The sequence below is a fragment of the Abramis brama genome (genome assembly GCF_963993115.1).
Source record: "Abramis brama genome assembly, chromosome: 12".
NCBI classification, from domain to species: Eukaryota; Metazoa; Chordata; class Actinopteri; order Cypriniformes; family Leuciscidae; genus Abramis; species Abramis brama.
In genome coordinates, this window is record NC_139974.1 from 34,848,999 (window position 1) to 34,977,431 (window position 128,433).

General features: G+C 38.4%; 2 protein-coding genes across 7 annotated transcripts; both read left to right on the forward strand.

Moving 5' to 3' along the window:
• Window positions 1–17,451: 17,451 nt before the first annotated feature.
• Window positions 17,452–31,391, forward strand: LOC311093576 (PHD finger protein 14-like). 3 transcript variants are annotated; one of them, XR_014608440.1, is made up of 6 exons: window positions 17,452–17,532; window positions 18,640–18,750; window positions 19,887–20,527; window positions 22,092–22,233; window positions 29,190–29,281; window positions 30,760–31,391. XR_014608440.1 is itself a non-coding variant. In XM_084131079.1 (5 exons), coding segments are annotated over exons 1-5 (906 nt in total). In that variant the 5' UTR covers window positions 17,452–17,531; the 3' UTR covers window positions 29,201–29,769. The 3 variants fall into 3 exon arrangements, 2 of the variants coding, with proteins under 2 accessions (XP_083987205.1, XP_083987204.1); XM_084131079.1 differs by lacking the exon at window positions 30,760–31,391 and having other exon boundaries at window positions 29,190–29,769; XM_084131078.1 differs by lacking the exons at window positions 29,190–29,281; window positions 30,760–31,391 and adding an exon at window positions 27,894–28,375.
• Window positions 31,392–34,734: 3,343 nt separating this feature from the next.
• On the forward strand, window positions 34,735–114,715 carry LOC311093577 (PHD finger protein 14). Of its 4 annotated transcripts, none has more exons than XM_084131080.1 (18): window positions 34,735–34,815; window positions 35,923–36,033; window positions 37,170–37,810; window positions 39,375–39,516; window positions 53,968–54,127; window positions 54,874–54,985; window positions 56,336–56,473; window positions 59,685–59,849; window positions 59,947–60,217; window positions 62,012–62,118; window positions 64,786–64,881; window positions 72,087–72,193; window positions 72,426–72,557; window positions 73,733–73,895; window positions 80,803–80,859; window positions 81,045–81,166; window positions 98,053–98,170; window positions 113,671–114,715. In XM_084131080.1, coding segments are annotated over exons 1-18 (2,715 nt in total). In that variant the 5' UTR covers window positions 34,735–34,814; the 3' UTR covers window positions 113,743–114,715. The 4 variants fall into 4 exon arrangements, with proteins under 4 accessions (XP_083987206.1, XP_083987207.1, XP_083987208.1 ...); XM_084131081.1 differs by having other exon boundaries at window positions 59,685–59,831; XM_084131082.1 differs by lacking the exons at window positions 98,053–98,170; window positions 113,671–114,715 and adding an exon at window positions 82,610–84,853.
• Window positions 114,716–128,433: the final 13,718 nt, after the last annotated feature.

The following is a 128,433-nucleotide window of genomic DNA, read 5'->3' on the forward strand; positions in this document are numbered from 1 at the left end:
GGTCAGCAACTTTCCCATCATTTCGAGAGCTCGAGTCAGACCTGACTCGCGCTGAATAATGGTATTATTGATATCGTTGATTCTGTCATTTTCCTGTGTATTACTGTGAAGCTGCTTGAAACGATTTGTAGTGTATAAAATGCTATATAAATAAAGATGACTTGACTTCTATTAGTGATTAACTGTAACGCAGATTTTTGCTTTTTTTAAAGAGGGAAAATAATGTGTTATATTATTTTGTACTCAGCATTATGCCACAAGTAAATCATTCTGTTTAAAAGGTAAAGAATGTAATTTCTGCACCACAAGCATCGCCAAATGTTGTCTTTTTTTCACATAATACTTTACGACTCTAGACAACTTAGTTATAATAATAGTGCATGAGTCGTATGGACCACTTTTATGATACTTTCATGGTGATTTTGCATCTTTGAAGCTTGGAATCTTTACTCCCCATTCATTGTAATTGCAATGACCAGAACATTCTTCAAAACATATTTTGTGTTCCACTAAAGTAAGAAAGTGAGACAGGTTTCACACAACATGAGGGTGAGTAGAATGACATAATTTTAATTTGTTGTTGAACTTATCATTTAAACAATACACACTTAATCTTTCAACATGCACATAGTACATCTGATAAACAAACACCTTAAAGAGTCGCAAATAAATATTCAATCGTAACTGTTGCAGAAGTGATATTGCAGATGTGAAAAAAAGTAATCTTCCTGATGAAAATGCATACATTAAAATTGAATAGACAAGTGATGTATGTGTGACAACGGCTACACATATAACAACTGTTCCACCCTAGTCTAATTTTTAGTAATGGTGAATCTGTATTGGGGGTTGTTTAGCTGGAAAGCAAGGGCCAGAATGCAACCTCAGCCCTTCATTCAGAACTAGCTTTGTGTCAGTACAAGCCTGGGGATTCACACTCTGGGAACAGTCACTTGGAGACCCGCTGTCAACACAAACACAGCACAAAGAGTCCCAAACCGCCTTTACTCTGACAATGTGCAGCTTTAAGCTCTCTGCAGACACCTGATTGGGGCGGTGGATGCCAGAAGAAGAGCTTAAGTACAGGCTTCAGAAAAGGTTTACCACCAAGATCTGTATTTACCAAGTTTCCCTGCAACTTCTGTTCTGCTTGTTCAAGTTATAGCCTAACTAGCATTTTCAGTTGACATAATAACATGCTTTTTATAATTGAATATATAAATGTGGTTTCAAAACATGCCAGAATGTCATTATATCCTCCATTTTTAGTTGGCATTAACAATAATTAGATTTTTTTTACAATTGATTTTTTTTTTCACACAATGCACAAGATACTGGCATAACATTCTTTTTAAAATGGAAGATATAAGTGTGCTTTCAAAAGTGACATTTTTGTTCTGCAGGCATCACTGAAAAGAACTGAGGAAATTATTTTCACACTGGTTTCCCCAAACACTCTTCTATCTATTGGTCAGAAAAACAATGGTTGAGATAATGTTGCTATTATCAAGCTTATATGATGCACACACATACACACACAGATATATAATATATATCAATATAATAATATATACACATATATTATATAAACAAACTTTTATGTTAGAAGCGATTAATCACTAATATATAGTATATATTCTTCTTTTTTTCATCTTTATTTCAATTAATGAAAATTATTTTAAAAGTTTTAGTTTTAGTTGAGAATAATTTGATACGTTTTGTGCAAAATAGTACATTTTATTTTATATTTCCATATTTTTGCACATAATATGCATTGCATCTCACTGTTATGCTGTGCTTTGTCCCATGAGTGACACAATTTTAAGATGCTTTTTCAAGTTAAAAACTGTTTTAAAAACCCTCTTCTATTTAAAAAGCATTTTCCATTGCACACCATCTACATATTTTTGAACGTAAGAATGCTGTGATAGAGTATACATTTTGAACTTTGCCATATGGTGAATGAATTTTAAAAATGTGCTAAAGGGTAGTGTTGTCTCAAATACAACACTTAACCTTTTTTACAGCACCAAAGCATTTGTTGTTTTCCATTTCAATAAAATGGCATTTGAAACAAGCCTTTGTAAGTCCACAAGACCGCAAGTGCATATGAAGTGTTCCATTTGGGACAGGGCCGTAGCAGGGCCTTTTTTTTTTTTTGTGTAAATACACTACTCGCATGACTTGTACAACAAAATGGCATAAAATAGTGCAAAAGTATGATGCTTTTGATGGTACCTAGCATTTACGAAGGAGGTCAGTAATACTTGGAAAAATATGTCAGCAGTCCCATTAATCTCAATGGCAGTTTCATATGTTTGGGCTTCAGATGGTGTTGTTAGTCTACCAAGGGTCTAGTAACTAACCAACTAAACATTGACCCCTTGGAAGAAAAAGAAACACTTATTTGATTACTTATAGTTGTACCAGAAAGACTCGGGAGGCAAAATACCATAACAAGTGTACATTTATTAACACCCCAGCAAGCAATATTATGATATAAAGTTCCTTGGCGTAGGCCCCGTCCGTAGCTCGCAACCCGAGGGTACGGAATCTGCATTTCCTGCTTGAAGACGAAGGGAGGGGCGCAGCTGAACCCCTGGGAGGTATGGGAAGGAACCATCCTGGTGGTGGTGGGGAGGATGGAGGGGAAGGGACCATCCTGGTGGTGGTGGGGAGGATGGAGGGGAAAGGACCATCCTGGTGGTGGTGGGGAGGATGGAGGGGAAGGGACCATCCTGGTGGAGGTGGGGAGGATGGAGGGGAAAGGACCATCCTGGTGGAGGTGGGGAGGATGGAGGGGAATGTAGGCGTCAGCATCTGCGAACTCAGACATGTGTAAGTACCGATCTTTTATACTACAAATATTAGAACATGATTGGATAGATGAGAAGGTAATAAGTGACGTAACAATTGAGTCTTCCCGGCAGAACTTACGCTAAAGCTTTCATTTGTCTCTGCATATTAAGTTTAGAAAGGAGAATATTTAACATCCAGGAAATGTGTTGTCTGATATTCACATTTTTAGTGTTAGCTTTGGTTAAAAGAGCTACAGATACATATCAGAGCATTGGCTGAACTATTCTTCTGATTTTGTGGTTTGATGGCAGCAGTCACTATTTCTTTGCTCTAATGTACAGTGCCCTCTGCAGGCAGTTTGTAACCCTTAAATTTGACAGAACCGGCAACATTTTCTCTGGCTTTGAACATAATATGCACATAACAGCCCCTCAACACACAGAGAGAGAGAGAGAGAGAGAGAGAAAGAGAGAGAGAGGGGGAGTGAAATACATGTATAAAGATAATGAACATGGTTTTATACTTTCTGTATTCGACATTTGACATGACAGACACTAACACAAACATACAGGCTCGCATCCACTCCTAAAAATGTAAACGCCACTCAGAAAATGCAAAGCCCGTATGAATTTTTAGCAGACAGACGCATGCTAATTAATCACACAAACTAATGCCTCATACCCCAACAGGCTGTTTTCCCTGTGCTCTTCCTCTTGATATGGCAAATAACAGGCCTGCCTGCCACGCAAGCTAGACACTTTGTCAAACAAATATGATCAAAACAAAGCTAATGATGTGTAAATTGTTTATTATGTTCTGTGCAATGAGCAACCCTAGTGTGTGTGTGTGTGTGTCTGTGTAAGGGAGGGTAATCACTGCCATCAGCTTGACATAATCAGGAGGAAATGAATATGAGTATTTCACAGCACACTTTGAGCCAAACAGCGATCTGGGGGCCTGTGATGGATGCAGGGCAATTCAAACGACGTGAGTGATCATATATTTCCCTGTGAAGTATCATGTGTGGGACGTATGAAATGTATTGTAGCGAAACAGGTACGTAATGGACTGGCATGTGCAAATGAATCGGGTTTTGAGGGAAACTGTAGAAGAACATGTCCTCCTCTGAAGGGACTGTACTGTGAACTGATCTCGACACTTTCTGTTTTAGCAGTATGAGAAATTATGAATGCTTAACAACATTGTATGTATAGTAGGCCTTAATGTGAGCACTGAAAATCTGGTATTTATGAAAAGTTTTATTAAATTATATATACAGTATGTAGTGGTTTCAGACTTTAATAGCAATACATATGCAATCATTGCAAATACATTTTCAAGTGGCAACGGTTATTTTTCAGTGCTGTAACTATAATGCATGTCAACAACATCATTGGCAGATGTGTGTAAAAAGAGATGTTTAGCAAATGCATCGAATTGAAAGCACACACACTTCAGCACCGCAGCCAGCAGTTCAGGCAGTCTGCAGTGTCTTCTGTAAGGGGAATGCATCATGCGCCTGCTGGGCTGTCACACACCAGCCAAAGGGAAGCATAACCAACCCTAATCCAACACACTGAAGCAATGCATCGTTCTGCTGAATCCTCTGACAGAAATACAATGCACACTCACACATTTAGATGCATGCAGGTGCACCACAAATACTTATTCTTATTTATTTTAATTTGAATTGTGTGTACATAATTTCTATTAATTAAATAATGATTTATAAATTATTTAAATATATATTGTTGTATATGTATTATTTTATCGTTTTCAAAAACTTGCACTTAGGGGGCATTTACAATGATCATTTTCAACTAATAAACAGAAAACTTTTTAAGTGTTTTGGCCGTTTATTTACACGACAACAGCGTTTTGGAAGCCTAAAAACACAGACTTTTGAAAATGGGTTTCAAATTGCGCGTAGAGTTTCTTTGAAATGTGACATCGCCAACTACTGGCCTGGCATGCGTAACAGCGTTTTTAGTCATTTATGTGATACTTTTAAAAAACACAAAGGAAAAACGTTTCCAATTTTAGTACATCGTTGTCATGTAAATGTACCCTGAGTCTAATGATAAACTGCTTTGATGCTGCAGTTCATTTGTGCAGAATCAAAGCCAGAAACCTAAACTAAAACTTTAACACTAATGCTGTCTTAAAAGCTAGTTCCTTCAGGTAATACTATCGTAGTTTGTAATGACAAGTAGAGACGCAAATTGCAGTCTGACACTTTAGATTCATGACAGAAATCTTCATTTTCCTCCAAGAGACAGAATTAGTCTTTGAATTGAACAATGTGGTGAAATCATTTCCTTTGGGAAATATATACATATTTATAACCAAACATCTATAGTTTAAATACAGACACATACATCACAACTCAAAACAAACAAATAAAGGGGACTAATCTGAATTTCACCATTTGTGCTATGTTTATGGCTTATCTTAGCGCATTTTGCACTATGCATAATGTAGAGCATTGAAACGGTAAATAAAATAACTATGGTAATTTCATGCAATTTCACTATAAATCAGTGAATGATGGTTCTAGTTCCACTTGGCTCTGGTAGCACATGTAACGTTTGAACCTGAAAATAAAAAATGAAATTTCTTGACACAGTCTCACCATGCAAGAGATGGATTTCCCTCTCCAGGAAATAAATGAACAAAAAGAGCATTCAATATGTAATTACCTGTCATAGACACAGTCACACCGGTGAAGGGAATTCAATATGCACCCGTGACACTTCCGGCGTAATGTGATGGAAATAAGTGTTTGTTTTGGTAGGTGGAGGAGGTAGGTTAGTGTGTGTGTGCGCGCGTGTAGTTTAGTGGTTTGTTGGTGCCAGAGAAACCGCATCTAGTTGTTCATTATGACCAACCATAGAAGAAAATGAAGGCATGGAGAGATGTTTCGTTTCATGGACCAAAAACATTGTTTGCGACACTTAAGTTTATCTCAGACATTTCAAAACATCTCTCTCTCTCTCTCCTCTCTCTCTCTCTCTCTCTCTCTCTCTCTCTCTCTCTCTCTCTCTCTCTCTCTCTCTCTCTCTTCTCTCTCTCTCTCTCTCTCTCTCTCTCTCTCTCTCTCTCTCTCTCTCTCTCTCTCTCTCTCTCTCCTCCTCTCTCTCTCTCTCTCTCTCTCTCTCTCTCTCTCTCTCTCTCTCTCTCTCTCTCTCTCTCTCTCTTTGTAATGGTTGTGTGAGTCTCACTCAATATTTCTCATTCTTATTAACTGCATGGGTGCAATTTATTTTCCTCTCAGGCAACGGAGGTGGCTGGGAATGTGGGAGACTCTGGTCGACGCTGATAAGCCCACGCTCACATACCAGGCCTGCAGGAAGAACCAGATTTACCAGGAAGACAATGTCCACTAGGTCACATACGTGCGCTTACACACGGAAACATGAGTGGAGTAATTTACTGCACCAACATAGATAAACTTAAATAAACAGATAAACAGACTAACACATGCTTATAGGAACCAAACATGCACAATCATTCAATTTATCAATGCTTTACTGCATACGCATGCATAAAAACATAACACATGAAAGCAAGTCGACTCGCTAACCTACAAAACAATGAACCACATTAAAGGGGAGCTTTTATGTACCTTTTTACAAGATGTAATGTAAGTCTCAGGTGTCCCCAGTTTCAGCTCAAAATGCCAATTTTTGAGTTGAAGCAAAAACATCCAGTTCTCTTACGAGAGTTCTCTCGTACTGCGTTCGTAGAACGCTGCGGGAAAAGTCTCTTTTCACGAAATACTGAAGCAAAATTATCCTAATTTTCATATTTGTAAAACGCATTGCGGCAGTGCACAGCCATGGCGAGACGGCTCGCTCACTCATTGGCTGTTCTGCGGCAACTGCATGAGCCTATCGAGCGAGGGCTGATGCAACATCAGACCAATGAGAGTGCTTCGCGCGCTCCTCGTCACATCCCGCCGAAACGGGTGTGGCCATCCCCTATAAAAGGAGCTCGAGTAGGCTGATTCAACTTTTTTTCATCTCTTCAGCGAAGCTCACGCATCGCTGGATCACGGAGAAGCAAGCGTCGTCGAGGCAAGCTTTTCAGCGGGACGAGCCCTTGAAGCCGCTGGCCTTCGCCGCCTTCTACTGCCGTACCTGCTGCGCTTTCCGGCGCTTCATATCCTTTATCTGCTCTGTTCTGTGTGTGTGTGTGCAGTGTTCCCCGAACACTCACCCCTAAAAGAGCCGCGTCTTTTTCAAGATGCCATCCTGTGGCTCGTGCCGAGCCCCGCTCACCGAGGGAGACCGCCATGTTATTTGCGTCTCCTGTCTGGGCGAAGATCACGCAGCGCTCGCGCTCGCTGACGGCGGCTGCCCTCACTGCGAGCTTTTGCCGATGGTGACTCTGCGGACTCGCCTGGCACAGTTCTCCGAGCCTGCGCCCCCCGCCGCGGTGCCGCGCCGTAAGAAGCGCCGCTCGCAGCGGGCCCCGGAACCCACCTCTTCCCGACAAAGCTCGCCGGCTCGCCCGCCAGCTTCACCGGCTTCCCCCGAAGCACTTCCTGATGCTCAGCGCCCGCAGTCTGCCGCCGCTTCATCTGAGGAAGTTGTTTCTGAAGTCGAGTCGGTCGAAAAGGATTCCTGCTCTCTGCTAGCTTCAGGCAGTGAAGACTGGGCGAGCTCTGCGGATCTCACGCCTCCTGCCCGAAAGCCGTCGGCTAGAGCTAGCATCGAGAGGGAGCTCATGCGAGTACTCGCGTTGGCCGCGGCGAGCCTCGGCCTCGAGTGGTCTGCACCGGAACTCCCCTCGCGCACCCGGCTTGATGGTAGCTTCCTCCCTGGTGAGCGCACTTCTCCTGTGTCTAAGCCCGCTCCGTTTCTTCCTGAGCTTCATGAAGAAGTGGCGAAGGCCTGGAACGCTCCCTTTTCTGCACGAACACGTTCGTCTGTATCCCCAGCATTTTCCTCCCTGGATAATGCTCAGGACCGAGGCTACCTCACTCTGCCGCCGGTGGAACAGGCGATAGCAGCCCACCTTTGCCCGCCCTCTGCTGGACGGCGGACTAAGCCAGCGCTGCCGTCAAAAGCCTGCCGCATGACGTCGTCGATGCTCGCGCGGATCTTCTCCGCCGCTGGGCAGGCGGCATCGGCTCTGCACACCATGGCCACGCTTCAGGTTTTCCAAGGCGATCTCCTCCGCAAACTGGACGAGATAGGACCTGAAGCTATCTGCATCGCGGACCTGAGAAGCGCGTCGGATCTTTCCCTCCGCGCTACCAAGGCTGCAGCACAAGCCATGGGACGCTGTATGGCTTCCGCTACCGTAGCCGAGAGGCATTTGTGGCTGACGCTCACGGAGATGGCTGATGCAGAGCGCAACGCGTTCCTCGACGCCCCGCTATCCTCCGCTGGCCTTTTTGGATCTTCTCTCTCCGAGCTCGTGGAGAGATTTTCCGAAGCCCAAAAAGCGTCACAGGCGTTCAAGCACTTCCTGCCGAAGCGCCCCAGTTCTGCAGCGGGCCGTGAGAAACAGGCCCCTCGGAGCTCACAGCCTCAGCCCCCGCCTTCGGCCGCCCCCTCACAGCGACAGCAGCGCAGCTCACGCCCTCGCTCTCGCTCTACTAGCCGCCGCCCCACTCACCGCGGGCCGCGACCAAGGGTTGTGTTGAAGCCGGAAGCCCCAAAGAAATCCTAGCACGCCTAGGAAAGCGCAGGTGTGTAAGCCCCGTTGCGACCGGGCCCTCACCAAAGCGCACCGCTGTCTCAGTCCCAGGAATTGCGACTGCTTCAGCGTTCTCAGCAGAGCACAAGCCCGCACAGCTGCCCGCTTGCCTGCACACAAAAGCCGTTTTTACGGCTACCCAGATAAATCCCGAAAAGAGTGTATTTTCTGGTGTCCCGGCCATGGCCGATGGTGCTATAAATGTAGTGTTGATGCCCACTTCTCTGTGCCCATCCCTACACACAAGCACAGCCCTGCACACAGGGCCCGTACTCATAAGATCGACGCAGTTCGATCGCGCCCCAAACATAGTCAAAGTGCCCACTTCCCAGTGCCCACAAACACTATGTCTGGCAAGCCACAGGCTCCCTGTAAAAACGGGACCTGTGCGCGCCCGCTCTGTTCAAGCAGACAGCGCGGCCAAAGCAGTAAACGTGCCCGGTCCCCGCCCACGTTCACTTGTAGGCTGCATGAGTCCCATGAGACCTTCTCAGACCTCCCCCGCTCAGATAAACACTGTAGCGCGGTCGAGGATGAGCGTTTTGCCCGCTGTATTACGCGCGCTCCCCGCCTCAAATGTCTCAGGCGTAACGCCTATGCTAGCGCACCCCGAAGCGCCGCTGTCGCACAGCGAACAGAGCGCGCTTCGCATCCAACCCCTAGCCGGCCATGCAGACGCATGGGCCGCGCTTCCAGGGGTTTCGGACTGGGTGCTAGACATTATAAAGTGTGTAAGTCCCACATTTCCCACATCAGCCAGGCTCTCCCTGCCTATGTGACGTTGTATCGCGCTTAAGGGCGCATCCATTTGGGCGAAATTACGTAAGACCCACATTTCCCACATTAGCCAGGCCTCCCCCTGCCTATGTGATGTTATATCGCGTCTTAGGACGCAGCTATCTGAGGGTGGTTGTCCCCCCCCCCCTCCAGACTCTCCGAAGTCTACCGGGTGATTATGCACTGTATACCTGGACTAGCTTCCAGTGGTCGGTGTTTTCTCATCCCAGCACGCACGGCGTCTTACAAGTGGTTCCCGCAGCGTTCTACGAACGCAGTACGAGAGAACTCTCGTAAGAGAACGTACTCGGTTACTAACGTAACCTCGGTTCTCTCTAGAAGAGGGAACGAGTACTGCGTTCCCTGCCGTGCGCGCGGTTCGCTCTGGTTCGCTTCGGCGATGAAAACCAGTTGAATCAGCCTACTCGAGCTCCTTTTATAGGGGATGGCCACACCCGTTTCGGCGGGATGTGACGAGGAGCGCGCGAAGCACTCTCATTGGTCTGATGTTGCATCAGCCCTCGCTCGATAGGCTCATGCAGTTGCCGCAGAACAGCCAATGAGTGAGCGAGCCGTCTCGCCATGGCTGTGCACTGCCGCAATGCGTTTTACAAATATGAAAATTAGGATAATTTTGCTTCAGTATTTCGTGAAAAGAGACTTTTCCCGCAGCGTTCTACGAACGCAGTACTCGTTCCCTCTTCTAGAGAGAACCGAGGTTACGTTAGTAACCGAGTACGTTTTCGTGCATGTATCTTTAAATGCAAATGAGCTGATGCTCACCACTCCCTTTCCAGAAGAGGACGGAGCCTGTACAGCTCGTGCCTCGGATAATCTGCCAAAAACTAACTCACTCAGGGGGAGGAGCTAAGCTAATAGGGCAGATTCTGTGTCAGTCATGGGCGGGGTCTGTTCCAACGAGACGTCACATTGGAGCACATTCGTTACCGGCTCATTTTGAGACATTGAGCATGTTTACATGCACACCAGTACGCTGATAACTCACAAAAATCAGCTTATTGAAATTACCTGTTGTCCGAGTTTACATGCAAACCATTATTTCTCCGTAGTGATGCCAAAACGTAATAATTTGCGTATCTATCTTCGAGTATTTGTTATGTCGGTTGTGATGTTAAATTAAGCATGTCTGGCTGTTTTAATTTCTTCTGAACTATCCAACAAAACAAAACTGAATTAAAGGAGACATAATTAGGGAATAGCAATTCCATTTGTGCTGCTTAGTGACTTGCATTAAGGAAAAAATTTCAGAGCTGGAATAAATATGTAATCATATTCCTCCCTAGTTGCTTGTTTGTGTTTATGTCTAGGAGCCGAGCAAAGCAGCAGGATGATAAGGGAGAAAAACGACAGTGCACACTGTGGCGTCAGGAGCACAGAGACGTCTATAAACTAAAAGAAGCACTGCACTGTCGGAATATGACAGCCAATCCATCAGGGAAATGGAAGCTCTGTCTGCTGCACCAAGGAGAGAGTGGCCAGAACTTTTATAAATAGTCACGCATTTTTAAGGGAAATTGAAAGTTGTCAGACATATGCTTTCCAGTCTATCTGTTGATCATCCAAGTGGCCGCGTTGGGTGAATGTGATTGAAACATCGAAGCATACAAAGTAGGAAGGTTGGAGACTATACATGGGAGGATGCAGGATGCTTTTAATGGCCTTCTGTCTTAGAGCAGGGCTTTCTGAACGGGAGTTGATGAAAAGTTAATAATTAATGAAATCGAATGTAACATTAAAATAACTCATCTTCACAATTAATCTAAATAAAACTGAAAATGCTATATATATCAAAACGTTGCAGCACTGTGTTCATTTGTAATATAGCAGCTCGGTTCACAGTAAACCGAGTGTGCTGCTTCTCACAAGTGGTCTCTGCAAGTGTAGTGTGTACACGGAGACCCTAAAGGGACATGGTGGTGGAAAAAATATGGGTAACACTTTATTTTGATGGTCCCCTTTGAACATTCTGTTGACTATAAGTAACATTGCAACTACATGTCAACTAACTGTCATTACAGTATTAGTAGATTGTCTGCTTAATATCTTAATACTCTTTATTGTGATGCTCCCTCAACAGACATTCTACTGACTATAGGCAACTTTGCAACTACATGTCAACTTATTCTAACCCTAACCCTACCAGTCTACTGATACTCAGACAACAGAATGTGTTAAAGGGACCATCCAAATAAAGTGGAACCAAAATATGTGATGGGAGAAAACATATATTTCAATACAATGCGCACAAATCTCGCAAACGTTTTGCGTTTCCCAAGAAATTTTGCGTTCGCTCTCAAAGAACTCAAAAGTTTCTTGGGGAAACGCAAACATTTAGAAAGTTTTAAAAGTTTCTCCGGGGAATGCAAAACTTTTGTGAGGGAACACAAAAACATTAAATTATGATTTTTCCTCCCATCTCATTTTTTTATTTATTTTTTATTACGAGTTTAACATGCATTTGGGAACTCAGTGTGAGCTAGGTTCACTTTATTTGGGAACCCCTGTCTAAGAGATAATGAGGGAATGATTCTGATGGAATATAATGGAATAATGTGGAAAAGTAAAGCCTTTTTGGTTTATGTTGTTATTTTTTTACGATCCAGCCAGGGAGTGAGGACAACCAAGCGCAACATGATCCCGGGATACAGCTGGTCAAGATAAAATGGGATCAGGGTCTAGACATAGTCAAGAAAAGGTAAGAACGTCCAGATGTTTTCTTTTATTTCATCAAGAGACACCCAACATTGCATACAAATTCTCAAATTCAATCAAAACTTCCATGAGGACATGAGTTTTTATATTTAAAGAAGAAATAAAAAAACGGAAATGATCAATGTGGATACAAAAATGAAATTCAAATTTAACTTCAAAGAGGAAACACAGTGTATCTAATTCAAAGAATACCAGAGTGAAATAGGCAGGAGAGGCAGTTGATTAAAGCTGAATATCTCCTCATGTGGAAGTGTTAGGCAGACTTTTGAGAATGCATGTTAAAGAGAAGTACCCTGAGGCTCGGGACAAAATACGTTACATGGACGTGTGGTCATCCTTTCATCTGTGCATGAGCAGCGAGACCTATGCTATTAACCTCATCAAAACTAGCATGGCCTGCAAGTCAAATATTATGCTATGTCTCAAGGAATGTTTCACTCTGTTCTTTCCGGACAACAACTGAACCCACATAAAAAAAAAGAGTTTAACTTTGAAGTAACTGCTAAAAAGAAATTGCAAAAAAGAAACACATTACGCTGACTGCAAATTAGCAGAAGGTGGTAAAGGAGGCCTGAAAATTAGCATCACCGCATGGGAGTCATTAGGTTCAACGATTGCCCTGCGTAATGGTTGAAGCAATGCTAAACCATTTTACTCACTTCTGAGTAGACTATTATACAAATAGCATGCGTTTCTGGGTTTTTTTTTTTTTCAGTCAAATTCATATAGCCTCCAAGTTCTTTATTACTCATGCTTTCAAGTCTTCTTAACACACTGTAGCTCTGTGTGAGAAACAAAGGGTGATGACAGAATTTTCATTTTCGGGTGATCTATTCCTTTAATGGCTGTGTTTTGCTTGGATGAGCCCCATGCTAATCATTTCGGGAGCTTTCATAAGAATATTTCTTAACTTCTCTGCCAATTAATTTCAAGCATTTCGGTTTCCAATTGAATAAAGGATTGTGCATCGGTATAGATTGTCTCTTTCCTAAGGAGTAAATAATCATATCTAAAATGACGATTAAATTAGCGCAGCCCTGCACGCGGAGGGTGACATTAAGATAACACCGAGATAACATCTCCACACAGGGGCAATGTGTTTGTAATCAAATTCACTCAATTTCAGCCACACGCTTCAGTGAAAGAGCCTGCGAGGAAAAGCAATGGGCACCTCAGCCAAGATAAACGGTGGCCAATGTGGTATGATTTACACCATATGAATGGATAAATATTTCAATTTAAATGCAAAACATTAAACTGGCGGAGGTAGTCGATCAATGCAAGCATTCCGTAACATGCTTCTTTAGGGTTCATAAATAATAGCCATTGCAATTACTTCTCTTCAAATGAGGTTTTAAAGCTGCCGTGGCACAGCACGTCTTTATAGTAATGTTTTTATTTCCTAAACCTTGTGTTATTCTTGTTCTTAATGTAATTGCTTCTGTCTTTTGCCTCATCAAGCTGACAGATATCTGCAGCAGAACAGTTTCTCAAGATCTCCATGTGGCTCCTCTGTGGGTTTCTTCATTTACAGCCTCTCGGTCCATCACTGATTCAGTCACTATATATTAGATACTGAATAGTGCTGATAGAAACTTAACACAGCGATGGAAGTGTCTTTTATGATAAATGTGCCTCATATTTGAATTCATTATTTGTAATCTGATATTTAAAAGTCCATCTGAACTTTACCATTTCTCAAGTTTTAGGTCCCAGACTGGAATTCAGTATGTTCAATATTGTGAGATACTATTTGAAAAAAAGAAAAAAAAACTATTTTCTATTTTAATATATTTTAACATGTCATTCATTCCTGTGATAGTAAAACAGCCATTACTCCAGTCATCAGTGTCATATGATCCTTTAGAAATCATTCTAATATGCTTATTTGCTGCTCAAGAAACTTTTATTATTACTGTCAATGTTGAAAATAGGTGTGTTGTCAAATATTGTGTTTTGTTTAAGATTCTTTGATGAATAGTAAGTTCAAAAGAACAGCATTTATTTGAAATGGAAACTTTTCTAACATTATAAATGTCTTTACTGTCGTTTTTGATCAGTTTAATGCATCTTTAATAAAAGTATTAATTTCGAGTTTTTTTTAAATACTGTAAATGCAACCAACAATACATTCATTCTGCAATATACAAGAATGTGTGAACTGCACCATGCATATATTAGATATATATGCATATATTATGATGTATAATAATGCTAATACAATACAGCCCACAAAAGGCATTTCAAATTTGAAGGGAAACAAAGAAGAAGAAAGAATAGACCTTATTCAGAGCAGCGCCATGACAGGAATGAAAGCGAGGCTGTGAGGGATGGACTTACAGTGTTTTCAATGGCATCCGCTACAAATGCTCCCATTGCTTATAATTTTCCACAGCTTATATTGTTGGGAGCTTTTTTGTCTACTGAAATTTCTTGGAAAGATATTGTTGCAGTGTTCGTCAGCAGAACAAAAAACAAAAACACATTAAATAACAGTACAATCAATTGAAGAGATGCATGTCTATCCCTCACAGCCTCGCTTTCATTCACATTCAAAATCAAAGATGGCGCTGCTATGAATAAGGTCTATTAGTGATGGGCGATACTGCAAATTTCGGTATCGATCCGATACCAATTAAATACAGGGCCAGTATCGCCGATATCGATACCGATACCAATACTTTTTTATTTTAAAAGCATGCACTTGAACTTGTATGCACTTTCCTGTGCTAGAGCCGTGTGTCATGATTTATGAGGTGAATGCATCATTAATATGCTAAATCTGAATACGTTTTCATAACTACTAGCCCTAAATATTTTGTGATTTGTGCTCTCAACTCGCCTGTAATTAGTCAGTGACTTTTACAAAACTACCCTAATTATAGTACTAGCCTACTGTTCAAAAGTTTGGGGTCTGTAAGATTTTTAATTATCTTCTGCATTTATTTGATCAAAAATAGCCTACAGTAAAAACTGTAATATTACAATTTAACATAGGCTATCTGTTTTCTATGCCATAGTAAACTGTAATTTATCCATGTGATCAAAGCTGAATTTTCTGCATCATTAATCCAGTCATGATGATATTTCATTTTAATATGCTGATTTGTTGCTCAGGAAACATTTCTTATTATTATCAATGTTGAAAACAGTTTCATAATTTTGTGGAAACCATGATACATTTATACAGAAATATTTGATGAACAAAGTTGAAAGAACAGCATTTATATGAAGTAGATTTTTTTTTAACAGTCTACCTTGACTGTCACTTTTGATCAAATTAATGCATCGATCCTTGTTGAATAAAAATATTAATTTCATTAAAAAAATCTTACTGACGTCAACATTTTGAACCGTTATGTACACTTTTGGTTTGTTTATTGCGAAATAACCCGATTGTTTCTCTGTCATCTAAGCAAGGCTTCGTTTCCCAAACGCACTGGGCCTGTGAGCTCAGCGAAGCACCAGCATCGAACGCTCTCTGTGATTGATTGGTTTCGTCTTGTATCCAGATGACTAGGAGAAAAAGTTCTATCCTACACATAGACAGTATATAAATTATCCTACACAATTATCCGCTAACATTCGATTATTTTCCCACTTAGAAGCTTATTTTATGCACTGAATTGCGTGCTAAATTAATAAAAAATTACTGGTAAAAAAACACACATTTGGATCGATATTTTTATGTGAGGATCGATCCTTTTCGATACCACGTCAGTATCGAAGTATCGATACTTAAGGATCGATCCGCCCATCACTAAGGTCTATTACTGACAGAAATGTGCTGCTGTGCAATCATAGTCACCTTGACTAATACGAAGCATTCAGTTCATTCATTGACAATATCATGGCATCTACAATGGAAAACGCTGGCAATAGAATGGTGACACTGATGATGACGATGATGCTTATGATGATATTCGAAAAAATGTTTTGATGCCAAGGGATAAAAAACGGTGCTTTCCAGCACAATACAGTGCCATTTGTCATCGGGCAAGGACAGTCGTAATCATCCCTTGCGCGTGCCTTTCCCCATCAGTCTTCCTCTCGCTGAGTATCAGGATCAATCTAGGCTCATTTATTTTAATCGTCCCCTGTTTGCTAAACTGGGAAAGTCAACAGAGGACGACAGAAACAAGCCTCGCTCTCAAAACAAGCCAAAAACTGTCATTTCCAGTGTCATAACATGTTCTTGTTATTCTGCAAATGTGTGATTGTTTTAATATTTGCTTTAACCTTAGAAATGTGTATTTTTAGTGATTCCACTGATGTTTAGTTAAATTTAGTTAAATATATTTTTCTTCTAGAAACTTTTTAGGTGAAAAACTAATTTGAGAATAAAGACTTAGATGCAACTGAATTCAATGATCAACTTGTTTCTCAACCACTGATGAGGAATGGACTGAATGAATAATATAAGAATGAATGCAAATGTGAACATCCCATGAAAGTCCGTCTTAGTCTTTGATACAGGATAACCACCATGATTGCATTATGTACTGACTCGCATTTGTTTGACAGGTCTGAAACTTACTAACAATAATCATTAAACATAGACCTAACTGAGTCTTGAATTTAAACTAAAAAGCTGTTCACTTCACATTTCAATATATATATATATATATATATATATATATATATTTATCTTTCAACTTTTCAAACCTGATGGCTCTCAGTCCCGGTGGCCTCAGACATTGCATACTTTAGAATCACTTACGGTTTCATCACTCATTCAATGTCATAGAAGTTAGCATTTTTAGATGTAAGAGGTAGTTTTGACATGTTATTTAAAGTTAACATTTATAGACCTTGTGTGTCACAGAAACAAGCGCGCAGCCATCTTTAGAATTTTGTGTTTGAACTTGCCTTTTATTTTTGGCAGCTCTTTATATTTCAATAGCTGATGAAGTGGGTTTTCTTATTTTAGAGTTAACAAAAGTTATCATGGACATTGTAATATTTGAAGCGGATGTCATAATAAATGTCAGCAGACCAAGAAGTTTTTAAAATGAGCGGTTCATTAATAAATCCGTAAGATCTATATCTTCCTGCTGTGGACACACAAACCGGAAGACAGGCGCTTAAAAGGGGCAGCGCTACACAATGTCCATAATAAATGTCAGTTATATCGTTTTTCTTTTAGTGTGTTGGAACACATTTCCAAATATCCAAATAGTTCCAAATAATAAAATAAACAGTAATTAATAATAATAATAATAAAAACTTTATTAAATGACAGCTTAACAAACATTGAATCAACGTGATTGTGGAGCATTTGGTGAACAAGCAACATAGACCGTAAAAGAAAGACAAGCAAAGGCAATGGCAAGTCTTTCTCTGGTGTGAACTGATGCGGCGGGTTGCTATGGTTTCCAACTCCTACTTTGTGAGCTGAACGTCAGCACAATGTGTACACGTGATACGCAATATCGGAGACGTACTACGCATAACATGAGCTGAAGAGGCGTTCGTTGTACCTTTGTCCAAGCTATCCAAACGCGAAAATTCCATAAAGTGAGTAATCCTCGCTGTTATATTATACATTTTGAAAGAGAAAAAATAGCACAACATAATCACCATCAGAATTTACACCTTGTGGTGTGAAATAAGAGAAACAAGCGTTAATAGATAGCATGAAGCTACTGCTGGGTTAGCTCGCTGGCTAACTGATGTGAAGTTGCTCTCTCTATCATTCAGCTTTACAAACACATAGCATCACTGCTGAAATATCAGCAGTTCTACGCATTGTTCACCTTATGTTAGATTATAAAGCACAGTGCGTCCTCGTCTCTCCAGGAAACTAGCTTCTTTATTCAGCGTAGAAAACTAAACCGACTGTTTCTCTGTGAGCTGCCGTGACAGCATCTTAAGGCGTCATAGACCTGTGCTGCATGTTTAGTGTGAGTGAACTGAACTGTAGTTCACGGGATTTTGAGACACAGACACTGTCTGTCGTTATTAGTAGTTCGTTTAAACATTGTGGAAATATATTTTAAGTCAGAGACGACAAGTGTGTAGATATTATGTTTACATGGTAGGAAGGTATTACGCAAACTCATATACCATGTTTATAATTTGTTGTGTATGTCAGTATCTATCTATCTATCTGTCTGTCTGTCTGTCTGTCTGTCTGTCTGTGTAGTCTAGCTGTATGACCGTCCATCCATCCATCCAGTTTTGGTGCAAAAATGACAGTTTCAGCTCATTCTGCAAGTCTTTCTTTACAATTAGTTGTAATTGTTTTAGTGTTTTTATAGTAAATCTATTTAATTGTTTCTTTAGTATTATTTACTTACTATTTATTAATTATTTAAATACATTTTATTTTTATTTCTTCAGTCTTTAGTTTGTATTACTATTTTTTTTCAGTACTTCTATTTAGCTTTTTATTTCAGTTTTAGTAAGTTTAGTTCTTAAACATTTATTTCAGTTAGTGATTTCTAAGTTGATTTCTAAGTTTTTCAGTTTTGTTTTTCAACACACACACACACACACACACACACACACACACACACACACAATCTTTTATTTCAATTAACATTGTGTAGTTTGGGTTTTAACAATGATTTAAAAATAATTTTATGATGTAAAATAAGTAAATTGAAATCTCATTTTAACTAGTGGATCGGGGGTCGAAGCGGCGGCAGGTGAAGCCTTTGGCCGACTCTCTGCTGGATGCTCTGGACTATGACAGCTCAGATGACAGTGATTTTGAAGTTGGAGATGCATCAGGTAAATAGTCTCAAAACAACTTTTTGTCACATTGATGTATGTGTTATGTTAGGTATAATACAGATGTCAAAAAGTGGGATTTTGGATCAGTTAGATCTGTAAAATAATGACAAGTAATGATGGCAAGTCTCATACAGTTAAAATAGTGAAATCATGACTGATAGTTACATCAAATCATAACTGATAGTTGCATGTATTTATTTATACTGCGCACAACCATTTTAGACTTGGGCCCCTGCTTGGGTTTTCTCACCTGTCAGGAAAACAGCTGCTGAGGCGGAGATGAGACCTTCATCACCACGTGTGTCACTGTTTTTTCCCCCTGCCTGTAGATTAGACCTCCTGTAATGCATTACTAACACTGGAGTCACATAAGCAATGGCTCCATATCACCATGACAGACTGGAGGTTAACGCAAAGCTATCCCATCAAGCTGCTGTCAACCAAAGTGCAGAAATATCTGCAAGCTGATAATGAAATTCTAACACTTTGACCCCTTTGGGTCTTGAAGTTTTGCTGCATGAAATTTCTGGTCAGATTAATCACATTAATCTGTTTGGGCAATATACCATTGCCATATGCTGTATAAAAAAATATACAAATGCATTAATTACCAGCTTCACATTTATAGTTCATGGTGGTTTTAAATACATGGTAAATGCATGCATGGTGTTAATATTACATGAAAGGATGCGTTTTTATGTTTGTTGAATGTTCACTCAGATTTAATTACAGTTTTTAGTATTATTTTGGTATTTACGATTTAACATGCAGCAAGGTAATGGAAAACAAATACAATAGGAAATTTATATATTGAAATCCCATTGTGATAAATAAGAACTGAAAGTTCTTTTATATAAAACCCAACCACACAAAATTGTAACCATTATTAGCTATATATAAATATATTTTGTGATCCATGTATTTAATCCTAAAAAGGTAAGAATCTGTTAAAAAACAATTTTAGTTGTATATTGAGTTATATTATGTATATTTTTGTCATTTTAAATATTTATAAATTGTTGATCCATTGTACATGAAACAGAAGCTTGCTGTCAGCAGAGTATTTTTTGCATCACATCTGAAGTATGTTGTGTCCTGCACAAAACACTAAGTTCATTTCTCTTGTGTCCCAGGTTCAGAGGGCACTGGCAACGGGAGTGATGAGGAGGGTTCAAATGACAGCGCTGCGGGCTCTGAGAGCGACTCTGACGCTGTTGGCTCAGCTGATGAAGAGGGCATAGATGACGAAGAGACCAAAGATTTGAATGAAGACACTGAAGAAGAGGAAAAAGCCAAGGAACAGTCTTTCTCTGAGGAGACCAGCAGCAAAGAAACAGAGGGAACCTCCAAGAATCGCAGGAAAGGAGAAAAATCTTCAGATACAGAACCAAATGGTAGTGGTACCGCCGAGGAGGCCCCAGGAGAGCCGAAAAAATGGAACCTACGACGAAACCGGCCCATGCTGGACTTCACTACGATGGAAGAGCTAAACGAAATGGACGATTATGACAGTGAGGATGACAATGACTGGAGGCCCACGCAAGGAAAAAAGAAAGGCAAGGCATCATCTGGGAAGGAGAAAGAAGGGAGTGATGAAGAGGATGATGGTGGTAGTGATGAAGAGGACAATGAGGATGATGAAAACGAGACTAGTAGCAGTGATAGTGAGGAAGAAGGGAAGAAACCAAAAAGAAAAGCAGGCAAGAACACTGGAGCGTTTGACGAGGAGGAGACCAATGACAGCCACAGCACATCCCATGGGAAGGGCAATGAGGTAAAATCTCCTCTGATATTGCACTACTGTTCAAAAGCTTGGGGTCAATAAGATTCAATAATAATACTTTTATTCAGAAAGCATACTTTCAATTTATCAAAAGTGACAGTAAAGACATTTATAATGTTACGGAAGATTTCCATTTCAACTTTCTGTTCATCAAAAAATATTAAGCAGCACAACTGTTTTCAAGATTGGTAATTATAAGAAATGTTTGAGCAGCAAATCAGCATATTAGAATGATTTCTGAAGGATCATGTGACACTGGAGTAATGATGCATCACAGTAGTCAATTAGCTATCTTTAAAAAAAGAAAAAAGAAAATAGAAATAAGATATGTTAAATTGTAATAATGTTTCACAATATTACTGTTTATGATCAAATAAATGGAGCCTTGGTGAGCATTAAAGACTTCTTTTAAAATATTTTATTCTTTACATTAAATAAGTAACTTGTAATTATCAGATAGAGCAATGCCTTATTTACTTTGTTCATACTAAAAACCATGAGTTCTACATTCTTCAGAATGCTCAATATTATTTTCTCCATACGTTATGGAGTTTATCGTATGTATTCATCAAAGATGGTTTTGCTACAATCTTCCAAGGATATTTTCATTCATGTTTGTTCAAATATATTTACCTAAGGCAGTAGATCAGGGGTGCCCAATCCTGCTCCTGGCGATCGACTGTCCTGCACAGTTCATCTCCAACCCTAATCAAACACACCTGCCTTTAATTTTCAAGTGATCCTGACGTGCTCTGAAGACCTTAATTGGTTGCTTCAGGTGTGTTTGATTACTGAACTGTACAGGACAGTCGATCGCCAGGAGCAGGATTGGGCACCCCTGCTGTAGATGATACTTCATGCTAGTTGATGAGATTCAGTTATATTCCACCTTACAATAAAAGGGATAGTTCACCCAAAAATGAAAATTCTGTCATCATTTATTCACCCTTGTGTCGGGAGTCTTAGGGATTTGGAACGATATGAGGGTGTGTAATTGATTTTTTATTATTTTTTTGGGTGAACTAACTCTTTAATGCAAATAGCTTTACAAAGTACTGTTCAGATTTGATTTATAAATAAACTAGCCATCTGTCTCCATCATTTACTGAAAACTGGCAATATGCGTGCCCTATTTTTCACATTTAGTGCCATCAAACAGTTGATCTATCCACTTGTTTAAAATTGTCCAAAAGTTTAGTTGTATGAAAAGGAACCAGCTTGAATTCTCAGATGCAATTGTATTATTGTGCATTTTAGGAAAGCAATCAGATAATCCAGTCATTGGCTCACATAGCATCAGATTGTTGATACAAAAGAGCAATCCTTGTGAATGGGCTTATCTGAGAACTTCAGTTTATAGGATTGGCTAATCTTCCAATCTCAGAGGTGGAATTAGAGCAGAAGCTTTTGAGTGGCTTGTCTCAGGGTTTTTTTCCACGCTGATCCGAGAAATGTTTTCAGAGGAAGATATTTGGACTTTGGTAGAGGACTCGTCCTATCAGTTGTAACATCCCTAACTTGAGTTGGATTGCTAAGTTATCCGTTGCTTCCTCAGGACTCTCTGTTGGAGCGGCCCCAGACCTGGAGCTCCCAGCGGATGGAGCACATCCTTATCTGCTGCGTGTGTCTGGGAGACAACAGCGAAGATGCGGATGAGATCATCCAGTGTGACAACTGTGGCGTGACCGTGCATGAAGGTGAAATCCCACATTCTGCCACCAAAAACAAATATTGATCTCAAATGTTTGCACAAAGTTTTGAAAAATTAATTTTAGAATATATTTCAATATTCAGTTCCTCCTTTTACAATGCAGAGCCTGATCTAACCTAGACAAAATAACTTAAAGGCGCACTCACTTTTGCAAATGTAAAGGTTTTACATATATAAATGTGTGTAAATTCTGAGTAATAGGATTTATATCCGCATGAGAAGAATATGCAATAGAATGCCATCCAACTCATGCAAATGTCATCCAGCTGAGTTACTAATAATAATCAGAATTATTAGTTACAATTACATTAGAAAGTCCAAACCACTGGTTTATTATTAGGATTAATTAGAACACTGACATTTTAGGTAGTTATTTTTCAGATAGATAAGAATAAAAGTACAGGCAATATTTCCATTCCTCTCAAGTTTTTTGTGAAACTTGTCATGGCATACGCTTGTCGTGTGTCCGCACACTAGATTGCATTGTCAAGTCAGCTTGAGGAGAGTAAACACAGAAAGTCGAGTGATCTTCATCATCCCACATTATTAGCTCATTGTGACTCTGACTCGTTGGAAACAAAAATCAATTGCGCTTTAAACCGTCTTTTAGCGGTGGCCGTCTCATTCAGACAGACCCACTTAACACCAGCTGGATCAATGTGTCACCACTAATTTTCAATTACTCATTGATTTATTTCTTTAATTAATTCATAGACTTATGAACTCTTAAACTCATAAATTAATAAACTCTGAACTCTTAAACTCATTTAAACTTATAAACTCTAAACTCATTAAAACTTATAAAATCTAAACTCAAAAACTCTTATACTTATAAACTCATCAATTTATACACTTATAAACTCTAAACTCATAAACTCTGAGTGTGTGTGTGTGTGTGTGTGTGTGTGTGTGTGTGTGTGTGTGTGTGTGTGTGTGTGTGTGTGTGTGTGTGAACACACACACACACACACACACACACACTCTAAACTCATTTAAACATAAACTCAAAACTCAAAAACTCGTAAACTACTTTAAACTTCAAACCACTTTAAACTTCTTAAGTTTAAAGCTCCCAGCTCCCAAGCAACTCCATAGCAACCAAACTTGAGTACCCTAGCAACCGTTTTGCAAGACCTATATCTCTGTATCAGAACATCGTATAGAGATGAGGTTTGGCTCTTTTGACTCATGCTAGCAAACAGCACTTCCAACATGCTACACATGCTAGCAGTGAATAGCTACATGCTAATAGCGATTAGTTAAGTGCTATATCATGCCAAGATCATGCTATGAACTCTATAAATACTCCATAGTAACCATCTGTGACAACTACCAACCACCTAGCAACACCATAGCAACCACCCAGAACACCCTAGCAACTGCCTAGCAACCGCCCAGAATACCTTAGCAACCGCCTAGCAACTCCATAGCAACCACCCAGAACACCCTAGCAACCGCCTAGCAACCACTCAGAATACCCTATCAACGGCCTAGCAACACCATAGCAACCACCCAGAATACCCTAGCAACCGCCTAGCAACACCATAGCAACCACCCAGAACACCCTAGCAACCGCCTAGCAACAGCATAGAAACCACCCAGAATACCCTAGCAACCGCCTAGCAATACCATAGCAACCACCCAGAATACCCTAGCAACCGCCTAGCAACCACCCAGAACACCCTAGCAACCGCCTAGCAACCACCCAAAACACCCTAGCAACCGCCTAGCAACCACCCAAGACACCCTAGCAACCACCCAGAACACCCTAGCAACCGCCTAGCAACACCATAGCAACCACCCAAAACACCCTAGCAACCGCCTAGCAACCACCCAGAACACCCTAGCAACTGCCTAGCAACACCATAGCAACCACCCAAAACACCCTAGCAACCGCCTAGCAACCACCCAGAACACCCTAGCAACCGCCTAGCAACACCATAGCAACCACCCAAAACACCCTAGCAACCGCCTAGCAACCACCCAGAATACCCTAGCAACCGCCTAGCAACAGCATAGCAACCACCCAGAACACCCTAGCAACCGCCTAGCAACCACCCAAAACACCCTAGCAACTGCCTAGCAACACCCTAGCAACCACCCAGAACACCCTAGCAACCACCCAAAATACCTTAGCAACCGCCTAGCAACACCATAGCAACCACCCAGAACACCCTAGCAACCGCCTAGCAACCACCAACATACCTTAGCAACTTCCTAGCAACACCCTAGCAACCACCAAAAATACCCTAGCAACCGCTTAGCAACACCCTAGCAACCACCCAGAAAACACAAGCAACCACCTAGCAACAACCAAAACACCTTAGCAACCCACTAGATAACCCCCAACAACTTTTTAACTTTAAACTACTTTAAACTTCAAACTAATTTAAACTTTAAGCTAATTTAAACTTCAAACTAATTTAAACTTTAAACTACATTAAACTTTAAACTAATTTAAACTAATTTAAACTTTAAGCTAATTTAAACTTCAAACTACTTTAAACTTCAAACTAATTTAAACTTTAAACTACTTTAAACTTTAAACTAATTTAAACTCCAAACTATTTTAAACTTCTTCAATCTTTCTGGTCCAAACTTTCTCAAGCCAACTTAAAGTTTGTCTCGACAAAACAAAAACTTAAAACTTATAAACTCTAAACTCAAAAACTCTTATACTTATAAACTCATCAATTTATACACTTATAAACTCTAAACTCATAAACTCTGAGATGAGGTTTGGCTCTTTTGACTCATGCTAGCAAACAGCACTTCCAACATGCTACACATGCTAGCAGTGAATAGCTACATGCTAATATCAATTAGTTAAGTGCTAAATCATACCAAGATCATGCTAAGGACTCTATAAAAACTCCATAGTAACCATCTGTGACAACTACCAACCACCTAGTAACACCATATCAACCGCCCTCAATACCATAGCAACCACCCAGAACACCCTAGCAACCACCCAGAACACCCTAGCAACCACCCAAAATACCTTAGAACACCCTAGCAACACCATAGCAACCACTCAGAACACCCTAGCAACTGCCTAACAACCACCCAGAACACCCTAGCAACCACCCAAAATACCTTAGAACACCCTAGCAACACCATAGCAACCACCCAGAACCCCCTAGCAACCACCCAAAATACCTTAGAACACCATAGCAACACCATAGCAACCACTCAGAACACCCTAGCAACCACCCAAAATACCTTAGAACACCATAGCAACACCATAGCAACCACTCAGAACACCCTAGCAACCACCCAAAATACCTTAGAACACCCTAGCAACACCATAGCAACCACTCAGAACACCCTAGCAACCACCCAAAATACCTTAGAACACCCTAGCTACACCATAGCAACCACCCAGAACACCCTAGCAACCACCCAAAATACCTTAGAACACCCTAGCAACACCATAGCAACCACCCAGAACACCCTAGAAACCACCCAAAATACCTTAGGACACCCTAGCAACACCATAGCAACCACTCAGAACACCGTAGCAACTGCCTAACAACCACCCAGAACACTCTAGCAACCACCCAAAATACCCTAGCAACCGCCTAGCAACCGCCTAGCAATCACCCAGACCACCCTAGCAACCACCCAAAACAGCCTAGCAACCACCCAGAACACCCTAGCAACCACCCAAAATACCCTAGCAACCGCCTAGCAACCACCCAAAAGACCCTAGCAACCACCCAAAAGACCCTAGCAACCACCCAAAATATCTTAGCAACCACCCAAAACGCCCTAGCAACTGCCTAGCAACCACCCAGAACACCCTAGCAACCACCCAAAATACCCTAGCAACTGCCTAGCAACCACCCAAAAGACCCTAGCAACCACCCAAAATATCCTAGCAACCACCCAAAACACCCTAGCAACCGCATAGCAACCACCCAAAAGACCCTAGCAACCACCCAAAAGACCCTAGCAACCGCCTAGCAACCACCCAAAACACCCTAGCAACCACCCAGAACACCCTAGCAACCGCCTAGCAACCACCCAGAATACCTTAGCAACCACCTAGCAACACCATAGCGACCACCCATAACATCCTAACAACCGCCTAGCAAAAAACTTTCCGGTCCAAACTTTCTCAAGCCAACTTAAAGTTTGTCTCGACGAACTTTCGCATCTAGGAATTCAAGTTTAAAGAGCGCGCTTCGCATCCAACCCCTAGCCGGCCATGCAGACGCATGGGCCGCGCTTCCAGGGGTTTCGGACTGGGTGCTAGACATTATAAAGTGTGTAAGTCCCACATTTCCCACATCAGCCAGGCTCTCCCTGCCTATGTGACGTTGTATCGCGCTTAAGGGCGCATCCATTTGGGCGAAATTACGTAAGACCCACATTTCCCACATTAGCCAGGCCTCCCCCTGCCTATGTGATGTTATATCGCGTCTTAGGACGCAGCTATCTGAGGGTGGTTGTCCCCCCCCCCCTCCAGACTCTCCGAAGTCTACCGGGTGATTATGCACTGTATACCTGGACTAGCTTCCAGTGGTCGGTGTTTTCTCATCCCAGCACGCACGGCGTCTTACAAGTGGTTCCCGCAGCGTTCTACGAACGCAGTACGAGAGAACTCTCGTAAGAGAACGTACTCGGTTACTAACGTAACCTCGGTTCTCTCTAGAAGAGGGAACGAGTACTGCGTTCCCTGCCGTGCGCGCGGTTCGCTCTGGTTCGCTTCGGCGATGAAAACCAGTTGAATCAGCCTACTCGAGCTCCTTTTATAGGGGATGGCCACACCCGTTTCGGCGGGATGTGACGAGGAGCGCGCGAAGCACTCTCATTGGTCTGATGTTGCATCAGCCCTCGCTCGATAGGCTCATGCAGTTGCCGCAGAACAGCCAATGAGTGAGCGAGCCGTCTCGCCATGGCTGTGCACTGCCGCAATGCGTTTTACAAATATGAAAATTAGGATAATTTTGCTTCAGTATTTCGTGAAAAGAGACTTTTCCCGCAGCGTTCTACGAACGCAGTACTCGTTCCCTCTTCTAGAGAGAACCGAGGTTACGTTAGTAACCGAGTACGTTTTCGTGCATGTATCTTTAAATGCAAATGAGCTGATGCTCACCACTCCCTTTCCAGAAGAGGACGGAGCCTGTACAGCTCGTGCCTCGGATAATCTGCCAAAAACTAACTCACTCAGGGGGAGGAGCTAAGCTAATAGGGCAGATTCTGTGTCAGTCATGGGCGGGGTCTGTTCCAACGAGACGTCACATTGGAGCACATTCGTTACCGGCTCATTTTGAGACATTGAGCATGTTTACATGCACACCAGTACGCTGATAACTCACAAAAATCAGCTTATTGAAATTACCTGTTGTCCGAGTTTACATGCAAACCATTATTTCTCCGTAGTGATGCCAAAACGTAATAATTTGCGTATCTATCTTCGAGTATTTGTTATGTCGGTTGTGATGTTAAATTAAGCATGTCTGGCTGTTTTAATTTCTTCTGAACTATCCAACAAAACAAAACTGAATTAAAGGAGACATAATTAGGGAATAGCAATTCCATTTGTGCTGCTTAGTGACTTGCATTAAGGAAAAAATTTCAGAGCTGGAATAAATATGTAATCATATTCCTCCCTAGTTGCTTGTTTGTGTTTATGTCTAGGAGCCGAGCAAAGCAGCAGGATGATAAGGGAGAAAAACGACAGTGCACACTGTGGCGTCAGGAGCACAGAGACGTCTATAAACTAAAAGAAGCACTGCACTGTCGGAATATGACAGCCAATCCATCAGGGAAATGGAAGCTCTGTCTGCTGCACCAAGGAGAGAGTGGCCAGAACTTTTATAAATAGTCACGCATTTTTAAGGGAAATTGAAAGTTGTCAGACATATGCTTTCCAGTCTATCTGTTGATCATCCAAGTGGCCGCGTTGGGTGAATGTGATTGAAACATCGAAGCATACAAAGTAGGAAGGTTGGAGACTATACATGGGAGGATGCAGGATGCTTTTAATGGCCTTCTGTCTTAGAGCAGGGCTTTCTGAACGGGAGTTGATGAAAAGTTAATAATTAATGAAATCGAATGTAACATTAAAATAACTCATCTTCACAATTAATCTAAATAAAACTGAAAATGCTATATATATCAAAACGTTGCAGCACTGTGTTCATTTGTAATATAGCAGCTCGGTTCACAGTAAACCGAGTGTGCTGCTTCTCACAAGTGGTCTCTGCAAGTGTAGTGTGTACACGGAGACCCTAAAGGGACATGGTGGTGGAAAAAATATGGGTAACACTTTATTTTGATGGTCCCCTTTGAACATTCTGTTGACTATAAGTAACATTGCAACTACATGTCAACTAACTGTCATTACAGTATTAGTAGATTGTCTGCTTAATATCTTAATACTCTTTATTGTGATGCTCCCTCAACAGACATTCTACTGACTATAGGCAACTTTGCAACTACATGTCAACTTATTCTAACCCTAACCCTACCAGTCTACTGATACTCAGACAACAGAATGTGTTAAAGGGACCATCCAAATAAAGTGGAACCAAAATATGTGATGGGAGAAAACATATATTTCAATACAATGCGCACAAATCTCGCAAACGTTTTGCGTTTCCCAAGAAATTTTGCGTTCGCTCTCAAAGAACTCAAAAGTTTCTTGGGGAAACGCAAACATTTAGAAAGTTTTAAAAGTTTCTCCGGGGAATGCAAAACTTTTGTGAGGGAACACAAAAACATTAAATTATGATTTTTCCTCCCATCTCATTTTTTTATTTATTTTTTATTACGAGTTTAACATGCATTTGGGAACTCAGTGTGAGCTAGGTTCACTTTATTTGGGAACCCCTGTCTAAGAGATAATGAGGGAATGATTCTGATGGAATATAATGGAATAATGTGGAAAAGTAAAGCCTTTTTGGTTTATGTTGTTATTTTTTTACGATCCAGCCAGGGAGTGAGGACAACCAAGCGCAACATGATCCCGGGATACAGCTGGTCAAGATAAAATGGGATCAGGGTCTAGACATAGTCAAGAAAAGGTAAGAACGTCCAGATGTTTTCTTTTATTTCATCAAGAGACACCCAACATTGCATACAAATTCTCAAATTCAATCAAAACTTCCATGAGGACATGAGTTTTTATATTTAAAGAAGAAATAAAAAAACGGAAATGATCAATGTGGATACAAAAATGAAATTCAAATTTAACTTCAAAGAGGAAACACAGTGTATCTAATTCAAAGAATACCAGAGTGAAATAGGCAGGAGAGGCAGTTGATTAAAGCTGAATATCTCCTCATGTGGAAGTGTTAGGCAGACTTTTGAGAATGCATGTTAAAGAGAAGTACCCTGAGGCTCGGGACAAAATACGTTACATGGACGTGTGGTCATCCTTTCATCTGTGCATGAGCAGCGAGACCTATGCTATTAACCTCATCAAAACTAGCATGGCCTGCAAGTCAAATATTATGCTATGTCTCAAGGAATGTTTCACTCTGTTCTTTCCGGACAACAACTGAACCCACATAAAAAAAAAGAGTTTAACTTTGAAGTAACTGCTAAAAAGAAATTGCAAAAAAGAAACACATTACGCTGACTGCAAATTAGCAGAAGGTGGTAAAGGAGGCCTGAAAATTAGCATCACCGCATGGGAGTCATTAGGTTCAACGATTGCCCTGCGTAATGGTTGAAGCAATGCTAAACCATTTTACTCACTTCTGAGTAGACTATTATACAAATAGCATGCGTTTCTGGGTTTTTTTTTTTTTCAGTCAAATTCATATAGCCTCCAAGTTCTTTATTACTCATGCTTTCAAGTCTTCTTAACACACTGTAGCTCTGTGTGAGAAACAAAGGGTGATGACAGAATTTTCATTTTCGGGTGATCTATTCCTTTAATGGCTGTGTTTTGCTTGGATGAGCCCCATGCTAATCATTTCGGGAGCTTTCATAAGAATATTTCTTAACTTCTCTGCCAATTAATTTCAAGCATTTCGGTTTCCAATTGAATAAAGGATTGTGCATCGGTATAGATTGTCTCTTTCCTAAGGAGTAAATAATCATATCTAAAATGACGATTAAATTAGCGCAGCCCTGCACGCGGAGGGTGACATTAAGATAACACCGAGATAACATCTCCACACAGGGGCAATGTGTTTGTAATCAAATTCACTCAATTTCAGCCACACGCTTCAGTGAAAGAGCCTGCGAGGAAAAGCAATGGGCACCTCAGCCAAGATAAACGGTGGCCAATGTGGTATGATTTACACCATATGAATGGATAAATATTTCAATTTAAATGCAAAACATTAAACTGGCGGAGGTAGTCGATCAATGCAAGCATTCCGTAACATGCTTCTTTAGGGTTCATAAATAATAGCCATTGCAATTACTTCTCTTCAAATGAGGTTTTAAAGCTGCCGTGGCACAGCACGTCTTTATAGTAATGTTTTTATTTCCTAAACCTTGTGTTATTCTTGTTCTTAATGTAATTGCTTCTGTCTTTTGCCTCATCAAGCTGACAGATATCTGCAGCAGAACAGTTTCTCAAGATCTCCATGTGGCTCCTCTGTGGGTTTCTTCATTTACAGCCTCTCGGTCCATCACTGATTCAGTCACTATATATTAGATACTGAATAGTGCTGATAGAAACTTAACACAGCGATGGAAGTGTCTTTTATGATAAATGTGCCTCATATTTGAATTCATTATTTGTAATCTGATATTTAAAAGTCCATCTGAACTTTACCATTTCTCAAGTTTTAGGTCCCAGACTGGAATTCAGTATGTTCAATATTGTGAGATACTATTTGAAAAAAAGAAAAAAAAACTATTTTCTATTTTAATATATTTTAACATGTCATTCATTCCTGTGATAGTAAAACAGCCATTACTCCAGTCATCAGTGTCATATGATCCTTTAGAAATCATTCTAATATGCTTATTTGCTGCTCAAGAAACTTTTATTATTACTGTCAATGTTGAAAATAGGTGTGTTGTCAAATATTGTGTTTTGTTTAAGATTCTTTGATGAATAGTAAGTTCAAAAGAACAGCATTTATTTGAAATGGAAACTTTTCTAACATTATAAATGTCTTTACTGTCGTTTTTGATCAGTTTAATGCATCTTTAATAAAAGTATTAATTTCGAGTTTTTTTTAAATACTGTAAATGCAACCAACAATACATTCATTCTGCAATATACAAGAATGTGTGAACTGCACCATGCATATATTAGATATATATGCATATATTATGATGTATAATAATGCTAATACAATACAGCCCACAAAAGGCATTTCAAATTTGAAGGGAAACAAAGAAGAAGAAAGAATAGACCTTATTCAGAGCAGCGCCATGACAGGAATGAAAGCGAGGCTGTGAGGGATGGACTTACAGTGTTTTCAATGGCATCCGCTACAAATGCTCCCATTGCTTATAATTTTCCACAGCTTATATTGTTGGGAGCTTTTTTGTCTACTGAAATTTCTTGGAAAGATATTGTTGCAGTGTTCGTCAGCAGAACAAAAAACAAAAACACATTAAATAACAGTACAATCAATTGAAGAGATGCATGTCTATCCCTCACAGCCTCGCTTTCATTCACATTCAAAATCAAAGATGGCGCTGCTATGAATAAGGTCTATTAGTGATGGGCGATACTGCAAATTTCGGTATCGATCCGATACCAATTAAATACAGGGCCAGTATCGCCGATATCGATACCGATACCAATACTTTTTTATTTTAAAAGCATGCACTTGAACTTGTATGCACTTTCCTGTGCTAGAGCCGTGTGTCATGATTTATGAGGTGAATGCATCATTAATATGCTAAATCTGAATACGTTTTCATAACTACTAGCCCTAAATATTTTGTGATTTGTGCTCTCAACTCGCCTGTAATTAGTCAGTGACTTTTACAAAACTACCCTAATTATAGTACTAGCCTACTGTTCAAAAGTTTGGGGTCTGTAAGATTTTTAATTATCTTCTGCATTTATTTGATCAAAAATAGCCTACAGTAAAAACTGTAATATTACAATTTAACATAGGCTATCTGTTTTCTATGCCATAGTAAACTGTAATTTATCCATGTGATCAAAGCTGAATTTTCTGCATCATTAATCCAGTCATGATGATATTTCATTTTAATATGCTGATTTGTTGCTCAGGAAACATTTCTTATTATTATCAATGTTGAAAACAGTTTCATAATTTTGTGGAAACCATGATACATTTATACAGAAATATTTGATGAACAAAGTTGAAAGAACAGCATTTATATGAAGTAGATTTTTTTTTAACAGTCTACCTTGACTGTCACTTTTGATCAAATTAATGCATCGATCCTTGTTGAATAAAAATATTAATTTCATTAAAAAAATCTTACTGACGTCAACATTTTGAACCGTTATGTACACTTTTGGTTTGTTTATTGCGAAATAACCCGATTGTTTCTCTGTCATCTAAGCAAGGCTTCGTTTCCCAAACGCACTGGGCCTGTGAGCTCAGCGAAGCACCAGCATCGAACGCTCTCTGTGATTGATTGGTTTCGTCTTGTATCCAGATGACTAGGAGAAAAAGTTCTATCCTACACATAGACAGTATATAAATTATCCTACACAATTATCCGCTAACATTCGATTATTTTCCCACTTAGAAGCTTATTTTATGCACTGAATTGCGTGCTAAATTAATAAAAAATTACTGGTAAAAAAACACACATTTGGATCGATATTTTTATGTGAGGATCGATCCTTTTCGATACCACGTCAGTATCGAAGTATCGATACTTAAGGATCGATCCGCCCATCACTAAGGTCTATTACTGACAGAAATGTGCTGCTGTGCAATCATAGTCACCTTGACTAATACGAAGCATTCAGTTCATTCATTGACAATATCATGGCATCTACAATGGAAAACGCTGGCAATAGAATGGTGACACTGATGATGACGATGATGCTTATGATGATATTCGAAAAAATGTTTTGATGCCAAGGGATAAAAAACGGTGCTTTCCAGCACAATACAGTGCCATTTGTCATCGGGCAAGGACAGTCGTAATCATCCCTTGCGCGTGCCTTTCCCCATCAGTCTTCCTCTCGCTGAGTATCAGGATCAATCTAGGCTCATTTATTTTAATCGTCCCCTGTTTGCTAAACTGGGAAAGTCAACAGAGGACGACAGAAACAAGCCTCGCTCTCAAAACAAGCCAAAAACTGTCATTTCCAGTGTCATAACATGTTCTTGTTATTCTGCAAATGTGTGATTGTTTTAATATTTGCTTTAACCTTAGAAATGTGTATTTTTAGTGATTCCACTGATGTTTAGTTAAATTTAGTTAAATATATTTTTCTTCTAGAAACTTTTTAGGTGAAAAACTAATTTGAGAATAAAGACTTAGATGCAACTGAATTCAATGATCAACTTGTTTCTCAACCACTGATGAGGAATGGACTGAATGAATAATATAAGAATGAATGCAAATGTGAACATCCCATGAAAGTCCGTCTTAGTCTTTGATACAGGATAACCACCATGATTGCATTATGTACTGACTCGCATTTGTTTGACAGGTCTGAAACTTACTAACAATAATCATTAAACATAGACCTAACTGAGTCTTGAATTTAAACTAAAAAGCTGTTCACTTCACATTTCAATATATATATATATATATATATATATATATATATTTATCTTTCAACTTTTCAAACCTGATGGCTCTCAGTCCCGGTGGCCTCAGACATTGCATACTTTAGAATCACTTACGGTTTCATCACTCATTCAATGTCATAGAAGTTAGCATTTTTAGATGTAAGAGGTAGTTTTGACATGTTATTTAAAGTTAACATTTATAGACCTTGTGTGTCACAGAAACAAGCGCGCAGCCATCTTTAGAATTTTGTGTTTGAACTTGCCTTTTATTTTTGGCAGCTCTTTATATTTCAATAGCTGATGAAGTGGGTTTTCTTATTTTAGAGTTAACAAAAGTTATCATGGACATTGTAATATTTGAAGCGGATGTCATAATAAATGTCAGCAGACCAAGAAGTTTTTAAAATGAGCGGTTCATTAATAAATCCGTAAGATCTATATCTTCCTGCTGTGGACACACAAACCGGAAGACAGGCGCTTAAAAGGGGCAGCGCTACACAATGTCCATAATAAATGTCAGTTATATCGTTTTTCTTTTAGTGTGTTGGAACACATTTCCAAATATCCAAATAGTTCCAAATAATAAAATAAACAGTAATTAATAATAATAATAATAAAAACTTTATTAAATGACAGCTTAACAAACATTGAATCAACGTGATTGTGGAGCATTTGGTGAACAAGCAACATAGACCGTAAAAGAAAGACAAGCAAAGGCAATGGCAAGTCTTTCTCTGGTGTGAACTGATGCGGCGGGTTGCTATGGTTTCCAACTCCTACTTTGTGAGCTGAACGTCAGCACAATGTGTACACGTGATACGCAATATCGGAGACGTACTACGCATAACATGAGCTGAAGAGGCGTTCGTTGTACCTTTGTCCAAGCTATCCAAACGCGAAAATTCCATAAAGTGAGTAATCCTCGCTGTTATATTATACATTTTGAAAGAGAAAAAATAGCACAACATAATCACCATCAGAATTTACACCTTGTGGTGTGAAATAAGAGAAACAAGCGTTAATAGATAGCATGAAGCTACTGCTGGGTTAGCTCGCTGGCTAACTGATGTGAAGTTGCTCTCTCTATCATTCAGCTTTACAAACACATAGCATCACTGCTGAAATATCAGCAGTTCTACGCATTGTTCACCTTATGTTAGATTATAAAGCACAGTGCGTCCTCGTCTCTCCAGGAAACTAGCTTCTTTATTCAGCGTAGAAAACTAAACCGACTGTTTCTCTGTGAGCTGCCGTGACAGCATCTTAAGGCGTCATAGACCTGTGCTGCATGTTTAGTGTGAGTGAACTGAACTGTAGTTCACGGGATTTTGAGACACAGACACTGTCTGTCGTTATTAGTAGTTCGTTTAAACATTGTGGAAATATATTTTAAGTCAGAGACGACAAGTGTGTAGATATTATGTTTACATGGTAGGAAGGTATTACGCAAACTCATATACCATGTTTATAATTTGTTGTGTATGTCAGTATCTATCTATCTATCTGTCTGTCTGTCTGTCTGTCTGTCTGTCTGTGTAGTCTAGCTGTATGACCGTCCATCCATCCATCCAGTTTTGGTGCAAAAATGACAGTTTCAGCTCATTCTGCAAGTCTTTCTTTACAATTAGTTGTAATTGTTTTAGTGTTTTTATAGTAAATCTATTTAATTGTTTCTTTAGTATTATTTACTTACTATTTATTAATTATTTAAATACATTTTATTTTTATTTCTTCAGTCTTTAGTTTGTATTACTATTTTTTTTCAGTACTTCTATTTAGCTTTTTATTTCAGTTTTAGTAAGTTTAGTTCTTAAACATTTATTTCAGTTAGTGATTTCTAAGTTGATTTCTAAGTTTTTCAGTTTTGTTTTTCAACACACACACACACACACACACACACACACACACACACACACAATCTTTTATTTCAATTAACATTGTGTAGTTTGGGTTTTAACAATGATTTAAAAATAATTTTATGATGTAAAATAAGTAAATTGAAATCTCATTTTAACTAGTGGATCGGGGGTCGAAGCGGCGGCAGGTGAAGCCTTTGGCCGACTCTCTGCTGGATGCTCTGGACTATGACAGCTCAGATGACAGTGATTTTGAAGTTGGAGATGCATCAGGTAAATAGTCTCAAAACAACTTTTTGTCACATTGATGTATGTGTTATGTTAGGTATAATACAGATGTCAAAAAGTGGGATTTTGGATCAGTTAGATCTGTAAAATAATGACAAGTAATGATGGCAAGTCTCATACAGTTAAAATAGTGAAATCATGACTGATAGTTACATCAAATCATAACTGATAGTTGCATGTATTTATTTATACTGCGCACAACCATTTTAGACTTGGGCCCCTGCTTGGGTTTTCTCACCTGTCAGGAAAACAGCTGCTGAGGCGGAGATGAGACCTTCATCACCACGTGTGTCACTGTTTTTTCCCCCTGCCTGTAGATTAGACCTCCTGTAATGCATTACTAACACTGGAGTCACATAAGCAATGGCTCCATATCACCATGACAGACTGGAGGTTAACGCAAAGCTATCCCATCAAGCTGCTGTCAACCAAAGTGCAGAAATATCTGCAAGCTGATAATGAAATTCTAACACTTTGACCCCTTTGGGTCTTGAAGTTTTGCTGCATGAAATTTCTGGTCAGATTAATCACATTAATCTGTTTGGGCAATATACCATTGCCATATGCTGTATAAAAAAATATACAAATGCATTAATTACCAGCTTCACATTTATAGTTCATGGTGGTTTTAAATACATGGTAAATGCATGCATGGTGTTAATATTACATGAAAGGATGCGTTTTTATGTTTGTTGAATGTTCACTCAGATTTAATTACAGTTTTTAGTATTATTTTGGTATTTACGATTTAACATGCAGCAAGGTAATGGAAAACAAATACAATAGGAAATTTATATATTGAAATCCCATTGTGATAAATAAGAACTGAAAGTTCTTTTATATAAAACCCAACCACACAAAATTGTAACCATTATTAGCTATATATAAATATATTTTGTGATCCATGTATTTAATCCTAAAAAGGTAAGAATCTGTTAAAAAACAATTTTAGTTGTATATTGAGTTATATTATGTATATTTTTGTCATTTTAAATATTTATAAATTGTTGATCCATTGTACATGAAACAGAAGCTTGCTGTCAGCAGAGTATTTTTTGCATCACATCTGAAGTATGTTGTGTCCTGCACAAAACACTAAGTTCATTTCTCTTGTGTCCCAGGTTCAGAGGGCACTGGCAACGGGAGTGATGAGGAGGGTTCAAATGACAGCGCTGCGGGCTCTGAGAGCGACTCTGACGCTGTTGGCTCAGCTGATGAAGAGGGCATAGATGACGAAGAGACCAAAGATTTGAATGAAGACACTGAAGAAGAGGAAAAAGCCAAGGAACAGTCTTTCTCTGAGGAGACCAGCAGCAAAGAAACAGAGGGAACCTCCAAGAATCGCAGGAAAGGAGAAAAATCTTCAGATACAGAACCAAATGGTAGTGGTACCGCCGAGGAGGCCCCAGGAGAGCCGAAAAAATGGAACCTACGACGAAACCGGCCCATGCTGGACTTCACTACGATGGAAGAGCTAAACGAAATGGACGATTATGACAGTGAGGATGACAATGACTGGAGGCCCACGCAAGGAAAAAAGAAAGGCAAGGCATCATCTGGGAAGGAGAAAGAAGGGAGTGATGAAGAGGATGATGGTGGTAGTGATGAAGAGGACAATGAGGATGATGAAAACGAGACTAGTAGCAGTGATAGTGAGGAAGAAGGGAAGAAACCAAAAAGAAAAGCAGGCAAGAACACTGGAGCGTTTGACGAGGAGGAGACCAATGACAGCCACAGCACATCCCATGGGAAGGGCAATGAGGTAAAATCTCCTCTGATATTGCACTACTGTTCAAAAGCTTGGGGTCAATAAGATTCAATAATAATACTTTTATTCAGAAAGCATACTTTCAATTTATCAAAAGTGACAGTAAAGACATTTATAATGTTACGGAAGATTTCCATTTCAACTTTCTGTTCATCAAAAAATATTAAGCAGCACAACTGTTTTCAAGATTGGTAATTATAAGAAATGTTTGAGCAGCAAATCAGCATATTAGAATGATTTCTGAAGGATCATGTGACACTGGAGTAATGATGCATCACAGTAGTCAATTAGCTATCTTTAAAAAAAGAAAAAAGAAAATAGAAATAAGATATGTTAAATTGTAATAATGTTTCACAATATTACTGTTTATGATCAAATAAATGGAGCCTTGGTGAGCATTAAAGACTTCTTTTAAAATATTTTATTCTTTACATTAAATAAGTAACTTGTAATTATCAGATAGAGCAATGCCTTATTTACTTTGTTCATACTAAAAACCATGAGTTCTACATTCTTCAGAATGCTCAATATTATTTTCTCCATACGTTATGGAGTTTATCGTATGTATTCATCAAAGATGGTTTTGCTACAATCTTCCAAGGATATTTTCATTCATGTTTGTTCAAATATATTTACCTAAGGCAGTAGATCAGGGGTGCCCAATCCTGCTCCTGGCGATCGACTGTCCTGCACAGTTCATCTCCAACCCTAATCAAACACACCTGCCTTTAATTTTCAAGTGATCCTGACGTGCTCTGAAGACCTTAATTGGTTGCTTCAGGTGTGTTTGATTACTGAACTGTACAGGACAGTCGATCGCCAGGAGCAGGATTGGGCACCCCTGCTGTAGATGATACTTCATGCTAGTTGATGAGATTCAGTTATATTCCACCTTACAATAAAAGGGATAGTTCACCCAAAAATGAAAATTCTGTCATCATTTATTCACCCTTGTGTCGGGAGTCTTAGGGATTTGGAACGATATGAGGGTGTGTAATTGATTTTTTATTATTTTTTTGGGTGAACTAACTCTTTAATGCAAATAGCTTTACAAAGTACTGTTCAGATTTGATTTATAAATAAACTAGCCATCTGTCTCCATCATTTACTGAAAACTGGCAATATGCGTGCCCTATTTTTCACATTTAGTGCCATCAAACAGTTGATCTATCCACTTGTTTAAAATTGTCCAAAAGTTTAGTTGTATGAAAAGGAACCAGCTTGAATTCTCAGATGCAATTGTATTATTGTGCATTTTAGGAAAGCAATCAGATAATCCAGTCATTGGCTCACATAGCATCAGATTGTTGATACAAAAGAGCAATCCTTGTGAATGGGCTTATCTGAGAACTTCAGTTTATAGGATTGGCTAATCTTCCAATCTCAGAGGTGGAATTAGAGCAGAAGCTTTTGAGTGGCTTGTCTCAGGGTTTTTTTCCACGCTGATCCGAGAAATGTTTTCAGAGGAAGATATTTGGACTTTGGTAGAGGACTCGTCCTATCAGTTGTAACATCCCTAACTTGAGTTGGATTGCTAAGTTATCCGTTGCTTCCTCAGGACTCTCTGTTGGAGCGGCCCCAGACCTGGAGCTCCCAGCGGATGGAGCACATCCTTATCTGCTGCGTGTGTCTGGGAGACAACAGCGAAGATGCGGATGAGATCATCCAGTGTGACAACTGTGGCGTGACCGTGCATGAAGGTGAAATCCCACATTCTGCCACCAAAAACAAATATTGATCTCAAATGTTTGCACAAAGTTTTGAAAAATTAATTTTAGAATATATTTCAATATTCAGTTCCTCCTTTTACAATGCAGAGCCTGATCTAACCTAGACAAAATAACTTAAAGGCGCACTCACTTTTGCAAATGTAAAGGTTTTACATATATAAATGTGTGTAAATTCTGAGTAATAGGATTTATATCCGCATGAGAAGAATATGCAATAGAATGCCATCCAACTCATGCAAATGTCATCCAGCTGAGTTACTAATAATAATCAGAATTATTAGTTACAATTACATTAGAAAGTCCAAACCACTGGTTTATTATTAGGATTAATTAGAACACTGACATTTTAGGTAGTTATTTTTCAGATAGATAAGAATAAAAGTACAGGCAATATTTCCATTCCTCTCAAGTTTTTTGTGAAACTTGTCATGGCATACGCTTGTCGTGTGTCCGCACACTAGATTGCATTGTCAAGTCAGCTTGAGGAGAGTAAACACAGAAAGTCGAGTGATCTTCATCATCCCACATTATTAGCTCATTGTGACTCTGACTCGTTGGAAACAAAAATCAATTGCGCTTTAAACCGTCTTTTAGCGGTGGCCGTCTCATTCAGACAGACCCACTTAACACCAGCTGGATCAATGTGTCACCACTAATTTTCAATTACTCATTGATTTATTTCTTTAATTATTTATTTGCTGCTTGTTTTTTTGCTGGTGTTCTGGTGATTTGCAGAAGCCTCACAGGTAGTTCCATAGAAGCCTGTTCTGCTTGAATACATTGAATTTTTATGAGATTTTAAGATTTTGTGCACATAATTTAGGTATAATTGGAAATTAAATTACCATAAATAAATCAGCTTTTTAAAAAAAGAATTAAAAACATTTGACTGGTCATATGATCTCAATGTACAAATTCTCTATTTAAATATCTTATGTGTATACATGAATTTAATATCATCATTTAATTGAATCAAATTCAAGTCACTGACTTTTGCCTACAGAACAACCACTGGCTCTTCTCCCTTTTACTTAAACTCATTACTTCAGACTTATGTGCCATCCAGAAACTTGCGCTCTGCAAGTGAACGCCGTCTTGTGGTGCGATCTCAAAGAGGCACAAAATCTTTCTCTGACCTTTACCTGGTCTGTTCCATGATGGTGGAATGATCTGCCTAACTCTACCAGAGCCGCCGAGTCCGTGGCCATTTTCAAGAAACGGCACTTGAAATCCACTTGATCCATTAATACTAACACTTTATCTTCTATTCTTTATCTATTTAAAAAAAAAAAAAAAAAGTACATGTACTGCGTTAGATTAAACTGGGAAGGGTCATAGCACTTGCATATTGTTGTCCTATTGTTAGTTTAACTGCTTCTATTGTTCTCATTTTGAAGTCGCTTTGGATAAAAGCGTCTGCTTAACGAATAAATGTAATAAAATGGTTGAAAATGCGGCAAAGCGCAAGCATTATAAAGGCAATAAAATGATGATATAAAGTCACAATGAAAAAACATCCTTTCTTCTGTATTGTCACGTTCAAAAAATGTATGGTTTGGACATGGCTCTATCAATCGGTTGTTGATTTGTTAGAGGTAGATCTGAATGTGAGCTTGCAGTTTATTGTAAGAAAGCGCATTAACTCATTGGAGAAGTCCGGCATACGTCACCAGAGAGAAGTCTGCCGTTTCACCAGAAGATTGAGTTATAACATTTTGATTGATTCAAAATTACGAGGTAAAAAAACAAACAAAACAATGAACCATATGCATGGCTGAATTGTTCGAATTTAGAAAATAGAAAATTTATTTCATGCCGAATTTGAAGTCCAGTCTGTCTATTTAGTTTTATGTGGTGAGGCGTAGTGCCAAAGGATCAGGATTTTCAGAGTAAATCAAAAGGTTGCTGGTTTGAGCCCCCTGAGGAACAACAGTCACTGTTGTGCCCTTGAGCAACACACTTAATGTCTGGAGGGATTGTCCTTGAAATAAGTAAGTCACTTTGGATAAAAGCATCAATTGAATGACTACCTACTTAGTACTTACCTGCTTGCTTCTCAGATTCCATCTGTTGAGGACACATTAGTTAATTACATCTAAAGAGCATGTGCCTGTTCGTCCTTTCATCTTAGCACACAGCAGTGAGTGGTTTAAGAGGTGGCAAACAAAGAATATATATGTACACTCAGTAAAGCATGCATTCGGTTCTCCCATATGTACAGCATATGTTCCATCTCGATGAATCTCCCAGTGGATCTTTGACCACTGCAGTGGATTTTAAGAGGGTGAATCTCATGAAGAAATTCCTGGGGAAATTTTCACCTCAAAATCAAAGGGAAATTAAGATTACTTTATTATATATTATATAATTTATTATATAATATATTATATTTTGTACAAAGAGAAATATGTCAATTTTGAGTACCATTGCGATTTCTAGCATTCTGACATTTGTTACACTGTGGGGAAAAAAAGGTCTAAAACGGTAATGAAAATCATCAATTTCAAACTTCGTTATGCTAAATACCGTTCACTACTGTTCAAAAGTTATGGTATGGTGTGTATATATATATTTTTTCCTTGTGATTCTGTGGTTAAATGTGACTCAGACATTTATTTAAAAAAAGTTTTTGCGATATTCACTCAAATAAATCCACAAAAGTTAGGGAGCATGAGCAATGGTGTTTCTTTACAACTGTTTGTATTGAGCAATTTTTCAAAAAAAAAAAAAAAAAAGTTTAATTTTAGCAGCCATTGGGTATTGGTATTGGTTTGTAGCTGTCAGTGGTGTTATCTACGTCAAATAAGTTGCACTCTCAAACTGATTGCGTGTCTGAGTTAGAAAATGGTTAAATCAGTCACTGGTTCTGCCATTCCGGTTAGAAGACACATACACAAGGGATCTGGTCCAGGCGCTCACATTCACTCCTCCCCCTTTAGTGTCAACTCCAACTCACTGAAACAAGCTACTTCATAACCTAGTGCCACTGAATCAGAGGGCAACCTTGAAGCTTCCAGGAGTCTTTTACCGTGCCAAGAGCAGTGTTGCGGTGTCAGCTCTTAGAGCTGCACTCCTCTCAGATTCATAGACACACAAAGTCTCTCGCTCTCCCCTTCAGGAGTGAAATAGAAAGTATAAAATGCAGTGAGCCCTATAGAGGAGTGCAGAATCTGTTCTGCGGTTCTGTTGCTTCATGAGCTGTTTGAGTTCTCCTTCCCTCACTCTCTTTCTCTTTCTTTTGTCGCTGGAGTGGTGTATGTATAATTATGTATAACACTTTCAAAGCTGTTGTAAAATAGCTAACATGTACACACCTGCAACCGCACAATTTGAATTATTGCACCAAATTTTGTATAATTGTAAATGCAATTCTGCTATTAAAATGGTAGAGCAGAATCTCTATTTTTATTATTTTTTTCCTCCATCACTTGGTTTATATTGCTGTACTGCCCAGCCTTCAACAACATTCTTTTTCTTTTCTTTTTTAGCTCAAAGACTGTCTGAGAATGCTAATACTTTTGAAAATAGCAATAAAAGTGTTGTAAGTGCTGCCATTTTCTAGGTAAAATTTTACATTCTGCATTTGGTAAGTGTTTGGTTAGTACTAACATTCAAAAGCTTTACAATGACTAAAAGGGAAAATTCATGAGAAAAAAAATACTCTCCATCTCATTCCAAGCCTGTGTGAAGTTTTTTTGTTGTTGTTGTTTTTTGCGTGTAACACCCAGTGGGAGAGGGCATGATTGTTCCAGGAGGTGGGGCGGCCCTCATTGCTGACTGTCACAAATGCTCGCTTGATATTTGTGCACTAGTTTGAAAAGGTGACCTTTAGACAAGTGCCACCGAATAAGGTGTCGTTTCTGTATTGCACTTCGCATACAGACAAACGTAAGGCCTTCTTGTAGTTTGTCCCAGACCAGCGCTCGGCTGCTTTTTCTTCACGTCAGCTATTTTGGGTCAGGCTGCTTTTGCCAAAGCCGTAGAGCTTTTGAAAAGCATTGAGAAGAGTCTGTTTTCGGCAGACTCGCGCAGTAAAAAATGGGATGTCACGTCTCAGACTGTGGGGAGCATGGGTGGCTCCCGAAACAAAGGATTTAGATTCTAATCTGCCTATTTACCGAGGGAAAGTTCAAGTGGCAGTTTTGCTTAACGTTGCAGTATTTGGATAACTCCGCTATTCAGAAATGTTCTTGGGAAGGAGCCAGGAAAAATGGAATGATAAAGTAATGGAGCAAAGGGGCCACAAGAGCAGCACCGAAGATAAGAGACAAGCTGTCATCCTTAGATGCGCACAAGTGTCTCACAGCGTGACTCTGAAGCTCGGCAGTCTGTGGAGGCTCTGACCTCGCATATGGCCTCGCTCAAACTCTAAAGGGAAAGACTCTATCAGAGAAATGCACTGGAGACTCATGAACGATCAGAGCAGAGAGGAAGACTGGAGCCTCTTGGTTCCAGTAGTTCACACGTATTTCCATTTTGAGCTCCGCACAATGCTTTTGATTAGGATCTAACTCTAACACGCTCTATTTGCACGCTCGTCATTACTCGAGAATTGTTAAGAGACACTCCCTGCCATACTTGAGCTGGTCTGCAAAGGCTATTCAGGCTAATTATGAGTCCTTGTTTTCCGCCTCCGTCTTGTTTGTTGGTTTTATGTTCTTTAGTAGTTCATTAAAACAAAAAGAGGATTTTTACTGGCTGTGTTGTAATGGTTGCCACTGTCATTCAGTGGAGTGAGTTTATTAAAACCGTACCACAGTAAAAAGCATCACATTGTTCAGTAATGGCTTTGCACTCATTGGAACACCAATTACCATTCTGCTGGTATTGATTTCAGTAAGACCCTAATGAGTTCTGGACCGTAAAGTTAATTATTTCCCCAAACATGTGCAATTAATTTAAATTAGTTACTTGCTTAAATGTGTTTTTTGGTCAAATTTAGTCCTCAGGAATATGGTTGTTTCAGTTGTCTTCTGAACTTTTCAATTAACACTTACTCCTGCTTGCATATCCAAATGTATGGTTAATAGTCACTCAAATGTGCATGTGATCATAGGGGATGTAAAAAATGCATAGATGGATCATAACGCCTAACAGTAACTATTAAAGGTGTTGATTATTATATTTATAATGACTATAATAATTCTGAGTGTATTATGTGTTCATCCATAATACAGTTCTTTACCTAATTTCAGTTGTAAAATTATTGTGAATCTTAAATAATCACATTGAATCAAACCAGTTACCAGATTGACGGCAAATTTGAGTTTGACTTGGACCATGATTTGGACAATTGTAATCAAACCGAAATGTTGTCAGAGTAAATATTACTAATATTAAATTTATTGATTTGTGTTCCAAACAGGGATATTTTAGTATTATTTATATACTATTCTTGCATTTATTGATATTTAGAATTAGCTTTTGTATTTATACTTTTTACAGTTTTCATTTTGAGTTTAGTAATTTATGTGCTTTTGTCTTTTTTTATTAGTTTTTAAAAAAAAATATTTATATTTAAAGGTATAGCGGAGGATTTTCCCGAATTTTAGAAAAGAACCGCCCTCTCCACTTTTTGAAAAAATACACATGCGCAACACTCTACCTGCTCCCGAGAGGGAACGCCTATTAAACGTGTGCACAACGAGAGAGAGCATGACGAGCCTAGTTCTCCTCGTGCACGCTCTGTTTACAAGTTGCAAGATCGCTAATCATTAACTTTTACTAGCAGTGGTTTTAAATGGATTTCTCCAAATAGCATGCCAAACTTTACCTGTCGAGTAGAAACTTCGCGACTGAGACATCAGTGGGAAGCCCAACCTGTGCTTTTAGCGCACGCCAGCATGTGAAATATTCTCCCAAAAACACTCTGGTCTTGTTTCTTTCTTCAGAGGCCTTTCTCTTCTTGTCATACAATTCGTAGACACTTTTTCTCTTACGACCCTCAGACATTTTGAAAAAACCCGGCGAGAACGGCGAGCTTCAATGAATGGCTGAAACCGTAGCTCACCCATAGACAGCTCACCACACATAATACACCTAAAAGTGCGCATGCGCAGAAAGGACGAGCACGTACGACGGCCTTACGTAAACATATCACCAGAATGATTGACAATTAGGAGGACCAATAGTCTTGATGATCCACCCGGAAAAAGAAAATCCTCCGCTATACCTTTAACTTTTAATTTATTTTTATTTCAGTTTTAGTTATTTTAGTACTTGCACTTGTTTCAGTTAGTTGCCAAGGCAAAAATTCTAATAGTTTTTCATTTAATGCTTAGGCTATTTCATTTCAACTGAAAGTACTGAAATAATTAAATAATTTCTCATTTACTGAAAACTATTTTTAACAGTTTTAATTTCAGTGAACCAATATCAACACTTGGGGTGAAACAATATATCGTGTCACAATATATCGCAATACAAAAATGCTTAGGAAAACATTGTTTAGAGCACAAAACCCAGAAGTCAGAGTAATGAAAACACTCTCATAGCACTGTCTTCTGTCCCATCACTATGTTTCAATTGGAAAGACTCTTAAAACTTGGTCTAGTGCAAACCAGACAAAAGTAAATAATTGGAGACTAGTCTGTCTTGTGCTTTTAGCTGTGTATTTTGCTTTAGGAAAAAAAAAAGAACAATTGCTTTGTTTTTTCCTTTATATCATGTTGTGTTATGACAGGTCTTGTGATAGGTCTATGTTTTGGGAACCCTGTGAGAGATACAACTCCCTTAGTTTTAGGAATAGGTTTCTCACCAGAAGTTAAACAGTTTTGCTTGAAGGTATTTGTAATGTGGATTCTGTAACAGGATGTATTGTAGCCACTTTGCACATGTCTATTTTCACACCGGTGCACCTGGCAGAAGAGCTCACATTATTCCTTTGTACAGATGGATAATTGCTAAATTAATTCAGGTTAAGTATTTTGCTCAAGGTTAAAACATGTTTCTCCCTTGCTTTGTCTGATCTTTCATTCCTAAGACTATAAGCATTGCTCTCTTGCTTCCGGTCTAAGCTTCAGCTTGCCTTCAAGGAGGATTGTATTGTCACATTAAGCCTGTGATGCATGTTTTTTGTGACCCTAGGCTGGGTTGCTGCTTAGTCTCTGGCCTCAGGTGGTGTGCCTGCAGGTATACACGTTTTTTTTTTTTGTTTTTTTTTTAATTGTTTCAACTGGTCTTGGAATGAGTCTCACACCGTGTCCTAACGACACGCGACGCGAGATAAAAGGTATATTTTCCATGTTAATCAGAGTTTTTGTCCTAACCAGCCGCGACGGCGACACGCAACGATTCCATTTATGTGCTTTATTTAATGTTAAAAGCGTGTAATGTGACTTCGAATATCACTTAGTGCTCCCAGCTTTGTAGCTATAAACGCAACAATGGATAATTCACCTCAGATCTTGAAATTAAACAAATGGAAACAAGAACGTTCAAACTGTGAACAAACAAGTGTATTCTTTGACAAAGATTGTTTTAGTAACTCAGTAGCGTATGTATTTTTAATAATGTTTAAATGGTGTAATATTTGTGTATTTGATTATGTAGCCTACTTATCCATTTTCTTGCGAGTGCCGTCAAGATTACTCTCTGGTGCTGTGCACTTGCCGCGAGACAAGTGTCTGTTCAGTGACTGTTCTGATTGGCTGTGGGTTTTGATTGATTTTGACGCATCTCGCAGTTGCGTCGCGTCGCGTCTAGTGTGAACAGACAAATTATTTGTCGCTGGAATCATATCGCATCCCGTCTGGTTAGGACACGGTGTCAGTGTCACAAATTAAAGTCAAAACTGAGGGTACCCAACCATCTGTGCATCTCCTGAAGTTAATGTTTAATCGAGTGATTCAGGAGGACAATTATCCAAAACACTGAATGAAGTTCACTTCTTAATGTCTAAAAATACTCTGATTTAAAGTCTTAGAGTTGCCCAGGCAATGTTGTAACTTGAATCCAATAGTAAAGTAATGTATACTATAGGACCTGAAAACCATATCGCCATTGTGCTGTTTAGAAATGTTCTTAACCCCATAGTGCTTCAGGGGTGATTGGGAAAAAAAAAGTATCTGCTTATGGAATGGGAACCTGAAAATGTAATATTTTATAATGAACAATGGAGAAGTATGTAATGTGTTTAATAGCTACATGCCAGAGCAGTGAAAACGCTTTTGACTTTCATTGACTATTGAAACAAAACATTTCAAGCACTGCTGAATAAAACTGATTTATTAAGCAAATTCAAGCCTTTGTTCTTAAAAAGGTGCCCTGTTGAATAACAGCTGAATCACATTGGTTTCATCCCCAATACAAAACCAGCTTCACAGAGTTAAACAAGTATTAAATTAGAATGTTATCTGGTTTGATAGAACCTTGATTTTTTTTTTTTTTTCACTTGCATGTTTCATTTTATTTCTTTTCACTCACCTCTTAATGAGGAAATGATTTATTCCACGCATTGCTGGTTATGAAAATGATTGTATTGTTTTATGAAAGAGAGAGTGCTGGTTTTCAAAAGGCTTTTTTCAGTAGCTCTGAATCAATTTAGCTGATTTACATCAAGGCAGCTGCCATTCGTAGCTCTTACCTCATATCCCCCCTCCCCCCTCTCTCTTTCTCATCTGCCAAGTCTTTTTGGTTCTAATTGGCCCTATTCATTCATTCCCGTGCCCCCCGACTTGGTTCTGTTGTTCCTGTCTATGGTCCTACTTTGCATGCTGACATGGCAAATATTTGATATATTTAATAAATCTTCTTCATCCGGGATGAAAAATATTACCATTTAGGGAAAAAACGGAGTGAATATAATTGAAATACATCGCTGCGCTGAACGTCTCCTCATTAATCATTTGACAAAGACAAAGAGTCAAAGGACTTCATCTTAAAGGAATCTTCTGGGTTCAATTAGAACTTAGAAATGAACTTAGAAATGAAACTCAGTAACCGTTGCATGAGTAATGCAATAACTTTAATGCACTGTTTATACCCACAAGTATAACACAGCCACAATTTCATTGTTTTCTACTGGTTTGCCTACTGTTTAACATTTTAGACTTTACCGCTTAAATAATCCACATTTTTCTTGAAGAAAATACTACTTTTAGTCAGCAAGGATGGATTACATTGATTAAAAGTGTGACAGCAAATACATTAACATTTTTACATTTACATTGTTACATACAGTGAGGAAAATAAGTATTTGAACACCCTGCTATTTTGCAAGTTCTCCCACTTAGAAATCATGGAGGGGTCTGAAATTATCATCGTAGGTGCATGTCCACTGTGAGAGACACAATCTAAAAAAAAAAAATCCAGAAATCACAATGTATGATTTTTTAACTATTTATTTGTATGATACAGCTGCAAATAAGTATTTTAACACCTGAGAAAATCAATGTTAATATTTGATACAGTAGCCTTTGTTTGCAATTACAGAGGTCAAACGTTTCCTGTAGTTTTTCACCAGGTTTGCACACACTGCAGGAGGGATTTTGGCCCTCTCCTCCACACAGATCTTCTCTAGATCAGTCAGGTTTCTGGGCTGTCGCTGAGAAACACGGAGTTTGAGCTCCCTCCAAAGATTCTCTATTGGGTTTAGGTCTGGAGACTGGCTAGGCCACGTCAGAACCTTGATATGCTTCTTACAGAGCCACTCCTTGGTTATCCTGGCTGTGTGCTTCGGGTCATTGTCATGTTGGAAGACCCAGCCTCGACCCATCTTCAATGCTCTAACTGAGGGAAGGAGGTTGTTCCCCAATATCTTGCAATACATGGCCCTGGTCATCCTCTCCTTAATACAGTGCAGTCGCCCTGTCCCATGTGCAGAAAAACACCCCCAAAGCATGATGCTACCACCCCCATGCTTCACAGTAGGGATGGTGTTCTTGGGATGGTACTCATCATTCTTCTTCCTCCAAACACATTTAGTGGAATTATGACCAAAAAGTTCTATTTTGGTCTCATCTGACCACATGACTTTCTCCCATGACTCCTCTGGATCATCCAAATGGTCATTGGCAAACTTAAGACGGGCCTTGACATGTGCTGGTTTAAGCAGGGGAACCTTCCGTGCCATGCATGATTTCAAACCATGACGTCATAGTGTATTACCAACAGTAACCTTGGAAACGGTGGTCCCAGCTCTTTTCAGGTCATTGACCAGCTCCTCCCGTGTAGTTCTGGGCTGATTTCTCACCTTTCTTAGGATGATTGAGACCCCACGAGGTGAGATCTTGCATGGAGCCCCAGTCCGAGGGAGATTGACAGTCATGTTTAGCTTCTTCCATTTTCTAATGATTGCTCCAACAGTGGACCTTTTTTCACCAAGCTGCTTGGCAATTTCCCCGTAGCCCTTTCCAGCCTTGTGGAGGTGTACAATTTTGTCTCTAGTGTCTTTGGACAGCTATTTGGTCTTGGCCATGTTAGTAGTTGGATTCTTACTGATTGTATGGGGTGGACAGGTGTCTTTATGCAGCTAACGACCTCAAACAGGTGCATCTAATTTAGGATAATAAATGGAGTGGAGGTGGACATTTTAAAGGCAGACTAACAGGTCTTTGAGGGTCAGAATTCTAGCTGATAGACAGGTGTTCAAATACTTATTTGCAGCTGTATCATACAAATAAATAGTTAAAAAATCATACATTGTGATTTCTGGATTTTTTTTTTTAGATTATGTCTCTCACAGTGGGCATGCACCTACGATGACAATTTCAGACCCCTCCATGATTTCCAAGTGGGAGAACTTGCAAAATAGCAGGGTGTTCAAATACTTATTTTCCTCACTGTAAATGCTATTTATGGTTTAATTTAAATCGTCTTATTTCACAATATTACACATTCAATGCAGCCTTCGTGAGCATAAAACACTTTTTAAAACCCTTTGGAGATGGGTTCCTTTCAGTTCTGTTGTAGGTGCCTTATTGTAATTGTATTTTTAGCTTAAAACAAAATCTTTTTCACTCGTCATGCAACAAATGGTTTTATTTTTTTCATTGGAAAACAGTTGTTAGAATTCTGCCATATCTGGCCATTAGTTGTTCATTACCACATTAATATAGTATTTCCTGTTATGAAAGATTGGTGCTCAGACACAACTATCTACATGATCGTGAGTTACTCTGACCTTTGTGAAAATACTGTATATCATGATCACTGCATGAAATCATTTGCTTGAAGTCAGAACTGTAATGAAGTTATTCTGTTCCTTTTGGCTATTAGAGATGCAAATAAAGCAACTCACTGTTATTTTATAGCCTGCAGGTAAACCATTGCATTCGCCATCATTGTTTGAACATTGTGAGAGTGAAATTTAACACCTAGCGAATAGATTGTTGGAGAACACACACACTGTGCATAATACCAGCACGCTTTGCCTCATTGTCTGATTGCAGTCATACTCTGATGTACACATACACACATCAGCCTAGCATGTTAACTCTTTCTGAACTCATCCTGAACCTTCCTCCATTGAATCTTAAAAGTGTTCCTCTTGATTGTCACCACCCTTCCCCAGGTCGCTCTTTAACTGCCAAGCTCGTCATTTCTGACAAGGATAATCTTCTCCTCAGGGATTATGATGCTCTCCCATAGTCATCACTTTTTTCCAGCTTAGCTCATATTAGCCAGCACCCTGTGGCTTAGCAGGTCCAGCTTTGTATCTGAGTTCAAAAGGAACATCGGAGATTTGCTTGACGGTTCAGCAGTAAGTCAGTTAAACCAGCAAACTGATCATCGCAAGCTCCAGCCCTATGGTTCAAAGCCTAGTCAGTAATGCGCACCCAACTGTTGCCAGCAGTGTTCCCATAATACCTTTCTTTAAGAAAATAAACGTCGGGCTGGGCTTCGTAATGGTACCCATTACCGCATGGTTCAAAATGACTGCAAGATTAGGGTATGAAAAGCCTCTTATTTGATTCTACTGGTGAGTGATGCTGTGTGCTCTTCACGTGTGCTTCAGTTACAGCTATGGTCACGCAATTTGTGTTTCCTCTTGGATAAAGTGACCTGAATGATTCTGGCAAACATAAATTGTCAAGCTCAACATATCTTACCTTACACAATCAGCACAAAATTGCACACCTTAATGTATCCCTTCAGCTTTCTTATTTTAAAGCTATTATGCAAAATTCACTTTAACATGGTTTTTGAACATAAATGTGTGTCAGCAGTGTGTACACAACCACCCTATAATGGTAAAAATCCACTCTTTTTTGAATCCCCATAAATCATAAGCAGTGTCTCAGTACAAGCCGTTTGCAGTTTCTATGCAATGTGATGTCACATTGTACAGGCCCCGCCCACGACTGCTGACGGACTCTGCCCCATTAGCATAGATCCCGCCCTGAGTGAGCTGTACACAGTCTGCCATGTTTATCTCCTCGCCAACAGCAGCATTCAAGTAAGAAATGTATTCTTATTAAAGCTACTAAAGTTAATTTAATCAAGAGCAGTGACTGATTTTCTTTTTTTCTTTAGTTATTTGATTCATATTAACAGCATAGCAATAGGTACTGTATATATTATGCTGCTTTCACTTTAAAATACAGATCTAATATACACTTGCGATTTCTTTACTTGCTGTTTACTTTCACAGACATAACCGACTGTTAATGTGAACTTTGTTTGACACAACATTGTGTGTATTTGACAGTTTTAAGTGCAATCAGACGTGAAAGATAATTAAGTTTAATACTCAGGGGATGGACTGTCTGACATCCAGCTCTCTGTGCGCGTTTTCGGGTGTGTGCGCTCAGAAAACCATAAATCAGAAGTTTAGACTGATAATGGCTTCAAAATGCATGCTAATAAACTTTCATGATGACGATGAACTGCAATGTCACGTGAGCGTGACCTGCGATAATCAAACCCAAACAGATGTTTTTGCCAGCATAAGGGAGGCATGAGCTGTACAGGCTCCGCCCTCTTCTGGAAGTCGGGGCGGGGAGCAGTAGCTCATTTGCATTTAAAGATACATGCACGAAAACAGCATTTTTATCCTTCAACTCAAAAATGGGCATTTACAACATGGCATAATAAATTAACTGAGGGGCATTTTGAGCTGAAACTTCACAGACACATTCTGAGAACAACTGAGACTTATATTACATCTTGTAAAAAGGGGCATAATAAGTCCCCTTTAATGTCTACAATTCCCATGTTCTACACAACATCATGTTTATCACCACAAACCTAGAAGTAGTAGTAGTTTAGCCTGCTGGTTAGGGCTCAGAGAGAGGCCATGCTTAAGCATTCTCTGCAAACTTTGCTGTTTGGGTCTTTTATGGTGAGTATGTTAAGGATCTGAACTTTTATTTGATTGTCTCTCTCTCCATTTCTCCTACGCCGGGGGCCGGTTTGCTGTATTAGGAACAGGAACGTTATCTCTGTAGTGTTGAGAAGGAGCTGATTGCCGTCCTTATTGGTGGCATGGAGCACGTTTGCTGAGTGTAATAGGCGTCATGGTAACCTGATCAGCACAGTAATTGTCTTTGCAACCCGAGGAAATTAAGGTGACAGCATCAAAATGCTTTCATTGGTCCAATACTTCCATCTTTATGGACTTGTGATGCTACAATTCGATCAAATGGCCTTATTTTTTATCTTTGTCGGAAAAAGTATAGCAACAAAACCATTCTGTGCTCTAGATGTCTTTGTTCTTTTGACACTCTGCCAGGCACAACTGTAACATCATGCAGCTCAGCACTAAGGATATTTTCTGCTGTAGTTCAGATTTTTAATTGTCCTGGCAACATATTCACTGGCTCCACAAGATCTTGATAAAAAATTGATGCACCTCTTGATGGAAATGAATGTTGTGATGTTATTTCCATCAAGAGGTGCATCTTTTTTGGTCAAGATCTTGTTTTGACAATGCAAGAGTCCAGCACTCTGTAAAGTCTCCTCCAGCACATCACAAATACTTTCAATGAATTTAGGTCTGGACTCAGAGGAGCCGATTCATGTGTGAAAATGATTCTTCATGCTCCCTCACAACCATTCTTTCACAATTTGAGCCTGATGAATCTTGACATTGTCATCCTGGATTATGGCCATAATGTGTCTTCCTACATGGTTGTTTAACAAGTGAAAAGCTCTACACTATCAATTAGGGTTAGAAGAATTGTTGTCAAACATATATAACATGCTAGACACATAATAATCACATTTGCATTTGCCCATTTAAATCCAAACAGTGATTTCTTTTCTTTTTTTTGGCTAGGCAGTGTATGCATTTGTGTGTGTGTGTCTGTGTGTAGTGTACACAATTTTTAAAAATATTATAAATATATAATATTTCTCAGATAATTTAGTATGTTGTTTATGATTGTGAATGGGTTATAATATACGAACTTACTGAGCAGTCAGTAATATCAAATACTCAACATTTACTCAACATTCATTTGATTTTTCTTGTTCCCTCAGGTTGCTATGGTGTTGATGGTGAAAGTGACTCTATCATGAGCTCGGCCTCAGAGAACTCAACAGAACCGTGGTTCTGTGACGCTTGCAAGAATGGCGTTACACCCAGCTGTGAACTCTGTCCCAGTCAGGACGGCATCTTCAAAGAAACTGATGCGGGGAGGTGCGTTTTAACCGATGCGTGGTCTGATATTACATTTTATCATCATTAGTAGATTAATTAAAGGCACTGCCATCCCCGTCACACCTTTTACTTCTTTAATTGTTGTTCATTCGTTGAAAGTTTTGTGGCACTCTCTGAGCAAAGATTCTGAAAAGATGCTAAATAAGTGAAATACTTGAAGAGGGACAGGTTTGTGAAGGAGAGAAAAGGTGGTGGATTTGGCTAGGAGGGAGGGATAGGGCTAAGAGAGAGAGGGAGAGGAAGAGGAAGAGAGAGGCATCTGAAGCGTGAAGACTCAAGCCACGTTATCACTGATAGTGCTCCTCAGCCCGCCTGCACCCAAATTTACTACTTCAGTAGAGCATGAAAAACACAGCAAATTAAAGTGTGGAGCGTTCGCTCACCAGAGATGGATATCTTTATATTGGACTTCGGATTCTCCTTCCTAAAGTCTGCATTTGAAATTTTGTCACACCAAATGGTCAAGTTAGAGTACATTTGAACCTTCAGCTGAGTATTTTCTCTTCTGAAGGGCTTAAGGGTATAGCAGTTATTCAAGGAATAGCCTAGTGAATAGTCCATTAACTAGATGCTGCTTTGTTATTCTAATAGTGGACATCTGGATCATTACTATCTTGATTTGTTATTCAGCACATGAAGTGAATAAGAACCTGTCCTTATACTATGATAATTGTGTAATTTAGATATTACAGATGAAAACTCAACTTTATTTTGTTCTGCTGAAGGTGGGTGCACGTGGTGTGTGCCCTTTATGTTCCAGGCGTCGCATTTGGAGATATTGACAAGCTGAGGCCAGTAACACTCACAGAGATGAACTACTCAAAGTATGGGGCAAAGGCAAGTATCAGAAGTTATTAATGGCACACAGCTACAAAAAAATGTATGATCATTAGCTCAAAAACAGGTTGTTAATACTTGTAAGCCGATATTAACACTAATCAACCAAATTTGACCCCAACATTGACTTAAAGAATTTCTTTCTTATGCTGCAGCAAAATTCTTCATTACTTTATACTACTTTTACAATAAAAGTTTGGGGTTGGTAAGATTTTTTTTTTTTTCTCAATGAAAGATGTCTCTGATGCTGACCAAAGCTGCATTTATTTGATAAAAAATACAGTAAAACTGGAAATTTAATTTGTAAAAATATCGTGATATACTTTTTAATCTATTAAATAGAAAACAATTAATTTGGTAAGTCATTCTAATATGCAGATTTGCTGCTCAAGAAACATTTCTGATTATTATCAATGTTGAAAACGTATGTATATATAACACGCACATCATATAAACAAACTTTTTTTTAGATGTGATATATAATTTGAATCTTCCTTACTCGTAGTTTTTGAATGGTAAATGTTTATTTGGTGTATATATATATTATGATATTTACAATATTTATTTATGGATGTAAGATGAATATCAGCTGATGACACTCATTAAAATAGTTGATCAATTGGTGCATCCTAGATATTGTTAAATATTTTAATTGAACTAAATTTGAATTGCTTGCACATTGCATAACATCTATTAATACTGAACCATGATCACTTTTTTTTTTATCCTTTATTTAAAAAAATAAAACAACAAAAAATACATTTTCTGATAAATTATGTGAAATGCTGACTCTCTTCTGTGAGCAAAGGGCGTCTTTCATTTCCCTCCCAAGAATTTCTGTCGACTGTAGACATTTTGACATTTACTCTATCTGACATTATTTTATGTGTCAGTAAGTCAGAAGAGGTTCCTTTTACTGGGAAGCAAATTACTTTAGAAGCACTTGAACGGCTTTCTTTAATGGTTTGTGCTGTACATGTGAAAAGAAATTACTCCTAGAGAAAGGCTATTATTATTTTAATTTTGAACTCCAGTAATTGGAGAAAGTCAAATGGGCTTTTAGAGCCTCGTTGTCCACTTTATCTTAAATATAGAACTATACAGTAAATGAATGTGGGATTGTTATAATGGTGTTTAAAGATTTTTATTTTTTCATATCAAAGCTCTGTTACACAATCAGCTAGCGGTTTACCTTTCTTGACTTTGCAAAAACAGAAATAATCCCAAGTCATTAGTATGAAAATAATAAGACCTAAGTCAGCAAATGCTGGAAAATGTTTTTTAATGCCGTGTTTTTCAAGTATTGTCATAGTTTTGTCACAACGGCCTGTTTGGGTTGATGGTTTGCAGGAGTGCAGTTTGTGTGAGGACGCACGCTTTGCTCGCACAGGCGTTTGCATCAGCTGTGATGCTGGAATGTGCCGCTCATTCTTCCACGTTACGTGCGCTCAACGGGAAGGGCTGCTGTCTGAAGCTGCTGCAGAAGAGGTTAGTGTCTTGTGTGGTCAGCCTCATTAATCTGCTTTTAATTGATGTTTATTTTCTACAACTTTTTCCTCTGTCGCTTTGTAATGTATTGTGTGTGTTTTTTTTTTTTTTAACTCTCCAGCCTGTCAACCTCTTGTAATCAGGCTTGTAAGCAAATTATTTCAGTCTTTTCCTTTTCTTTTCTTTTTTTTGCACAAAAAAAACCTATTCTGCTTGTCCTTAAATCCATTTCAAAAAGCAAATAGCTTTTTACTTTTCACTCACATTTATTTCAAAACCTGTTGGGCTGACTGACTTTCGTGGAATACAAAGGTATCCTGGCCACTCTTTGTACTATAATGAAAGTGGATGATTACAGGGTAACCAAGCTCTAAAAAGACAAAAAGCACCATGAAAAGATCATAAAAGTAGTCCATGTGACTTATATATGGTACAGGTGCTATTTTCCAACCCTTCTGAAGCCATTTGATTGCTTAATTATGTAGCAGATTCATGAACAAATCATTCTTTTGACCATGATCTTTTCAGTGAAATTAATGATTAATTCATGAATCTGATGGATTCGGTTCTCAAGTTTGACTTGATTAGCAGTGGTTAATAGAGGTTACTGGAGAGGAATATTATCAGTGAATAGCCTAACTTAAATGCCAGTTTGTCGTACAAAACTGAATGGTTTCAAAAATGTGAAGTATAGGATACAAATCATGGAATATTATTATTATTATGTTGACACTTTTATGATGCTTTTGTATCCTTTTCAAAGCTTGAAAGCTCTAGTTACCAATTCATAATCAAAAGATAAATACATTTCTTCTCTTTTATTCCACGTAACAAAGTCATACGGAATTGTGTGAACTTTTAAATGGACTATCCCTTATCCTCTAGATTCTGATTCTCTGTGAACACGCATATTACACATGCATGTTTGAACTTCAAATGCATGAGTTTATCAAATAGATACACATAAGCATAGGAAGAGGGCTCAGAGCACAAGGCCAGCCAGTCGAACAAATTCCCAGCCCGTGGTCACAGACCATCAGCCTCATGGCTCAAATATTCAGTCCATATTGGAGAAGCACATGATGGTGGCGTTCAGTGCAGATAAACACGGGCGAAAAGTGCCTACTCACTGCAATCCACTTAATCCAGTCAGCTGTGCAAAGGGCCTCATATCAACAGGTGAGTGGGCTGATAGCATCCAGCGAGACACCTTAAGCCTAAACGATTCAGTGGTTGACGGGAAATGGCTGTGCTTCCATCTGCCCTCGAGGGAGGGGTTGAAATGCTATGCGTGTGACGAGGAGATGTAACCAGGGAGGAGAAACTTGCTGCTGACGTCTCCGCTGCAGAGATTTGAAACTGCTGAAACAGGTTGACATTGTTCTAAGGTTCCCTCCTTTTCTGAAAAATGCTGTTTCTGAGAAAGGCCGTCCACTTCCATTCCTGGAAAAATCCTGCCAGCCTTACATCAGTCATTGTCTTGCCCCTCGGCTTCAGCTCCCTCATTCTCTGCAAAATGTACTTGTCCTTTAAAAGAGAGGGGAATTTTTACAGGCCTTTTGTGACCAGCTATTTATCACGGCTATCAGAGAATGCACAGACACTGGTGGTCTATAAAAACGTGGAGTGCTGGGCATCATTATCACAACAGCGAGAATGCGTCAGCCTGTAATTCAGAAGATACTACCATTTCCTCCGTAATCAAATTGTACGTGAAAATGATCAGGTGTGTGAGCACACAAGCACTCAAAATAAAACCTGCAGCAATTGTCTAAATTAAGATGATGAAAAATCTTAAAATAACCTGAATGGAATAACTCAGATTGTGTTCTCAATGACATAAACCCTTCCCTCAGCTTCCTCCAAGTTGTGTGCATTTTAAGAAGTAGATTAAAAATAGTTTTGCACCACAGCCGAGACGTCACTCTAGACATCAGCAGATTATTTTATAATACTCTGACTTTGACATCTGCATTTGTTTTAATCAATCGTCAGTAAAATGACATTTGAGGGCTGGTCAAGTTGTGGACAACGTGCAACAGAGGCAGGCATTATGCAAATGTATTTTCTAGTGACGTAGAACCGTCACGCAGTAGGATTCGAAATACAAACGACCCGTTTAGGCGGTTCAGAGTCGATTCTTTATTTATCGTGCACTTTACAACTTTGCAGACCTTTTACATTCACAAACAGCTATGTTACACACTGCATGAAAGGGAATATTCGAAAAACCACAATAGGGGCACATACAGTATGAAAATGCATTAATATGATATTACACGGATTATATTATACGCCAGGCTTACCACGCAAAACTTTCACACAATAAAGGGCCAAACACCTGGTCACTTCATGCCTTTCTGAAAAGACCATGTGTAAATGCCTTACGATTTAAATCCGATCACTCAAACCACTTCAGGAGGAGGTTTGAAATGCGTTCCAAATAAAACTGGACAAGTGTTAATGCATCTGGTTGTTGAAGCCACATATGCAAATGTTATATCTCCCAAAACTGTAAAAAAATTAAACGTGTGAGAACGTGTTATAGGCTACCGGAACACACATCGCATTCACCACACATATGGCCCGTTGCAAATGAATTGCCGAGTATCTCTTCAGCAAGCCGACATGCAAACTGCCGCAAATTTAAAAAGTCTGCATCGGATCCTGAAGCTTAACACTCAGTCATCTTCATTAAAAGTAGTGAAACTAAATTATCGTACCATTGGTGATGCTCTTCTCTCTCCTATTGTGGTCTTTGATCTTGAAATTAGCTGATGAATAAAATACAGTGCATATCTGTTGCTTTCGTCGGACTTGTGGACTTGAAGATCGTATTTTTATTACTTTTAACAGTTTTAACAAATCAGATAACTATCCGGTCAGTAAAAATGCATGAAGTGAGCAGGTGTAAACAGCCCCAAAATGTAACGTCGTCTTGTTTTACAGTGGCTGTGTATACACATCATCCAATCAGAATCTTGAATCACCTAGATACAGTGATTAACTGTTACGCAAGCGTATCAGATGTTTCATAATCTTATCAACACACAAACATGGCTGCTACATGTGTTTTTGTTTTCAGAATTATGAATGAGAAGTTATCATTCATCACTGACTTTTCTTTTTCTTGTTTTATCAAGCTATGGTTCAAGATTTAAGCTCTCTTGGGTCTGTATCTACACTAGTCATGCTCCATTTTCACCCACAGGACATTGCAGATCCCTTCTTTGCATACTGCAAGCAGCACGCAGACCGCTTTGACAGGAAATGGAAAAGGAAGAACTACCTGGCCCTGCAGTCCTATTGCAAAGTGTCTTTGCAGGAAAGAGAGAAGCAGCTTACACCTGAAGCTCAGGTCAGATATACCGCTCAGGTCAGATTTACCATCTGGACACATTCTTCCACACGTGAGTCTTGTGAATGATCAGTCATAATTTCTTTTTAAATGTCCATGATTTCCTGACCCCTAGTCTCGAATAACCACTCGGCTCCAGCAGTACAGAGCGAAAGCAGAGCTGTCTCGAAACACTCGACCGCAGGCGTGGGTCCCCCGAGAGAAGCTTCCCCGACCGCTCACCTCTAGTGCATCAGCCATTCGTAAGCTGATGCGTAAAGCCGAGCTCATGGGCATCAGCACAGACATCTTCCCCGTGGACACATCTGATACCAGCGCAAGCGTAGATGGACGGCGTAAACATAAGCAGCCTGCCCTCACGGCAGACTTTGTTAACTACTACCTAGGTTAGTGGTTTTGGTTTCTCATTTGCTAATTCAAATTAGTCCTCCTGTAGTCAATAATTTCATCCCTTAAAACTCATGTTTGATCATCAAAATTAGTTTTTTCCATGAAAAAAATGTCTTCATGCCTTAAAAAAGCTTAACTCTACACCGTTGCCTCATTTAGTATATGTGGTTCTATGAATATGCAAATTAGCCCCGCCTCCACTCACTCACACCAGCTCAGAGATCCACTGAACGCTGAACTGATTGGTTACAAGGTAGTTTGTGACGCCAGAAACACCAGCAATTTCAAAACGCGTTTTGGATTCTGTCTTTGGTTCACTGCAGTTTTAAGGAGTAAATACTGCAGCAATGTTGTTGACTTATGAATTTGCACATTTTTCTTAAAGCTGCATTCCGTAACTTTTTTGGGTTAAAAATTATCCAAAATAAATTTTTGAGCAAGTACATAACCAGCCAGTGTTCAAAACTATCTGCTTGCCTTAGCGCGATTCAAAACGGTAAGCTTGTAATAATGTTTTTAATTCCAGTTGGTACTGGTGGATTTCCGTGGGAAATTTGAGCATGTCTATTGCGTCATTACGTCACATATGTACACATAAAGAAGGTGTCTCGGCTAGTAGGCTATATTGCGTATGAGGATGTTGGAGGTGGAGTTTTATAGCCTTTTCTCACAGCACTTGATATAATTAAACTTACCAATTTGATGGCGGATCCAGAAAGGTTTAAACGACAATCACCAGTGACAACTGGCGTTTCACCCGTTGTAAAATGCAAAAGACTTCGTTCGCACTTTGGAGTGGCTACAGAAAAAAGAGACTGCAACCAGCCCATGCGAAAACAAGGATAATATCGGAATGGCATTAAATGTAGTCAAGCAATGCTGATGTTGTTAACATTAACAATTTGAGAACAAAGTATAATTTGCACAGTTTGACGTGATATGATAAGCGATCGTTAGATTTAATCAGCGCGATTTACTGCAATGCTTGTTTCCCCTTAGTTGGTTAAGAACAAAAGTGGATGTTACTTACTTGTTCAGATGACATTTTCTGGTGAAAATTCTGGTGGTCATACTTCCAAAAAGTAGAATATGTGATTTCGAATGACAGTATCCACACCGGCGCGGCGACTGACAGCCGCACATTCTCCTCAAAACATTGGATTCATCCGCTCTGTGCCGTGCCAAGGCACAACCCATATAAAGTTGATAATTCCGCAAATAACTGCAATTGCAGATTTCGAACAGAGCTGGAGACAAAGAGGAAAAACTACGGACTGCAGCTTTAAATCATATTAAAAACACCACATAGACATAAACAACATTAAAAGCTTGATTTTCACCACAGGAGGACTTTAAGTAGAAATAACTCATCAGGCCTATGACCTATTTTTTGAGAAACAACATTTCTCTTTTTAATGGATAGAACAAGCATTGATGCATTTGTAGCATGTAGCTTACTGTCCCTAACACACTTGAATCTGTCTGCAGAACCGTAGGCGGTATCAGACAGTGAGCGCGAGACATGCATCCCGCTCTGTAGCCTTGTAGCTAGGCACTTGCCCTCCAAATGAGTGATGTTAAGAGCAGATGTGTGGAGTAACCTTGGGCACACACTCCATTAGGTTCCAGCAGGAGGCCTATCCTCTATAAGTGCACTTTCTCTCCCTCTTTTTTTTTCCCCCAACGTTCCTCTTTTTTTCACACTTTCTCCCTCAGTCTTCTTTTGATATACTTTTTCCTGTACTCTGATAGCAATCTCAGTATCGATTTGTTTGTCTTTTGGTATTCAGAGCGGAACATGAGGATGATTCAGATCCAGGACAACATCGTGGAGCAGAAGAACCTCAAAGACAAGCTGGAGAGTGAGCAGGAGAAGCTGCACATGGAGTATGATAAGGTCTGCCTATTGTTGACACTCCAGGCTCTCGCTAGCATCTGTTTTGTACATTAGCGTTTGTCTTGTTTGGGCTATTGGTGCTTAAGAAGAGGCAAGCACACCAGGAAATAATGACGCACCGCTGGAATTATCCCAAGAACGTAACTCCTGAACAGCTACTAAATAATGCCAATTATGCTTCAGTCTTTCAATTTACTATGCAACTGTGAAATCTCCTTTTAAGCTACTTTGTTCCAGACCAACTGCAGAGAGAAATAAAAAAGCAGATCCTGCTAAGATCCTGTATAACACAAGGTCATGTTTGTTAACAGAACATTTGATGACAAAAACTGGTAGTGAATAACATTTTTGTTAACTAAATTTTTTTTTTAGCAAAAGACAGATTTCTCTAAAACAAAAAACAAAAATGAACGAGCCATTTTAATAGTTTTTGGTTAATAACACTGGTTGGTAAGCAATAAATAAAAAAATAAAACAATGAGGAAAAAAAGACTGTAAAACAGCCAACTACTCTTTTTCCAAAATACAAACAAATAATCAAAATAAAAATATATTTATGAACAATTAAACTAAAACGAAACAAAATCCAAACTCGTGAATTTTATTTAAAACCCCATGTATGGTATAACAGCAGCTAACGTTCTGTGCTGCTTTATTTATTTGCCAACGACCCTCAATCCTTCTAAACATGATCTCTTGAAGCAAATTTGGGTAGATGGTGTTTTCTCATTTGTCCCAATGAGGACTAGAATGAATGCGAGAAGTTGGAGTTAATGTGGCGTCTAGTCTTTCTGTGCCACATGTATTAAGCCGTATTAATGGAGTGTGTGTTGTTAATTATGGCACTCAACATGCATTAGCACGATGCCGGCCTTGGAGAGAGATCCTTAGGAAATCAACATCTGTGGAAAGCTGACTGCTTATTCACAAAAGTTGTCTAAAGCAGTGGTCTGAGTCATCTTAAAATTGTGTCTAATAATCCTGAATTATATAGTATGTTACATAGTTTTTTGCTTTTAGTTTAATTGTTGGGTTTGATATTTTTGACTTTTTTTTTTGGACATTTGTATTATTGCAAACTGCTTAACGTTTGCATCACCAACAAGAGAATATTAGTGTTAGCGTATGGTGTTTATTATCACTGTATGTAGGTGATGACTTCAAGATTCATTATAGTAACAGGTAGTTTTTATATAAAAGTAATGGTATATCTAAATGTATTATTATTATTTGTGCTGTATATTCAAAAAAATTCATAACCATATGTTTTTTTGGATTATCTTTTTCTTTCTTTCTTGGAACTGGAAATGGATGCATTTCTTTATTCTGTGGAACACCAGATGTTTTTTTCTTTAAAATATGTTTGACAGAAAAAAAAAAAATATATATATAATTATGACAGAATGTTTATTTTAGAGTGAAATGGTGCCCAAAGACATGTAGGGGCCACTCTATATAGGCTTAAACTTTAGCCGCTTTTCCACCATCGGCCAAAACGGTTCTAAGAACATGGAACGGTTCCAATTATATTTCCACTTGAGCTTGGTTCGGACCGAGAGCGGTTTGTAACCGATACTCAGCACAGTGTAACCGCGCTAAACTGTGCTGGTAGAGTGCGTGTAGTGACATCGCCACTTACGATTGGTCACTTGTCTGTTGCCTGCCTACTAGTTTCTCTGTAGCTGACCAAGCATGCTATTTGATTGATGTAAACACAAGTTAATAATAAAATTAAAAGAAATATCTGATCATCCTCCATAACACGGCCGCTATTTACATCTCATACCGTCTGTAAACTATCGTGTTACTAAGGCAACGACTGACGCATTTGTATTACATTCCAAAGAGCTCCGTTATCAGCCCCACATTAAAAAATGTTACTGGCTAGGCCGGATCGGCACAGAATGGAACCGTTAAGTTATGAAAATGGTTTGGCTCGGCGGTGGAAAAACAGATTTTTTTATTAATTGATTTTTTGTAAAAAAAAATATTTAAAATAAATAAATAAATTAATGATATGTAACCATATAAATAGTTGCATTATTATGTTTTGGACCCCGCTGTGCCATCAGTATTAATCTGGAGTGTGTGTTGGAGAGGAGACAGTTTTAAATGTTAGCTCAAGCTTCCCCACATGGAGCCTCATCTTCACAGAAAGCGGAGATAAGGATGTCTCTCTTTAGTTTCGTTTCACATACCCATAATAACTTCACCTCTCCACTGTTTCCTCTCATCATCGTCTTTATCAAACGCCTGCCTGACGCTTATCTACTGTCTGGAGCTGAGAGTGGCCCCTACACGGCGAAATGCCACAGCGGTGCGTGTGTGTGCGAGAAAGAGAAATGTAGACGCAGGAAGTGTAATGGAATATTTCATGGTGTGCTGGGCTCTGAATCTGTTAAAAGTAGGAAATGGTATTTTTTTGTGTGAGGGTGTTTTGATGGGTAGCGTTTGTTGCTTGCCTGAAATCAACCCGTTTTTTTTTTTTTTTTTTTTTTTTACGCACTAAAAACGTGTTTGTGTATTAGTCATTCAGATGTTCACAGGTTTGTGTACGCCTTTGGATTTGTACACGTTAGTCCGTGCGTGTGTGCTAACACACAGAGCTGGCCAACTTGTCCTTGTCTTATCTTATCTCCCGCCTTGCTGCGGTTTTATCTGCCACAGCTGTGCGAGTCTCTGGAGGACCTGCAGAATGTCAATGGCCAGCTGAGGACCGAGGGCCAAGCCATATGGAGCATGATGGGGGGGATCCTTGGACAGGTACGGCTTACCTTCAACCGCCTCATTCTTTCTCTCCCCTGTCCATCTTCATTCCGTCTCTCTCCGCCCCATCCCATCCTTGATCCAGCTGTACGCCTCATCTATCACAGCTCCAGTGAGCTTACATCCCACCCTGATACAAACTGCGTGCTTCAAGAGCTCTGATCAGGCTGGGATTCTTTAAAGGGCCCATATTTTACACTTTCATAGCCTTTTTTTCCCTGAATACTATTTTTAATGTTATTCAAGCTGTCTTACAACATTCAAAGTATTTTTTTTTTAGTTTTCCATAAACATTTTCCCCATTGATGAACATTGAGTATCATCAAAAGACTAACAAATATAAGCTTTTATTTTTTTACCTTTATGGTCTCAAATTCATAAAACTATGTTTACACCTAAAAATAATAATGTAATATTTATATCTTTGTTACAAAATTGGTTTTAAAGGTATTAATGAACATTTCTTTCCCTTAAAGGGTTAGTTCACCCAAAAATGAAAATTATCCCATAATTGACCCACCCTCGAGCCATCCTAGGTGTATAAGACTTTCTTCTTTCAGCCAAATACAATCAGAGTTATATTAAAAAATATCCTGGCTCTTCCAAGCTTTATAATGGGAGTGAGTAGCGCCTGAGTGTTTGAAGCCAAAAAAGCGCATCCGTCCATCACCTGGAGCTGTATGGATTACATTTATGGTTAATAAAGGCCTTCTGAAGCAATGCATTTTTGTAAGAAAAAGATCCATATTTATAACTTTATAAACTTTAAAAATAAATCACTGGCTTCCGGTAACGTCCGTACGTGAGTCTAGTTCCGGCGGAAGAATGACCTCTGACCCGACGCATGATGTGTTGACGAATGCGGAAGCGCAGAGATAGATAGAGCAAAACAAAACACTGGTCATGAATTAGATGACTAAAACGAGATATTTTTAAAGAGAAATGTCGTAGGATTTCGATATAAGAGAAGAGGAGCTTGAGTTTGTTGCCCAGCCCTATTTGTTTGAACCGCGAGAGGCGTCTACTCTCTCCTAAGCTTACGCTACTCCTATATCCTACGTCATACTTCAGGTCAGAGGTCATTCTTCCGCTGGAACTCGACTTTCATACGGCTGTTACCGGAACCTAGTGATCATAGTTTATAAAGTTATAAATATGGATATTTTTCTTACAAAAATGCATCACTTCGCTTTAGAAGGCCTTTATTAACCCCCTGGAGCCGTATGGATTACTTTTATGATGGATGGATGAGCTTTTTTGGCCTTCAAAATTTAGGATACCAACTCCCATTATAAAGCTTGGAAGAGCCAGGATTTTTTTTATATAACTCAGATTGTGTTTGGCTGAAAGAAGAAAGTCATCCTAGGATGGCTTGAGGGTGAGTAAATGATGGGCTAATTTTTGGGTGAACTAACCCTTTAACAGCTATCCTGAAACAACCTGGCTAATGCTTTCACTTGAACTACTGGCATAGTGCACACAAAGCATAACTTTTATTGCAGCTTAGTTTCCATAAACGGACATTAATGGCCGTAAATTTTAACATTATATGTCTGCATGGTGAATCACACTCTTTGTTTGAAAGCTATATTGTGCATTACAGCTTATTAACCTCCAGTTAATAAAATGTGAAGTAAATTGAGTCAATATCTCTTTGGCTCATGGACTTTCTCAGTTTTGGTCTTCAATGCAGACACTTTGGGACGCAACACGTGGATCTAGCAGTTGGAGCGTATTGTTGGCAGAATTCGTCTTTGACTTCACAGTGAAAAGAGTGTAAAGAGAACAGAAATCTTCTCCCTGGATTTTTTGCACCTGGGTAATGAGCTGTGATTGAAAGAAATCTAGATTGTAGGCAGCACCCCACTGGGTAGACAGCGTTGAGGTAATTCTCTTCGCTGTAATGGGCCTCCTGTTTGCGAAATTCTTTCATTTGCGCTAACTGATTGACCTGTCATTGGCCATGCACTCAGCCCTGACTCTGTAGCTAAAAGTCCCCTGCTCACTATGGCAACCACATCACCAAGGTGCGTCGCCATGGGTGACGGTCACTTAATGAGTGCGAAAATGTGAAGGTCTGAAATGTTCCGTAGATCTCTCTTTTTGTCTAAATAACAGTCTGTACTTAGAATGCCATTTAGCAGGATATGCCCTGAAACAAAAATGTCACTGGCAACAGCAACCGTGAAAGGAATTGTAAGGATTCTGGGATTTTGTAAAGTTTGTCGGAAAAGTTTTGTTGGAGCTAAACGTCGCTCAATTTCATGCAGTGTGTATGTGGAGAATTAGCGTAGACTAGGCTACAGGGCCACACACAGAGTGAAAGGTTGTCAGTAAGGAGGTATCGCCAGTCCTCTGTGTTTTGTCACCATTTTAATCTCTATGATACACCCAGGAAGAATGAATTTGATGAGATTGCCTCCCCAGAATGAATGTGAAAGTCCACTCTTCCCCCTCGATAACCTAAAACCGCAACAATCAGAACTGCAGCTCACGTCGTTATCTCGCTTCTGATACAACGACAAAACATTTAAAAGGCGTCCATTTGCATGCACCCATGCGCACTTGTTTAAAACTTAATTTGCGTTGAATAACTGGTTACCCAGCTTAGAGAGTGTGTAAGATGGTTAATTAAAAGGATCTCTTAAAATGTCCTCTCGGCAGATAAATGCTGCAATAATGGAGCAAGGAGGTAGAAGGAGGCGAGGAGAGCCGAGTGGTCTGGAAAAGAGTGAGCCAGTGAATCTGCAATGATGGTCATAAATCACATAATTAGAAAACGCACGCCGCTTAAGTAGCAACATCAGTCAAGGCGCCCCGCTCCTTTGTGTCATCTATCTACTACATTTTCGTTCCCTATCAGTCATTGGTGTCTGCACATAACCCTCAAATTATTGATGTTCTCAGGAGAGCGTCTCATCTCTCGTGCCACCTTGGGTGAGGGAGAACTCACACTGGTACACTTTGAAAGGGGGCATGAATGTGTCTTCGGTAGCTTATCACCTTCGCAAACTTGAGGTCGCACCAAGTATGAATTTGTTCCCGTAAACAATATGACCTTTATAAATTTATGTTGAGTCTGAAATATTTTGTTCATTTTATTTGGACAACCTTTTTTTTTCTTCCTGAAATTGACAAATTCTGCTTTGGACCATACAACAACAACAACAACAAAAGCTTTGTATTATAATACCTTAAAAGGGTTAGTTCACCCTGAAAAGAAAATTCTGTCATTAAATACTCACCCTCATGTCATTCCAAACCCGTATGACTTCTGTTCATGTTCAGAACACAAATCAAGATCTTTTTGATGGAATCTGAGAGCTCTCTGTCCCCCCGTTGACAGCTACGCAACTACCACTTTGACGCTTCAAAAAGTTCATAAAGAGATTGTAAAAGTAATCCATATGAATTGAGCAGTTTATTCCATTTTTTCTGAAGAGACACAATTGAATTTAGGGTTTTATTCACATATAAACATTCATCAACTCAGTTGTGGTAAACGGAAGCTCAAGCATGTTGGCTTGATGTGCGAGAACCAATGAAGGTTCACTCTCGTGTGTTGGCCACGACATTTGAGCTTCCACAAGAACCAATGAAGTCTCGTTGTTACGCAGCACATTTGAGCTTTTACAAGAGGTTTGTTCTTGCGTGTCAAGCAGGTTCGGTTGAGCTTGTGTTTATGTTCACTGATCAATATTTATATGTCAATAAAAGCCTAAATTAAATCTATTCATCATATAAAATTGAAATTCTTTTCAGAAATTTTTGACTAAACCACTCGATTCTGGATCTCTTCAGTCCTCTCGGCAGATGGTAGGAGGTGGGCGGCTCTTTATGAACTTTTTAAAGCGTCAAAGTGGTAGTTGCGTAGCTGTCAATGGAGGGACAGAAATCTCTCCGATTTCATCAAAAAGATCTTCATTTGTGTTCCGAACATGAACAGAAGTCTTACAGGTTTGGAAAGCATGAGGGTGAGTCATTAATGACAGAATTTATATTTTTTGGGTGAACTATCCCTTTAAATTACAGAAAACTAGTTAACGGTGCTTTCTAATACAATTGCTGAAGGAGTTACTGCAAATTTGACATCTTTCTCTTGAATCAACCGACAGCATAATCAATATAGGCACAACTAAAATATTGTAGTTTTTATACACCACTATAGAAATGTACCCATCTATGACGACTACGCTTTGAAGAACCCTGGAAATGTAAAATGATTCATTGGTGTGCGAAATTATTTGCAACGATTTTATACAACGTGTCCTTTAGTTACTTCTTAACGCACGCTTCAACAATATCAAATCAAACAAATAAGACTGAATGATTCATACACAAATCAAACTGATCTGGTTCTTGACATGTAAACAAGCTGTTATTTGCGAATGAGTTCTTTCACAGTTTTGGATGTTCTTATTTAAAACCAGTAAAACTCAGAAGTTGATGGCACACAAAACAACCAAGCACATTAACAAAACAAAAAAATAGTGCTGAATAATAATTTTAAATAATTTTATCAATCCAAAATATTGTAGTAATTTTTTTTGTGACTCTTTTCTTGTTCAGAAGTCCAATATTCCATTCAGATATCTAAACTTTTTCAAAAAATGACAATTTTAGTAGTGGACTTGAAAAAGATTGGTGTAAAATTTTAGTATTTGTGTCCTTCAGTTGCATCTTAATGCATGCTTCAACAATGATAATGAATCTAACAAAAATCTGAATCACAAATCAGGCTGGATGATTCATACACAATTCAAACTGATCTGGTTCTTGATGTGATGTGAAGATTAAGCTGTTATTTACTATATCCATATCTAAACTAGCACATCAACAAAAATGCACTACTCTATGAATAATATTATGACATATGCCATTATGACATTTTGTTGTGTTGCTTTATCGGGACGTCAAATATTTCATTCAGATATCTGAACTTTTTCAGAGAATGATGAAAATTCAGTTGTGGACTCAAGTGTGAATTTGGTAACAATTTACAGACAAGGAAAACATTACTCACTAAGCTATTTAGATGCTGTTCTCTAATTGCTGTTTTAGTCATGTTTAGAAATAGCTTGTTTTTTGTTAAATGAAATATTCGATGTGGACACCATGTGTTAAAACGTCATTGTGGACTCCCCAAGCAAATTGTGTGAGTTATATGACCCCTCTCAGGGTACCATTGGGATTCTCCACAATCTCAGCAAGACTGCAAAGTCTGTCTGGCTCTCTCAGCAGATGGCCAACCGCCTGTTAGGGCTGTTCTGTGAGGCTTTTTTCGTTCTTTTTTTTTTGGTTTTTGTTTTGTTTTGTCCTTAGTCAAACACCTTTCATCTCCAAATAATATTCCCACTGAAATGTGGGATGTGGAGTGAGGGACTGGCCACAGTAATCCAGAGTTTGCAGGATGTGAAACCTGGTATCTCCTCGCTCAGCTCTCCGGCCTGTTATAATCCCGGCGGTGCAGTGGAGAGGGACCGTCACCATGGGCACACTGAACAGAGCACGCTCAGATTAGAAAGCCTCTAGAGAGAAGCTGCTCCGTGTTGCTGTGCGACCGGTTCCTACTAGATAATTTTTCTAATTAACCTGGACAGAAAAGATGCAACACAGATGTATAGACAGAAAATAGAAAAACTTATTTTATATAAACTTATTCCCTGCATCTTTAGAAGTAACTTTCAAGAGAAACTCTTAATTAAACTGATTTACATTATATTTTTTGTCTTGTTCATATCTCTACATAAAATGTCTCACCCTAGTGTTGCTTATTTGCTTTGCAGAATGAAAGTAGTCATAGGGTGTATTCACACCAGGAAAGTCCGATAGTTCACTTGCTTTGGTCCGGACCAAATAGGATGTTGATTTTTTTTGTTTGGTACGGTTCGCTTTCACACTGCTCTTTTTGCAAGTGAACCAAAATGTGTAAACAAAACCACACGTGTGCTAAGGTCGTCCATTCATTGGACAGGAATTCTCAAGCAGGGAAAAGCAGGAAGTGCACAAACAGGCTCAGCATGGAGATATTTCGTAATGTAATATTTGTTATTTTACTGATTTGGTGTTATTCTCTACAAACGCAATATGAAGAAACTATATGGTATAGATAAAAGCCCGCCCGCACCGACAATTGATTGCTTGGGTCCTTACATGCGCTTCGTGAGGCACACTACCTGGCACACGCACGCAAGGTCTCTCGCTCCCTCTCTCTCTGCCGTGCGCGCGCTCTTGCTCGCTCGCTCGCTTTAGACACCATTATGCCAAAATGTCCGTATCCTCATAAGAGCAGTCAAATAAAAGGCTCAGTTTTCTGCAATTGGGTCGGTTCATGTTCACACCGTAAACGAACCGTACCAGAGTTCGTTTGGAACCGTACCGAGACCACCTCTTCAGCTGGGTCTCGGTTCGATTGTTTGGTCCGCACCCGAGTTCGATTGCTGTATTCACACCTGCCCAAAAGGTCCGCAACAAGGGGGGAAACGAACTAGAGTTCGATTCAATCGAACCAAACGAGGCAGGTGTGAATACACCCATAGTCACTCTTCAGGTGTCTGTATGATCTAGCTTATGTTTTTCTTTCATTTCCATTTAAAAATAAACACAAAATTAAAATTTTCAGTGTACTGACAGGAATGTCAATTGACCTTGTTTGGCCAAAAAAAATAAAAAAAATCTATATATATATATAAAATGACTATGTTTCCTACTATTAGAGTAGCAGTGCTTTGTGTGATGCATATAGAGGAAACGAGAGAAAAACAGACATAAATTGATTGATTTCTATGCCAAGAACAGCATCAAACAGAAATGCAAAAATAATTCCCAAATGCTCCGACCAGCTTTCATTGTCACAAACCCATTGTTTATTGAATGAATTGCATTTGTTTAGGCTAATAAACACTTTAGTTTAATAGAGGCTAAGTACCAAAGAAAAGTCTGTTCAAAATCATCAAAAACAATTTTGAGAATGTTTCACTCTAAAATATTTAATTGCATTTAACTTTCAAATGTATTTAATAGTGTAAGCAACCACCCAGAACACCTTTGCAACTTTATGGCACTACCCTGGCAAACACATCTTTAGAAAATAACTTTCTCAAGTTATGATGGTCTAGTTTAATATTATCACTGAATAATTTGGTGTGTCTTTGAAATGTGGATGTGGAATGTGGAATTTTATTGTTCTGCTTTATTTGCAGAAATTGAACTCTCCTGCAGTTCTGAAAGCTCCAAAAGAGAGAAAGCCAAGCAAGAAAGAGGGTGGATCACCAGGGAAGTCGTCAAACCTCCCAGCTATGCTCTACAGGTCAGCTTGCAGCCAATAAAGGGTGCCAACAGGTCATTTATGACACCTGGGCAGTGCTATTGTAATATAATTTTTTAAACATTGACCTAGAGTTCATAAAATATTATGCACTGAGTATTATACAATATTATACACAGAAAAAGTGTGAAAAGATATCTTGGCTTAAAAAGTAAATGCTTTAATGTGGCTGTCTGCTGTAAATAAGAAACGGTTTCATGTTCTGCATGTGCAGCTGTGGGATCTGTAAGAAAAACCAAGACCAGCATCTTTTACTGCTATGTGACACCTGTAAGCTGCATTACCATCTGGGCTGTCTGGACCCACCTCTCACACGCATGCCGAAGAAGACCAAAAACAGCTACTGGTGAGAACAGGACTGGGAGAGGGAATTGAAATGTGATTACATTTCTTCTGGAAGTGCTTACATCTCTTATAACTCCAGAGCAGGGTTTCTAATGATTAATAATGGCTAATAATTATAAAACTGTTAGAATAAGAAAAAATAAAACAATCAAAATAAAATACTTACTAAAAAAGATATTTAGAAAATATTTAATTATTTACCTGTGACCATTAGCCAACATTAGAAATTAAATTATTGAAATATTGACTTAAAATCATAGGCCGTACTTCAAGTAAATATTTACGGTCAAAGGAGTTTACCTTAAAAACGCTTGGGATTCTCTGCTCTGAAGGAAACAAATAAACTGTAAAACTTTGACAGTTCACTTCTTCTTCTTTTTTTATCTTGGGCTGTCAATTGATTAAAAATTCTAATCAAATTACATGATAAATTAATATATGGGTCTGAGAGCAAGATTAATTGCAGAGGATTTTTATTAAATTTTTGTTATAATTAATCACTAAATTAACATGTTAAGTTGACAGCCCAATTTTTTTTTAATGTCTATAGCAAAATAAAAATTTAGTTTCAAATTCTAAGAGTGTTTTTCCACTTGTAGTGTTTCATAAAGTCCCTCCATGTTTACTTTCATAAGGTTATACTAACTGTCACTTTCAAAATTGATGTGGAGCTCCACAGTTGCGTGCGTGAGCGTTTCTGTGTTTTGTTTATTTGTCAAGCTGAGCCCAATGCTTTCGCTGCTGATTCGAGTAATTCATTTAATCCATGAATAAGAAAGCGTGATGTCGTTCCGGTCTGCTGGGTGGAAATTAGAAAGCATTCGAAAGATAAATTTGTGTAGGGGGCCAAGTCGTACCTAATTACTGGCAACTGCCTGCCCCTGAGACAGTAATACTGTATAATCAAAAAGCTTTTCCCGCACTAAAGAATTTGACTATTCCTTCAATTTTATATATTGTTTGTGCGGGATACTTAACATCCCTTTTGTTAGAATGAATATGACACGTCTGCTTCCAATGGAAAAACATGGGCGAGGACCTTGAAAGCCACTCTCTCATCTCAAAGATTTCTCCATACTGAGAAATCAATAAGGTCAAATGAAAGCAAAAGAAAACCTGACTCCTCTCTCACTCCCTCTCTCTCTCTCGTTCTGTCTCTCGCTCATCCTTTTCCAGGCAGTGCTCTGAGTGCGACCAGGCCAGCAGTGATGAGGCTGACATCGCCATGGAGACGCTGCCGGATGGAACCAAAAGGTCCAGGAGGCAGATCAAGGGACCAATCAAATTTATCCCTCAAGAAATGAGCCCAGAGCCCAAGAAGCTTCAAGTGAGAGGGACTGTGAGTTTGAGCATATCATGAGCATCATCATATTACTGATATTGAAATTGTGGTGCCAAATCTGGATGGCTTTCGCAGATTTCCACTATTTCCGCCTAAAGAAAAAGTTGATTCTCTAACCACAGACTACTAATGCTTCACAATATTAATTACATCTTCAATGTCTCTCAAATGAAAACATGGCCCAGTTCTGAGAGAGACTCACAAATCCATTAGAACATGTTGGTGTAAAATGGGAATTACTTGGCTCAAGGGACTACTACTACTAGTACTGTTTACTAGATCATTTTAAGCTTTGTCTAGCTCTTCCTGATTGGTGGTTTAACTCTAGCTGTTGTTTTAGGTGGAAGAGTCATTCATTGACTTGAAATTGATTCTTTGCTCCTCATGTAAAACAGATAATTGACCTGTTCTTTAGTCTCTTGAGCTTTCACAGAGGTTATTGGTGTAAGTCACTGCTAGCCTTGTTGATTACTATATCATATTGAATTGTTTTATAAAATCACCTTGAAACTGATACAGGCATAATTAAGCCATCAGTAAAAAGCCCCTTTGGGACTGCTCCTTAGCATTTCATTTTTATTTGAACATAAGCATTTAGAATTGTCACTAATACTTGATGAGCTGCCTTGCTGCCTACTCCCTACAAAGGCAGCAGCCTTCAAAGATAGCATCCTAACCTCAGAACACTCTGACACAAATAGTGCTACGTCTTGACTTAAATTTGATTCTAGTACAGTTTGATATTAGCATGTTGCTAAGCTAACAGCACAATATCGAAGACTATATACATACCAAGACTGTTCAAACGTATTACTATGAATGAGAGAAAACGCAATATGGTCCTGGAGCTTAAGCTTGCATGCTTGACTGTCAAGAACCAATGATTGTTATTCTTCCATGTTGCGCATCAAGCAAGTACAGTTGAGCTTCCATTTACCATATTTGAGCGATCTATGTATGTTCGCTGACCTGTTTATATTTGAATAAAAGCCTAAATTACATCTGCTCATCATATAAAGGGATTATGTCTCTTCAGAAAATTTGTATTAAACCACTCGATTCATATGGATTTATTTCACAATGTCTTTATGAATATTTTGAACCATCAAAGTTTTGGGTGAATAGACTTCTCTATTCACAGAAATCTCTCATTTAATCAATCTATTTCATTTAAAATATCTTCATTTGTGTTTTGGAGATGAACGAAAGTCTTACGGGTTTGGAACGACATGAGAGTGAGTAATTGTTGACAGAATTTTCTAGAACTAACCCTTTAACCCTTAAGATGTGGTCACATTTACAGTTGTTCGTCAAAATCTAGTCATTTCAATAAAAATGCGACTAGGAATGTAGCGTGAGAGTGAAAAATTTACCCACCCAGGTTTCATAATGAGTTCAAGTTGGTCTTCTGGATTCGCCGATTTGAATAACAGAAAGCTGTTTGGTTTGAAAGGGATTTCAGTGTGAGCTGTGCCTCACACAACACTACACTATTGACAATAAACAATGGACTTTTTTGCCAAATGTGTAGCTTGCCTATGATTCCTTAAAATGCTGCCTTTGTAGGCAGCTCACTATGTTTTGGAACGATTATTTTATTGTCTATTGAATGATCAGGCTTGTGCACACACTACTTCTAGCTGTAGAAGCTGAGCAATGCTTTGAAGTGTGAGGGTAGGTGTGTGTGTGCTTTCTCAGACTTGAGATAGGGCTTGTCTTTCAGGCTCTCCATGGCTTCTACTTATCACTGTCCAGCATTCTCTGATCCTGCGATAGTGCTCCGGCAGCCCGTCTCCCTTAAGGATGACAAAAGATATCCATCGGAGAAACAACAAGCTCCCCAGCCCTCCTTCATTTTGTCTTTTTCAACCTTTTGTTTTAAAGATTAGTCAATAAACCTCTCCCTGCCAGCTTTTAAATCGAATTAGAAAGTAAAGCGCAATTTTAGATGGCTTCTGCAGCACTGCAGCCGCTCGCCTTGGCTGATGGCTGTCAAAGTAGCTCACATGAAGGAAAAAGGAATGACTTCTGGACGTTGTTTTTGTTTGCTGTATTCACGTGTGTGAGTGTGTGCTTGCGTATGCCAGGCAGGGTTAATGCGTTTTCCCTTTAGTCTCTGAGACGCGTGCCCAGAAGTGAGGCAAAGGCTTCAGTGGAGAGCAGCTGGATTAAAAGGCTTTTATTTTTCTCTCTCTTCTGTAGCTCCGGCTAAACTCCACCAGAGAAAGATGCTTCATTGCAGAATTTATCTTCACTTGCACTCCAGAGTGTGGCAGCAGCTGAAAGGAGTCCTGCTTTGCATTTTTAATGCCCTTAACCAGCCGGTGTGGTGGTGGCAAGCCTTTGTAAAGCTGTGTTCTGATTTATCACGGCTAGCTAATCAACCCCCCCCCCCCCCCCGCCATTCCTTCCGTTCAGGAGTCAGTGGTGTTCGGATTCACTAATGTTCCGCACTTCTCCAGGGCCACTGAATACTGGCCCTCCTGCACAACTGAAATGGCTCTCATGACTGGTGCACACTGAGATTTTGTTGTGACACTTTATTGGACTTGAAAAGATTTCTGCATTATTTGATAGAATGAGGGAATTGGAAATGTTGCTATAATTAGTGGAGTTTGATAAAAACAAGGGTCACTTTTCATCCACATTTTCTAAAGAGACACGATCAATTTATCTGATGAACAGATTGAATTTAGGCTTTTATTCACATCAAAACATTCATCAACTCACACATTAGTTGTGGTAAACGGAAGCTCATACACGTTTGCTTGAAGTGCGAGAACCAATGAGGTTCATTCTCTTGTAATGCAGCACGTTTGAGCTTCCACAAGAACCAATGAGGTTTTGACTTACTTTAATGGAGGGTTTGTGCGATACCTAGAGACCAGAATATCATAGAGCCTTAGAATTGAGCTCTTTAGACTTGGCCTATTAAGTAACCACTAGCAACCATCCAGAACACCCTAGAAACCACATTGCAATGCCCTGGCAACCACCCACAACAAGAAGCATTGAGTTTTATGGGACAGGCACCACTGCAATTAAATCTAGTGCAATTATTTATTTTTTTATTTATACTATTTTAATTTGATAATTTAATTATTTTTGCGACCAAATAGTCCTATAGTTTTGTGAACTTTGTAGCAAACAATTCTTTTCTGATCAAACACGTTTTTGATTATTAGTTAACATGTTTGTCCTGGATTGTAAGCCATTAGTCGTCTTTGAATTACCGCAGTAGGCTACTCTTTGTTACGGTGCCTTTGTATGCACCAGTAGTTTTTCCAGTCTTGTGAAAATTGATTTTATGTTTTTTTTTTAAAGATGCATCATTGTGAGGTGTTTAATTAGAAAGTAATTCCTTTTTTCACAGAGTCATCTTGACTCTTCTAAGTGTAGATTTTTGTTTACGTCTGCCCATCACCGTGTCTACAATACTTTAGCGTTACGTAGAGGCTCTCGACGCAGAGGACCACTGATCTAGCCTTTTATAGATTACCTTAATCGAGTCTGCCGTAATGAAGGAATAATGAAATAAATGAGTGCCTTTGTTTGGTGCCACCATCGAGGGAGAAATGGCAGAGGCATTTAAGTGCCAATTGGCAGTGTGGAAGCAGTTAGCATTTATAATGATAAGTGTTCCATCTGCTGTGTGGTGGCAAGCCAAAGGCGACAGATGGAATTGTTTTCACAATCTGTTTAAATATGTTGTCGTTTTTTCTTCCCTTTTTAAAAAGCCCCAGCTTGGCACACTCGTACGCCCGTTCGCATTAAGGTGGAGATGTTTGATTTGATTTGTGCAGTGCTGCTGTTGTTTTTCTCATGTTTATCAGCCTCTGATGGAGATGAAGAGTTGATCCAACGATGGTAGACAAGAAAAACCTGAGTGCAAAAAGTGTCTCTAGGCGAACAGAAGAGCGCACAGTGGAGAATGACTTTGGATACTCCATCTTGGTTCATGGCACACACAAAAATCCAATTTAAACAGCAAGGGTTGACCCAATTGCAGAATGGCCTTATATCTGGATAGAGAGGGGCATCGGTTAGGGCTGTGGTCTGGGCTCTAAACAAAGGGATTGAATCTCTCTGTCACACAAGGGGGAGTCGGACTGAATGAGAGATTTGGATTAGAGAGGAGCACCACTGTTTGACATCTGTAGAAGCTACAGTGAGCCGCGAGTCACCAGCTGCTCTGCGTGAGCTGTTTACTCATGGAGAGCGTTAAACTTTGTTCTGTTCAGCTTACTGCCACATGGCTTGAACAACACATTACAATCCAACTGAGCGGCTTTTTAAATCTCATTTTACTTTAATACTTTTTACTCAAAATCCCATTGCAGTAAATGATTTTATCCCTTAAAACTCATATTTGATAACCACTTTGACATATTTAAAAGTTTTTTCCTGTGAAAGTAATTTCTTCATGCCTTAAAATAGCTTGAATGTAACTTACACCCTTGTTTATTTTTGTATACACCGATCCATGAATTTTCGAATTAGTCCCCGCCTCCACCCAATCACACCAGCTTGGACTACCTGATCCACTCTGTCAGCTGTAGTAAACGCTACATGATGGCAAGTGGAAATATTGGTTTAATTCAGCCGTGTGTTTTTGAATCAGAAACTAATTCACAAGAAGAGGAAGAGCAAATTATACATGCATGCCCAGTTCTACGGGGGTGCTTGAGGGATTTAAGAATCCACAAACGAAAGCAAGAGAACCCTCAGTTGATACTGTAATAATATCATAGTGCCGAAACCTATTGGGTAAACGGTCCAGTGAAATGTCAAACGTTTCTATTTTCAACATGTTTTTGTAGTGGTGAGCAATGTAGCCAATCACAGACATGTTTGTTGATCTCTTGAATGCAGAGATTCTAAGAGCTTCTTTGTGTAGTGTAGACAACTTTAATTTCCTATTATCACTGTAAAGCCGCTTTGGAACAATCTACATTATTAAAAGCGCTATATAAATGAAGATGACTTCTGACAGCTTTTTAGTGATTGTAAAGGGAACTGTCTTTGCGCACTTTCTTGGCTAAGTAAAATCTTTCAGATTTTGAATTAAAGTCGACACATATCGGTAATTGATATGATTAGCCCTTGGCTTGACTACATTATCAAACAGCTAATAATGTGTTGCAAATGTTACAAACCATGTTAAAATTAGCATCCCTAGGAAGAATGAAAAAGCCCCACCACTAGCCTTGACTGGATTGGTTACATATTTGTGATGGTAGGACTTAGGGGCAGTTTCAAACTGCGTTTTTGAGAATGTCTTTGGTACAATGCAGTTTTTAAGTAGGAAATACTCAGCAATGGTGTTGACTGATGAATTTGCACATAGTTTGTCTTAAAACATATTAAATACATAGACATATAAACAACATTAAAATCTTGATTTTCACCACAGGGTTTTTTTAATATAATATATTTTGAATAATATATACTTCTTTCATCGCAGTTTGATAAGATGTATTGCTATTTCAGTTTTATTTCGATTAACTGCACAGCCTCATTTATTCATTTGTTTGCATTTTAATTATTTATGGAGTGGTGCAGGTATGATTTGTAGGCCAACCGACAGTTAGCATCACACTGGTTCCCTCGACAAAAACCAGTGGATTTTTCCATAGGCTTTTGGATTATCGCAAAAAACAAGCTCTGGCATCAACAAAAGTTTATAAATCTTACACGTTTTTTCCGTCAAGATAATTTACAGATGAACACAACTTTTATTAATTTTGAAGCCTAAATGCAGTCGCCAAAAGTAAAAAGCTAAAGGTAGGCTATAAACTAACTAAACCACGGTCCCACGACTTCAACGTCACCACTTCCAACAACACTTTCAGTTTTTATCTAAAAAACATTTTCCCAGAAAGTTTGGGTTAGAATAGTTTATAAGAGCACAATTATAAGCACAAGGCTGTAAAAGTGGACTGGGCTTACATGTTCGGCTTGATGACGTTTAATGTCCCCGACATCCTCTGTAGTCCCATTTAGTGGGGTAATGCTGATGTATTTTATGTCATAGAATAAAATGTGAAAGTATCTTGAGTTAGTGTTGACCACAGACCTTATTTCAGCCATTTAACCAAAAACCCACTGACTTCAGGACGATGGAAACGAAAGTGCTAAAATGCTAACTTGTTTCTGTTTTTTGGCTTACAAATTTACGTCATACCTGCACCACTCTATTAGGCAACACATTGTGGCTACAAAAAACTAAATGGTTCTCATTATAATTAGCGAAGTCATCTCTGCTGTATGCTAAGTGTGTCGCATAATTGCACTTTTAACGGATGGACTTCTTATTTCTATTTTTGACGCACTGCGCAGTTACTCCTGTAACATTGTTATTCTTTTAGAAAATAACTTGACTATTACATCAAAACTTACTTGCAATGTTTCTGGCCTGCTTATTTAAATTCTAAATTGTCTTATAAATTCTACATTGTATAAGCTTTTTCCCACTACTCTAACATAGCCCATATACAGTCAGTGTAGTAGGAAATTATTTTTGAGCTTGAAGTTGATTGGTCTTTTCTGAACGTGAACAGTCTGAGTTGACATTGTGTAATCAGGTAAAATAACAAGTGGCATGGCATGATTTTTTTTTACCTTGTATACTTCAGGACTTTCATAATTTTTCATTAGTATTCCTCCTGTGTGTGGCTTGATTCTCAGTGATATTTTAAGTGAAATTAATTTTGAATTAATTATTTTAAATACCCCATTCAGAGAGAATTCTTAATGCAAATCTTAATAATTGAATTCCTTGGTTCATTTTAATAGTCTTCAATCATTTTAAATACAGTAATCTAACACTTGAACTGTTACGTTGTTCTTTTGAAAAAGTTCAGTGTGCCGTTTTATGACCAAAAATCATTTTCCCTTTGACCAGAGAACCAGAGGCCAGAAGAGGAAGAGAACGTCCATTTACGAGGAGGATAAGATCGAGGTGAGCTTTCCCTTCCTCACCCTGCACTCCTTTAAGACTGTCTATCTCCCCCATCTACCTCTAATATTTAAAGAGCGTTATGAAGACAGCTTGTGTATGTTTACACAGCAATCTCAGCCCTCTCCACTCACCAGCTTCATTCAAACACACACGGCGGTTGCCTCTAATAGCTTGCGTTTCCATAGGAACCATCACCGCGGGAGCGCAGACAGAGGCATTCGACTCTGCAGAAAAAGCCCAAAGCCGATGACACACGGACCGAGTGCACCACCTGCAAGAGCCCGGGCGACAATGAAAACCTAGTGAGGTGGGTAAGCTTGTGCGCTGCGCGTCTCTGAAGCATCTGCGCGCGCGAGAGCATGTTTGATCTGGCGGGGAAGAGGTGGGGGTTATATTCGCCTCGTGATTAAAGTTCAGGCTTCATTATAAGGACTCTGCCATGCATGTGTGAGTGGGAGGTAGCGCCGGCTCCACGGGGCCCTCTCTATTTGGCTGCCACATGTATTTGCTCACTTGGTTTGGCAGTAATGAGCTGTCTGATTTACTGTCACCACTTGGCCCCTGGTATGAGGTTGTGGTTCCTTCAAACAGGATTATTTTAACGTAACAGTCAGATCCAGATCAATTATACTTTTTTTTTTCTTCTTTTAACACCTCCTCGTCATGCTTTTCAATGCCGTAACATTGTTATGCTTTTGCTAAAATATATGCAAGCATGACTTAGAAACTTTTAATTGAAGCTCACATAATAGAAGTGACAAACAGTCGCCACTTCCGTCCCATCACGATTTGACATAAAGCTGTTTTTGGGTAATTGGACAGTGGCCTGTCAGGTTAGAAGTGCTTCAAATGCTTCTACAATGCAGATTAGGGGATATGCAATGTTTTGTACTAGAGCTGGCCGGTATAATGATATATATCATAGCTACGATATAAAGCGTCAATTGTTTTTGCTATTTTGCTTTATCTTTTATATTGCTGTATGTAAATGTATCCGAATAGCACAGTGCTACTTAAAGTTATTGACACTTTAGAGTGATAAAGAAACATGCATGAATTAGAAATTAAAAAGCGTGCACGGAAAGCCGCCATGACATCCGGTATTCAGCTTTATTACGTGGTTATTGCACATGAATGCAGAAATACACACAATTAAGTCAAAATCCCCACTGTGTGGTGTATTCACATAAAAACAGTCAGTTATGTCTCATCTAAACGAAAACAGTTGTGTGAAAACCGGATGTGCGTCAGTATATTGGAACCGTACATTCGGTCTTAAAGTGACAGCAGCCCAATATCGTTAATCAATCAACAAAAGACAAAGAGAAAATCACTCGCTGCTCTTCACTGAATAACTTTAGTAGCTTTAATAATAATCAATTTAGATTTTATTCATACAGCAAAGAATATGCAGGGGTTTTTTTTTACATTTGATTATATACATTTCTATAGTAGTGTTTTATTACATTATATAACATGTTAAATAAACCAACTGTACCTGAATTTGTCCTATTGTTTGAAATTTGCTTCTTTGTTCTTATTTTTAATAACTAAAATAATATGACATGATGCATATCGTGATCCGATCGTGAAATAAAATTTCTCAGATCGTGAAATAAGATTTTGGTCATATCGCCCACTACTATTTTGTATTGTCGTGCAAAGCGGCTAGTTCGAATTAGCTGCTGCTAGGCCTCGGCTGTGGTGTGAGGTGTGTTGCCCTGACTCTTTCTATCTTTGCATTGAACAGGTTGTGAGAGCCGGGCACCACCTCCTCCCCTAGAAAAGGACAGATGAGAGAGAGACAGGGAGAGAGAGAGAGGCAAATTAACTCGTTTGAAGAGCGGCGTTGGGGTCGGGGAGGAGTCGCGGATGACCGTCCCTTCTGCCCAAAATGGACAGTGCCATGGACGTTATCATGGTTAAACGACGGTCTGGCGAAAATTTTCTGAAAGAACGAAAAGACTATCGTATGTGGACTAACATAAAAATTGTTGAGTTTGCACTATAAAAGGACTTTATATGGACAGAATACTCAGTTAGCCAGTTTGGAGGCACATACTCACCCATAGGGCCGTTCTTTGTGGAATACATGAACAGTGACACTGGTTTTGGGCCTTTTGCTCTGTGGATTAAGCCAGATTTTGGGCCTTTTCACCATCTTTGCAAGCGGTTTGCTGTCGTCTGGCCTTCTTCAGGCCACCTGGACTTTCTTTTTCTCGCTTGCTTTCACATTGGCTCTACAGCAACGCACACCTCGCTCTATCCGAGCTTACCGCTGATCACAAGACCCAATCAGCTGTGTTGACGAGTCAAATGTGCTTCTGAAAGCTAATTGTGTCTTCTGTCTTGCTTTTTATTGTGAATGCTCTTAATGCTTTTGTTTCATTACTCTGTGCTATTTTGCCTGTGCTGTATGAATTTTATGGTTAAAAGTGATTAGACAATAGAATCAGTAGAGTTGTTTTTAAAAAAAAAGTATTGGAATTTTTTACTAGGTGTGGTAGCGTAATATTACTCAATATGGTAATATCCGTACTTAAACGTGTAGCCTAGTTTTCCTTAGTATCAAATCAGAGATAGGGTTAAAGTTACACATATCTGGACGTATTTCACCACAAAAGAAGGAAATTATTTTATGTGAAGAAGTTTTAGGACCATTTTATGTAAATTCAGCACCTTTTCCAGCCCGCTTTTCATCATCGTAATGCTTATTGACATTTTTTTATTCTTTTTACTTACATTTTTTATTATTATTTAATATTTTTGTAATTCTCTTTTGATAATTCATTACTGTAGTATGCGATGCAATAGTTTTTACTTTATTACAGTTCATTGTTTTTATTATGTATTCTTTAAAATTTAAATCATTACATTGATGACAGTTGAAAGGAATAATGTGCCAAATTCTTATGAAAAATAGTCAGTATAAAAAATATATATATATATTGGTTTCATTGTTTTGCTTAAGTTTGCCAGTTTTCTTTTGAATTTGGGGTGAAATATGACCTGCAAATACTCTTGATGGGATATTCACCCAAATGAGTCGTAGAACGCTAAAATTCTAAAGTTACAGTAATTAGTTGTGAATGTAGTCTGTGTTGGTATTTTGGCTTGCATCTGCTTGGCTGACAGTCATCCTGCAATGGCAAAAAGAAATCCTAACATGCTGAAAAAACGCTTCTATCCCAAACCCTCCCTTCCCTCGTATTCTAGTGTATTGCACTAATGAAAGTCTAGCTACCTAATTCCACGGCAGGCCTGGCAGCTGAAATCCGAGTCCCAAAGTTCCCACTCTGACAGTTTACTGTGGCATCTTCCCTCGTGCCATTGGGAAAAGCCTTGTCCCTCACGCCCTCTCAAACTGCTTACTCGCACTGGACCAGACACGACACTTCCTTGTGTGGGATTTACATATCTTTCCGTCTCTGGATGACTTCAGCTGCCCTTTAACCTCTGACCCCACTGTATCTTCTGCCAGAGCTTTATCTCTCTCCACTACAGCTGTCTTACCTAGCTCACAGCATACTGTGTGTGCAAGTGTTTGTCGAGGCACATACTGCATCTGCTTTGCTCAGATAATGCTGCAAGATGGAGCCTTTTAGATTACAGGTCGCCTGTTAAGTCATGTGTTGTCAGTTTAGCAAAGTAGTGAGCTTCTTTTTTTTCTTTTTTTTTGGCATAAGCCGTGCTGCAATTTTTGTTCTAAATGTTTTGAAATTGAAATGTTTATTAGTACTTGAATTTTTTGTGCTTGACGTTTTTGTATTTTTATGTAATGTATATATCTCACAGTAATTTATTCCTTAGGTATTCTCCATGGGTAATGTGTCAATGAAATGACTTGAAATGAGATTACACTATTGCATTCTTGAGTGTTTGCGTCCTGTGTGTATATGCAGTGTTTTTTTTGCCATGCGCCATTTCTCGTGAGTGTGGTCTTAGGACAGTGGCATTGCGTCATGCAAGCCTTAATAAACTTTTGACTTTTTCATATCATTGCCACCATGATCAGTGAGTCTCAGTAAGTCCAGCTAATGGATTGCGCAGGTTCTGCCAGCCACCATTGGCATCAACTCTGGCCCAGTACCCACCAATTTGAAAGGAAAATAATGTTTAAAGTCACCGTGAAATCATTAATTTTCCCCTTCCCTTTGCAACATCTCTTTTTTAATTACATATTCACTGGCATGAGGGCTGGGCAATAATCCTTCCCCTCCAACAACAATCCAATCAATTCTTGTTGAATAAAATTAAGTCCATTCCCACAGTTTCTCTTGTTTCTCTTATATCCCTATTGATATATATATATATATATATAGGGAGAAAACAAGACAATTGCCATTTGCCTTGTATGCCAACTTATAATATCCATTGTATGCAATGCCATTTTATAAGAAAGCTAGATTAGGAAACAAGTTAGAGCAGAAAAAAAACCAACAGCAACATTTTACAATGTTGTACATGCTATTTATTTTAAATTGTGTGATGCATAGATCTGCTTTATACCAGCCATCTGACATATTGTATCAGCCTTCAAAAACTCTTTTCACTCGACCACTAATTTTGAAGCCAATTTGTGGCATTTTGTCACTGCAGACATGCGGTGGCAGTAACGCATCTCAGTTAGTATAATACTCTCTCTCCTACTGTTTTCTCAAAATGTTTTTCCTTCACTCCATCCCTGTTTTCCCGTTTAGCACATCTCATCAGCTCACACTTACGCACTCTTCCTGTCTCTCTCCCTCATTTCCACCAGCCTTCTCTCTTCCCCGTGCCAAAGCCCAGCTCTACAAAGAGTCAGAGGAAGGGAGAGAGAAGCGAGGCTTTCATGGGGAAATCTAGTTAACGGCATAACAAAAAGCCCAGTGTGTCTGCTAGTAAGTGAATCGCATTTGTGCTTATACAACAGTGGCGGTGGCGGGAACAAGCTACATCTCTGTGGTCCGGGCCCATCAAAGCTCTGAGCCTCTTATTGTGGACCGGAGAGATAGAATCAGTTTGGCATGACCAAAACCTGAGCACCCCAATCCCTCATACTCAGTCCAGTGGTCTGGTACGAAGAATCCGGTGGGACGAGTGGTTCCGGTTTGAACCCGGGGTGCAGAAAGAAGGGGGAGGAGGATGTTCTGGAAGAGTGGTAACCTTTCTGATGATGAGCGCCTTTCCTATTACAGACCTGACACGGGATCCAGGGAGATGATTTAATGGCGGCATTTTGTTTTTGCTGACTTCACCCCTTTTTTTTTTCCCCTTTGCACTCCCCACCACTTTTAAAACAGAAAACCCAAGCGGTAGGACTGCAGAGTGTGGGAAGAGTGGCCAAGCAGCTAAAATCTATTACGCTATGGCTTCTACAGTGTCTTTTATCCCTCCCAGTTCACTGCAGCGTATATGTGTGCCGCTGGTCTTCGGGATTGAGCGCCTCCCCCTCTTTGTGCATTCGCTAGATGACTTGCGTAGCCCAGAGGTGCCTAGCTAATTAGCAAAGCATGGTAGAAGCTGGTGAACTGCATTGCTGCCAAATAAGACTGTCTGGAAACGGTCCAGAGCCAAGGTGCAGTAGGACGCTGTGGCAAAAACAGCCAAACTTCCCTTCCAGATCCAGAATGAATGCCGTTTTGAATGGTTTAAAGGAATAATATTGATTTAATACAAGTTCAGTGAACAACATTTTGGCATATTTTTGTTGATTACCACACAACAAAATGATTTGGCCCCCAATTTCTAAAAAAAAAAAAAAAAATCGAGGTTTAGGTGTGGTGCTTACAGTGGAAGTGAATGGGTCCAGTTTTTGGAGGATTTAAAAGCAGAAATGTGAAGCTTATAATTTTACAAAAGTAAAATGTGTATTACTTGAACTGTTGAATTTTTCAGTGCATTTTTTCAGTCGTTTGTGTTTTTGGCATTACATCATGGCAACTAAGTAAAATTGGAAATAACTACACAGAAAGAAAAAAGTAAAGCTTTTTTTACACACTAAAATCATATTAACATGCATATTGTTTTCGTCTTGTGGCCACCCAGCTTATTTTGCACAATGGAGGCTATTATCTGTGAATGTTTGAAGCTTCCAATTTATTAGCTGCTATAGGTAAATAAGTAGAATACCAAAGTGCATTAAATGGTAAAACTATTTGTGCTACAAACCAATGGGTTTATTATTGCGATAATTAATTAAAATAATATGATTACAAAGACCGGTTTTCAATATCAAGCAACAATTTATTTACATCTAATATAACTGTAAGTGGCTGATATCACAAACCATGTTAAAAAATAAAGTAGGCACTATTGAAACAGTGAGTATTTTAATGTTTTCAAATTGGCTCCACTCACTTCCAATCTAAGTGCCTCACTGCAAACTGGATTTTGGTTATTTTAAAGAAAAAGGAAATAAATGAATTAGTGTGGTAATCAACATTATGCCACATGAGCTGTTGAGCTTAATTTGCACCGAAACCTGTAATTTTTCTTTTTAACCTCAAACGGCATTATTCAAGCCACCAAACTGTCCCTCAGTCAGCTGTCTGAGGCTTTACTGTGCAAAAGTTGACACATCATGGCCCCCTGCTGTCCACTCAGAGAAGCGCACTGCGTCCCGCAGGTAGCTCAAAGTTAGAGTCCCCGGCAGCCGGCCTGGCTTTGAGTACGAGACTAAATGAATGAGTGAGCCGTGTAGTAATGAGATAATAAAGAGGAGTTAGTTTGTCAGTGCATCGCTCGGTCGCAGCGGCTTCAGCCGTAAGCCCATTCATTGCCTCTCCTCCTTGTAAAACAAAGGCCTCTTAATAATACCATTCCCACCTCAACAGTAAATCAAAAAGGAGGAGGCTCACAAAGGCTGATAATCTGCTCCCTCAATAGAAGGGATTCACAAAAAGCCATTGGGGCACTTTGTCATGGGCGGCAGTCAATGGCCGAGCGTCTTGTGCCATATTGATCCCTGTCACATGGTGGCTCCCCAAGTAATTGCGCTGGACCCGAGTGATAAATTTGCTGTGTTTGTACCATCCATAAGGGTGAGAGTAGCAGACCAAAGAACAAAGACTTGCAGTGTTAGTCTCGGTAACACTCCAGATCCTGGTAAATCCAAGAATTAGCCAATTTATCGCTCTATCAAAATTATAATATGCAATCTTTTGGTCTGCATAGAGAAGAGATAATGTAACTGTTCAAGCGTCTTGAGGTTTACATGTTGAGTTTTGGTGCGCAAGCATCCGTAGTTGCTATTAAACACATCGGTATTGTTTAAGAGATTTGCGTTTCTGCCACCCAAGCGTTTTTGTGGGGTCACTGCGGAAATTGCTCTCACTCGCAGGAAGTTAATCCACAAAAGGGCCAGTCAAAATTACCATGCAGATTAATCCCTTAACATAAAAGCTTTAATTACAATGTTCAAACATTTAGGAAGTAATCCTGTCTTTATTTTGGTATTAAAGGGGCATTTTAGCAGTAGCTTATCGGCTAGTGCAACGTTTCTTGTTTGTTGCCTTGTTTTGTATTTAGCCTTTTCTACTAGTTCTGGATGTCCTCGAATGACATTTTGTTAGATCCTCGTGGCGTATGAAATTAGTGGCATTTGCAAAGGCAAGTATTATTATTGCTATTTTTCATACTTTTGAACAGAATAACTAAGATGGGTATAATTTCTGGACATGAATGATACATGAAATCATTTTTTCCCTAGAGATATGATAAAATTGACAAAAAAAGACCCCATAGATAATGATGGAATGGCCGAGCCATAAGGATCACAATGTCCGAGACTCAGAGGTTGGCTTTTTTTTACTTAATTTGTTGCCATGTTGTTTTTATTTTATTTTACTATGTTAGCACTTTATTTTACAGTCCTGCTTCCCATGTACATAAGTACTTCTTTTAGTAATTACAATAACTGGGTTATAACTAGGTACTAACCCTGAACCTACCCCTAAACCTAACCTTAACCCATGTAGTTACCTTATATTAACCAGTACTTTCTTAGCTAAGTACACGCAAGTGCACATACTGTAAAGTGAAAGTGAAAACTTTACTATTCTATGTTACTTTTTACAATATGCACTACCACTTAAAAGATTGGGGTTGGTAAGGTTATTTAATGTTTTATAAGTCTCTTATACTGTGAAATGTTTTACAATTTTAAAATAACTTGTATTTTGTAGTTTAATTAATATTTTATTCAAACTTGTTTTGTATTTTAATATATTTTAAAATATAATGTATTGCTGTCATGGCGAAGCTGAATTTTCAGCATCATTACTCCAGTCTTCAGTGTCACATGATCCTTCAGAAATCATTCTAATATACTGATTTGCTGCTCAAGGAACATTTCCTCATCAATTATCAATATTGAAAACAGTTGTGCTGCTTATTATTTTTTCTTAAAACAATAATACATTTTTTGATGAATAGAAAGTTCAAAAGAACAGTCTTTATTTGAGACGGAACTCTTTTGTAACATTATACTGTACATGTCTTTACTGTCACTTTTGATCAATTTAATACATCCTTGCTGAATAAAAGTATTAATTTACCCCAAACTTTTAAATGGTAGTATCGTTAACGTAACATTTTAAATTCCCTCAAATGGTGGACAGTAAAACCTTCTTCCTTTGCTGGCACACCTCTCAAATTCTACACAGTTGTGTCAATTTGTCTTTTGCTGAACATCTGTACTTTAGGTCCAATCATTTTTTTTCTGATTCTCTCAAATAAAGCAACACTATCATTTAATGAGAACTGATAGTAATCTCCATAGTGATTTTTCTGTTGTGCCCCTTTGCTATCTGTTCTCGAAATTTTCAATCGAGCCTAAGTGTTCCAAGAATTGCTCTGATGTTGGTGATTGCCCGTGTCTCTTTAAAATGCAAGATGATTGCAGTAATAACAATCCGGAAAAAAAAAAACGGAAAAAAAAAAAACCTGCAGTTAGGAGCTGATTTAACTTAAATATATCCTTTTCACTCTTATCCGGAGAGATTTTGTATTGTACATTATGGTATTAAATATCGGAGTTGTCATGCATTATCTCTCTAATCACTGGGCTGTGTAGACGAAGACCTCTGCCCTGAACCCGGCTGACCGGATCAGCCTTTAAAAGGAGCGTCGGGCTGAAATAGAGTTCTAAGTGGAAGGATGAGAAGAAGATCAAGCAACAGAGCCACCGGGCTTTCACCCTGCGCCGAGAAACCAGCGAGACGACGGGGGGAGGGGGGCTGAGCGTGCCAGGGGGGTCTCTAAGAACTCCTCTTAGAGATTAAACAGTAGATGAAAGAGGATACGCATCGCTAGCCGAGAGCAACATGTGTCGCAGACAAAAGCAATCAATCGTGTTTTTCCCCTCACCTCACATCCCAATAAGATTACATCAATCAATAGACTCTCTTATGAGTGATTGGATTCCGTCCGAGATCGGAGGAGAGAGTCGGTGGGGAGGGGAGAAACGAGCAGCTCAATTTTCCCAATGATTAAAGCGGACCCAAATTGCTTTGATAACATCAAGGACTTTGTGACGGGGTCCAGAAGGGCAGTGCGCGGAGCAGATAGAAGCTGGCGCCTGCGTGTTGCGGGAACCGCGGAGGAACGGGGATGATGCGTCATTTCGCGCCGCAGAAACTCTTCAGAAACTTCTCGGTAACACTTTATTTTACAGTGTCCTTGTTACATATGTTACATGTACTTACCATAGTAATAACAGTAAATTACGCATAATTACATGCAACTAACCCTCAACCAAATCCTAATCCTACTCTAACCCTAAAGTAAGTACATGAAGTTAATTAATATTACTCAGTACTTAAAAATATAACTGTACTGTAACAGGGACACCTTCAAATAGAGTGTAACCAACTTCTCACATGGTGCTTGTGGAACGTCGAGCTGTTATTAGCAGAGCGCATGTCTTTTGTGAAGAGTTTAAAGCGGTCCTACTGTATAATGCCCTTTTTTACAATGTAAAATAAGTCTCTGATGTCCCTTGAGTGTGTATGTGAAGTTTTAGCTCAAGATATTTTTTATAGCATGTTAAAATTGTCACTTTTTGAGGGTGAGCTAAAACGCGCCATTTTTGTGTGTCCCTTTAAATGCAAATGAGCTGCTGCTCCCGGCACAGAGGGCGGAGCTTCAAGAGCTTGTGTGTTAGCAGCTCCAATTACCTTACACGGACACGGAAAATTTCTAAAACTTTTAGCCTTTTATGTTAACTTCATCATTACACAAAAACACAATTGAAGTGTGGTTTATCTGCATATGACCTTAAACTGTACAATATATAAAAACACAATGTTTTTTGGGGGGTCTTTTAAAAGTCTCTTTTGCTCAAGGCTGCATTTGTTTGATCAAAAATACAGTAAAAACAGTAATATTATGAAATATTACTTTGTTTTCTATTTTAATATATTTTAAAATGTAATTTATGCCAGTGATGCAAAGCTGAAGTTTCAGCATCATTACTTCAGTATTCAGTGTCACATGATCCTTCAGAAATTATACGAATGTCCCAATTTTCTGCTTAAGAAACATTTCAAATGATTTCTTCTTATTTGTTGATAACACTTGCTGCTGAATATTTTTATGTAAACTGTGATACATTATGTAGTATGTAAGTAAGATAGATTTGTTCTCGGTATAGTCAGAAGGAAGATGCATCGTTTTATTTCTTCATTCACCTCCACTTGAAAGAGAAATTAAAAGTATATTTATATATATTAATTTTGAAAGGTTACTTCCTGTTGAACCACCTGCTGATTGGCCATTGTCAATTTGATTTCCAATTAAGCATAATCATTGGCCCTTCTGTCTGCTTGGGTCTGCATCACTGAGCAGTGTTTTAATTCAAAGATGTTAAACTGTGATACACAACAAATGCTACAAAAGGTTCATTAAGGCAAAGTAATTAAAGAAAGTAGATGGCGAATCGGGGCACGCTCCACTAATAAAACGTAAGCCTCCCGTGGCTGCCGTAGGTCCTAAACTTTCCCCCCCGCCGGAAGCGAGAAGAGTCTCTCACTCTTTCTTTATTTGCCTGAGCGAGGGATTCGTATGAAATCAATCGGCAACTGTGTGCAACAATAGCCGTGTGCTCATTAGCGCAGCACACACACACACTCCTGGTCATTTTTCTTCTTTTCATGAGGAAGCCTGGAGGTGATTTAAATTCCCCTTTCCTGTGTAGATATGCCTGCTCAGCCCCTCCGTGTGTGTGTGTGTGGTTGTGTTTGAGCTTGCCGCTGTGCGAGTTTGTACTCGTAACCCATGCTCACATCTGCTCAGACAAGAGAATGTGGACTTGTCGTAATTGTGGTTGTCGTCTTGCTCTTTGATTTCATTGTCTGTCATGTTTGTTTTTTCACCTCGATAGTATTGCAGTAAATTGGACTTTCAAGATAATTGTTACTTGTGTTGCTTTAATGATTTCCTTTAAGGATTATTCTGATTTCAATACAAGTTAAGCTAAATTGGCAGCATTTGTGGCGTAAGGTTGATTAGCACCAAAATAATTTTCCACTGTCCCTCCTCTTTTATTGAAAAAAGCAAAAATCTGGGTTAAGGTGAGTTCACATCAAGAATGATAACTGTAAATATAACTATAATGATAACTATATTAGCTTCCACACCAGCAGACAATATCATTTTTCGTCTGCCGCTTTAAATGCTCGAGTTCTTCAAAGCAGGATGGATTCTGATTGGCTGTCAATGTTTTTATCTTTCATAAGCTGGAAAAAATTGTTCTGAATGTGATTCCAGCTATATTGATGTGTGAACTATGATATGCTTTTAAAATCAGAAAGATTTTTAGAACTATAGCTTTTTTGTTATCATTATAGTTATCGTCCTTGGCGTGAACAGGCCTTTACATTGAATGGGGCCTGTAAACATTAAAATACTCACTTTCAATAGTATTCCCACAAGATGTAAACAGTATTTTTTCCCGTTAAACAGTGTGTTTACATGATTTTAGTGTTGAAAAATAAATCACTATCATTTTCGGTGTTTTGCAACTTGCCATGACAACGTAAAAGCGTAAACTCTGTAATGTCGCAAAACTCTGTTTCAATACTCTAGCCACACAATGCAAACAATTTTCATGAGAAAATGATTTTAGTGAAAATTTATGTACTACCCTTTTTTTGTGATATAGTAATTTTATAATTTTGTTGTGACGACAATGTAACAGTGTATTACAGCAATAATACACGTTTTAGCAGAATCATTAAAATGCTTTTATAAAATTATAAGCTTCACATTTCTGCTTGAAAATCATCCAAAAAATTGGCCCCATTTACTTCATTGCACACATCATTTTTGCTTTATTTATTTATTATTTAAGGTTGAGTCAAAATTACTTAATGTGCTAATTAACATTATGCCACATGCATATTTTGAACCTAGAACGTTCATTTAATGGGAAAACATACTAATAATTTACTTTTAAATTTAGATTAGATTATTAGCTGATTACACTACACATAGTTCTCAAAACCCAAATGTTTCATACAGTTTCCAGCAAGATCAGTTCATGTTAGCTGTTTGGCTCATTTAACAGCTCTTTTATGTACAAAATAATAAAACAGAAGAGCATTCGCTCCTGTTAACTGTTCCACTAAAGAGGTCATTGCAAGGTATAATGGGATGAGAGCAAAATTCTGTGAATCTTTCTGTAGCAGGAGTTTTTTTCTCCCTTTCCCCACTCTGTCTCTCTCTTCAGAGGAGGATCATGTAATGGAGGCAGCTTCGAGTTGACAGTCTGTCGCCGAGGGCAAGCCGTTTTCTCATTGCTCTGTCACAATAAATATATGGATTAGAAACAGGAAGAAACCGTGCATGCTGAAGCACAAACAGTATGCGCCGGTTAAATGAGCTTCTGAATTGGCCGATGTTGAATAAAGAGATGAGGTGTGTGTTTGTTGAGGAAACTTAACACATTTTATATTTTTCTCATGTAACCCAAGAATTATGCTGTCAATATGATTCACTTTAATCAAACACGACTATTTCCATATAACTGGCAGTCAAAGAGGCCATATTTGACATGTTTTACACATTTCCATCGTATACTGACCATTTGAATTAAATAGGGTGTTTTTGATATTGGCACTTTCATCAGGATAGGCCAAGTTATAATGTAAATGTAAGTAGCTGAATATTAATATGTGAAATTGTGTTTTTATATGTTAATTACACTCATGCTTGTCATTTAAAATCTTGTTTAAGTGCGAGCTCCATAAATTTGGTAAAATACATCAACATCAAATAGCTGAAAAAATGGTCTTATGCTCACCAAGGCTGCATTTATTTGACCAAAATAATACTTTTTTGAATATATTTTCAAATGTAATTTATTTTTGTGAAGGACATCTGAATTTTCAGCAGCGTTACTCCAGTCTTTAGTGTCACATGATCAGAAATCATTCCAATATGCTGATATGATGTTCAAGAAACTTTTATTATTATTATTGAAAACAGTTGTGCTGCTTAATGTATTTTGTGGAAACGATACATTTTTCAGGATTCTTTAATAAATATCAAGTTTAAAAGAACAGCATTTTTTAAAAACTGAAATATTTTGTAACATTCTCCTTGTAGCTACATTACTATGTAGCATCCTTGCTGGATAAAAGTCTTACTGACCCCAAACTTTTTATGCCCAAAGATTTGTTAGCCTTTATTTTTTTAATAATCATGAGTTCTGAATGACCTGCATTTGCCGTTTTTGTCACGTATAGTTTATCAAACTCTTTTTTCCTGTGAAAATCCTGTTTTCCAATAAATGTCCCATTTAAAGATGATATAGTAAGTTTTTCCATTTAATCTAATGCTATGTTCACACTGTCAGTTCTCAGGAATGACAACCGCACATACTTACAGTTGTGAGTCTCAAAATTGTCCCATTCACACAGCAACATACAGTAGCATCTGGATTACTGTCTGTATTAGAGGTCGACCGATAGTGGATTTTACGGATAACAATAACTAGGTTGGACCGCACTGGACGATAACCACTGATTAATCAACTGATAGTTTTTAAATTGTATACTGAATGAAAACAGGACTGAACTATGGGAATGTACTCTATTTTTTATAAAAAATTTTATTAAATACATTTATAAATATTAATATCGTCTCAAATACTGTGTGTATGAATGTGCAACGGCATTCTCTTATCTACGGTGCCCGTAAGGGACGTGGTGGTGGAAAAAAAATATGGGATGGGAGTAAAAATAAATTGAAATATTGCCTTCCCCCGGGAAACTTTGCGTTCTTTGCGAACTCAAAAGTTTTGCGAGTGAACGCAAAAAAAGTATCTTAGAGTATCTTTTTTTTTTCACTTTCATTTTTTTTGCACCGCCTTGTCTCTTTAGGGGCCCCGTACTTACCAGTAACAATAACGACAGTGACCAAAGTAATATCAAAGATGACGATATCTGTAAAAGTGGAAGTCTTATCATTTTTGAAATGACGAGAGTCCAGTCAAGCTCCAAGTTCATTCTACAAATCTTCATTAACCGACACACAGTTGACACTCATTTGTGCAGAGCGGATCTCTTGCACTGTATGATGTGGTCCAGTCCGGTTCCGATCGCACAGTGCTGGTTTTCAGAAAATACGGTTGTGAGTCCTGAAAATTTACGGGTGTGAATTCGATATAGAGTGCAGTTGTCATTCTTGTAAATTGCTGAACTGTGCGTTAACGTAGCCGTATTAAGGAATTAAGGACTCCAATTCATTATTGACAACTGTATTCTGCTGCTGTGTGAACGTGGTCTATATAAATACCCTAAATGCGTTTGTCTTTGACTGCCCTGTTACTCTGTCAGGGGAAATAGTGGGTTGGCATGGTAACCACAGGTGAGAGTCGGCTCATTCCCTTTTGCAAAGGCACCTTGAAGTGCTCCCTTAGGACTCGAGAAGTTTATTTGGTTGCTTGATGAGAAGCGGTGTGAAATGTGCTGTTTGACTCTGTGGATATGAGCAGCAGGCGTCATTGTAGGCTTTTTGATCTTCAATCAAACTCTTAATGGTGTGCAAACACGTTGAACATCAATGTGTGCTGGTTTTTGGTGTTTCTGTCATCATATTTCTTTAATAAATGTGGCTAATAAAGCAGAAATCAGTTGTGCGTTTGACCTTTTTGCACTCGTTCAATGATACACAGTACTAATGACCAGAAATCTACATTAATGTGATCAGGTTAGCCATTATATGCTGTATTCGAGCCGTTGGGTGTTGACAGAAGGTGTACATGTGTCTTCGGCGTGAGACTCTCTGCTCATTAGCACTGAGCCGCATCACCGTCCGGGCCTTTAATTAGCATTTGAAGTCTGTGATGGGCCTGAGTTTGAAAAGGGCTTCCACGTCACACAGCATCGGGTTCGGTGACACCAAGAACAACCCCGCCTCTGCTAAAGTCTCAGTGTTCCCGCTCGTTCACCTAGCAGACAAAATATGGCGTCTGTCCCTGTCTTTTTCTATCGCCTCATCCTGCGGGCTCGCTGATAAGACCGCCGTGCCCCTCATCCCGTAATGGAGACGAGGATGGGGATTGGGCCTATTGACCTCCCCGGCTCTTATCGGCTTTATCTGATTTACATTGCCAAATCAGAATCTACTATATTGATTACAACATAATTAGTTAATTATGGACAGGAAGGAGAGGAGAGCATGGACTGCAGGGTGAAGGGCATGTGGGGCTTCAGCAGATGCACCTTATGAATGTTAAATGAGAACTGAACTTCATGCACTTTTTCTTACAATGGTCTTATGAATATAAATATATTTAATGTTTTTTTTTTTTTACAGCTGTCATTGTTAATTTATTGCAATTAATTATAAAAAGTAAAAAAAAAAATGTATCCATTTATTTATGCCCACTGAGTCAAATTTAAATCTCATAAGGAATTCTGTAACACTTTACAATAAGGTTCAATTTGTTAATATCAGTTACTTACATAGATTAAATACCATGAACCAGCAATGAACAATGATTTTAGGTAATGTTTTTTTATTTTTTTTATCATGTAGATATTAACATTGTGAATTATTATTTTAAGTATTTGTGTTATTAACAAAAATGTATTATTTGTATTATATTTATGTTTTTGAAAGTAGTTTCTTATGCTCACCAAGGCTGCATTTATTTGATCAAAGGTACAGTAGGAATAGTAATGTTGTAAAATATTATTATGATTTAAAATAGCTTTTTTTTTCTATTTTATTATATTTTAAAGTGTAATTTATTCATGTGATGCGAAGCTGAATTTTTAGCATCATTACTCCAGTCTTCAGTGTCACATGATCCTTCAGAAATCATTCTAATATGATGATTTGCTGCTCAAGAAACATTTCTTATTATTATGAATGTTGAAAACAGTTGTGCTGCTTAATAATTTTTGTGGAAAAATTTATTGACGAATGAAAAGTTCAAAACAACATCATGAATTTTAAATAGAAATTTTTTGTAACATTTTAAATGTCTTTACTGTCACTTTTGATCAATTGAATGTGTCCTTACTCAATAAAAGTATTAATTTCTTAAATAAATAAAAAATATCTCACTGACCCTATTGTGAATCTTACAAGTCAACATTTTAAGATACCTAAAAATACTTATTATATATGATTATTTGCAGTTAATTTGATTTATTAATTGCTGTATATTATATAAATATATATGTTGACACTAATGTGAAATGTCCCTGAATGCTCCTGATGATGTTGCATTTTGTTTTCAGTAACAATATTCAGCTCTTGCAGCTGCTGCAGAATAGCATAATAATCGACCCAAGATGGAGGTCTTTTACGGTTTATGTAAAATCGGATAGCTGGTGGTTGAGCAGACCTATAACTAAGGACAGAATCTCAGTGTCTTTCTTGACACCTTGACTCTGGAATAAAAATCCCATAGAGATTTATCGACACGATGAGCTGAAACTCATTTCAGCAGGACCAATCGAGCAGCGTGTTTTATGATGGCTGTACAAGGCCGTGTGAGAGGTTGTGTGCCAATGTGTTTTGAATCTATTAAGCATCTGTTACCTGACAGCAAATGGCTCTGTCACCATCTATCATACCTGCCTGGTTAGGGCCATACTGCCCTCTTGGCAGGGTATAAGCAGACTGTGTGTGTGTGTGGTACCGCAGCTGCATTGTAATGTATTCTCGCTGCTAATGTGCTGGCTGTTTTCCTCATAGGTGTGATGAGTGTCAGCTCTGTTACCACTTCGGCTGTCTCGACCCTCCCCTGAAGAAGTCGCCCAAACAAACCGGCTACGGATGGATCTGTCAGGAATGTGACACCTCCTCATCAAAGGTGAGAGTCAACAGAATTCTCCCTATACCCACTTCAGTCGTATTCATACATTCCCCCAGCATTCCAGCTGCATTGAAGCAATGGATGGTGCTAAAAAAATTTGAGTAATAGTTTGTTTCCCCAATTTTTGATTTTTGCATCAATTGCCATCTGAAATCTAGTCAGCTGCATACCTAGACAGCTCATGTATATTGGAAACAGTACTGTAAAATAAAGGGTAGCAATTTATTTTACAGTTCTGTTCCCCAATAACTACATACTAACCTTGAACCTAACCTTAACCCATGTAATTACCTTATATTAACCTGTACTTTCTGTGCATATACTGCATATACTGTAAAATAAAGTGCTTCCAGGTTTGGTTTAGAGTTAGTTTCTTGTGATTGTGCTTAATTTACTGTTATTACTATAGTAAGCACATGTTAAATTTTTAACAAGAACACTGTAAAATAGTGTTACCTTTTTATATAATTATATATTTTAATTTAAATCTAATAATTCTATTTCTAATATAAATTTTAGTTCATACATTTTTTATTTTTTTTTATGATTTATCGCAGTATTTGTGGGATTATTAATTTCTTTAGACACATAACACATTTTTGTACAAAACCAGACTGGCTTTGAAAGTAGGGAAGAGTAGTCCGTCCTATGGTTTATTCATTAATTTAGTCCACAGTGTTCATCGCTCAAGTATCACCCCAGTTCTCTCTGAAACATTTCCTGACATGATTTATTACATAAATAAATAAATACAAATCTTTACCACAGATTCTTTAAATACTCTAACCGGGCTTATCGGCTCCCTGGCTTTGTTAATTGCAGATAAAAGCTAAGCAGATGTGGTTTGAAGATGCAGAAGTGTCCCGATAGCACCAGTGGTGAAAGTCAGCCACTGTTTTAAATCCTATATACCTTCCTTCCTTCCCTGCACACGTCAGCGGCTGCTCCTGATCCCTTTCCTAAAGAGCCGCAGTTGATCCGCGCCGTTGACTTAGCCTACGGTGATTGTTTTGTATTATTTTTTGGAAATTAGTGAGTGCTTTCACGTTCTCCCAAACATTTAATTTCTATTTCTCATTGAATTACAGTGCAATCAACGGCATTATGTGTCTTCTTGGAAACCCAATTAGGTTAATAAATGCATCTGCTTTTCGATTTATCTTTAAATGGACAGTTCTGCTAGCCAGACTCTCGTGGCATGGAAAATGGGGGTTAATTGATGTTTGCTGAAGAGAAAGTAAAATATGAAAAGTGGTGGTGGTCTGACTACATGGTGGAATTAGTAACATGGAATTATTGCTCAGGATTAAAATGAAAAGGTTCAAGCAGAGCGCATAATGATAGAATGACAAATGCAGATGCTGTTTACTGTATACGCACACAAATCTTAGTCTGGAGATGCTAAGATGAATGGTAGTGATATGGTAATAACAGTTATGATGTTAACATGGTGCGTTTTATAACAATCTTGGCTGTGATATAATGATGGAACCCCTCAGAGATATCAATATAATCTCGAATTCTTCCAAGACCAGTTTTATTTGAGCTATCAACATAAATTTTATAGCTTAGTGGAATACTCTGACTGTATGACAATAACTGTCATATTTGTTCCTATTTTTACTTGTTTTTTTTTTCTCTAGGTTTTTGTTTTCAAAATATTAAGATTACTGTTGATTGTGCTAGTGTTATGTCACATATCACCATGATGCTATGTCCAAAAACACAGTATTACCATTGTAAATTACCAAAAAATAGTATTATCATGGTAAATGTCCAAAAATCATAGGTAAATGTACAAAATAGTATTACTACGATAAATGGTATTGCTACATATACAATATGCAAAAACATGGTTTTACAATAGTAAAGGTACAAAAACATAAAAAACAACAACAACATAGTATTACTATGGTAAATGTGCAAAAAATATATAATGTGAAGATACTTAGAAATGTCAGTATGTGTTTGCTAAAATATGGTTATTAATGTTCACAGATATTTCTTTCATCTGTTTAAAAAATTGTTGATAAAATGAGATAAAAAAAGCTTTGAGTTTACTCTCAGCATCCCTTTGTTTCAAATACATGTAAAAGTGCTTAATGTCTCGCTCATAAAATCGACTGATAAAGAATTATGTTCTGGCAGCAGACCTCCTTTGTGTGTGCTGTGTATCTCCTGTAAATAGGGCTATTATAAGTCAAAGGCGTTGAAGAAAAGCTGCAGATCGGTAACCCGCTGCTACAGAATGAGAGCTGTGCAGTTCAGAACAAAAGCGATGGAAGGAAGGCGAGTGGAGACAGAGAAAAGAGCTTTAGACAGTGGGAGGTGCACCAGGGCCACAGGGATTAAACAAGTCTTTGCCTTTAGAATGTGTTCAGTGACAGCCTGCCGTGAGACCGGCCGCTCCCCGGGGACTCGCAGAGACCAGACACAATCCTGTTTAATCACAGACACACACACACACACACACACACACCGGGCCACATACCTCTCTCTCTCTCTCTTTCTTTCTTTCTTTCTCTCTCTCTCTCTCTCTCTCTCTCTCTCTCTCTCTCTTTCTTTCTTTCTTTCTCTCTCTCTCTCTCTCTCTCTCTCTCTCTCTCTCTCTCTCTCTCTCTCTTTCTTTCTTTCTCTCTCTCTCTCTCTCTCTCTCTCTCTCTCTCTCTCTCTCTCTCTCTCTCTCTCTCTCTCTCTCTCTCTCTCTCTCTCTTACACACACACACCTGCTGTCTTATCTCACCCTCACTAGGGGGTTTTTGTTGTCCTTTTTGGATTTTTTTTTTTTTGCTAATGTCATCATTTTATATCCTCTCTCCAACTTAACTGTATAAAAGCGATGACAGAACGGGAAACGGGAACACTCTCCTCCCTCTTACCTTTACCTTTCTTTTTTTGGTTCAAAGGCTACTTTAACACCACAACCGGACAATTCCAATCAGTTTTTTTTTTTTTTTTTTCATGCAACCTTTTATTATATCGTTTGGATCCTATCATTATCATAAACCTTTTTTTTTGGTCACTGTTTAATGGAAGTGTCATACTGGTTATGAGCTAATGTACACACATACATGTAGCCTATATTAAGTGTGTGTGTGTATAACCCATGACCTTGGCATTGTTAGTGCTATACATTACCAGATGAAATATTGGTAAAATTTCATTAGAAATCAAGTCATTTTGTATATTTATATTAACTAGTATTTTAGAGTCATAGATTGGACATTCAAGTAAAGCTCTTTAGGTTGTTACGCTCTAGACATTTTAAAATCATTATATATTTGGTTGAACTATCGTCATACTGTAAATGTAGACGCATCTGACCCTTGAAACAAAAAGTCGGGCTGAAGGGTAAATGTCTTCTGGCCGTTACTGCCATTTGAAATATAATAGGTTCCATTATGGGAATCAAAGAGCACTCCAGAAATGAGCAGTGTGTTGAAGTACTTAAGTTCTGTAATCTGCCACGCTGTGAACCTCTTTACCTGCGGTTGGTCCGGATGTTTTTTTAAATGCCATCTTAAAATGCAGCCAGCTTCTATAATTCTCCTCCTTGGCAAGATTGTGGGGGTCGACATTAAAGGGGAGCGGTGCTTTGGTTTCGCCGCAGTTGAATGAAGAAGTAGCAGCCGTTCAGAAGTGTGGAACTGAAGAGTCGATTTGTTATCCTTTCCAGCCTTGACTTCTAGATGTGAGCGGAGAGCATTAGCGGGATAGAGACAGTAGAGAGGTTCACACCTCATGGAGCCATCTTCTTTTTCAGCCTCTCAATTAAAACACAGGGCCCTTTGACTCAGGCTCTCCCCATGAAAAGACCTCTGTAGACCCCAAACTCTTATACATAGGGACCAACGCACGGCTGGGACGATTGGAGGATGTGAGATGGTCTTGCCGGGTGGTTATCTGTCTCTCACTGCATTTTTCTCACTCATTGCCTTTTAAAGGTCACAATAAATGGGTTTTTGCCTCTGAGGTCTTGATTAATAAAAAATGTTTTAAGTTGTTTCTCGGTTGATGATTTGTCGCATCGAGACGTTCGTGTTATTAAATCACTTAATTGCGTCTGCCTTCCCTGCCTCGCGAAAAAACGATTGTGAGAAAAAGCTCATTTTCATTAGTTTACGAGCATGCGGTCGTACAGGCCCGACTCTGGTATCAGTTCATACGTGGCTCGGCAGTAAAGACTTTATTAGTAAGTGTTGAGTTCATTACGAAGGCTGTGTATTTCCCTGCCTGCACACGTCAGATAACCCCCGGCCAACGAAGGCCACATCCCTCTGCTGTCACTGCGGAGCCCTGCCGAATTGATTCGGGTAATAAAATGACATTCCTGCCACAATATACGGATGGCCTTTAGTTGGAGAGCCCGTTAGGTGGTAGAGAGGGGCTTGTTTGAGCTTTATTTACACCCGCGTGTCACCACGGCTCACCCTCGTGATAAAACGTTTCAACAGATCTGTGGTGCGTTTGAAATGCCATGAGGCGAACCCGGCTCAGGCGGGAATGGAAATGCCTAAAGGACAGCTTTTGTGGATTGCTAATTCTGCCACTATCTAGACTTGGGGGTCAAAAGCCTCGTTACTGCAGCAATTATAACACTTACAGAAATGCATTTGTGTCGTCCCGAGATGTTCTTGCGGGCTGATTGGACGCGAAGCGGAGTATGTTGCTACTTGACCTTGAGGTTTAAATTTGAACTACTTTAATTTGCTAAGCCTTTTCTCTTGTTTATCTATGAGACACTTGAGACTACACAAGGATAAAAAATTATTTTTGCTGCTTGTTCAATTTATTTAAGCATTCCACTTAAATTTGTAACATGGAATTTAACTTAATTTGTGTTGGGACTACATGATTACTTTTTGGTGAAACTTTAACTGAAACTAGGCAGGGAGTTGTTGTTCCCAGCATACTTCAGTAAAAACTGGGTGGTGAGATTAAATGTTAAAATTAAGTGTATTTTATGAGTTTTAATGAGATGAGACAAAAGGGAGACTTGATAGTGCTTAATGTTGAGGTTTAGATCCGTTTCTGTAATGTTGGGTTACCATTGTGACAAAAAGGGAAGCTTTTGCTTATTAGGATACATGAAGAGTATGTTGAATTTTGCTTTACTCTGAGTAAAAAAATCATTAAGAAATTAATCATGTCAGGGTCCTGTGTAAAATCACAATGGATTTTTTAATTAGTCACTTAAAATAGCTTTATTCCATTGAATGTACATAAACTATCTTTTCTCACAAAGAATTATTGATCGAAACCAAATTATAAAAAAAAAACATGTAAGTTAATTGATTTATGTGGAACTATATATATATATATATATATATATATATATATATATATATATATATATATATATATATATATATATATATATATATATATACAGTATGTATGAATGTTATTATTTATGTGACAAATAGAATGGGTTTGGAGGTGGGACTATTTGTTTTTTGGCCAATGAAGGACAAGTTAAATACTTGAGAAACCTTTTTGAAATTCCGTTTAGTAACACTAGTGCAGAAATTATATGCTCTTAATATTCAGTTAAATTCAGGTTCTGGGGATGATTATCTTCAAGCGCAGTTGTCAGTCAGAGCCTCGACAGACTGACCTGCTAAACAGCCTAATTAAGTTAGACTAATTAACTTAATTAAATCCCTCTCTCAGCCAGCTTTACCATGGAATGAAATTAGGCTCTTTCTTCTTATTATTTATCAAACATTGATTGCCACCTGACAAGATCAAGGGCAAAATAACCTACCTTAATATAAGCAATTGCATTTTGACTGGTTTTCAGCAGGTCTCCTTCAGTTTACCTTCTCACACTGTTCTGAAGGCCAGTTGAATAAGTGTTCAATGGGGCTCTTAGAGGTCAGGCATAAAAAGGCTGAGTTATTGTAGCTGTGCACCAGGCATAAATGCAGTCAAAACCAAAGGTTAGCATTTCAAGTGAAGGTAGCATGATCCTGAAAGTTACCTTGCACCCCGGCTTGCCGGTGAGTTGGATGGAGAGTGCTAAGACGTAGAAAAAAATCAATGCACCGGAGTCACGTCCATCACTTTAACTAGGCAAGCTGGATGCCTCATTCCCTCTGAGGGGCCAATTTTCAGAGTAAACAGGACCCTGGAGATGGCATGGCAAATTCCAGCTGTCCCGTTGGTCACTTTCTTAGTGCTAAGTGGGTTTTATTAACTCGCTTACATTGCCTGTACGACAGGGTTGACCTGTAAAACCTTTCTGTGATGTAGAGGCTTTATGATTTGGTAAAATGGTGCAATTTACCACCAAAACCATTAACCTTTTAAAATTTTAAATGGTTGAAATGGTTGGTGGAACTCACACTGAGGCAAGTTCCCCAGCAGAATTCTAAAAAGCAGTTAAACTGCAGTGTTATGTCATGAAAGTGCCACAAGAGTTTAGGGTGCCATTTGGGACAGGGCCTGACTGACTTTGAGTGAGTCATTAAATCATTCACTGATTCAACTTGTTTAAAAACACTTATTTGATCAGGATTGATACTGACACTTCATTTGCACTTGCGGCCTTGTGGACAAGACAAGACCGTAGAGTGTCCCATTTGTCATTTTTGATTTCACAAGGGTCGTTATGCGCCCTCAATGTACACTTTTGCCGAGCATTCACTGAATCAGTTTGTTCAAACACATAGATTAATTCAGGAATTAAACAGTTGACTGTCTTTATGAGTGAACCATTTAATCGTTTATTCAACTGATTTGTTCCAATGCACAGATTAATTAAGGAATGAAACAAGTGATTGTATTTGAGTAAATCGATGAATCATTCATTGATTCGTTTTAAAACACAGAGTCTTTCAGAAACGCCACTACTGTGTATTCTGACTAGTTTGTCCAAACATTGCAAGTGAAGTGAGTGTTTGGAAAGCCTGTATGCAATTTAGTTTGGAGCCACTAATAGTGCAGAAATAACATGAGACCTGGTTTAATGTCTGAATTTATCGGGTGACCTATAGGTAGAGCCTTTACTGTCTTTAATTTTAGTTTATCATAATTAGCTACAAGACAAATACACTGTAAAAAATGCTATGTAAAATAACAGTAAAATACTGGCAGCAGAGTCGCCAGAAATCTATTGTAATTATATGTTATTAATACTGTGAAATTACTTTACATCCATTTACTGAAAAAAAAATAAAAAAAAAATACATGCAGTACATTTCTGTAATTATTTCGATTTACAAGACAGTCTAAAAAAAACGGTGAAGTAAAAACAACCCAATTTGGATCATTTTGGCAACACAGTTCTAGGTCAAAAAGGGAACCCCAAAATAGGTTGGAAATTAATATCATGCAGGAAATTACTATAGTAAAAACCCAGTCAACAGTAATAGGCTAATAAAAAAGTGAACATTTATTTATAAGCAAGAACACCCAAAATGGACAAAAATATAGTAAAAGCAACATGAATATTTGTTTAAAAAAAAAAAAATAAAAAAAATAATAATAATATATAAAAAAAATATATACATATACATACACAGGTTAAACTCGTAAAATTGGAATATCGTGCAAAAGTTTGTGTATTTCAGTAATTCAAATTAAAAGGTGAAACTAATATATTTAGTTTATATAACAATATACATATGCATGATTATACTTTCAGAGGGGCGACATTTCTGTTTTTAAAATCCTTTTTTTTTATTGATTTCATGTAATATTCAAATTTTCTGAATTTGGGGTTTTCATAAGCTGTAAGCCATAATCATCAAAATTAGAACTTTTGCACCTGTATATAAAAAGTGCAGAAAAGAATACAAACTCAAACTCTGTTGTAGTAACGAAATTCAACTCAAACGAAATTGCATGTAAATGTTTAATAATCAATAATCCTGATTATTACAACAAACACTACAGCCAAAACCATCAGGCTGAGTGCCACCAAGAAATACAGTCTGAAAGCCTTAAACAACACTGAAATTTGGGAATAAATTATGTATTACAGTGAATCAATAAGTTTTTTCCTTCTCCGTTTAATGCATTTATAATCACTCACTTATAAGCATTCTCAAGCCTTTGTTCAGTTCCAGCTCCTCAGTCACCGTTCGAGTGATTTGGATGGAGACAAAACACTCTGACCAAAACCTCCAGTTTTAAAAGCACGTGTTCCTCGCTGCAGTCAGTTTCAGAGTTCTCTCTTATGGGATTCGAAGTGTCATTAGTGCCGCGAACACAAACAAGTTAGTTTCAGGCGCCACTTTTCAGTTTCAGTTCTTCCCGCTCACCAAAGTGACTGTCCAGTTGTTTGCTGCAGTCTGTTTTAAAGTTCCCTCTCCTCTCCGCTTTGATTAGTTTTCTTCTATTTTCCACATGTTCCTGTCATGAGCGCCACGAACACGGATAGGCGAAGACTTACTCCTGTGAAACACCCGTTCAGCAGCATTGCGCTGTTGCTTAAAAAATGCATTGCTTACTACTGTACAAAACCGTAATACATAAATACAGTACATTAGTGTTGATTTTTCTTTTTTTTATGGAAAAAAGTGTTACTGTTTTTTTAAATGGAAAACAGTGTCACCGTTTTTATTTTTTTACAGCATTTTTTTAGTGCAACACTAGAAGGATTGTTTAAATAAGTAGATGACATGCGTGAAGTAGCGCTTCTCAACCCACCAGACAACAACAGCAGAATAGGAAGAGGAGGAGGCTTTTCGTCCGTATGCATTATTAATAAACAACCAGGAATTGCCTTATCACACTCCTTAAAGGTCACATTGAACATGACAAGACTGTACAACCCTCTGACCTCTGTGCTTTTAAGTGCATTAAGTCTTGGACCATAAGTGTACAGTATACGCACTGCCTTGTTTAATGTGGCTGTATTTGATGGGATATCCACCCAATCTGCTGACAGAGGGAGATGCTGAAACAACTATAGGGGTTGTCTCCACACCTGCAAACACACCAACAGATCTGTTCAAAAATTGATTCTCTCACACTCCCATATGCACACGTACCGACCGGCACACTGTTTAACAAATGCAGCCTTAGAGGAGTGTTACTGTGTGACGCTATAAATCACATTAATGAGGATCAGCAGACTGCATACTGTTCATAACAGAAAGGCCACACACACACATTGTCCGTCTTGAGGTCTCCATTCTGTTCTTAAAGGGATGGTCCACTGAAAAAGGTAAATTTGCTCATTGTTTACTAGATTTCAAACCTTCGTCTTTCTTCCATAAAACTCAAATTGTATACCCATTTTTAATTAGATTTTTTAATATATTTTAATTACTGTATATTCATTATTTTTATATAACCATACCATCAGGGACTGACAAGACAGTCATTTCGCACAAGCTGGTGTAGGTGTTTGCTACTCGGCAGATGCACCTCGTCTGTTTTCACCTGCGAGCGCGTGTTTTATTAGCGTGCTCTTAATTGCTCCTGCTTTTGTACTGGATGTTGTTTAGCTTTTAGTTCACTATCCATTTATTTGCTGAGAGCCTCCATCCATGCATGCAGGCATGTAACCATTTTCCTCACAGAGTTTGAGCACTTACATTTATTTGTGATTTAATATTTCACCAGAAATTGGAAATGGAGAGAAAGTAGCTCTTCCTTTCCATATACCGCACCTCCTCCCTGCAACATTGGCTCTTATCAGATGCAAGGAAAAAAAAAAGAAGGAAAAAAAAAGGAGCAATCTCTGGCTTGTGCATTTTACTGCTGATTTAATTAGCCATCTCTTGGTAAGTTCACCTCAGTATCTGTCACACCTCACTAAAATGAAAATCCATTCTCTGGGAAAAAAGGTAGATTAATGAATGCCCTTTGTAATAAATGAAAATGGGAAGCGCAAATATGCATAGTCATGAAATTTAATTGTGCTTTCTGGTGATTGGGTTTTGCTGGGAGAGGGTGTGTGAGAGAAAAGGCGATAGGGCCAGAGGTGGCTCAATGTAGCGCGTAACGCACAGCTTCAGCTGCCTAATGAAGCGAGTGTTTATGACTGAATGCAATTGTGTCATATCCACTACAGTGAAACACACACACGTCCTTAGGTTTGTGCTTACAGACCACCATCACACTCAATTTGTTGTACTCATGTACAAACCCAGACATGCAAGTTTGATTCTCATGAAAACCAACACAATCTTAATGTATTTATGCCTGTCCCTTATACTCACCAAGGTTGCATTTATTTGATCAAAAATAGTTAAACTGTAATATTGTGAAATATTATTACAATTTAATAGAACTGTTTTCTATTTTAATGTTTTAAAATGTAATTTCTTCCATATATATATAATAATAACATAATTGTATGTTATTATTTGCTGTCACTTTTGATAAGTACTTTTGAAAGTATTTAAAAAAAAATAATCTCACAATACTGGAAAGCTGTAATCTGATTAGTTGATTTATACAACTTCTGGAATTAAGGTTAGGGATTTTTATCAGTTCATCTAGTCATGTTTGCAAGGTACCAAAAACCTTTTTTTTTTTTTTTTGATAATATTAGATAATATATTAGATAATCATTCGCAAATCTGTATAATCTGCTTTTTTGCTTCTTTTTTGGACAGTCTATATATATCTATATATATTCTACAATTTTGTGTTTCTGTTTTTGTTTTTAATTTATTTAAAAAAAATTGTAATGTCTGCCTTTTATTTGTGGTATAATATATTTCAAATCAAATTGCCATTAAATAAAATAAAAAATGCTAGTCAGACGGTCTCTTCCTGTTCAAGTTGGCGGTCGCTGAATAATCTGCAATGTGGACCCAAAACTTTTGCTGTTTAGACAAAGTTCTGGCTACGCAAGACTAGCCCTCTCTGGGCGCTTATAGCTTTATCAAATTACTCTGACTGGTAAATATTTTTCCACCATCTATATGAAGAGAGATGGTTAGGAGAGGTCATGAATAATCCCGCGGCCTGATAGCGCACTCGCTCTCTTCCTCTCTTTTTTCCGTCTGGCTGAAGACACCCATTGGTTCAAGCCACAGCGCTTCATTTCTCGAGATGTCTCTCCTGCTTCCTTACATGCTGCGTGTTTTCATCATCGTTGTGGGACATCAATCTGTCTTCCGCGGTGCATTGCAGACACGTGGCGACACCTATCAAACGGGAGGAGGTCAGAAAGCCGCTTCTTTCCCTTCGCCACATAAATGCTGTGTATTCAACACACATGCACAAATAAATACAATGAAAGCAGAAAATGCGATAAAGAAATAAGTCATACTAATTAGCCCGCTAATTCTTTGAGGACTGTGCCAGCGTGATAAAGGATGCCAAAGCTTATTAAAGTAAAAGCAGCGTTGTAAATTTTTAAATCTTTTTTATGTCTTTTTTCCGCACAGCTTTATTTTAATCCCACTTTATGAAGTTTGCTGCGTGTAGTGTGGGTGGGTGGGAAGAAAAAAGGAAGGGGGTTTGATTGTGTCGCTGTAAGGCAGCAGGGGTCTGCGACTCAAATGCATTAACACGCCACAGGCCTTTGTTGCCACCTAGGGTCCAGACCACGCTCTCGCTTTTCCTCCGACGTGGCTCGCCTAAACTCTCCCTTACCCTGCCACACATTTCTCTTTCTCACTATTTCACACGAGTTGCAGGGTTTTTTTTCCCCCTTTTTTTTTTGCCCTTTTAAAATCTAAAATGCAATTAGAATGAAGAATGTGGCATTTCATTATCATTCATGTATAAGCAGTAGCCAGAGGGCTGGCTGCCTCATGGAGAGTGAATGGCAGAATGAAGGCTCCAGCTTTCCCTGGAGGAGAGTGATGGAGATATCCCACAAAGCCACTGCCTGTCAGCGTGATCGGGCCCGCAGTGGGCCAGCGTCTCCACGATGTCTCTGCCTCACAAAGCAAATGTCACACTGTCAGCAAAATGAGCACCCTGTTTTTTTTTGGGTTTTTTTTAAAAAGAAGATTTGAAATGGGAGCTTTATAGAGTCAAGAAGTGAACTTCACATATTGGAATTATTTTTATTGTGACACATATATCACAGCGTTTTCCTCTGGCTGGCAATGGGTGACCTGTGTGTGCGTGAGAGTCCTGTTCTCCTTTACCCCATAGCTGTGGTTCTCTAACTTCTCAGATACTAATAATATAATATTTTAGTAAAAATAAATATCTTATGTGCTGCTGGTCTCTCATGTCTAGCACACCAAGGAGTGTCCAAGAGCCCTGGTTTCACCCTGCCCACACGGATAAACACTAAATCACAAACGGGCCATAGCATGTGGGTCAACAAGTGAGTGTTTGTGTCCATGTGTGTCCATGGGAGTGTGAAAAAGCTCAATCGAGGCACTCCATGAGATTGTTAGCACGAACCGGACCACCCTCCCCTCTTGTATCCCTTTTAAGTGCTGACTGGCCTGATGATAATGTATGGCGCCAGAAGTAATTGGAAAATTGGCAGGCTTGTCAGAGAGATTTGGTGGATGGCACAGGCTGATCCGGCAGCAAGGTTCATGAGGTGTCGTCCCACCATGAGATTTATATCTCCGCACGGCCCGGCAACGGCAAAGTACCCAGAGTTCAGGAAAAAGTAACTCATTTTTCATAAGGCCTGGCTGCATATCAAAAGTCATCCACAGACAGAGACAAGACCCATATGGGAGAGACATTGCTGAATAAAGCAAAGCTGTCTGTCCAGATTAACTGCTGAGACGGCTCCTGAAGCCGCGTATTGGGTGTGTATCACAATTCTGATCTTCTAGTCTGAAAATTATGCTGGCATATAGCAGTTTTCTTTTAGATATGAAACATACAAGGTTATTACTATTTAATTACTAGGTTATTACTATGTTGTTACTATATTCATTGAATCTGCTTATATAAATGCATTACTATTTACAAGAACTGTAGATGCTTTTAATGAGATGTCTGAAAACTATGACCTATAGTAGAATCCCATATATTGTGGCCAACCTTTTTTACAAGCTTGTTACTATGTAATTACTATGTTGTTACTATATTCATTGGATTTGCTTCTATAAATGTATTAATTGCCATAAGGAACAGTAGATGCTTTTAATGAGATGTCTGAAAACTATGACCGATAGTAGTTTCCCATATATTGTGGCCATACTTTTTAAAATGGTTATTACTATGTAATTACTATGTTTTCTGTAAACATTGGATTTGCTTCTATAAATGTATTATTCCTAAGGAACAGTAGATCCTTTTAATAAAGATTTCTGAAAATGTTGACCAATGGTAGTTTCACATATATTGTGGCCATACTTTTTAAAAAGGTTATTACTATGTAATTACTAGGTTATTACTATGTTTTCTATAAACATTGGATTTGCTTCTATAAATGTATAAATATTTCTAAGGAACAATAGATGCTTATAATGAGATGTCTGAAAACTATGACCTAAGGTAGTTTCCCATATATTGTGGCCATACTTTTTTTTTTAAAGGTTATTAATATATAAGTATTAGGTTACTTTATTTATATATGTTTTTGTTATATACATTGGATTTGTTTCTATAAATGTATTAATAGTTCTGAGGAACAGTAGATCCTTTTAATAAAGATTTCTGAAAATGTTGACCAATGGTAGTTTCATATATATTGTGGCCATACTTTTTAAAAAGGTTATTACTATGTTATTACTATTTTTTTTCTATAAACATTGGATTTACTTCTATAAATGTATTAATATTCCTAAGGAACAATAGATGCTTTTAATGAGATATCTGAAAACTATGACTGATAGTAGTTTCCCATATATTGTGGCCATACTTTTTAAAATGGTTATTACTATGTAATTACTATGTTTTCTGTAAACATTGGATTTGCTTCTATAAATGTATTAATATTTCTAAGGAACAGTAATGCTTTTAATGAGGTGTCTGAAAACTATAACCTATGGTAGTTTCCCATATATTGTGGCCATACTTTATTACAAGGTTATAACTATATAATTACTAAGTTATTACTATGTTTTTGATATATACATTGGATTTACTTCTATAAATTTATTAATTGCCCTAAGGAGCAATATATACTTTTAATGAGATATCTGAAAACTATGACCGATAGTAGTTTCCCATATATTGTGGCCATACTTTTTTTTTTTTTAAAGTTATTAATATGTAATTACTAGATTACAATGCTTTCTTTAAACATTGTATTTGCTTCTATAATTAATGTTTCTAAGGAACAGTAACGTTTTTAATGAGATGTCTGAAAACTATGACCTATGGTAGTTTCCCATATATTGTGGCCATACTTTTTTTATAATGTTATTACTATGTAATTACTAGCATATTACTATGTTGTTACTATATTCATTGGAATTGCTTCTATAAATGTACTAATTGCCCTAAGGAACAATATATGCTTTTAATGAGATGTCTGAAAACTATGACATGTTCTAGTTTCCCATATATTATTGCCATACTTTATTATAAGCTCATTACTATGTACTAGGTTAATACTATGTTGTTACTATATTCATTGGGTTTGCTTCTATAAATGTATTAATAGCTCTAAGGAACAGTTGATGCTTTTAATGAGATATCTGAAAACTATGACCTATAATAGTTTCCCATATATTTTGGCTGCACTTAATTATAAGGTTATTAGTAGGTCATTACTATGTAATTACTGCATTCATTGGATTTTCTTCTATAATTGTATCAATAGCTCTAAGGAACAATAGATGCTTTTAATGAGATGCGTGCTCTTGATTCTTTCTGTAAGTAAAGCCATGAATCATCATGTGCTTCTCAGCTTCTTTGAGTATAGTGTGTGGTCAGGGCTCTGCCATCACACATGGCTGTGCGTAGATGTGTTTATTAACCTTTGCAGGAGGGGATAATTGCATCTGTCAGACTCACTTAAAAGCTGAAATGGCCGTCATTTCCTGTTTGTCGTCTCCTCTAAATTTGCAGGTTGTGTAAATGACTCTGGCATGACGGTTGCTCTTTGTTCACTGCCGTAGAGGTGCAAAAATTACCATTATTCAGAGTTAAGCATTGCATGTTGGAATTATTGCTAGTGAATTTCTAGTAACATACATTCAAATTAGAAAAGAAAATGGACACGGCCTAGCTGTCTTTAAATTCGTCCTGTTTTGTGGTCACACTTTATATTTGGTATCTTTAACTACTATGTACTTACATTAACATTGAGTACACTGAGTCCATCAACACCCCCAAAGCTCGCACAGTCGTTTACCTCTTTGTGGGTTCGACATTTTTCTCTGTAACAATAGGCAGTTTTGATTCATAAGCTGTTGAATGTTTGATTCTCACATTAGCTTTCTTGTGTGGAAGCAATGCTTCTATCCGCTTCTTCTGGCTTACTCAGATCATCATCTACGTTTGTTTTTGGATCCAGAGATATTATACTATTTCAGAAGATCCAGTGAAACAGATGACAGTGAAAACATGTATAGCCAGAAAATGGCAGGAAAGCGTTGTCATACATGACGGAAAATCTCATCAATGGAGGTTAATAAGATACTTTTTATATTTTTCAGGAGGAAGAACCACAAGAGGTTGACGAAGAGTCTGTGAAAGAGGAAACGGAAGAGCAAGAGATCCCAGACTGAAAAACTCTCGTTACCTTATCGTTCCCTCACGTGAAATAATCGTCTTGCCTACACAGTCAGCACCATCACCTAATTCCCTGCTGAATAGTGGGATGCAAAATAACTTTCACAAATTAAATCAACAGTCGAGAACTGCCACTGCTTCACGAGACTGAAACTTTTCTCCTTTGTTAACCAGGAATTGATCAAATGACCACAATTGCCAGCTTAAAAAATTGTCAACGCTGTGATCTCTCTCTATATTTTTTTCAAATATCTAGGGTATTGTATAGAGTCAATGTATGTTCAAGTCCACCGCCATGAATGAATTTCAGCGTTCAACCAGGGAATCTTTGGAGTGCTGGAAGAACAGCAGGATCTAATGCCAATGCAGCTGATCAATATCTTCATATGAGCCTGTTTTTACCTTGAATACTCTATGCCCAATCAAAGCCTGTTTTTTAAAGGTTATTTTTCATACACTAATTAACATTTCCCATGACTCATGGATGTGAATATCATACTGGTGTTGTGTGTCTCGAGTTTCCTCAAACAATGTTTCTGTTATACAGCAATTGCACACTATTTGTTCCTGTCCCGTAAACACCTCTTTGTTTATCAGCCCTTTATATATGCTTTTGTTTTTATTTTATTTAATATTGTTTAAACACCAACATATTATAGTGTAATAATTAACTTGCATTGACATTGCATTGGAACTGACAGTTAGTGGCTTGTGTTATATAAATAATTCCTTACTTCCTGGTGGTAAGGGCAAAGTCTATTTTATTATTTTTTACAAATATCATTTTTATACCTACAGTATATTCCAGAACATCCTTTATCATTGACAGTGTTATTGTCCATGCTCATGTTTGAGGCAATTCTCAGTCAAAAAAAATGTAATCTGCCTCAACACTTGAGTTCCAGATGAGTCTGTATTTGGGTACTTAAAAAAAAGAAGTAATAAACATTACTTGTGTTTTTTGAAGTCATTTTTATCATTATTATTTCTGTTATTGTAACAGGACCATAACTATTTAGATTCTATCGTATAGATATGTATATATGTGTGTGTATATATATATATATATATATAAACATCCCATTGAGTTTTATATATATACTGTATAGATGTATTAACGTTTGTAGTCCCACCATGATGTAGAAATGCTTCAAATGGCATTATTTCGCTATTTTATTGTGGGATACAGCCGAGAAGACATCACATGACACTGTGGCAAGGGGGATACAGACATTTCATGTATTTAAATCTGACTATTTTAAATGCAAGATTAATTTTATGTTAAGTATTAGTTTATCTAATCTATTGGTTGTCGCCAAAAAAAAAAAGAAGTGAATTGGTGCCTGAAATGCTTTAAAATATGTAATAGGGCATCAAGTGTACCATTTTCGTAGAGAGTGTTCAGATCTTATGAAATATCATGGAGTGTAATGCTTTAGCATTACTTTATCACTCCAATGATGTACGAGTTCAAAGATGTTTCTCAAGGGTTCAGTGACGCTTGCCGGTGGGCAAACCAACAGAAAATCGTCTTTATCCAGCTCTGTCGTGTCTTACTCACAGTGCACATGTCATTTAACCATTCCCTCACACTACAGGGGCGAAAGAAGCCCGTAAATGCCATTTTATCTTAGCATCTCATTGCCTCACGAAGCTTCTCCTCCCCTCACCCCGTCAGGGAATCTGGCTTGCATTCTGATATTAATGCATCGAGGGGTGTAATTCCAATTTGTTCCAAAGCAACTATTAATTTGCCCATTTCAGGGCCGTGCAGGAGAAACCCCTGTAAGGCCACTGAACCATGAAAGACATTATCTGAAGGGTTCTGTCTACTTTCTTTCTATTTTCTTGAAGAGGAAGGATTTGGTGTTGATGCGTCGCTGGTTCCTTCAGCCGTTTGCGATGGACCCCCTGAAGCTGAGCGCTCAGCATGCAGCATGCGGAGTGTGTCATTAGGGTTGTAATAATGGCAGCGGCTGTGCTTCTGTCAGAGTGGTCTTCTCGTTCAAGACCCCCATGCCCCCTTCCACAACCTGATTACAACCTCTGCATAATAAAAAGGTCCTGTGTTGGGGACTTCATGTTCAGTGAAGGAGGAGAGCTTTGCTCAGCAAGCATACGTTTTATCCATGAGAACTCAAAAACCATCATGTCTAAGAGTGCGATGACCGCTAGATTACTCTACATTATGTAATTACGGTGATATGAATTCCGGCTGAAGACATTGTGGTCATCATGGTGGTGATGATGATAGTCTGAAGCATAGAGGTCTATAATACCTGGAGAAAGCCAAGCGTTTCCAATCATCTCAATGGAAGCTGCTCAGTGAATGCAAGACTTCCCATAAGCATGCGATGTCACTGGTGAAACATTTATAAAGAAAGAAATATTAGTTAATAATACATTTAAATGAAAAAACAGTGTACATCTCTGAAAAAGCATTGTTTTCTGACCTCTATACTCGTAAATTTGGTCCGTACTGAGTTTAAAAAGATTTCTAAAAAATCATCCCATCGAGTTTTATACACGCGAACACAAAGTTCCCATATTCAAACGAGCCCAATCTCCCAATCACGGCGATCTTTGCTCTGACAGCCTCCACTTACTCCTGTGCCACATTATTCTCAGTCTGTCTGCTTCTAATATTGCTGTTTGCTGAGGGAATGAAGACGGGACAGATTCACTTATGAGGCGGAGCAGCATTTCCATCAGAGCTCTGAATATCCACAGTTGCTCTCGCTCCTTGTTCCCCGGGTTTTAATTGCTCTGACTAATGCTTTAAATAGCATCACCTTGGTATCTGAGCGCTGTGTGGATGATGACCTTTTCCAGACTGTGTCGTGCTGTGACATAGTCATTTCCCAGCCCTTAATGTACTCAGAGAGTACCCTGTTCGGTGGGAACGTTCACAGGGTGCTAATCTCTACCTCTCAACACCTCGCTCCACATGTAGTCATTAGGAGGGGGGTCTTAAAAGGGTTCCTGACACACTGGAGTTAGACATGTTAATAACTCTCATTTCAAACTGACTGGGGGAAATACTGTATCGAAGATGACAGTGTAAAATGTAATGTGATTTTCTGTTCTTTAAGGTTTATTGAGGTTCAGTTCCTTCAGTTGCCTTGAAAAACTGATTACATCAATGCTGAATTATCCTGCCTGGGAAGCTTGTGCCTCCAAGCCGGCATTCGTTACTAGGACATTTCATAGATGTAAAGAATGATATTGTGAACAATAAACATATCAGCATCTGCATCTGAATTCAAAATGATGAAAATGATTCACTTCTATTACTTATTTATACACAATATTTAATTTTCATTAAGCAAACTCTCAAGCTGAGTGAATAACTTTACTTGCTGTTCCACAGTACATCTCGCCTTTGAAATGGTTGAAATACAGCATGTAAAATTAAAATAATTTGCTAAATCATTTCCATTCACTACTTGCTTTATGCTCACTGAAGTCCATATGTAAACTATATATAAGTTATATTATCTATATTATAGATTAGTGTTTCCATAATGATTCACACCCCTTACGACATCGCAAATAATAGTATTACCAGTTTCCCACTTGAAAACACAACTTAGTCATTTATGTGCTCGGAACTCATAATTACTTTTTCATAATTTACTTTCTGACTTCAGTTTAACTCTTTCCCTGCCAGAGTTTTTGTAAAAAAAAAAAATATATAAAAAAAAAAGTTGCCAGCCAGTGCCAGTTCTGATAATTAAATTAGGAATTAAAAAAAAAAAATCATGGCCCCGAGAATATTTTTCTGTATGAATATCTGAACATGCAATATGTCGAAAGAAATAACAGACCCTCTGCTTTAAAAAAAAAAAAAAAATGTTTCATTCATTTTTTTAAACACTTGAATGTGGGTATGTCTCATAAAAAAGCAACATTTTGAACAATTCTTTTTCAAAGACTACAATGTGCATAAGCAATGCTTTTATAGCTTTTTTTTTCTCTACTCTTTCAGAAGATGCATAGTAGCGCCCCCTACAGTACAATAGTGAAAACACAGAAAATTCTGTCACTGGCGGAGAAAGAGTTAATGGCTCTCAATAATTATCTAATTATCTATTATAATAATCTAAGGTTCTACTCTTTAGTCAAGACATTTCACTTGACTCATTTTACTTTCATCATTTAACTTGACCATTCATTCATTTGATTGACTGATTGATTTAAATTTCTTACATATTTACTTTTATACTTTTCATATTTTTTAGTCTTCAATTACTCTTCAAACATTATTTCTTCATTATTTATTGTTTTTGGTAACACTTAAAGTGTTACCTAAAATAGGTAAACACTTAAAGTAACTTGTTACACAAGTTACATGTAATTCTATAGTAATAACAGTATTACAGTATATTAATACACATACAGTACACATGATAACAGTAAATTATGCATACAGAAGCAACGGTTACACTTTATTTTAAGGTGTCTGTGTTACAGTGTAATTATATATTTAAGTACTGAGTAATATTAATTAACTTCATGTACTTACTTTAGGGTTAGGGTAGGATTAGGATTTGGTTGAGGGTTAGTTGCATGTAATTATGCATAATTTATTGGTATTGCTATGGTAAGTACATGTAACATATGTAACAAGGACACTGTTACTGAAGCAACTAACCCTAAACCAAACCTTAACACTATAGTATGTACAATGTAATAAATTAATATCACTAAGTACGTATTTGTTTAATTACACTGCAACCACATCACCTTAAAATAAATTGTAACCTTGGTTTTATATTATTAGACATATTTAACTACATATTTACAGATTTTAAAAAGGCATTTTTGTCCCTTTTTGCAGTTTAGATCATCTCTACACTGAGTAGCTCAGTCACCAGCACACTCATTAATAGTTGAATAGGCCAAAGAAAGTAAACGCTTTCCTTCTTTCATCTTTGGCGGTGTGCCTTTATACAGAGTAAATGAGTTTCCTGTGGGTGTTTGCTGCTGACCTGATGGGGAGGAAACGAATGAAAATGTTCCAGATCCTTTCATCTATGAACCATCCAGTGGACATTAACTCAAAACTGCCTTATCATATCTTTAAGTAACATCTATCAATCTAGAGTATAAACATTACCATTTAAAAGTGTTCAGTAAGATTTTTGTTTTTGAAAGAAATCTTGTATAAAGGCTGCATTTATTTGATCAAAGTACAAACAGTGATATTGTAAAATATATTTAAATTTTTTTATTTAAATGTTTTAAAATGTAATTTATTCCTGTGATGCAAAGCTGAATTTTCAGCATCATTACTTCAATGTCACATGATCCTTCAGATATCATTCTAATATGCTGATCAAGAAACATTACTAAAAAAAAAGAATCACACTAAATTATATTTATGTAGTAGTTATATTCCATTTATTCACTTTTTGAGCATAGACCTAAAAATAAAATAATTCAAACTTAAACGTCGTAAATCTTGAATGCTTTGGAACACAGACTTAAAGGGATAGTTCACTTTGAAATTCAATTTTGGTATGTTTTAGCTTACCTCAAGGGCATCCAAGATGTAGGTGTCTTTTTTCCGCAGTAGTTTCAATTTTGATATTTTTAGGTCAAACCGTTCTTGTCTGTCAGTCATATAATGCAGGTCTATGGTCACGGTCTCAAAGAGCATCCACAGAGTCCAAATTAAAACAATTCCCCATCGTCCAAATTAAACAATTCCCCATCGTAAGTACACATTGATGGCCTAAGACACGAAACGAGCGGTTTGTGTGAGAAAACGAACAGTATTTATATCGTTGTTACCTCTTGAACACAGCCCACACAGCGTCCAAGTGATCTGAGGGCGCGGGCGGGTATAGATATATACACTAGATTTCCCCTTGGCTACGGTTTCGTTCCAATGAACTGCAGTAGCCAAGGCGACATCTAGTGTATATATCTATACCCGCCCATGCCCTCAGATCACTTGGACGCTGTGTGGGCTGTGTTCAAGAGGTAACAACGATATAAATACTGTTCGTTTTCTCACACAAACCGCTCGTTTCGTGTCTTAGGCCATCAATGTGTACTTACGATGGGGAATTGTTTAATTTGGACGATGGGGAATTGTTTTAATTTGGACTCTGTGGATGCTCTTTGAGACCGTGACCATAGACCTGCATTATATGACTGACAGACAAGAACGGTTTGACCTAAAAATATCAAAATTGAAACTTCTGCGGAAAAAAAGACACCTACATCTTGGATGCCCTTGAGGTAAGCTAAAACATACCAAAATTTAATTTCAAAGTGAACTATCCCTTTAAGTTTGGTCTCTTTTTAAAGCTGACAGTTGACAGATTATTGCTGAAGTTTAAAAAAGTAAACTATATAATTACTATAGAATTTATAGAATTTTACATTGACAAGTCATGAAAAATGCACAAAAATACTATTTTAAAGAGACTATTTTCACTATTTCCTATTTTTAGATGAAATATATATTTTCCAAAATACATTTTACTCCAAAACTGTGATAAAAATCAAAGCCATAAATCTAAACAAATTGTGTTACAAATCTGAGCTAAAAAAAAAATAAGATAATTTCCAATGCGGCCATTTTTGACAGCGAGGAGTACAAGTGTAAGTATTTTTTTCAGGACCTTTTAACCCTTTCGAATCATGTAAAGAAAATAAATCTATCATTGCATGTTTAAATGAATTAATTTGGCTGATGCAAGATAAACGTCAATGTAAAATATACTGATGCTTTCAACTCAATGTGAATTAATCAATGAGGTCACTATAGGGTCATGTACAAATGCCTTTTTGATGTCGCAGTTGAGATGGCAATAATTTGTGTGGTCATTAATAAGGTAATTGATGATGTCATCTCTGACATCACCACATATCTCTCAAGCTGATGCAAATGTGATTTCTAATACCTTGATTTAATGACCACTGCTATCCATATAATATTACTAGCCAGATGAGACCATGTTAGAATACAATAACATATTGCCCTCACAGATGAATGAGGTCATCCATGAAGCGATCAATGAAGTTTACTTTTATGACATGACTCTCTGCAATATTTGATTCTGATTAATTATGCTAAAACTGAATATTTGACCATTTTCCCTTTCAACCAGTGTTTTAAACTACTAGTTTCATGCCTCTTGTATTACCAATATTTGATATTCATTTATTAGTTTACAGTATTTGGTAAGTAGCCGTATAATAAACGGGAGAATGTACAGTTTGTCAGTCATTATCCTCAAATCAACACATTCTGAGTTTATTTTGTGATAATGACCAGCAGACAGTCCATTATCATTGTCAATGAGAACACATTTATCTCAAGCATGGCCCTCCTTAAAGTCCTGCGATAATGTTAACAGTTCAGACAGGGATTTTAACATATATATATTTACAAAAGAACATATGTAAAGTTGACATCAGTCAAATAGGATTATTAAGAACATTGTACCTCTATCGCTGTATATCCAGTCATGACCCTGGCTCTATTTCTGAGTCACTTGCAAGGTCCGCAGTCAAGGCGGCAAGGTTTCAGCTGTCCTTGGTCCCTGTTAAATTTACGCCCATATAAAAAGGTAAATACCCTGCGAAGTCTTACTGGTATAAGCTACTGATCGTCTCCCTATTACAGTTTTATGGACTGTGTAATTTAGATGGACCCAGCATGGCTTCCTATAACTCCCTTTGCCCCTCCCAGTCCTCTGCGCTCTGTCTTTACACATTGCAGATCTCGAATGCATTATCTCTTATGACAGTGCACACCGTTTACAGGATAACATGCATGAAGAAAAAAATGTATTTACTGTTCAATCTTAAATGAAATAATTACTTCTTCTAGAATGTCCAACCGGAGTGCAGGTTGGAACTGTAGTGAGGCGTATTTTAATCAGATAATATTGTGTAGTTTTAATCAGCATATTGTGCATAATGCCATACGGTCACATCATAATCCTGATAGGAGGGCTTTATACAGCTCTTTCCATGTACAGAACACTTCAGTATCCCATACATTTGAGAAGCAATAGAGGTAAATGTCGTTGTTGTGAGATCTAGATATGCTAGATAAACTATTATCTAAAATAAAATCAGAATTAAAATGTCCTGATAATTTACTCACCCCCACGTACGTCATCCAAGATGTTCATGTCTTTCTTTCTTCAGTCAAAAAGAAGTTCAGGAAAACATTACAGGATTTTTATCCATATAGTGGACTTCAATGGGGTCCAACAGTCTGAAGGTCCAAATTGCAGTTTCAATGCAGCTTCAAAGAGTCTACACATTTATATACGTTTTAACCGTAAAATGTTTTTCCTCAAAAACCTTCATTTCTTTTTGACTCAAGAAAGAAAGATATGAAAATCTTGGATGACGTGGGGGAGAGTAAATTATCAGGACATTTTAATTCTGAAGTGAATTAATCCTTTAACGCATGAAAAGTAGCTCGTTTTAAAGACATCATATGTCTGCCCCTGTCCAACCTTGTAGGTCTTGAACTTGCCAACTTCTAATTATAATAATAATTTATAATTTAGTTTGATCTCCTAAGATCAGAGTTGTATGCCCCATTTATGGAAGGCAGTACCATATAAGACATGTGTAGGACTGACTGAAAAGTGAGTTTTTAACTGTGTGACTAGTCAAGTCACCTTTATTTATATAGTGCTTTTTACAATACAGATTGTATCAAAGCAGCTTCACAGTGATAACATGAAAATAATACAACAAAGTTTGTTTCTAGAAGAAAATTGCGTCATCGTCCACCTTAAGTTAGGCAGATCAATAATATTGTTGAATATTAAATGTCCCCAACTAAGCAAGCCAAAAGCCAAGGCAACAGTGGCAAGGAACCCAAACTCCAAACTCCAAACCCAAACTGTCGTGTCGATGAGGCCTTCACAGGGCTAAAGAGGCTGGCACATCAGGGATGCGTTGTGGATGGGTCCAGGCGCAGGTCCTCCATCAGATCTGGATATGGCCCTCCATCAGATCTGGATATGGCCCGGATCCGGCTGACTTCAGTAAACCTCGGAATAAACAGAAAGACTTACATTAGCGTAGATGCCATTCTTCTTATGATGTAACGAGTACATACGGTGTTTTAGGAAGTGTCCCCGGCTCCGGCTGACCTAATCTATGCAGCCTAATAATCATTTAACTGATCTGAATAATAGAAATGTGTAATGTTCTATATGAATGCCAGGTAAAAGAGATGCGTTTTTAGTCTAGTAGATTTGAACTGACAGAGTGTGTCTGCTTCCCGGACAATGTTAGGAAGACTGCTCCAAAGTTTAGGTGCTATTGTCATTATTGACTAGTCATTAATGAAGGCTAGTCATTGGCTGTTAGGCTGCCCATTACCGTCTCATGTAGGAAACATTGTCTCAAAGTGACTCATAAAACAACTCTCAATACATGGGTCTATTTTTCTCCCAAAAGCAAGGACACCGTCTTCTCCCACTGTGTCACAGCACTACATAATACCACATCTTAGCTTCCTTTGGGCAGTGCAACAACACACAACAGCTCAAGGTGACAACTTCCGTCAAGAGAACAAATGCCAACCATCCATTATCCACCTCTTATCCGAGACTGGGTCGCTGTGGCAGCAGGCTAAGTAAGGACATCCATGCGTCCTTTTCCCTGGCCACTTCCTCCGGCTCATCTTGGGGGATCTCAAGGCGTTCTCGCACCAGCCGAGAGATATAATCCCTCTAGCGTGTTCTGGGTATACAGTATCTGGGGTCTCTTCCCAGTTGGACATGCCCAGAACACATCCACTCGATGGCGTCTGGGAGACATCCTGAGCAGAACCGCCTCAACTGGCTCCTTTCAATGCAGAGGAGAAGCAGCTCTACTTTTAGTCTCTTCTCGATGTCTCTCAAAGTCAGCCCAGACACCCTGCAGAGAAAAAAAAAATCATTTCGGCCACTTCAATCTCATTCCTTTGGTCACTATTCCCACAGCTCTATGGTTGTTTAAGAAATGAAAAGCTACACACTCCATCAGTTAGGGTTAGAAGAACTGTTTTTAAAACTTGATTTGATTTGCTAATTTATTTTATGCAGAAGTACAGTGTTAGTCAATGGAAACAGGCAAATCATTGAGGAACAAACTGAGGCTGTACGCCGCTGCTTATCTTTAAGCTGAGAGGCACTCACTTTATGCAGAGATGCTATCCTGTTGAGCTCACAATGTGTTGCAAATGCCAGATCTAATGCATTCTGCACCTGTGCCGTATACAATGTAATATTAGGCTTCTTGCCTCTCATGCTCTCCCTCGTCATCCATTAAGCTGTGAGGAGAGCATCACTACTTGGGGAAGCATGTAGTGAAGATATCATAACTGTCAACAGCCTGCATTCATGATTTCAAGAGTGTAAGAACTGGATTGTAGCTCTCAGGTGCCATGCACATTTTGTGTGTGTGCGCGTGTGTCAGTCATGCCTTTAAGATGTGGGGGTGGGGGCTGCACAATTTTTAACTTAGTACAGGCCCATGGGTTTTCGATTGGGGTTCAGGGGTGGAAAAATGGCTTTAGGGTGTTTATGTAAAATTTGAGAGAGAAAAAAAATACTTTAGGACTGTCAAAACCATTTTAATTTAATTGAAAATGTTTATTTTCAGATACATCTTACAGTACTATAAAAGTGAATTTCTATTTTAACATATCAGCATATTAGATTTCTGAAGGATCACTTGACACTGAAGACTGGAGTAATGATGCTGACAATTCAGATTTGCCATCACATGAAGATCACTTTTTTTTCCAGCCTTTGTGAAAATAAGAGACTCATTCAAAAACATTAATGTCCACATGAAACGGATGTTGCGATAGTCTTTTCTTCCATATTGTGACATATATCTGAGTGAAACGGCTTCTCAAACAAGAACAAATTTAGGGCAGGACTTAATTTTGTCCATCTGGTATTGATTGGATGGCTGAATGGTAGTGGTTTACTATTGGTCGATCTCATGTGAGTTACAGGTGAGTTACAGGTGAGTTACAAGGGAAGGGAAGGGAAGGGAAGGGAAGGGAAGGGAAGGGAAGGGAAGGGAAGGGAAGGGAAGGGAAGAGAAGAGAAGAGAAGAGAAGAGAAGAGAAGAGGAGAAGAGAAGAGAAGAGAAGAGAAGAGAAGAGAAGAGAAGAGAAGAGAAGAGAAGAGAAGAGAAGAGAAGTCACTGTAAGAGTAATTTGGGGCGATGCTTATGGCAGCATTTGTTACTAACTGGTTCATTGGCAAACATGTTCCACCGACACGAAAATGCATTACGCTTACAATTGTGGATAGGATAATATGAATGGTGAGATGTTAAAACGTTTCCCAAGACTCCTCAGGCCTATATTTGCAGGAATGCTCCATTATTAAATGGCCATAGTGTTCTAGCGCTCCCCATGACCTGCCAAGGATAAAGAATCTGTTTACTGTAAATTGAACCCCACTCCTTCCCCACCCCCCCAAATACCATCTGCCACTTAGAAGGCCGCTGTGTTAGTGCTGGCTAAAAATAGACCTTCTGATTGGCTCCTAAAGGGAAAAGGGCCCACATCACCCAAAAAGCTTCTGGATTTGATGGATAACCTGAAAGAACATTGGCACAGGGTCGCCGTCATTGAAGCCGGCCTCCATCCAAAATCATGTAGCTAATTTCGTTATCCGGGATGTTTTCAAGCGAACTGAAAACGACAGATAAGAGAATGACAGAAAGAGCATTTTGAAAAGGAAAGCAACTTTTTTTTTTGTATCTCCGCAGCCCTCTCTAGGGTGGGTTTGCCGGGCCAGCCACCTGTAATTGGCTTATCCTGCTTTCTCCCCAACTCTGTCACTGTGATTTGCCAGTTTAGTGATTTGAGAAGACAGAAGTGCTGCTTCTGTGTCTCTTTGTGTTTGACTTTATGGGCTCTGGTAAAGTGTAACAGAGAGAAGAAATACTGAGGGTGGTTCAACCTCCTGCTATGCAGTAATGGCACAAAGCACACTGGCGTTTATGGACGAAGTGAGAGCGCTGCAGTCTTCTTCTCATTTCCTAGGAGACTGACACCCCTACAACATCCATTTACACTTGTCATACTGACTATTTCAATAAACACCCAAAGAAAGACTGTAGGTGCAACCATGTTAGTCACTGAGTAGAGGAACGTCATATCAGTGCAGTTGCCAATAAGGATGTTATGAGTGAAAAATAATAAAATACAGCGATCTATGTTACCATACATCATTTAATCCCCAAGAAATTATGTATAAAACCAAATGCCCCAACCACGATGTCCAGGGTAATACATTTTCTCTTTATCGTATCATACAGCGGTATTCACCTCTGTCCAAAACAGCAGAACTTAGGTAAAACCAGCACACAGCAGTCACATCTATAATGATCGTCTGAAGATGGAGGCCGTGTGTCTTTGGCACGGAGATGTATTTAAAGGTCACCAGTGGTTTTACAAGAGCTGTTAATGGTACCGCTGCGTTTGAGTGAATTGGCTGATCTGTCAGAGAAAGGCTTGTTTATGAGTGGTCGGTCGCCCCCTCCTGTCCTGCCCGTGCACAGAGCTCATTCCAGCGGCCGTAAAAGTCCACAATTGCTCCGATTCATCAAAGAATTAGCAGGAGTGTGACGGCTCTACCGAGGTGCTCTTAACTGATCCAGGTGCCGATAGCAAGAGGGGGCAAGTAAGGTGTTCAAATTAGCAGGAACTTCGACATGACAGAAAATTGTACAGCAGAAGTGGATAATGAAACATTATACACTATACCGTTCAAAACTCTGGGGTCAGTAAGCTTTTTTTAATGTCGCTTATGCTTACCAAATCCGCATTTATTTGGTCGAAAATACAGTAAAAACTGTAATGTTGTGAAATATTATTGCAATTTAAAATAACCATTTTCTATCTTAAAATATATTAAAATGTAATTTATTTATGTGATGGCAAAGATGAATTTTCAGTATCATTACTCCAGTCTTCAATGATCCTTCTGAAATCATTATAATATGCTGAATTGCTCAAGAACATTTCTTATAATTATCAATGGACTACTTGCACAACTACTTCCGCGTTCTAGTTAGTACATATCGGGAGTTTCCGGTTAGAGCGTTCAGCGCACCTACATACATGAGAATGCAGATTATCACAGTTTTATGGTTGCCAGTTGATTAAAACAATAACTAATGATCTCTGTATTAATTATATTGAGCCAGCTGAAATGTTCCTATAAATATATTTTCTTTCCAACTGTGCATTCTGAATAATAAATAGGCTATATATTTATCCACTAAACTGTAGCAGTCCTATGCTCGTCTTCTCATTCACAGTTTTTTTCTCTTTCTGACATTTCATACCTGTTGGGTTTACATTTGTTAAATGAAATTGACAATTAAAAGGATTGCTTGTGTGCGCTGGTGTTTATTTGCAGTCTTTTAAAATAGTTGAATGAATGAATGCTCGTGATGTGCCTGTAACAATAGGCTAGGCTATTTAATCAATAACGCACACAGCATAGAGGAGAATGACAGTCAACTACTTTGAATATTATAGCATTTTGGGCATAAACATGTAAATTGTGAAAAGATTGACTTTGAAAAATGACACAGAATGATTAAAATATTTAATCCAAATAAATAAATGTTCGTGGTTCGTAGTAATGTTATTCATCTGTTCTCACACACTTCAGCGTCACGGTCCCTAGTTTAGAAGAACACTGACACCCTGTGGTGAAATAATGAAGTATTTTTAACACCGGCTGCTTTCTCATATCGGCTTGGGTTGGATTACAACTTAAATGTTCCGATAAGTTTGGAAAATTCTGCACACAGTAAACATCAGAATATACCTTCTCCTGTCTATAAAAATTGCCAAATTTTTAAATCTTATTGCGGACACTCATTTTAGGTGGCGTTTGTTCAACTCATTGACCACAGTACATTGAAAGTAAACATAACCGGAAATAAGTGAGACGTACTATTTCCAAACGGAAGTGTGTTACGAAGCTCAGTGCAAGTGGTCCATTATAAAAACACTTGAGCAGCTTAATATTTTTGTGGACATTTTTCAAGATTCTTTGATGAACAGAAAGTTCAAAAGAACATAATTGGTTATTTTGAAATCTTTTGTAACATTTAAAATTGTTACTGTCACTTTTGAACAATTTAATACATCATTTTTGGAAAAAAGTATTAATGATATAGGCTATATACACTCACCTAAAGGATTATTAGGAACACCTGCTCAATTTATCATTAATGCAATTATCTAATCAACCAATCACATGGCAGTTGCTTCAATGCATTTAGGGGTGTGGTCCTGGTCAAGACAATCTCCTGAACTCCAAACTGAATGTCAGAATGGGAAAGAAAGGTGATTTAAGCAATTTTGAGCGTGGCATGGTTGTTGGTGCCAGACGGGCCGGTCTGAGTATTTCTGCTCAGTTACTGGGATTTTCACGCACAACCATTTCTAGGGTTTACAAAGAATGGTGTGAAAAGGGAAAAACATCCAGTATGCGGCAGTCCTGTGGGCGAAAATGCCTTGTTGATGCTAGAGGTCAGAAGAGAATGGGCCGACTGATTCAAGCTGATAGAAGAGCAACTTTGACTGAAATAACCACTCGTTACAACCGAGGTATGCAGCAAAGCATTTGTGAAGCCACAACACGCACAACCTTGAGGCGGATGGGCTACAA

Coding starts and splice junctions, on each gene's coding strand:
- LOC311093576 (XM_084131078.1), top strand. Junction 20,528..22,091: donor CCCATGGGAAGGGCAATGAG/GTAAAATCTCCT, acceptor TTGCTTCCTCAG/GACTCTCTGTTGGAGCGGCC. Junction 22,234..27,893: donor TGGCGTGACCGTGCATGAAG/GTGAAATCCCAC, acceptor GTTTATGTCTAG/GAGCCGAGCAAAGCAGCAGG.
- LOC311093577 (XM_084131080.1), top strand. Junction 39,517..53,967: donor TGGCGTGACCGTGCATGAAG/GTGAAATCCCAC, acceptor TTGTTCCCTCAG/GTTGCTATGGTGTTGATGGT. Junction 80,860..81,044: donor ACGAGGAGGATAAGATCGAG/GTGAGCTTTCCC, acceptor GCGTTTCCATAG/GAACCATCACCGCGGGAGCG.